The 143,203-nt window shown below is 39.8% G+C and overlaps 1 protein-coding gene, 1 long non-coding RNA gene and 4 pseudogenes across 2 annotated transcripts; 3 read left to right on the top strand and 3 right to left on the bottom strand.

Moving 5' to 3' along the window:
• Positions 1–21,717: 21,717 nt before the first annotated feature.
• Positions 21,718–23,002, bottom strand: LOC109688501 (DCN1-like protein 3; annotated as a pseudogene).
• A 14,316-nt stretch (positions 23,003–37,318) lies between these two features.
• Positions 37,319–38,738, top strand: LOC109688518 (BCL2/adenovirus E1B 19 kDa protein-interacting protein 3-like pseudogene; annotated as a pseudogene).
• Positions 38,739–50,021: 11,283 nt separating this feature from the next.
• Positions 50,022–96,237, bottom strand: Slc25a24 (solute carrier family 25 member 24). Its single transcript, XM_020166937.2, has 10 exons — positions 96,055–96,237; positions 81,370–81,496; positions 78,408–78,495; positions 72,560–72,671; positions 70,441–70,599; positions 67,294–67,440; positions 62,695–62,802; positions 61,327–61,494; positions 54,614–54,764; positions 50,022–52,016 (listed from the first exon to the last, which is right to left on the bottom strand). The coding sequence occupies exons 1-10, from the start codon at positions 96,235–96,237 to the stop codon at positions 51,832–51,834; spliced, it is 1,428 nt and encodes a 475-aa protein (XP_020022526.1). The 3' UTR covers positions 50,022–51,831.
• Positions 54,794–58,069, bottom strand: LOC109688543 (DDB1- and CUL4-associated factor 13 pseudogene; annotated as a pseudogene).
• Positions 96,238–96,422: 185 nt separating the features above from the next.
• LOC141414948 (uncharacterized) lies at positions 96,423–99,787 on the top strand. Its single transcript, XR_012439965.1, has 2 exons — positions 96,423–96,603; positions 97,603–99,787. It is a non-coding gene; the product is annotated as an uncharacterized lncRNA (long non-coding RNA).
• A 3,149-nt stretch (positions 99,788–102,936) lies between these two features.
• On the top strand, positions 102,937–104,754 carry LOC109688528 (E3 ubiquitin-protein ligase XIAP pseudogene; annotated as a pseudogene).
• Positions 104,755–143,203: the final 38,449 nt, after the last annotated feature.

Raw genomic sequence — 143,203 nt, 5'->3', positions numbered from 1 at the left:
ACTCTGAGAATTTGATTCCAAAGCTCCAGCAAAGTAAAGTTCCTGTCCCTAGCCTAAGTCCTGACTTTCCTAAGAACCAGATGTGCTACTAGGTGACAGATCAATCATTCAGAGTCAACACCATGGCCCCACAACAACCTCTCTTTCATCAAACAGTATAAATCAATTCAAGATGACACCTTACTCTCATCAACAAAATTTGATCAGTTGCCAAATTGCTGCTCACCTTACCTCCTAAATATTTAACATTTTCCTTGACCATAATCCTTATTTCCATTGAAATGGAAGGCCTCACCATCTGTTCATCTACACTAACTTCTATTTCCCTCTCAAATCTGTTCTCCAGTTAGCTGCCACAATGATGTATCTAAGTTGTAACTGTGATCATGTCACTTCCTGCTTCAGCATTGTTCTAGAGAACTCAATCTTTGCAACAAGATGAGGAAAAAATTTAAGAATCTGAAGTGCAGGGTGCAGTGGCTCATGCTTATAATCTTAGCTACTCAGGAGGCAGAGGTCAGAAGGATTGTGGCCAGCCCGGGCAGAAAGTTAGAAGGAAACCCCCATCTAAACCATCAAGCCAGGCATGGTGGTTCATATCTGTGATCCCAGCTCTGTAGGAGGCCACAGGTAGGAGAACCATAACCCAAGGCTGCTCCTATACAAAAAAACACAAGAGATTATAACTAAAAAAACAAGTAAAGCAAAAAGGGTTAAGGGCATTGCCCAAGTGTTAGAGCACCTGCCCAGCAAACCCTTGTAACTACCCAAAAAAAGAATCATAAATGATAGCAGGTAAAAGTTTTCACTGTTTTCAGAAATTAGAATTATCCATTGAGAAAATGTAATCAACTGAAGAACTATTAAAACCAATGGAAAACTCATGAAGTGGCCACTTGTAAGCCTGATACACAAAAATTAATAGGTTTCTTTTATACTAGTAACATTCACATATAAAAAAATTAATGAAAATGAGACACCATTCACACTAGCAAAGTAGATTATAAAGTACCTAGAAATAAGTATTAAACTGAAGACTCATAATGTGTGTGAGAAAATAAAAACATGAAACTTTGCTACAATACATAAAGAAAGACCCAGATAAATGGAGATTCCAACCACACTACTAGTTAGAGAGATCTGCTCTCCAATCATATTAATTATCCCCAATTAGCATCTATAAATTTAATGTAGTTGAATCAAAATCCAAATAGGATGAAGATGTTGGAGATACTGTTACAGTTCTTCAAACTCTTCCTTAGAAATAAAATTTCCAAACTTAGGCTAGACACATGGCCACTTAGATCAAAGACCGTATTTTCAGGTTTTATGACTGTAAGGTGTAGATTTAGAACCAAGTTCTACCAATGAGATGTAGGTTCAAGTGTTGTATGACAGCTCCCAGGAAACTCCTTTAAAAGACATCTGGCATGCCCCATTTGACCTCTTGTCCCTACTTCTTCTTCCAAGTGTTGCGGCTGGAGCTTCGGCGGACATTTTAGGGCCTGAGGTAAAAGCTAAATGAGAAGACAGTGAAGCTACCAGATAAAAAATACTGGTGTCCTGTTCATCAACAATCCAGCAGCATCTTCCTGGGACAGGTTTGTTTGTTTTGGTTGTTTTTACTTGTGGTATTCTTTGTTTTGTGGTTCGAAGTTTTTGTTGTTTCTGTTTCGCAAGATGGAAAACACCCTTTTAACTACTTTAAGCCTTATTGAGTTTGGATTTTTAGCTGAACCAGGTTCTGATCAACAGAATTCACAAGAAGAGTGAGGATACAAAGACAGTAAAAAAAAACATTTTAACAAGAATGAATAAAAGAGAACTCGTCATCTCAGATGCTACCATACACTCCACAGCTCCAGTAATTAAACAGTGAGTTGATAGCTGGGAAAGAACAAACGCTTGGTGGGACAGAAGGCAGAGCCTAGAAGCAGGCCTATAGTATACATGGGATTTAGGATGTGACAAAGTAAACATCTCCAAACAATGAGGGGAGAAAAATCCAACCAGAAAACAAGTGAATATCATTAACTCCCCTCATCTGACATCACACGCATGCACACAGATGGATTAAAAAAACCCTAAATATAAAAATAAATGGCTACTAGAAAGTAAAGCAGAATACTTTTAATTGCAAGATGCAGATGGACTCTTTCAACAGAACATGAAACCCAGAAGTCATTAAAAATTAAATAAACTTCACTATGTAACTCTAGAATTCTGTGTGCCAAAAGACACCGTAAGGAAGACTAAAAGACAAATAACTGACTGGAATAAAAGAGTTATAATATGTGTAACAGGTGAAGAATAAATACACATAATATACAAGAGCTCTCTCTGTTACTAATTTTTAAAAATTGAGCAGAAAAAGTATACAGAGGAAATATAGAGGAATTGTACAGATATATAATGATGATAAACAGATATTTGGAAAAACTCATTCCCACTAATGAGGCAACACTATAATTGAATGTAATTTTTTTTAATTTTTATATTAGCAAGTATTTTCAACGACTGGTAGCATTCAGGAGAATTTAGTGCTCACACACAATTGACAGGAAGTAGAATTGATCTTTTTTTAAAGAGCACTTTGATTTCTTTTTCCTTTAAAAATGTTTGTATTTTACTCATAGGAATTTATCTCTCAGAAAGAGTCCCACAACTTCCCCCAAACACACATTTAAAAATCTTTGCAACACAATTTGTAATTGCCAATAACTACAGGTATGGAAAAGGTTAAATACACTATTGTACTCTCATACAGCAGAACGCCAGGCAGTTATTCAACAAAACAGAAGTATGTGTTCCAATTGCATCAAGATGCCCAAGAAACACTGCTTACTTCAAGAAGAGATCCATGGAGCAATATGTGTGTAACAATTCCATTTAATGTTTTTTGGCAGTGGTGGGGGTTTGGCTTCTGTTGTTTTCGGGGAAAGCGGTTGCTTAAACAACCCGTCTGCGGCACTGGGCACTGAACCCAGGGCCTTGCTGATGCTAGACAAGAATTCTACCACTGGTCTCCAAACCCACAATTCCATTTTGATGAAATTATAAAATGGAAAATAACTGGAAGACTGTGAGCCAAAATGTTGACAACGATTATTCTTGGGTTGGATTTGGGGGAATTTGATATTTTGCTAATGTTGAAATACTGCGTATTGTATTTGTTTTCAGAGTAGGGAAATGGCATGACTTAAGAAACCCTCTATGATCTAGAAACTTCTGAATCATCTTTGCCTCTTCCAGCCTGCCAGATTATGCTCTAGCCACGTGGAATTATATGTAGTTCCTCATGTACATCGTGTTTCTTGCATCCTTGCCTGTGTTGAGGGAATAATTCCCATTCCCTATACCACGAAGCCTCAGATACCAACACACATGCAGTTTTGATCCATTGCCCCATACTCATCTGAGCTGCAGTCCTCTTACTTCCCCATTCTCTATTCTGCCTGGCTTCACTGCCCCTCACCAAAGCCACCCAGCAAATGCTTCTTTTATTTTATGTTTAATATTGTATTATACTTACCACTTCATGTTGCAATCTCTCCCGCTAGACTGGGAGTTCTTTGAGGGTAGGGATCATAGTTAATCTAATCCCAAGAAATTTACAAGTGCTTGGAACTCCTAGATTATAAACCCCATGAAAGCATAGACCACCAGTGGTATCCCTGGCAGCTAACCCAGCATCTGGTAGACACAGGCACATTAATGAGTGAATGATGAATCAACTGGCCACCTGGATGCAACTTTGTAGTTGTCATCTTTTTAGTTGGGTCAATGCCCAATGCCCATTCAAGAACTCAAGTTTCAGGAATTTATGTCATAGACCTAATTCAGCAGAGGAAAAGAAAAATAAATGCATGAATGTTGTTCACAGGAGGGGCTGGAGGAATGGCTCAAGTGGTAGAGCTTCTGCCTAGCAAGTATGACCCTGAGTTTAAACCTTAGTACCACCAACAAACCAAATAATTTACTGAAAAATACTTGACCTCTTCAATGGAAATGGTTACTCTTTGGGCTGGGAGCATGGGAGCACCTGCCTAGCAAACTTGAGACCCCAAGTTCAAACTCTAGTACCAAAAAAGAATAAAAAATAAATTTAAAAAACAAACATTGCCCAGGGCAATATTTTAAATAATATGGGGAAACAAGTACAAATAACCAGACAACCAAAATGCCCAAATTTAGATGAATCTCTACTAAGCAAACACTGGTGAAGCATCCAGTCTGTAGAGATAAATGAGATAAAAGATAAATGAGATATAGTCCCTGTGATAGGTTGAGTCATATCTTCCAAAAAAAGACCTGTTAAAGTCCTAACCTCCAGTGCCTCAGAATGTGAACTTACCTGGAACTAGAATGGTTGCAGAAATAATTAGTTTAGCAGAGGTCATACTGGAGTAGGGTGGGCCCCTAATCCAACATGATTGGTGTCCTTGTGAAAAAAAGAGAGCCACACAGAAAAACCAGCATGTAGTAACAGAGGCAGAGACTGGAGGGATGCAGGTACAAAACCAAGGAACAGCAAGGTTGACAGACACTACAATAAGCTAGGAAGAAGCAAGAATTTCTCTCCAAATTTCAGCGGGAATAAGACCATGGCAATACCTGGACAGTGTCCAGAACTACAGGCCAATATGTTTCTGTTGTTTCCAAGTCACCAGTTTGCAGTACTACCTTACAGCAGCCCTAGGAAGCTAAGATAGTCTCTGTCTTCAGTAACCCATGGTCTAAGAAGAGACAAACATACAGACATGTGTGATAAAAGCAAAAGCACAAAATTATGTACAAGATGCAGGGGAATACAGCTCTGCTGGGGATCCACGGTGATGGAGACTTTTAGCATGGAGGCTGGCGACTTGAACTATTGAACGAGGAGGGGATGGGGAAGGAGAGAGTATTTGCCAGGCTCAAAGACCAGCCAAAGTGTGAAATGGTGCTGTAGGTCCAAAACTGTAAATAATCACGATTGCTGTTGCAAGGACCGGATTCTGCAGTTCTTTGTCTGATGCCATGCCAAGGGGATTGGAATTTATCATTCCATGCTGAGGTGCAGTGAAGTTTCAGGGGAGTTGCACGCTCAGATGAGAAAGATCACTCTACATTAAACTGATAAGAACAGATACTATGTCTGATCTTGGAGGAGTAGGAGAGAGGTTGGTTAAGCAAGAGCAATAGAGATGGGGTGAATTTGATCAAAGTACATTATACGAATGTTGTAAATATCACAATGGAACCCTTTATATGACCAATTTATGCTAATTTTTTTTAAAAAAAGAAATGTCACCCTATGGACAAAGCGAGGGAGTCAGGGCAGAATATTGGGTGTCACAATCCTAACAGGAAAACAAATAACTAGGTTGACTGTCCCCTTTTCAACCCTGTCCCCATAACTCCCTCTCTTTCCACCCACACCCTCCTTATCTCCTCAACCCTCTGCCCGGAGTGGCCCATCAAATAGCAGGTGTTACGTGAAATGGCAATCAGTCATTTTTCTTTGTTGTTCTAGGTTATAATTAAGACTAATTGGTATGTGAGAGAAGATACAAAAGCAAAAATTCCACAAATTATAAAAAACTTTGTAATTATTGTAGCATTTCTCCAAATACATCCTCAGAACACCTGTGGGAGGAGGAACAAAGACGTTCCATTTTCAACTGTTTAGAGAATTCTAGCTTAAACAAAATAGAAATTTTTCCCTTCTCCCAGTTTTTGCAGACCTTTTACTATGCTAATTTACATTATGGCTTTCCAAAAGGGAGCAATTTTGTAGCCTATTTCCCTAATGTATTTGAATTCAGAATGGTTTTCTACAAGTTATCACATTCCAAAGTAGAGCACCCTTTGGAAGATGTTTAGTGGAGTTAGAATTTTCTAAGGAAGTACTGAACCCTCCTCTGAGCAGAATATTCAGTGACAGATCAAATATCTTAAGAGTTTTTATATACCTACATACATACATATATACATATGCATAAAAGTTTGCTACTGAGTGGGCTATTCCAATATCTACCAAACTACTTCTTTTTGGGACAGATGTGGTAGTTCGCTCCTATAATCTCTGTTACTCAGGAGGCAGAGATAGGGGGATCATGGTTCAAGGCAAGACCAGAAGGGGAAAAAAACTATTAAGACCCTATCTCAAAAAAGAAGCTGAGGCCAGGTTCCAGCTGCTCACACTTGGGAGGCTGAGATGATAAGATCATGGTTCAAGGCCAGTCTGGGTAAATAGCTCGTGAGTCCCTATCTCCAAAACAACCAAAACAGAATGGGATGGAGGTGTGGCTCAAATGGTAGAGCATCTGCTTTGGATGTGTGAAGCCCTGAGTTCAAACCTCAGTCCCACCAAAAACAAAAGGCAAAAAAACTGAATATGGTTGCACATGCCTGAGGTCCCAGTTCCTTGGGAGTCTGAAATAAATGGATCTTGATCTGATACCAGCCAGGCAAAAGCATGACCCTCCCTATAAAACAAACTAAAGCAAAAGGGCTGGGGCATGTCTCAGGTGGTAGAACACCTGCCTAGCAATCGGGAAGCCCTGAGTTCAAAACCCAGCATCACAGAAAAGTAAATTTAAAAACCATTTTTGTTTTGGTTCCATTTTGGGGTGTGTGTGTGTGTTTAAACAGGGTCTCACTGGCCTCAAACTAGAGCTGCTCCTGCCTTAGCCTCTTGAGTGCCCTGCCATACCCCTCCTAGATTAAACTATGGGTGAGGTCATTTTTAACTCAACATCCTATTACTCTGTGGCTACTGATGATTTTTTCATGCCTAAAATCTAATTTGTTCTATCTTCAGTATTTCATTTTATTATTGATTTTTAAAAGGAAAGGAAATTCTATCCATTAATTAAATGGCAAACAAAACTGAACAATGAGGATTGAATTTTCCCCTCTACCTTCATGAGGTCATCCACTCCCAGGCAGACCACAAAGAGCTTTCTTGGTCTAGAAGTGCAATCATTGCCCCCACAGAGAGCCACCCACTCCAACACCACACCCAGCAGCCTGCCTTCTTTTCAGATATACACCCTCCAGGACCCATAACTTATGCTATGCTTGGTCTTTTTCCAGAAATGAAAATCAAATCCTTTAATCTCTCAAAGGAATATTGTCCTCATGGGGGCTTGAAGGACTAGAGGGGCAGCCCCAAAGATAGTTACAGTGTGAGGGCAGGCAAAGGGGTCATAGTTATAATGCCAGAGTAGGCAGACAGGACATGAGGCTGCATCATTCAGAACTGAGTATGAGGGGCAGGCAAAGCCAAGGAAGAAAGATAATTATTTTCTGCAATACAGCAGAGAGAGAGAGAAACAGAGACAGAGAAAGGCAGAGACATAGAGAGAGGCATATATATATATATATTTAGATATATATATATTTAGATATATGTATATATATATCTGTGTCTATAGGCATATACATATTCAGGTCATTTGACAGTTTATAAAGAATTTTTATTAAGGGCTGGTAGAGTGGATTAAGTGGTAGAGCACCTGCCTAGCAAGCATGAGGCCTTGAATTTAAACCCCAGTACTATACATGTGTGTGTGTATATATGTGTGTGTGTGTGTATATACACATGTATGTATATATGTAAATATTATAATGTATCCCTCTGTGTAACTACTAAATGATAATAAAAATAAATGAAAGTACTACAATCTCAATTTTTTTTTTTAAAAAAAGGATGTTTATTAATTTCTAACAATTTTCAAAACAATCTTATGTGGCAGATAATATTGATCTTATTTATAGATGAAGAGTTGTGCATCTTGCCCAAGGTCCTACAAGTAAGTGTCAGAGTTGGAATTTGGGCTGAAATCATTTGACCCCAAGCCCAGTGCTTTTTCTACCACACCTTAAGATCCCCGGTAAGCTGGGACCCAGGAGATCGTCCTAAATTCTAAATATGGATGGGCTGAAGGCCTGAGCTTCCAGGAACAGCTCTGAGCCCCAGGGTCCTGCCAACCATCCAAGTGTAGGACCCACCAAAAGAGGAAGTCACCAGCTGAAGAGCCCTGATGCTGCCCCAAACTCTGACAGCCCAGTGGATGCCTCTCAGTGCTCAGTAACACAAATTCATGGATTGGCAAAACCCAAATTACAACCTGCTGTGGTTTGGCTCCTCTGGCACTCATGCTGAAATTTGATTGCCATTGTGGATGTGTTGAGGCAGGGCCTTTAAGGATGGTTAGGTCATTAGGAGGGATTAGCCCCTTTCCTGAAGGAGTGGGTTTGTTCTTCTGAGGAGAGGGTCTTGTTAGGAAGCAAGGCCACCACTCCCCTGTGTTCAACATTTTTGCATTCGTTTGCTTGCCCTCCATGTTGGGATCAGCGTGAGGCTCTCACCAGGTGTAGCTGCCACTTCTTGGACTTCCAGCCTCAGAACCATGAACTAAACAATCCTCTTTCCTTTTTAAATTTCTCAGCCTATGGTGTTTTGTTATGGTAAGAGGAAAGAGACTAAGACACACCCAGAACGTTTAGCCATAAAGGAGTCTTAGAACAGTGGGTTTTGACTCTCTATTCTCCAGGAAAGCACATTTAAAAGGACATTTGGATGGACTTGGAAAAGGCCAAACAAACCACAGCATCTGCCACACCACATAGATACAGTGATGAGGGAAAACATGCACGTTTGAAAACAAGCAAATCCCACTATATTACTCTTACCTTCAGGATCCATTCTTAGAAATGAATGGTGAGTCCACAGTCATGTGGACAGCATATTGACCTTACAGACACCCAGATGGTACAGCCCACTGCACACCTAGGCCTCAGGGCATGCCCACTGCTCCTCGGTATAAACCTATATGGCATGTTAGAATACTGAACACGTAGGCAACCATAGCACAGTGGCATTTGTTATTGGAATGTATCTAAACATAAAAAAGGCACAGTGTAAAAGATTAAAACGGACTGTACATTTCAAACAAAAAGCAAGAAGAAAGGATTTTTTAATGTTTTCACCACAAACAGTTGTGTTTCAAATCAGCTGATTTGAATGTTGCACAAGGTAACCATGTATTGAAACGTCACATGATGTCCCATAAATACATGCAATTTTATGTGTATCAATTTATTTATCTTTATTTGTTTGTTTATTTATTTATTAGCAGTACTGGAGTTTGAACTCAGAGCCTCACACTTCCTAGGCAGGTGCTCTACCACTTGAGCCAGACCTCCAGCCCTTTTGCCCTTTGGCTCTGGTTATTTTGGAGATGGTCTCTCATTTTGGCAAGCCAGCCTGGACGGCGACCCTCTTATTTGTGCTTTCCCATGTAGCTGCACCATTGGTTGAGATAAGGCTTACAGACTTTTTGTCCTGGCTGGTCTCAAATCATGACCCTCCAGATCTCCATCTCCCAAATAGCTAAGATTACAGGTTTGAATCTCCATGCCTGGGCTTTATGTCAATTCTTAAAACTGGGTAAAAACCAGAATACCTGTATAGTGCACTTAACCATGAATGGAGAGTGTAGGACAGAAGTAGCTCTAGGTGAGTCAATGAGTGAGTGGTGAGTGAATGTGAGGGCCTCAGCTATTATTGTGCACTACCATAGACTCCATAACATTTTATGCTTAGGCTGTACCACATTTATTTAAAATATTTCTCTTTCTTTAATAATAATTTAACTTTAGCTTACTGTAAGTGTTTTATTTTATGAACTTTTAATTTATTTAGATTTGGAGTCTTTTATAATAACACTTAGCTTAAAGTATAAACATATTGTAGATAACAGGAACTTCTCAGCTCCATTAAAATCTTATGGGCCCACCATCATATGTTCATGCAGTCTGTTGTTGACAAGGCACCATTACGCAGTGCATGACACTCCACAAAACAGAAAGAGCTAACTGAGGTTCAATGACAAGTTCTAATTTACTTCAGAAAGGTCCTGGTTACCCAATACCCTACCAGTCATTAATATTCAGTCACACCTAGGTTGAGTCTGACTAAGAATGGAACACATGCAGCCTATATCATTCTATTTTTCCTTCCCAAATCAGTGGTTGGCATTAACTGAAAATTCTTCAGTCAGAGTCTTCATAAAGTTTTACTTCAAAAACATAGAAATCTGCTGATATCAGTCACAAAAAATGTTGTATAACTTTTAAAAAAACACAATATTCAATGTTTTAAAGCAGTACTCATTTGTTATTGTTAATGCATTCACAAGTTGGCTGATGTAGACTGAGCATGGCTGTGGCAACTCTGCTCCATGTGCTCCTTGTCCTCCTCGAGCCAGTGAGCTAGTCCACACACATCCTTCCCATGGCAATGGCAGAGGCACAAGATGGCCTGCAGAATACACAGGCCTCTTGTGGCTTGGGTTTGGAATTGGCTCACACTCACTTCTACTCATATGCCATTTGCAAGAGATCACAGAGTTGAACTCAATGTCAAGGGAAGGGAAATACATTTCTGCCACAATGGACGGTGGCAAGGGTTTGGAAGCAAGGAGGAGTTAGGAACTGGGTGTAATAACTTAAATATACCACAGTCCCTCACCAAGAATCCTTATCAGGTCATATTAAAATAAATTTTGAGTTTCCTTGCCAACAACTTTGAAAACTTCTGCACTACTTCAGAAGACATTTGCCTGTGTCAACTAAGAATGCAGATCTACATAGAAGTGCACAATCCAACCTAGGAACACTCGGGAGGAGGTGCATGAAGTCCACCATCTATGGAAATGGTACCCTTGAAACTTGAAGCCGGCCCCTAGAACACAGAGTGTGCCTAAGCATATTAAAGTGGGCAACAGAAGAGTCCTGTGTATCTGCCCCGCTCTGTTTGCTCCCAGCAGGGCACTTACCACACATTAGAGGCATAGATCACTTTCATCTAAAGGCATCAATTTACTTCCATGACTCCAAGCTATATATGAGGGAGGTTAATATTTTAAATATGTGACTTTGATAGTCTTGAAAAATAAATATAACTTGATGGTAATGATAAGTACTGGCATGTTTATGGTGCTGTATTGATATTATGACTAAAAGAATTGCTAATAAAGAATGTTTTAGAGGGATTCCAAGATGGCGGCTAGAGGGAGGAAGCAGAAAGCGAGCCTCCTATAGTGAAATCTTGGAGAGACGCTGGAGACACACTTTGCAAGCATAATCACTGAGAAAAGGCATAACTTTGACCCCTGCAGACCTCCAGCCGGCGCAGGGAATCTCCACGTCACATTAAACGGAGAAACCAGGAGGACCCCCAGGCCGCCAGTCGCTGGTGCCCAGACGGCTTGGGAAGAAGTGGACCAGGTGAGCTTTGCGGTGCTGCGGTACTCCCACAGACAAGCCTGGGCCAGAGCACCATAGCCCCCTGGACAGACTGACCTTCACCCGGGGAAAAAAGAGAAACTGAGTAATAAGCAATAAGAGCAATAGTGACATGCTGGAAAGAGGGTGGGGCGCACTGAGCGCTGAAGATTGGAGGAAGGGAACCCTTCCTGGGACTGTAAGTAAACAAGCCGGACGGGCCGGAGAGGCTCTGGCGGGAGCGGGGGGCGCGCCCAGCAACCAGGAGCAGGAAAGCTTGTGAGAGTGGCGGAGGGAGGAAAACTCCACAGGAGAGGAGGGAAGACCTACTTCCCACATGAGCTGTAAACAAACATGGTGGCTGGCAGGAGCAGCAGCACCGCCCAGTAAGCAGGAGCAGGAAAACTTGTGCAAGCGGAGGTGGGAGGAGAACTGCACAGGAGAGGGGGGAAGACCCACCTCCTACATGAATTGTAAATAAACACGCAGGCCTGAAAACATGGGTGCAGTGTCACCTTTCCCAGTGCTTGGAAAGGGGAAAGCTTGTAGCAGAGGCTCACGCACAGGAGAAATCTGAGCAAACAAAGCCTGCAGGACCAGGTGAGTGCTAAGCTCACCCCAGAGATCTGCATAAATAATGCCTCCAGCAACAGCAGGCTGACAGCAGCAGGCAGGCAAGCCACAGTTGCAGAAACCATTCTCAGAACTGTCTCCAGACTCTTTTTTTTTCTTTGTCTCCCTACCTTTGATGAGAGAACAACCGAATTACACCTGCAAGCTGAAAAACTTACTGAAACTGTATTGCATTTGAACTTGGGACACTTGATGGGGTTTTTCTTGTGTGTGTGTGTGTAGTTTTGTTCTACTTTATGCGTCCCCTTTGATGAGACAACTACAGAACAACATCTGAGGCACCATCTCCAGGACTGGATATTGAGACTTCACTGCATTTGAACTTGGAGATTTTTTGGTTTTTTGGTTTTTTTTAATTTTCTATTTTTTCATTTTATTTTAATACATTTTTATAAATAGATTTTTCTTTCATTTACTTATTTTTTATTTTTATTCTTACCTTTTTTTTTATTTTTGATGTTCAATCCTCTCTCTGTCTCTCTAATGTCTGTTCAGCTTACTGTCGATTAGTACACTAAAGCTCCCTGTTTACACCTTTGAAATCTTCTTGTCTGACACCTTGTTCTGTTTTCTCCCTCCAGTCTGTGTATTTGTTTTTCCCATTTCTTTAACTTGTTGCTTTCCATCTCAGCTCACCCTTCCAATCTAAATATTACCGTTGTTATTATTACAAGCTAGAAAATACTTAATTGCACACAGTACAGGGACAGTAACAACACCAAAGACAATGACAGGAAGACAGAAAAAACAGGGAAACCAGTTTCCCCACAGCAAAAAATTAGTACAGGAACCAGAGGGGAATGAAGAGAACAGAAACTCAGATCCAGACTCCAACAAAATGAAGATAAACTATGCCAAAGGACCCAATGAAGCCCACAAGAATAATTTAAAAGAAGACATACTACAGGTACTCAATGAGAATTTTATAGAGATGATACTGGATAGGGTCAACCAAAATGTATAGGAGACACTCAAGAAATTCCAAGACAACAAAAAATAGAGAATTTGAAAAAACAAAAGAAGAAATAAAGGAAACCATAGAAGCACTATATAAACACCAAAGTGAAAGAGAGAACACGATGAATAAACAGATAAATGAACTCAGGACAAAAATAGACAACATTAAAGAGGAAAACAGCCAGGATATGGGAAACCTCAGAAAAAAGAATAAAACAGAACTGCAAAACAAAACAGAAGGCCAATCCAGCAGAATAGAACAAACAGAAGACAGAATCTCAGAACTTGAAGATGAAATGCTAATTAAAGGAAAAACCAAAGAACTATTAATTAAACAACTCAAGACCTGTGAAAAGAAAATGCAAGAACTCACCAACTCCATCAAAAGACCAAACTTGAGAATCATGGGCATGGAAGAAGAAGAGGTGCAAGCGAAGGGAATGCGTAATATATTTAACAAAATAATAACAGAAAATTTCCCAAATCTAGAGAAAGATATTCCCATACAGATGCAAGAGGCCTCCAGGACACCAAACAGATCAGATCAAAATAGAATTACCCCACGACATACCATCATTAAAACAGCAAGTTCAAAAACTAAGGAAAGAATATTGAAGGCTGTAAGAGAGAAAAAACAAGTAACATACAAAGGTAAACCCATCAAAATCACAGCAGACTTCTCAACAGAAACATTAAAGCAACAAGCGCGTGGCGTGAGATCTTCCGGGCACTGAATGAAAATAACTTCAACCCCAGGATACTCTACCCAGCAAAACTATCATTCAAAATAGATGGAACAATAAAAGTCTTCCATGATAAGCAGAAACTAAAACAATATGTGACCACAAAGCCACCACTACAAAGGATTCTTCAAGGGATTCTGCACACAGAAAGTGAAACCCAACTTAACCATGAAAAGACAGGCAGCACCAAACCACAGGAAAAGAAAAAGCAAGAAAGTAGAGAGTAACCTCAACTTAGGTACACACAATCAAACCTTCAAACAACTAAGACAACTAAATGACAGGAATCACCACATACCTATCAGTCCTAACGCTTAATGTTAACGGACTTAATTCACCCATCAAAAGGCACCGCTTGACGAAATGGATTAAAAAGGAAGATCCAACAATTTGTTGCTTACAGGAGACCCACCTCACCGACAGAAATAAGCATAGGCTAAGGATGAAAGGCTGGAAGAAGATTTACCAAGCCAATGGCCCCCGAAAACAGGCAGGAGTAGCAATACTTATCCCTGACAAAGTAGACTTCAAACCTACATTGATCAAATGAGATAAAGAAGGACATTCCATACTAATAAAAGGGGAAATAGACCAAAAGGAAATAATAATTATCAACCTGTACGCACCTAATGTCAACGCACCCAATTTCATCAAACATACCCTGAAAGACCTAAAAGCAATAACCAAAACAGTGGTTGTGGGAGACTTTCACACCCCATTATCATCAATAGACAGGTCATCCAAACAAAAAATCAATAAAGAAATCCAAGATCTAAAATATGCAAGAGATCAAATGGACCTAGTTGATGTCTACAAAACATTTCATCCAACCTCTACACAATATACATTCTTCTCAGCAGCCCATGGAACCTTCTCCAAAATAAATCATATCCTAGGGCACAAAGCAAGTCTCAACAAATATAAGAAAATAGAAATTATACCGTGCATACTATCTGATTACAATGCAGTAAAAGTAGAACTCAACAACAAAAGTAAAGACAAAAAATATGCAAACAGCTGGAAACTAAATAACTCATTACTTAATGAAGAATGGATCATTAATGAAATAAAAGAGGAAATTAAAAACTTCCTGGAAGTCAATGAAAATGAAAACACAACCTACCGGAACCTATGGGACACAGCTAAGGCAGTCCTGAGAGGAAAGTTTATAGCCATGAGTGCATATATTAAAAAGACTGAAAGATCCCAAATCAATGATCTAATGATACATCTCAAACTCCTAGAAAAACAAGAACAAGCAAATCCCAAAACAAATAAAGGAGAGAAATAATAAAAATAAGAGCTGAAATCAATGAAATAGAAACCACAAAAACCATACAAAGAACTAATGAAACAAAAAATTGGTTCTTTGAAAAAATAAACAAGATCGATAGACCCCTGGCAAACCTGACTAAAATGAGTTGAGAAAAACCCAAATTAGTAGAATCAGGAATGCAAAAGGGGAGATAACAACAAACTCCATGGAAGTCCAGGAAATCATCAGAGACTACTTTGAGAACCTATATTCAAATAAATTTGAAAATCTTAAAGAAATAGACAGATTTCTAGATACATATGACCATCCAAAACTGAACCAAGAGGAAATTAATCACCTGAATAGACCTATAACACAAAATGAAATTGAAGCAGCAATCAAGAGTCTCCCCAAAAAGAAAAGTCCAGGACCTGATGGATTCTCTGCTGAATTCTATCAGACCTTTAAAGAAGAACTGATACCAACCCTCCTTAAACTGTTCCACGAAATAGAAAGGAAAGGAAAACTGCCAAACACATTTTATGAAGCCAGTATTACACTTATCCCAAAACCAGGCAAAGACACCTTCAAAAAGGAGAACTATAGGCCAATCTCTTTAATGAACATTGTTGCAAAAATCCTCAACAAAATAATGGCAAACCGAATTCAACAACACATCAAAAAGATTATTCACCACGACCAAGTAGGCTTCATCCCAGGGATGCAGGGGTGGTTCAACATACGAAAATCAATAAACGTAATAAACCACATTAACAGAAGCAAAGACAGACAAAAACCACTTGATCATCTCAATAGATGCAGAAAACGCCTGTGGTAAGATCCAATACCATTTCATGATAAAAGCTGTAAGAAAACTAGGAATAGAAGGAAAGTACCTCAATATCATAAAAGCTATATATGACAAACCTACAGCCAGCATTATACTTAACGGAGAAAAACTGAAACCATTCCCTCTAAAATCAGGAGCCAGACAAGGATGCCCACTATCTCCACTCCTATTCAACATAGTACTGGAATTCCTAGCCAGAGCAATTAGGCAAGAGAAGGAATAAAAGGAATACACATAGGTAAAGAAACTGTCAAAATATCCCTATTTGCAGATGACATGATCCTATACCTTAAAGACCCAAAAAACTCTACTCAGAAACTTCTAGACATCATCAATTGCTATAGCAAGGTAGCAGGATATAAAATCAACATAGAAAATCATTAGCATTTCTATACACTAACAATGAGCAAACTGAAAAAGAATGTATGAAAACAATTCCATTTACAATAGCCTCAAAAAAAATCAAATATCTAGGTGTAAACCTAACAAAAGATGTGAAAGACCTCTACAAGGAAAACTATACACTTCTGAAGAAAGAGATTGAGGAAGACTCTAGAAAGTGGAGAGATCTCCCATGCTCGTGGATTGGTAGAATCAACATAGTAAAAATGTCTATACTCCCTAAAGTAATCTACATGTTTAATGCAATTCCCATCAAAATTCCAATGACATTCATTAAAGAGATTGAAAAATCTACCATGAAATTTATATGGAAACACAGGAAGCCACGAATAGCCAAGGCAATACTCAGTCAAAAGAACAATGCAGGAGGTATCACAATACCTGACTTCAAACTATATTACAAAACAATAACGATAAAAACAGCATGGTACTGGCACAAAAACAGACATGAAGACCAGTGGAACAGAATAGAGGACCCAGATATGAAGCCACACAACTATAACCAACTTGTCTTTGACAAAGGAGCTAAAAGTATACGATGGAGAAATAGCAGCCTCTTCAATAAAAACTGCTGGGAAAACTGGTTAGCAGTCTGCAAAAAACTGAAACTAGATCCATGTATATCACCCTATACCAAGATTAACTCAAAATGGATCAAGGATCTTAATATCAGATCACGAACTCTAAAGTTGATACAGGAAAGAGTAGGAAATACTCTGGAGTTAGTAGGTGTAGGTAAGAACTTTCTCAACGAAACCCCAGCAGCACAGCAACTAAGAGATAGCATAGATAAATGGGACCTCATAAAACTAAAAAGCTTCTGTTCATCAAAAGAAATGATCTCTAAACTGAAGAGAACACCCACAAAGTGGGAGAAAATATTTGCCAGCTACACATCAGACAAAGGACTGATAACCAGAATATATAGGGAACTTAAAAAACTAAATTCTCCCAAAACTAATGAACCAATAAAGAAATGGGCACGTGAACTAAACAGAACTTTCTCAAAAGAAGAAATTCAAATGGCCAAAAAACATATGAAAAAATGCTCACCATCTCTAGCAATAAAGGAAATGCAAATTAAAACCACGCAAAGATTCCACCTCACTCCTGTTAGAATAGCCATCATCAGCAACACCACCAACAATAGGTTTTGGCGAGGATGCAGGGAAAAAGGAACCCTCTTACACTGTTGGTGGGGATGTAGACTAGTACAACCACTCTGGAAAAAAATTTGGAGGCTACTTACAAAGCTAGACATTGATTTACCATTTGATCCAGCAATACCACTCTTGGGGATATACCCAAAAGAATGTGACACAGGTTACTCAGAGGCACCTACACACCCATGTTTATTGCGCCACTATTCACAATAGCCAAGTTATGGAAACAGCCAAGATGGCCCACCACCGACGAATGGATTAAGAAAATGTGGTATCTATACACAATGGAATTTTATGCAGCCATGAAGAAGAACAAAATGTTATCATTCTCTGGTAAATGGATGGAATTGGAGAACATCATTCTGAGTGAGGTTAGCCTGGCTCAAAAGACCAAAAATCGTATGTTCTCCCTCATATGTGGACATTAGATCAAGGGCAAACGCAACAATGGGATTGGACTTTGAGCACATGATAAAAGTTAGAGCACACAAAGTTTGTTGAGGATAGGTAAGACATGTAAAAAATTAGCTAGCATTTGTTGCCCTTAATGCAGAGAAACTAAAGTAAATACTTTAAAAGCAACTGAGGCCAATAGGAAAAGGGGACCAGGAACTAGAGAAAAGTTTAGATCAAAAAGAATTAACCTTGAAGGTAACACACACGCACAGGAAATCAATGTGAGTCAACGCCCTGTATAGCTATCCTTATCTCAGCCAGCAAAAATCCTTGTTCCTTCCTATTATTGCTTATACTCTCTCTACAACAAAATTAGAAATAAGGGCAAAATAGTTTCTGCTGGGTATTGAGGGGGTGGGGGGGAGAGGGAGAGGCAGAGTGGGTGGTAAGGGAGGGGGTGGGGGCAGGGGGGAGAAATGACCCAAGCCTTGTATGCAAGGCTTGTATGCAAGAAAAAAAAGTTTTAGCAATATAATACTGTGAAATCATATCATTTTAATTATAAATCTTCACAACATGAAAAACATGGCTCAAATTTGGTGGTATGTATTATACCACAAGTGCTATTTTGGAACTAGTTTAAAGAAAATTATGAATACATTAGCTGGGTCCACCAATTGTTATAAAAGCTTTTGAATAATTTTTTACTAAGAAAGCTAAATTTCTTGAACTTGGGTTATACATCAAAGTATATATATAGTTTTTTGCATCTTAAAAAGAAAGCTATATTTCTAAACACTTAGTGTTCCTGATTCCTTTCAACAAAGCTTAGCTTCGGCATATCCATTAAAGATTTTTCTTTCTTTTCTTCTCACATCGAAAATCACTAGATATAACATGGAGGAGAGGGAGGAGAACGACATTGGCTTGAACAGCTAGGTGCTAAAGTTCTTCAAAGAGATGGTCTTTTATTTTTGACATCTTGATTGGCCTTTAGCTGTAGAAAGATAAAAGTCGATTTCGGATAGGCTAGGAGCAAAGTAAAAAGAACTAAATTGCTCTCCATAATAAATAAGTTTTTATGGAAGGGTTAGAGGGAGTCTGAGAACAGGGTAGAAACTGAGGGAGGAGATAAAAGAAGATGGAGGGAGAAAAGACAGGTACAGCAGCAGGAGGCAGACCAGTGAAGTCTTGCTATTGAAAAATTCCAACTGTGGGTGTGTCTGTTGACCTTGAAGAACAGGAATAGCTAGTATACTATTTTAAATTGCTGCAATGCCACATACACCTTATATCAGCCTTCACATCATCACTATACATCCATTTCAAACAATGGCAAGCATAAAACTGTCACTGTGATCACCTGGAAGGCAGAGCATCTGTCAGGTGAATTTCCAACCCTCAGGAAAGAATTCAGAAAAAAAAATGTTGTGTATGTTTTGGTTCCAATTGACTGGTTTCAGCAAGGAGCCAGAGAGATGGTAGGAGTTCAGGGATTTGGTTGGGTTGCAGACAAGAGGGAAAGAGAACAGAGTCCACAAATCCAGTGATTTGCACAGAGCACAAGGCAAGAGTAAAATATAATAGCGAGGAACTTTGACACAACAAAGGCCAATCAAACTCAGCTCTGGGAAAAGACCCCAGCATCAGAGACTGACACTTTCACCTTGATTGAAGTAGTGAATTAAAGGTTGCTGTGGTAACTGGATTGGAAAAGAGTCTCAGCAAAAAGACACTATGTCTGTGATTTGAAGAATTTTTTTAAAGTTTTATATATATATATATATATATATGTATATATATATATATATAAAACATATACATATGTGTATACATATACATATAATATACAGATACATATAATATACACATTTTTGCTAATATCTGCAAAAAGGAAGGGTAAGCCAAAAACTTTTACAAAGTAATTACTTATTGGAAGGGGGAAGGAACAGAGTTCAAAACAAGACTTTATCTCCACATAGTTTATTACATTGTTTGAGTTTTTTAAATCACATCACTGTCTTATGCATTCTAAAGTATGTAATTAAGTTAAAGAAAAAACATAAACTAAAACAAATGAATTTATTTGTATAATTAAGTTGATTAAATAACATAGAGAAAAGTATTCTTCAAGGTGATTTTAGAATATGTTGTATTTTGATTGTAATTATTTAGTTTATTAGATTATAGGGACAAATTAAAGAAGCAAAGAAATCTTAAGCCTTCAATAATCTTACTGTTAGTATAATATTTCTATACTATTTTTATTACCAATTAATATATTCTGTAGGATAAAGCAAAGACATATTAATAGTGTTAGGAACTAAAATTCTCACAGTAACATTTAAAAAAATATGTCTCAAAAAGTCAGTGAAGTAAATTCCCTAGTTGTTAAATTGGAGTTGAAAATATCAATTTGAACTCGTATTTTTGTTGTGTCTTCAGAGACACATTTTTTAGGTGTGTCATTGATGGCATCCAAAAGCAAACACAGTAACAATAAGTACCACTTTCATCCTGGTTATGGCCTCCAAACTTTGTTCCTCCCCAAAGGCAATTGGGTTCCTTCGAGATATGGCTGATTTCAGGCTCAAGACAGGAAACATAAAGATACCAACAGGATATTGTGAGCAACATTTAAAAATACGTGCATGTATACATATAGATAAAATAGATACATATTTTATATATGTATATAAATATATTTGGGGGCAGAGAGAGGTAAGAAGGGTCATGTAAATCTAAATAGTCATCACAGTACCCTCAATGAGCCTGACATTGATAAAAAGATAACAAATGACCCCTAGGTTAAATAGCATCATGGACACAGCAAGAGGGAAAAGAGCACACATTTAATTTTTAAATACACTTTGATGATTTGTTTGGTAGTGTTCAGACCAGCCCCAGGCTTCTATACTTACCAGAAAAACAAACTGATGATACTTAAAAAAAAAAATTTAATGGGCTGGGAGTGTGGCTCAAATGGTAGAGTGCCTGCCCAGCAAGCTCACACACACACACACACACAAATTTTTTTTGAAAAAAAAATTCAAGTAGAGTTCCATACCACACTTTTATTTCAAAGTCTTCTGGCTGGCAGGCAAGTTTTGTTCTGACCATCAGAAATGGAAACTTTGATGTCAAGAAAAATGGAAAAAAAAAATATTTCTACTTACAACATGAAAATACAGAAACTTCATCAAAGAAGGAAAACTATCAAAGAAGTCTAGATCCTCCAAAACTGAGGTAATACTGCTTTCTCTGCATTCAATGCTTAAGTGGTTCTCAGAACAAGGTGTTCTGAAAAAGCAAACACAGCAAAAGTATTCACTTCATCAATGGGTGTGGCATGCTGATGGATAAATTCAACATGAAATGCAGTAGTCAAAGAAAGAATGAGGAAGAAGTGAAGGAAAATAAGGGTTGGGATAAGTTAGAAGGTTATCACCAGACTGCAGATGCTTTGAACGGGCCTTGGCTCTCCAAAGGCCCAGAATTGTGTGAGAATTAATGCAGTGTGGAGAACAGTTAATGCTGCTGTTCAAATCTGTGAAAATCTTTAAAAATAATTATTATGGGTTGGCAGAGTGGTTCAAGTGGCAGAACAATTGCCTCACAAGCACAAGGTCTGGAGTTCAACCCTCATTACCATCAAAAAACAAAAAGCAAACAAACTAAAATAATTATTACACCCTAGTATTAAACCATGTAAACACTACTACACACAGTATTTACACTGAAAAACAGCATATAAAATAGACCTGGCACTGTTTGACTTTGTAATGCTAACTCAACAAAACAAAAATCTAAATTTGTGCAAGAAATGGAAGGTTTATTCTACCTGAAGACTTCAAAAGCAGATACACAACATATAACTAGATTAAAATGTTTTGGGAGATTCCCCCTCCAAGAAAAAAACCCCAAATATCCAAAATAACTGAAAATGAAGAAAGTGCCTAAAACATGGCACAACATTTTAGAGCCCTTTCAGACACACGGTGTCTGAAAACTCCTTCCCTGCTCCGTGGTGGGACTGAGACACTAAGTCTGCTCCTGGGGACACAGCCCTGGGCTCTGAACTGAGTGCACCTTTCCCTTCCTTTTCCCTTTTCCTTTGCTCCATTTCCCCTTCCACAAAGATATGGAAGAGACTCAGGCAGGGCTTGTCATCACTGTATTTGCTGAGGTAAGGGACAATCACCGGAGTGAAGTTCCAAGTGTCCTTCATGATACCTCCTCCTCCCAGAGGAGTTGTCTGTGAAGAAGTTGAGCCATTGGTCTAACCTGAGAAGACTGTTCTGGATAAAGACAAGTTTCCACAGGGTGATGACTTTCCTGATACAGAGACCATTGCCCTTCTGAAGAGTCCAGGCCACACTGAGATGTTACCTGTGGGGAGCCAATGAGAATATGACATAGGCACAGCTACGCCTAATAATCTGCAGAAGGGGGCAAGGGCAAAATGCAGCCAAGCTGCTTTTCCTAAGATGTTTACATTCAGAGAGTAGCAATCGCAGGTTCCTCCTGTTTCGGATAATTACGATGTCACACCCACGCCCAGAACTGTTGCTCCACTTCCTTGTCTGCCACTGTATATAATAAACTCTCTGGAGGTGGATGAAGCTGCTGCTGCTGCTGGTTGCTGTTGTGAATCTCCACCAGAGCGCCCAGGCCACCTGACCCCAGCTTTCTGCATGTTTGTCTTCTGTCTTTTATCCTTTCTTAATCTCCCGTCATTCCCAGTTAGGTTTCTAGGACAAGCTCACTCAGGTCACAAGAGTTACTCAGTGGGGATCCTTGAATTTATACTCTTGTTTGGCTGCTGTGAAGAGGCTAATGAACTGTGCACAGAGCCCATCAATGCTCTCTGCACTTAAGGCTTTGCAGCCATCAACAAACTCCTTGGTGAACTCACACATGGTAGCAGCCTGGAGCTTTCCAACACTTGAAACTCCATGGGGTTGACCACAGGTCATTGAACAAGAACCCCACACCTTCTTCCAAAATTGCATCTTCCCACTCTCCCTTGAAGCACCTGAGCAGTTCTTCAACCTCTGACAGGAAGATGTCTCAACCCTGGAGTTGAATTCCCTCTCAGCATCTCCTGAGGCCATTGGCAGCTGAAAGGCCTCAGTATCAGCCTCTGCCTCCTTGGACCCAATGAAGAGGTAATCCCTATCTGGCTTGCCACAGGGTGGGACTTGTTTCTTACAGTGGCCTGAACCTCTCCAGTTCAGTGAGTGGCTGCTGGAGCCCCCATCTCATCTCCATTCTTGTTGCCCAGGGTTGATGAGTGATTCTTGCACTTGGTGATGCACTGGTCCATGATGGTGGCCTGGCCTCTAGAGTGGCCTCCTCTAGATCAGATGACCTCACTACCACTAGCACATGTACCTCAACTTGCCATCAGCCAGAGGAACCTCAGACCAGCCAGAGGAACCTCAAACAAGCCAGAGGAACCAGCCAAACTATAGAAAAAATCCACCAAGCCTGTACCCCAAGCAGTTTCCCAGTGGAAGCACTTCTCTTTCTTTCCCTCCTTGAGGTCTATAGCAAGGCTAAAAGTTGTTCCAAAGGTTCTTCCAGTCAAACCCTTTATGAAAACGATGGTGGCCTAACAGATCCAAATTGTCTACCATTCCACCTCACTCTTCCAGGCTTCCTATCTTGTCTGCTGCCACCTCTTCTTCATCTTTGTGAACAACTTCATCTCTAGGCTCAACTAGTGTTGAAACATGTAAATTCTTGGGGGTAGGGAGTCCTTACCAATAAATTGAAAACCTGAAAATTCCTATAATCATTAAATAAATTTAATCAATATTTAAAAGTTTTCCCATAAAGAAAATTAGAGCCAGAGAGCTTTGCACGTAAATTCTAGCAAACATTCAAGTAAAAAATAATTATAACCTTATGTAAACTCTTCCAGAGAACAGAAAAAGGAAACATTTCCCAATTTGAATTAGGAGATTACCATAATTTCATGCTCAAACCAGACTAAGAACAAGAAAGGAAATTTATCATCCAAGTCAGGCCCTACTTAGGAACACAAAGATAAAAATCAAAAAGGAAATATTAGCATCCTGAATCCTAAAACATAAAATGATAACATAACTTAATCAAGTTGGTTTTCAAACTCAGGAATAAAATTTTGATTTAAAATTAAGTATTGATCAAACTAAATGAGCAATTCAATAAGAAAGGTATTTTAAAATTCAATATCCATTCATGATTTAAAAAGAAACACTTAGCAAAGAGCACCTAAAGACTACCAAGAGCAAGCTTCATACTAAAAAGAAGTGATTTCAGCATTTCACTGGCAAGCACTGTTGGTGCCCATTTACCAATTTTACTTAACATGGTACTAGAGGTCTCACCTACACTATTAGACAAGAAAGATATACAAAAAGTAAGATTTGAAAGGGAGGAAATACGTGAATATTTGCAAATTATGACCATTTGTAGATAAATTTAAGAATAGCTACAAATTATTAGGGTTAATAACAGAGTTTGGCAGTTAAAGTGCTCTATACTCTCAACACTTAGAAACCATAATTTTTAAAAATACATTTAAGATACTTTTTGAAAAAAATACATTTAGCTATGAGGAAAAAACTAATGAAAAATGTGGACTTTTACTGAATAAAACAAACATAAAACTTTGTTGTAAGAAATTGTGCTTTTAAATTTTAATAACCTGTTTCTTAAACTGAAATGTGGCTATGCAGGTATTTGTTTTATTGTTTTTCACTGAACTGTGCATTTCGTTTTGTACACTTTTGACTATTTTAAAAGTAGAAAATTTTAAAAGAAAAGTATTAGTAAATAATTTGCTCATACTGTCCACTGGCCTATGGTTATCTAGAAAATTCCTGATTAATGTTAGACCTCAGCCTTGTTAGTACCAGGAGGTTAGGCAATAGATTTTGTTCTTTATCTCCTTTTCCATCATCCTGCACAAGTACCTGGTATGGAAAAACAGCTCCAAAGTATTTTTAAATCAGTGAATAAACAAAGCCCATTAATTCTCTCTAATGGCAAGCATCCAAACCAAAGCCAATTATTCTCATCCTCAGAATTCTGCTGTTCAGTTTCATGTGTCTCTAAGTCTTGACGACGGTCCTATTATTTCCTGCCCACTGTCTACTGGATTTCCTTTCTGCTGAAAGGCTTGCCTCACTTCCTCATATATGTTTAATGAAGTTGTCAGCAAAACCCTTTGTCATCAGTCCTCCTGGCTTGTGTTTCACTTACAGGCTTATTATCATGCCTAATTCTATCCATGCCAAACACTGTTAATTAAATGCCAGATCTGAGAGAATGGCCCAGCACTGCATTTAGCATTTACCTTGCATTTAAACATCAAGCAAAATTGGAGAACCCAATCCTTTTCCTGGGCCTGAGTAGCATGACAAAAGCATTGGGGGCTTCCTCAGGGGTCCATGAAGAGGACACCAAGGCATAATCGGAGTAATAAGGAAGATGAGGCTCCAACACAAGCAGCAGCAGTGAAAGGAGCCCATTCACAACAGCCCCTAGCAAAAAACTCCTGAGCCAACCTGAGACACAGGGCTGCTGGCCCAGTCCCCATGAAAAGATGTCATAACACAGATTATTTCTCTTAAGAAAGTCGTTGAATTTTTTTTTAAGCCTTATAGTATCATCTCCACCTCATGCTCACGAATGATTTTTGGCATAAGGTATCTTCTGGCGACTTTGACAGAGTAACACTGAGTAACTTGGAGATGACCACACTATTCCGGGAGAAGCCAAGTGCCTGGGGAAATGAGGCAGTGTTGACACACAACTGGGCTTGGAGACCCTCAGGTGACCCCATCACAGGCTCCTCCCACAACTTCTCCCCACCCTATCAGCCAGGGTCCAGAGCTACCATGTAAAGGGAGTCCCTACAACAAGCTCAAAGGCTGGGGGCGTGGCTCAAGAGGTAGAGCCCCTGCCTAGCAAGTGCGAGGCCCTGAGTTCAAACCCCAGTACTACCAAAAAACAAATCACAAAAACAATGACAAAAAAACCCTACAAGCCCAGAACTTCCCAGGAAAGATACACAAATTGAACTCTAAATCTGATTACAGAGTAATTTTATAAGCTTATGTAATATAAACTTGATATAATTGTAGTTCTTGGGTCTCAACTGCTTCCCAAGGCAGTTTACAGCAGAGTCACAAAATTGAGGCAACTTTCTGATTCTGAGAGCACATTCTTCTCTAAAGCACAAGCAATTGGTGGCCCTGGTAACAAGGAATTCAGATGACACAATTTTGCTGTCAAGAGGGCTGCTTTCTTCATGGTGAAGTCATCACACACCTCTCTCAGTCTCGCCTTCCTCATCTGTGAAATGGGAATCACACAGCCGTCCTTCTCGGGTTGTAAAGAAGGTTAATGATATGACAAATATTTCATGGGTTTGTATATGCCACATACGCAAAAGGAATATTTTGAGCTGAAAGCAATCGAGAAGAATCTTTCACAAGAAAAGCTGTCTGTCCTCCTCCTATGTGTCTAAAAGCAGGACATAAATTTACAAGCTGTCCCTCCTTCTTTTCTACCAGGAAGGAAAGAAGTTAATAACCAAAGACAATTTTAGAGCCTTACCAGCCAGGGAATAGCTCCAGCAAAATGTACATAAACTTTACTCACTATCCATCTACCATTGGTTGTCCATGTATCTGCCTTCCCACAATTTGCTTCCTCCAGCGACTCAAGGTCTTTTTCTTGGTCTAGCACTTCTGTAAAATTTATCATTCCTTTCCCATGACACTGTAGAAACTCAGGGTCTAACCAAACCTTTGAGTTACTAATCTCTGATACTCCCATGTGTTACATGCATGATACACATGTTAATAAAATTCTGGAGTTTCTTTCTTGTCTTTTGCTGTAGAGGCTCACACAGAACTTAGAAAGAAAGGTAGAGGGAACATTGTTTTTCCTCCTCTATAAATTGCACAGAGTAAGTAGCCAATAAACAGTAACTTCCTGTATTAATATTATCATTACTTGCCCATTCTCCTCTCACAGACTCTGGCCTTCCCCTCACCACCCACCGCTGTTTTCCCAGAAGTGCTTCCTAAGACTAAAACACAAGCTTTGAAATCAGAATGTCCTGGGTTCCAGTTCTGGTTCTACCAATTAATAGGGACATGATCTTAGGCAAACCAGGCATCTTCTCTAAATCTGATGGAGTAATAATAATAATACTCACTTCAAAAGATGTTTGACCAGCTCAATGCTCAGGAAACATGATCACTGTCATTATCCCTCAAATCCTCAGCCCAAATTCCTAGTATTCCAATGTTGATTATCTTCTCTAGGATTTAGAAAGAGATTATCTTTTAAAAACTGAAATTTATACTAAGAAATAAATTAATAACAGCATGAGCCCTGAAGATTAGGCTACTTGTTAACCAAAGCAAACCTGTAGTGAGTGGGAATATCAGAGCAGTGCTTCTAAACATGGGGGTTTCCCTGCTCCCTCTCTCCACACCCATGTGCTTTGGAGCAGTGCAATAACTGCTCCTGACAGCGGAGTGGGGCCCAACACCTGCTCTGAACTCTCAGACTTCAACAGGAGTGTTTCCATTCACCTTCTTAAAAGAACAAAACACTGTGGAAGTAATTAAGCAGTTACTTCCTTGATGTGATTACTTCTTTGTTTTGTCTTGTTTTTGGCAGTTGTTCCCTTGTCTCTCACTTTGGCAATTTAACGTCTCTAATTTCAGATCCTTCCGAGCCAGGCATAGTGGTGTACACCTGCAACCTCAGCACTAAGGTAGGATCATGAGTTCAAGGCCAACCTGGGTTACATACAGAGACTCTGCCTTGAAAATCCAAAGAACAAAAACAAGGAGGAGGACACCACCACTTTTGTAGCACTTTTCTTTCATATTAAAATTCCTTCCATTTTAAATAAATGAATTAGAGAACCATGACTGACCCCTCCCCCCATACACACACAGGGAATCACACTCACAGAAACACACGCTGTTACTACCATGATGCTGGATTTAGTCACCACTGTATATCCAACACCTAGCACCATACATCAACTAGTAGGCACTTAATGAATATTTGTTATTCAGCAAATGAACAAATTTAAAGTTTCCTATAGAAGGGAATTTTTATGTCACTCTTTCCTTGGGAATGAATTGCATTGTTTGGGATTTTAGGGCTCGATAATTCAAAAACATTAAGGAAAATAAAAAAGAATCAGACTTTCTTGCTCAACCTGCTGTAACTGAGTTGAGGCCCGTATCTTAGATATACAACTGCAATGGACTTCGTAGAGTCACCCCCAGGTGAGATAAACTCACTGACACCCACCCCTCACTGTCAGAGACCTTACTCAGCCAGAGATCTCCCTGACTGGGTTACATTACATACAGAAAAAAAAAAACAGATCAAAATAAGCCTTTCCTGTGGACTAATGGCTCCAGAGGAAGGTAAAAAGGAAAGGAGACTGACTGAGTCACACATGTTCAACTCCTTCCAAAGCCAGTCAAATAAATTCCCCCCCACACACACACACACTTCATCACACACAGGAAGGAGCAAGATGAGCAAGAGACTAACAACAAGGCCAGAATTGCTACATGAGTTAAAGTTTCCCACTGGGAAACATGAGGCCTGGAAATGGAGGTTCCTCCAACAAAAGTTACCTGTGATAGAAGGATATCCTGTCAGAGACTGTAAGACAGCCTGCAGCTGTGGCCAGTCTCTGCTTTTAGCCTAATGGGTGAGCACATGTCATTTCATACTGGAAAGGTCTTAGCCTACAAAGAGCCCAACTTAGGGTTTCATAGGACCAAGAGAGGGCCCTCCAGACCTGGCCCTGACTGCTCCAGGGGATAGGAGGATGACTTTTCATGTTGTAAAGGAACCTGTGGTCTCCTCAGTGCCATCCAAGACAGAAAGGCAAACTAGAAAGCCAAGTGTGATGGCACGCACCTGTAACACCAGCACTTGGGAGACCGAGGCAGGAGGATGGTGAGTTCAAGGCCAGCCTGAGCTACATAACAAGACCTTTTCATAAAATGACATAACAAAAGACATACTAGAGCATTCTTGAACACACCCCACACACACACACACCCCAGTTGCTAGCCTTCGCCCACCCAGACTGAGAATTATTACCAGGTGTTCACACTCTCCAGAGAAGGTGAGAGACTGAGCACATCCTAAATGCCAAATAACAGCTTAGACTTGTCCAAAAATGGGACTGGTCCAAGGTCACTGAGAGTGGGGAACAGAGTGGGCCCTACCCACAAGCCTCCTCTTGGACCTCTTTCTCGTTCTTTCCCTTCTTATGGCATCTGGTCTCCCCAGTTCTCTTGCACCTCACTTTCTCTGGCTTTCCAGACCCCACCCAAACCTGCTTCCCTTCAAGTATCCCCCAAATCATAAAATTTAGGCTCCATTTTCCCCATGAGTGTATTCCAAAACCTTAACTCCCTCAGAAAAACTGTGCTAAATATCAAGAAGGAAATAGCCTACTGAATTAATTGGCATGAATTTTAGACTTCTCTTTCTATCCTAATCACATCTTGGTGTTCAGTAGGGGAGAGAGTGGGAAAACACCTTTACCATCAGCCTGAGGCCACAGCATTTGTTTATCCCTTGAAATGTGCAGCAGAAAGGACCATCTTTGTGGTCAAATAACCTCTCTACAAGAGAAGGAGACAGACACAGCTTCCTGCTGTCCATCCCTGTCTTTGTTCCTTAACACCCATTGCACTGCCCTAAACCAACAAAGGCCGGAGATCCTCCAAGCCTGGCATCATTGCATCATTGTGCATCTCAGCTGAAAGGCAAGAATACCTGTCAACGAGAACTTCTAGACCTCGAGGAATCCTGCCCAAGAATAGAGACTCCAGAAAACTGCAAGGCATTTCCATTCTCTATTCATCTTATTTTCTCTGCTCCCTCAGACTGACCCAGTGAGTGGATTCTTGGATGAGTTCTTGATTCCATTCTGCTGCCTTTTGAGCCCAGGACCCACCCTCTTCCTCTGTTCTCCTAAGGTCAAGTCAAGACCGGTGGGACACACTTGACCAAGTCAAACACTCAGTCAAACTGGAGAAAGCACCTTAAGCCCCAGGTTGGTTCTCAGTGGACCACACACACCAAGGCAGTGGATGAAGCAGTAGACGACAATCCCCACAGGTCTCTTCACACTGGGTGTAGTAGAAGGGGGTGAAATTTGAAATCCTGCAAAATCTAGGCTTGAAGAGCTGCTCAGGTACCTTGTTTCCTGTTAGATATTACACAATCTGTGCAATTATTTTAAGCTTCTGTTTATTCACATGTAAAATGGTGTGATACCTACCCCTTAGAACGTTTTTAAGATTTAAAATGAAATTATGGAAAGTGACTTAGGGCAGAGCAGAACGGCAAGAAATCTTAATTTATTCCAGCACTGAATGTGCTTGCAAGTGTTATACCACATGGTGCATTCAGCATAACGTAGAGAGCTAATGCCCATTTTTATAGATTTTTTTAAAGTGAAGTCCTCTGTGGCCTTCTCTCTGTATCCCCAGCATCTAGCCCTATGCCGTTCACTACTAGATACTCAATAAATGCATGTTGAATGGATGGATGGATGCATGCATGCATGCATAAACTTAAAGGCTGCTGTATAAGATTCCCTGTGACCTTCCTTGGAAATCCATTGTATTTAGAGCAATAAGTTCTCTCAGACAACTAGATGATGCTAAGCTCTGCCCTCTGCATTAACCAAGTTCTACTAAGTGCGCTCAGATGTTTGGGAGGCCTAATTATCAACGATTTAATTAAAAATACATCCCCACTACAACAATAATATAATAAAAAATTAAATTTTTTAGGAATTAAAAAATAAAAACTCATAAAAAGTGTTTTAAAAGTGTATAAGTTATTTTACCTTCCTAAGTCTACATTTCTTTATCTGCAAATTAGGAAATAGTAATACCTGACCATGTTTTGTAAAAATTAACTGAAGTCATGGAGTCCAAACTGAAAAACATTAAAAGGAACAAAAAGGAGTGTTTTCGATGGAATTTTACTCAGCCACAAAGAATGAAATTTTGTCATTCTCAGGTAAATGGATGGAACTGGAGAACATCATCTTAAGTGAAGTTAGCCAGGTTCAGAAGACCAAAGGCTGCAGGTTCTTCCTCATATGCGGATTGTAGACCTAAAACAAATGCAGCAATTATGGGACACAGGTCACACTGAGGGCAGACTGCACACAGGAAGGATAGAGCAAGGGAAGGGAACCAAAAACGTCAATGTGGTTGATGTGCTCACTGCACAGGAATGAATATAGAAATCTTAAACTGGTCGGGGCCACTATGGGAAGGGGACTAGGGAGGAGTGAAGAGGACTGGTAGAGATGAACTAATTGGGGTTGTAACACACATGTACCTGGAAACAACACAAGGAATCTCTCCATGTAGATATCTTTATCTCAAACTAGCAAAAACACCATGTTTCTCTTTTTATCTTTTATGTTTTTTCTTCTCCAAAATCAGAGAATAGGAGGGTGGAACAGGTTGGGGAGGAGGCAGCAGAGAAAGGGGGTAGGAGGAGAGTAAAGTGCAAATGATGTGTACACATGTAAGTAAATGCAAAAATGATACCTGTTGAAACTGTTTCAGGAATCTGGGGGAGAGGGGATGAAGGACAGCAGTGTGGGGCGGGGGAGTGAATTCAAGTATAGTATGTTTGATGCATTGTAAGAACTTTTGTAAATGCCACAATGTACCCCACCCAGCACAATGATAATGGAAAAAAACACCTTAGGAAATAAAAAAAAGGAGTGTTTTATGTTGTCAAAAAAAAAATCACAGGACAATGGAAAAGTCAGAAATACATATGTAAAAACATAGCCTTAAAGCTTATGAAGAAAAACCAAAAAGGATTCAAAGAACAATAATCCTAAACTAATGATGGGTTGTATATACTCAGAATTGACATTCAAACAGATGGATAAGCAAGTATATAGAAACATACCTGACTAACGCAAATAACAACTTGATATTATAGATGCATACAGAATTTGACACTGACTAGCAGGTAATACCCATGCACACTTAAACTTGTCCTTATTCTAGATCACAAAGAAATCCTCAGAAAATTCTAAAAGATATCCAGTTCTCTAGTCATGATACAAGGAAATTAGAAAATAAAAGATAATATCCCCCTCAGACTTACTAGAAAATAAGAAAGACAAAAACATAGTAATCTAGGCTTTCCATTAATGTAGTCAGAAAAATAACAGTGAAACAAAACCAGAGAACATCTAAACAAATAACACAAATAAAAGCCAAAACTTATTAGGGGGAACATCACAAGTAGTAGTCCTTTATAAAGCAAAAGATGGTTCTTTCAAAGGACTTGCATGCTGCTTAAACTTTATCAAGGTCAACGAGAGAGAGCGAGAGAGAGAGAGAGAGAGAGAGAGAGAGAGAAAGAGACGGGTGAGGAGAATGACTATGAAGCACAAATACAAACAGGGCAATATAACAGAAGGCAGACAGAATAACGCCTGTAATCCTAGTTACTTAGAAGGAGGAGATCAGGAAGATCACAGTTCTAAGCCAGCTTGGATAAAAAGTTTGCAAGACCCCATCTCAATACATAAAAAGCTGGGCATGGTGGTGTGTGCCTGTCATCATCCTAGCTATTCAGGAATCATAAATAGGAGGATCCGTGGTCCAGGCCAGCCCAGACATAAATGTGAGGCATTAATTTTAAGAACAGATACAACAAGAAGGGCTGGGGCCATGGTTCAAGTGTTAGAGCACCTGCCTGACAAACACAAGGCCCTGAATTCAAACCCCAGCACCACACACACACACACAAAGGGTAACTTTGTACCAATATACTGGAAAGCCCAAAGGACATTTTCTTTCTTCTTTTTTTGTTTTTGGTGGTATTGGGGTTGGACATTTTTAAAGAAGATGTAATATATAACTTTCCAAAGTTAGCCCAAGAATCAAAAAATCTGAATCAATAGCAACAGTCATAAGATAAAATTAATCAAAACTCTATTTCCAATAGGTACAAATTTAAATTGTTTCATACCAAATTATACCAAACTTTAAGTAATCAATAGTTCCTATTTTATATAAACTATTTCAAAACATAGAAAAATAAGAGAACTTTGCAAAAAGACTTTGCAAAGCTAGCATAACAAGTATAATAAAATTGACCAGAAGCAATTTGAGGAAAGAAAATAATAGATCCATCTCAGTTATGAATCTAGATGTAAAAACCCTACATAAATATATTAGCAAATTGAGTTCTGCTAATGTTTTTGAAAATATTATACCAAAATCAGATAGGGTTTATATCAAAAGTACAAGGCTAATTGAATATTGAGCAATCTATCAAAGAAACTCAGTTCATGAACAAAGTAGTATAATATTAACAGAGTAATAAACAAGTAAACCATATCACAGAACACAGACTCATGCATACACAAGAATCTGATGTGTGATGGATGTGCACCTCAAGTCAGTAGAGAAACATCCACCTCCACTTTCTTGTTAATAAACCTCTGTTTAATCAGGGAAGGGAACCCTATGTCAGAGTCAGCTTCATGGACTTGTGCAGTCACACACAGCCTGTGCTCAGAAGTTCCCCACACTTGGCTTAACTCTCCGCTGCCACCGTCTTAAAATTTCTAATAATTCTTGAATAAGACACTCCACATTTTCATAGCATGAGGCACTGCAAATTCTATGATTTCCCCTGCTCTATGTCCACTCAGGGCCAGGACTGGTGGGTAAATGAGTCATGGGAACCCCACTCCTCCTGGCCAGGAATCAGTGGAGGGTAGACAGGCAATCCATTTGATATATGAGAGGAGGTCTACTGGGGTCTTGAAGAAAGAGCTTCATTCTGAAAATGAGATCCAGAGGAATGGCTCACTTTTTACCTCTGGATGTGATTACTTCTGGATGTGACTCCTGAAATCACAGAGATCCAGTCTGGGCTGAAGCTGACACTGAGGATGGAGGACAGAAGAGGCAAGGAATCTGATGACATCATTGAACTGATGATGATGACATGCTTGGGGCCTGCCATTTAATTCCTATGGATTTTCTGTCAAGTAATACACTAATTCTTTATTAATTAAGTTCCTGTCAGGGTCAGAATTAAGATGAGGTGAGTGACAACAGGGCAAGTACTGGATTGGATTCTTCATTTAAAATTTTGCTATTTTGGTCATGATGGAATTTGGGCATTAGTTTTTGTTTTTTTTTTTTTTAAGAATTTCATTAAAATATTTAATTTTATTGCTATGTTTGTTGATACCCCCCTCTCCCAGGTTTACACTTGAAGTGAATTCCTCACTTACCTCAATCTGGTCTTGACCCTGCTGCTTTCAGTTGCATCCCAAATTATCCTCTGAGTGAAATAAAAGTGTTCAGCTTTATAGGTTCTAAGTTATCCAAATGAGATAAATATTAAAGTACAATTCTAATCACAGAGCAAAGCTTGAGGAAGAACCTGTGTGTTGGCACTTCACTGTGGGAAGGAGGGAAAGAGGCTGAAGCAGCTGTGTAACAGAGCTGGCTACAGCTTTGCGACCAACACAGCTCACTGCTTGGTTGCACAGGATGTCTCCGGGGAGGCCACATGAAACTGCTGTGTCTTGGAATACTGTGGGAGGAGGACAGGCAGGGCATCTACATGCTGACTGTTCCCTTTCCTTCCTCTCTATCAGTAGCAGAAGTGCACCTGCTGGGGCTTTAACACCCTCACACTTCTTGGGTGCTCTAGGAACCCACTGGAAATTCAGAGCCTCCATGGATCCCTGGAGCTAGGCTGCAGGGGTGGCCAACTCTCCTCGTCAGTCAGTGCCGCACAGGAGAGCTACTCAGAATGTAGCACTGGGTACCATGACTTTACAAAGTGGGAAAAACCTGGGTCATTGCCAGGGCCATTATGGTCAGGAGGCAGGAAGAGGGGCCAGCCTAGGGGAGCAGACGGAGCCAGCAGATCTAGGGAGGATCTGCTTCAGATCTTCACCTCCCATCTTACACAAAAATAAATTTCAGAGTATTAAAGACCTGAAAAATTTAAGAGCAATAAACTATTAAAGTATCAGAAGAAAATAAAATAAGGTAGTACTATTATGTAGATATAAAAAAAAAGACTTTCTTAGGCATAAGGAGAGTAATGGAAGGGGTTGAACTGACCAGAGTAAAGTATACTCTCAGAGGAGATACACTGAGAAACCCCTTTGAACACTGACTCTGGAATTACTAATGAAAGACAGGACTGGAAAATAGGTGCAGTGGTGGGGGGGTTACTGTGGGAGGGGAGAAGGTGAATGGAGGAGATGAAGGTGAGAGAATATGGGTGATGGGCTTCACACATAAATATAAAAATAGAACGATGAAACCTGTTGCAATTGCTTTAAGTGGGCTGGGAAGGGGCTTGCAGGGGGAGAAAGCAGGGGCAATGTAACCAATGTATGAGGTAAAGCTATTCAGAATTGTCACAATGAACCCCCCCCATGAATATATCCTAATAAAAATGGAGAAAAGGAAAAAAGAATGAAAAAATACAAATAAATAAATAAAAATGAGGCTTTCTTAAATAAGACATAAAAAGCAAAATCATAAGGAAAGCCTTATTGATTTGGCTACACTAAGAACTAATCTCTGTGTCAGGCAGTAGCCCTCAAGTAGGGACAGTTTTGCCCCACAGGGAACATTTGCCAGTACTGTAGACAATTTTTTTTGGTTGCCAAAACTCGGAAAGAGAAGTTACCACTAACATCTATTAGAGGCCAAGGATGCTGATAAAAAAAAGTCCTTTGATGCACAGCCAGCCTCCACCCCCACATTAAAGAATTATCCAGGCCAAAATTTCAATAGTTCTAAGGTTGAGAAACTCACCCCTACCAAGTTAACGGGTGAGATAAAGACAAGTGCATATATATCCAAGATAAAAGATTAGTGTGTAATATATCGAGAGAATTAGAATCACTACGAAAAAAATCAACAAAAAATAAGATGACATTTCTCAAACTTTTGATTGGTAAATTTTTTAAATCCAATAATATGAAGTAATAATGAGAATATATAAAAAGAAGACTTTCAGTTACAGCTGACAACAGTGTTATAGGCCCAATTTTCCAGCATATAAATGTATTTGTTAGTATTTTTTACAATTTGGGCCAGGCATGGTAACTCACACCTGTGCTCCCAACTACACAGAAGAGTAGATAGGAGGAACACTGTCTGAGACGAACTCTGGGGAAAAAAAATGTGAGCCCCTACCTGAAAAATAACTAAATGCAAAGAAAAAAGCTAGGTGTGTAGCTCAAGTAGTAGAAAGCCCACCTAGCAAGTGCAAAGTCCTGAGTTCAAACCTCCCATACCACTGAAAAACCAAAATTGAAATGCCTGTATCCCACCAGTAGCCCATCAGCAGAAGCAGTGCGTGTCTCTCTGAGGTCTATTCCTTTCAACACCAGGAGTGAGCCCCCCCATGCATTTCTCTTCTTTCTGATGAGGGATTTGGAGCAACCTTTGACCTAACTTCATCCATGCAGACAAGGCTAAAACAGGAGGCTCTCTGATTGGCCATGTGTACAGAGCCTTTCTCCACTGGTCACCTGAGATTATCATGTGAGAGAAAGTAAACTTCCACTTTCTTTAATCAACTGTACTGTTACATTTGGATCCATCCCCCAAAGGCCATGTGCTAGACTTGGTCTCCAGCTGATGGGGCTATCGGGAAGTGGTTAAAATATTAAGAGGTGGGGCCTAGTTAGAGGAAGAAGGTCACTGGGGTTATGCCCTGGAAGGGAGCTGCTTTGCAACTCCACAAGCTCTCTACCCTGATGTTCTGTCTCCCCACAGGCCCAGAAGCACTGTTGCCAAGTGACCATGGACTGAAACCATGAGCTAAAACAAATCCTCTCTCCTTTACATTTATTCTCTCAAGTATTTTGTCACAGCAACAGAAAGCTGACTAAAGCATAGAGAAAGATCTGGAGGAAGACACACTAAACTCATAGGAGTGACTTCTAGGCAGGGAAACAGGTTTGGGGTGGGTGGTCGAACATCTTTTGCTGGGATGTCTTTCTTTTAAACAAGACAAAGTGTCCACACACTGTGAAATTTTTTTAACTTTTCTTTAAAAACAACTGAGATTGTGTGCTTAAAGCACATTCAACAAATGGTAATTACTCCTGTAAGAGGTCCGTGCAAGGTTACTAGAAGCACGAGGTGTTCTTGTTAAACCCTTCTCTTTGGCTGTAGGACCTTCCTCAAATCGCATTACCTCTAAAGCCAAGTTTCTTCACTTATAAAATAAGGACGATAATACTTTTCTCTCATGGTTGATGTGGAGAATAAAGGAACTATCAAACATAAAATTCTTAGAATTGGTGCCTGGTCTTTGGAAAGCACTAAATAACTATTATTTATTATTATTGTTATTATTTAGGATACATGTGAAAAGCCAAAGAAAAGTTTTCTATTCTACTAGAAGCATCTTTGTGAAAAAAGATGAGTTATGTAGTTGGTAAAGAAAACAGTGAGACACACAGGGGACTCAGCTTGTTGTGTTGCTGCTGGAGAACCAGACACGATCCTGCTGTGGCCTCAGTTCTTCCAGCCACCCAACAATGTCATCTGATTTAGTCAAGCCGCCACCAACCCTACACAATAGCAACAATTGGGAGGAAGGGGAACAGCTTTTGCCCCCTCCAGCCAGCCTCAGCAGTGCATTGGGTGGACTCCCCATGAACAGCAGCAATGGCAATGATAATGGCAGCCGGAAGCATGGGGGCCTGGAGCACCTGTCTTCCTCATCTTCCATCCACAACCCAGACGTGGAAAAGATGCTGCTGGATGCACAGCTCTAGTCAGGCCAGAGCAGCTTGAGGGGCAGCTCTCACTGTGACAGCCCTTCACCCCAAGAAGATGCAGGGACCATAGCTCTCAGTCAGAAGAAAGTCGTAGAAGGAGAGAAGGAAGCTGAGACTTTGAAGAAAAGTGCAGACTGGGTGTTGGTTTGGTCCAGCAGACCAGAAAACATTCCACGCAAGGAGTTCCTCGTCAGACACCCAAAGGAGCTGTGTCTCTGAGCATGAGAAAAAGTGGAGCTGTGAAGAAAGGAGGCATCTTCTCTGCAGAGTTTCTGAAGGTGTTTACTCCATCTCTCTTTCTTTCTCATGTTTTGCTTTGGGGCTAGGCATATATATGGGAAAACAACTGAGTACACTTGCCACACCTACTGAGGGAAGGAAAAACTCCCTGGTAATGTGCGTGGCCTGTGAAGTGGTGTACTGTCACAGTAGTTTATTTGAACTTGACTTACCACCCTGTTTTTACGTATCCATTTCCAGTAACTCTCAAATCCATTATTTTATTCAAACTCTGTTGCGGCATTTTACTAACCTCATTCTCTTTTGGCCTGTAAGTCACCTTAGAATTTCCTAACAGACTTTACTGTTGTTTAGAAATTTCCCCAAATGCCACCAGCAGACTATAATTTTGTCAACAATGCTATTGTCTTCTGTTAGGACCACCAGAATTAGTCCTGTATCATTCATGGTAGAAATTTTATTCTGGCTGTGTAACTACCATCTCTCTCTTCAAACAAGATCAGGTTAGCAAATGATACTATAAAAGCTTTGTTGTCTAGTTTTTGTTTCATTTTCCAAGACAAAGACAAACTTCCCTAAGCTTGAATTTATAGTTACTAAAAAGAAAACAAAATAAAGAAAAAAGCAAGCTACAAGCAAAAACTAGCCTGGGCAATAAAAACTTATTTTAAACCTGAAAAAAAAAAAGAAAAGAATGAGACTAATTCAATTCCACTTGACATATGTATGTTGAATACATTTTGTATCTTGCTAGACACTAAGATACAAAAATAAGTAAAACCTAGTGCCCTGTACTGAAGAAACTCGGGTCCAATCATGAAGGAAGATGAAACTGAACTTCTAAATACTTGTAAAACTTCTAATCCATGCAACATGAGGAAAAGGACATTGAAATTATTGATTCCTTCTCTAGGTGACTGACAAGCTTGCACTGTGAAAGCTTGGAAGGGACGGTGACATGGGCATGTAGAAACGCTCATAAAAAAGCTGTGGACAAGGGCAGCACAGGCAAGCACAGGAAAATAGACAAAGCAGAGAACTTCCACTGTTGGAGGAAATCTAGACATGAAAGTAAAAGATGAGACAGAAGATGCTAGAGGCATCAGAGCCGGAACTGGAAGACCCTTGAATATTGCTTTCTAGAACCTCACCCTGATGTGAAAGGAAGAAGTGGGAAGAAGGGAAAGGAGGAGGCTGTCTCTGTACTTAGAGCAATGAGGGACCCACATGTTGGTGTCAAAATCCAATGTAGCAGATGACACATTGGGCATGGAAAAAGAAAGAACAGGGGCCACTGAGGATGGCTGTCAAGTTTCCAGCCCGCGTGACTAGTTATATCTGAAATACAGAGTTCAATATGTGAGCTCCATCACAGGCCAATGGAGATTGCTACACACAGGTCTGTTCATAAGGCTCCTATAATAACAAGCCAGCAATTCCTAAGAAGCTAGGCGTGAGAGGGTAAACACTGGGTGGCCTTTCCAGATCCTGTAGGGTGACAGTCATGGGCAGAATTAGGAAATTAGAGGTGGGGGGAAGGTGACTGCTGTCCTCTGATCTCCCTAAAGACCTAGAAAATGGCACCCACCTCAGAAGCCAGTGGTCAGCACATATCTAACCTCATCCCTGTCTTTCACAAGAATTTCTGTTTTAACTTTATTGGCTGTGAGTGCTGCAGAGATGAGAAATGGAAATGTGTTATTCTGTATCAGAGTCTCTGGCATCTGTGTGCTTATCTTCAATATTTTCAATTAAATCAGGAGGAAATAGTTATGCAAACCATCATTTCACCATCCACAGGGTGACGATCAGTTTATTATCCTTGAAAGGTTTGTACCAGGGCATATAAAAGCTTTAGATAAGGAGCTAATTTAATTTTGGTTCCCCTTCTGCCGAGAGTGCATACCCTGGAGTAATACATACAAAATAGAGAAAACATATGCGGTCTCCAGGTCAACAAAATTACCATGATTATTAACCACTGAAATATGGCTTTCATACTACTTTACTTCTTAAGTCTCCAGTGTTCTTCCTCATGTACTAATCTGTCTTGTTCATGGAGATAATATAAATAAAGCAAGAACTTCCAAAAGCACCTAAGTTACACGCAAGGCAAATTCTACTTGGGGAAGAGTCTCGTTTTTATATGTTCATATTGCCAAATTTAAAACAGCTTGAATCATAGAATTTTATCACTGAATCATTTCTTGGAACTTCACTTGTTTGGGTGAAATGATGAAGGCTTAGAGCCAGTCAAAGACTTGGTGACACTTACATAGCTAGTGACAGTGTAGGGACCAGAATTAGGCTCCCTGCTCTTCAGTCTAGCATTCTCTCCTCCACCTGATACTTGCTGACTGTCAGATATTCGTTCGTTTAAAAATCAATCTGCAAAGCTAAAACTAAAAATTTTCTCTTTTTTGATTATCTATGTTCAAAGTCAATTCTGTTTTTCTGACACTGGGTTTAACCTCCCTCCTCTACTGGTTTTTCTCAAGTTCATCAATTCACCAATCTTCCCTGCCCCTCCCAAGATCATGCCTTCCTGAGAAGATACCCCCTCCCTCCACAGCCAAAGACTGTCGACCCTAACCATCCCCTCCTTCCTCCTTCCCTTCCTCCCTTTCTTCTCCCTCAGCCCTCCACCACCTGGGGCCTGCTGCTGCCACTTCAGTGAACATTTCTCATGGACGTTTCTTGAGGTCTCAGTGCTAGCAAAGCCAAAGACCCTGCCCTTTGTGGACATCTCTGCTCCACGAGATGGGGGTGGCCACTGCTTCCTTTTAGCTACTCTTGTCCCTTGGCCACTGTGACACTAGCTGTTTGGTGTTTCTCACAGTCTCCCTACTTGACACTTTGCATTTATGGGGCAGCAGGGTCATGAAGCATGGGTTGGTTCCTCTGGTAAGGGCCAGAAGAGAGGTACAGCTATCCCACAGGTAGATCCTCCCAACATCCTGCATGCATCAATCCAACTCGGAAATCCTCTTTCCTTCATTCATTTATTCATTCAACAAATATTTATCAAGCTCTAATTAAGTAATGTGCTTTTGATACACTGGAGACACAGATTTGAAGCCTGAGAGCGTCACCTCTGCCTTTGGACTATACCTGCTCCAATCTACTCTCAACCAAACCCTCCTTCTTTAGAAAAAGCCATAGTATATCACTTCATTCACTTTTGATTAAACTCTGCCACTATTTCTCTTAGGAAAGCCAACTCTTTAGCATGGCACATGTCTGATATTAATCGATCTTTCTAACAAAAATCTTTGCCACGATCCCCATGGATTATCATTCAGAACAACTGCAATTTTCCCAAACACACACTTTCATGCCTCATATCTTTACATATGTAACCCCTTCTCTCCAGAACAGCCTTTATTTGTCCTCTTTTGTTTAGCAAAATTCTTATCCTTCAAACACTGAGCAAAACTTTCCTTTCCCTTATGAGGCCTGTCCACACCACTGCTCACTGAACAAACTCGTGTTATAGCACTTTCCACTTTTTATTGAGTGTTTTTTATGCCAGCCTTTCCAGTAGATGTTGAGCTCTAAAAACAAAACAACAGATTGCTTATATGTGCCTGATGTCTAGCAAAAGCCCTGGTATAGACTTAGCAGTCATCAACAAAAACTTTTAAAATTAATTATTATTGTTTCATTGGTACCATGAATGCTTGGTGCAGTGTGTCCCCATAAACACTGGAGATTTTCTGAGTTGATTTCATCTCCCTTACAATTGTCTGCATCTCACTACTTCTTTCTATTCTATTTATGTACTTCAAATGGGGAGGATAAAACCTGACCTCTTCCCTTATCCCTCGGGCTCCTCTTTATTAAGTTGGAACCAAAACTATTAAACCACAAAAAGATTTTTGGTTCAAGATCTCCCTTGCTTAGATAGTGAACAGGCCAGATTTCCTTTCACTGGATTTGATTTATCCCTTTATAATGGAATAAAAATTAACTTTAGTGAAACAGTGCATACAAGCAGAGGTAATTTGATAACTAATGAATGAGGTATTACATAACAGTTTAATTGGTTATTCTTCATTTAAAAGGCACGGCCTCTACACTCTACAATGTTTAATTTCCTTTCATTCTTTCCAGTCTTGTCATTGTGTAGTAATTTACTACACAGTTCATTTTGAAAACCAGGCCTTCCGCTCATCCTATTCCTGCCCTTTCAAAGTAAAAAAACCACACCCACCCATGCTAGACTTCTTTGGGATTGAATTAAAAAGTCACCACACAGAAGATGTGGGTCATTACTCTGCCACCAGGATGCTCCTGGGCCCCAGTCACATGTCTGTCCCACTAGGCCTCTTATTTAGCTCTCCAGATTCCTCTGGCCTCCCACATTTGGTGTCTGTACTGTGGCCCCCATGTTTGCTTAGTAACATGGATTAATGATTCAGACTGAAATCACTGACCAGTTGACCTTGGCATTCCTCCAGGATGGAATTTCCAGAGCCACCTTCTTGATGTTTGCCCAGTGACAACTGGCCAGCAGTGGCCATAAAGAATCACCCCTGCAGTACAGCCTCAAGATGCCCCAGCTTGGCAGGAAGGAGCCTAAGGAGGGTCCACTCTGTCTCCCATTCCTACTTTTATTTGTCCTGAACCCCATGACCTCCCCCTCCCTAGCCCAGCCTTCTTTTCCTAATCAGCCTGTATCCCCTATGAGGATATCCCTCGTCCTGGCCAGGGTGGCACATGAGATATGTGTGCTCCCCATCATCCACTTCCCCTTCTAGACTATTCCACACACAGATACCCTCTCAAAAACCCCTTCTCCACCAAAAGTCCTGCCATCCATCCCCTATTGTCAACACGTTCCTCTCAATTTCCTTGTCACTCCACATCATTCATTAAAGATGTCAGGTAGCTGGGTCACTAGAAATCACCACCCCCAACTGTTTATCTGTCAAATTTATAACTCAAAATCTCTGCCTGGCCCAACACTCTCCTGATTTATTTGCCAATCATTCCCACCACCCTTCTCTTCAAATTCTTTTAGACTCCAGTACACACTTACTCAGGGGTTCCCCCCTTTCTCTCTGACTCAGGGTTCTAACTTCTAATTCCCTTCCTAGGTTACTTATCCTGAGGATATTAATGCACTGCAGAAAATCAAGTTGTCAGCATAGAAAGTGTCACTCACTTCTTTCTTTTCCTCCTCTTCTTCCCAAGGGGGCCTCCGCAGAGTGAAAGTCTTCCCCTCACTTGGGAGTGCCACTCCACACAACTGCTCCTTGTCACCTTAACTGCTTCCTCCTCCTCTCTCTCCCACACCCTGCTAGAGGGATGGTCTTCATCCTTTTCCTTTCCTTCCTACCTTTGCTCACTCTGACCTCATGGCCATCTAGACGCCCATGACTGTAAAATGTGCACATTTAGCCTAGGACTCCCCCCCGGATTGCCACAACTGCCTGCTTGAATTAGTGACCTAAATTTCTCATGAGCATCTCAAATTTCACATATTTGAAACTCAATTCTCCATCCATCTGACCCCCCTTTTTATTCATCTCAATTTTCCTGTCTTAATGAAAGGCAACTGCAGCTTTATCATTCTGTCTTTCTTGGGTCAAAACTTAGAGTCATCCTTGAGTCAGTAATTTTTTAACCTCCTGTCCAGTCAGTCTCTTCTACCTAGGAGGGAATGGAAAACATTACCCGTTATTTACAGTTCTTTAAGTCCAACTATTAGTAACATCCTTTGTGTTATTGTGGAATGAAGCCAGTTTGTACTGGTTCTCAACCCTGGCTGCACATTGGAGTTACCTGAGGGCATTTAAAAAAAGTACAGGTGGCTGTGTCCAACTCCCAGAAACTCTGATTCCATTGGTGAGGGGTATGAGTACAAAGTCTTAAAAACCACCCCAAGCTGGGCACAAGCCCGGTGGTACAAGCCTATAATTTTAGTAGTAAAGAGGCTCAAGCAGGAGGATAGAGGAGAGTTTGAAGCCAACCTGGGGTACATAGTGAGACTCTGTGTCCAAAAAAAAAAAAGAAAACTTCCTCCAGGAGGTCTAACATGCAGTCAGGTTTGGGAGCCTTATGTTAGGGTTTAAAATAAAAAGAACCTAGTGAAAATTAGCTATTAATCAGGATTTTAAATGTCAAGTAGATTTTGGTATCACACACACTAAATAAAGAATTCTAAGTACTAAAATAAACAATAATTACAAAGTGGGAAGCTACAGAAATACATCCTAGTCTCTTTGGATGAGATTTACCATTTTAATCTTTCAAAATTGTTGATTTCTCACTTTGATAAAAAAGTTTTATGAGTTTTAAATATTGATTGGTGGGTAAGAATATCCTTCCTCTGCCTAAAAATCGGGCAGAAAATCACGAGGCTCAGCTCCATCTCCCCTTCTCTGCTTGCTCTTTTTAAGCCCAGATTTTTTTTTTTCTGTGAATTTGGAAGAAATGAGCTGAAAAGAGATGAAACTAAAATTGTCTTTGTTTCTGGCAGGGTTGGAGAAGTTTAACAATTTCACAATGTCAGTTTTATCACCTTGGTTTTCTTTTTACAGTTTCTGGCATTTTTTCTCCAAAGACATTTTCATGGGGTGACCACTTTGCCATTTTTTAATGGTAAGTTAGCAGACAAGGGAACGAGACATTTGGGAAGTAAAGAATACCTGAAAGCAGCTCTTGGAGAGTGGTGAGAGGAAGGAGGAAATGAGTAGGGAAGAACAAGCATGGGCACCTTTCTCAGTTCCTGCCATCGGGAGGGAGTTGGGCAAACAGCCCAGCCACAGGTACCCCAGGGGAGAGTGGCTCACATCCTCAGTTCAGAACCCAACATTTCCCTACCACAGCCTATTTTTCTTTGACTGAAATTTCTATTTCTACTTGTTTCTTGGACCTAAAGGATAGTCCAGATGAATCTGAAAGATACAAAGATTGAGTTGCCTGATTTTCTTATTAAATTCTTTCTTTGATGCTTATTATTCTAGAGATACAACCAAATAAGCTTGTGTTACTATGAAGGCCAAATTTTATTTCTTTTAAAACATGTCAACCAGAGCACCCGCAAATGAATGAAAACAACACTTGTAGAAAAAAAAAAAAAAATCCCAAAGAGGGAATGGAGAAAACCAAATTTTGTAGTGTGTTTTATTACTTGTTTATTTTATTTTATTTTTGCTCTTATTTCACCACTCTTGTACTACAAGTTTGAACTTCTCAAATTATTTTAGGCAAATGAAAAAATATCACACCAGAAAACAAATATCCCAAAATATTTTCTATGGTTATGATTTTCAAAAATGAATATTTACCTTTGACTCTGCATATGAAGTCACATTTGTTCTTTCAATCATTTCTAAGTTGACTTGTGAAGTGTGGAATTTTTCTGGTTTTGAAAAATGTCTAAAAAGGTAAGAACAAGCCCTTCCCTTCAGTGCTACACATCAAGGGCCTCCTTTGTCACCCTCTCTTCCAAAATGGTGACAGGCTGACCCTAATTTCACTCCTCTAAACAAGGCAAAGTGGTTTATGCAGAAAATCTGGCCTCCAGGATAGCCCAGTGATTTTCCAGGTCAAGGCAAAGAGAGAAAGCAAATATGAAGTCACATTTGTTCTTTCAATCATTTCTAAGTTGACTTGTGAAGTGTGGAATTTTTCTGGTTTTGAAAAATGTCTAAAAAGGTAAGAACAAGCCCTTCCCTTCAGTGCTACACATCAAGGGCCTCCTTTGTCACCCTCTCTTCCAAAATGGTGACAGGCTGACCCTAATTTCACTCCTCTAAACAAGGCAAAGTGGTTTATGCAGAAAATCTGGCCTCCAGGATAGCCCAGTGATTTTCCAGGTCAAGGCAAAGAGAGAAAGCAAAGTGGTAAAGCTTTGTATTCCTCTCCTAGTCCATGGAGCTAGCTGGGAGAAGTCTGCCACCTAGTGGAAAATTGAGGCCACTAACATTGCTAGCACTGATAGCATCGATGCCTGAGCCCCATAGACTTCAAGAAATGCTCTGTGCTTGTATCAAAACATCACACTGTACCCCCTAAATATTCATAATCACTGGGAGTCAATTAAACTTCTTAAAAATGCTTCTACCAAGAGTGTTTCTGGTCATGGACCAAAGCTTCCATTGAAATCAGGGTGGCCTAGCAGAATATTAAACACCTACTTTCCAGGTCAGGACACAAAATGCTCCTTTCTACTTATGAAAATTACACAGTGGCACCATGTATAAGGTACTTCTTCATAAAGTAGTGTCACATAAAGTGCTCAGTGTTTTAGTTAACAAATCCTTTGTCGTTTCTACAGTGATCATCAATGTATTCTTTGTGCTTTTTCCTATAAAATAGCAAAAGTCCAGGATGAGAAGATACTAACCCCCTGACACAATGATTAAAGTAACACACAGTGTGTCATAAATTTCTGCACAGAGAATACGTTCCATCTGTTCTGATCTATGCAGTGAGCCATGTTTTAGTCTATGGCTGCCTTCGGAAAATGACTGACACATTCAGGTGAAGTTGAGGAGGTGAGAGAGAGAGCCCAGGCCAGGCCACTCACATCAGTTGGGGCTTTCTTCTTTTCATTTCTTGTCACATTATTCCAGTTTGCTTTACATTTTAAATTTTAATTTATATTAATGTATTTGGAGGCACAGTCCTCTGTACCACTCCTTTCCACCTCCGGTCTTGTGCTGTACATGTAGTTCTGTTAGTTGCTTCCTCGGGTGTTTTCTTCTGCAACATCTCTCTAAATGTTTCTGCTGCTACGTCCAGATCCATCTGTGGTGGGCAGCATTAGTTTGTGTTCCCTCAGAAGCAGACTGAAGTGGAAAGTTCAAGGACAAGATGGGCAAGTGAATGAGGGAAAAGGAGTCTGTAGAAGGAAAATCCTCAAACTAGCAAAGATTTAGAAACAGTTCTAGACTCCAAATTCTTATCACTTTTTCCCACATTACAACCAAGTTTATTAACCTTTTTTACACATCCTGCCTCTTCCCCTGAGCCCTTAAAAAGCGTGAACTTTCTTTTCTTCTTCTTCTTCTTTTTATTCTTTTGGTGGTACTGGGGTTTGAACTCAGGGCCTTGTGCTTGCTAGGCAGGCTCTCTACCACTTGAGCCACGCCTCCATCCTCAAAAGTATGACAATTGTTTATTGACTTGTCTGGTCATGAAATCCACATTGGCATATACCAATGAAATTTGGAGGATTTGAAATTCAGTAGGTGGAATGATCTATGGTTTATGTGAAAACAAAACAAACAACCCATGGCAGGTGCTCTACCACTTAAACTATACCCCGACCCGCTCCTGCTTTGTTTTGCTTTTACAGTTTTTTGTTTTTCTAGATAGGGTTGTGTTTTTGCCCAGGATCAGCCTCAGACTTTTGTACCTCTATAGTACCCCTGACATTGCTCTGTAGACAACTTAGGTATTCCAAAAGACAGAAGTGCTGGGCTTGGTGGTACATACCTGTAATCTGCCCTTGGCAGTGACTGATGAGGACCATGACCAGTGCCAGGGGGCCAAAACCCCAGCTCACTGGCTCATCACTGAGTGGCATAGGAGCTTCCAGCTCTTATGTAACTTAAGTTACATTAACTTAATGTAAAAAGAATAAGGAAAAGTTATGTTTTCGTACTTCCCAGGTGGTGCACTAAGGTGCATGTGGGGACCTCCTGCAAGGTGACAAAGGCTGGCTGAGTGATGCATTCTGCAGTGGACACTGATGATAGGAGCTGGGTTCAGACTAATCCACCTTGAGCCTTGGGCCAAGACTGTTGTAGAACTGATGTAAAGAGGTGAGCTCAAACTTCTGGAAGACATGGCCGACTGGGGAATGAACACCAGCCATCTGTGATGAGCTGACTTTAGAATGCTGTAGTCTTCCTGGCCAGCCCCTCTTTCAGGAGTAACAAAATACAAACCACTTGTTTGTTATCATTATCTGACTCCCTGCAAGTGGATTCAAAACAGGACACTATAAACTAACCAAAAATAAATAAAGGATTGCTCCCAGCACTGCAAAATACACAAACTATAGGCAGATGGAAGGCAATCAGAGAAGGAAGAGAAGACAACCCAAGCCTTTTTAGTTTGCTAGCATTAAACTTCTCTGTGATTCTTAGGAAATTATTTAGATTTTAAGGTCCCTAAGCTAATTGAGATTTAAAATTCTCTCTGGAGAAAGAGAGGCCAATAGACTTGCTACTCAGGGAATGAGCTGTGTTGAGGAAACTCTTCTGCCTGTGATGGAAATGTTTGGTTCCTGGGAATGGCTGTTCTCCAATACTTCTGACAATAAGCCCCCCAGAGAAGATATGTTTGAATCTTGTTTAGGTGACACCACCAAGGAGCTGTTCTTTCTGCAGAACTAGAAAGTGAAAAGAAAACAAAAGCCAGACAGTTGTCCAGTAATAGACCTCCCTGTGCCGCTCTCTGTCCTCCTGGCTCGCCAGCCACTGGCCTCTCCATGCCTTTCCATCTGCAGACATGGGTGCCTGGTTGCTCTTCCTATACACCTGTGAAGCCATTCCCTGCCCTCTTCCATCTAGGACTTTCTCGGCAGGGTCTTCTGTTTTTTAAACTGACAGTGCAATCCCAGCTCTGCCCCAGGCACTGTCACAACCTGACATAGTCTGTTTGCTGTCTGCTTCTCCCCATTACATCACTCCATGACAACAGGCACTGAGTCTTTTGCTCAATGCTTTGTCTGGCACACAGTAGGTGCTTAATAAATACTCAAAGAACAAATGAGTGAGTGAATGCCAGTGGGATGATATTTAGGCAGCCTTGGCTTGAGGGACTTCTGTCTTCACAGCAAATGACACTGTAGTGGCGGTGGCCGAAGGTCTGGGGCTCATAGATGCCCGAACAGCATGCTTTTCTACTGCACTTCCACAACGTCCTCCAGTGGGCTGTGAAGGGCACTGTCCTGTTCAGCCCAGCTCTGTTCTGTGGAAAGAGTGGGCAGACAGAACATGCTAGAGTTCTCCCACATATGATCTGGTGCCCCATGCTTCTCCCCTGATTGTGACAAAGAGGGGGAAGATGAGTTGCTGGTGCTCCCTCCGCAAATGCCAGTGCTCTTGTGGTGTTCTTCTCTAAAAAGGAAATTCCTTGAGGACTAAAGAGATGGTCAAACTCTTGTCAGGGGATGAGGAAGCCATGCCACTCTTTCACATGTGACTTGATGTGAAGTTCAAAGAACAAATCACTACTAACACAACCCCTGTTTGCATGAAGCCGAAACTTTTTGTTTTCCTCTTCCCCTAGTCTCCTCTACCTGTCCCATTTGGGGGTACATGTTCTGTATATATTTGTATGTGTACATAATATTGCTTGCATTTTATTGGGTCTATATTCCACAGATGAGAGAAAACATGTGGCTTTTGGCTTTCTGAACTTAGCTAACTTCACTTAAGATGATGCTCTCCAGTTCCATCCATTCACCTGCAAATGACAAAATTCCATTCTTCTTTGTGGCTGAGTAAAATTCCATTGTGTATTAGTACCACATTTCCTTAATTCATTCATTAGTAGTGGGGCATCTTGGCTATTTCCATAGCTTGGCTATTGAGAATAGTGCTGCAATAAGCATGTGTGTCTTTATTGTAACCTGACATATTCCTTCCAGTATATTCCTAGGAGTGGTATTGCTGGAGCATATGGCAGTTCTGTTTTTAGTCTTTTGAAGCACCCCCATACTGTTTTCCATAGTGGTTGTACTAATTTGCATCCCCCCAGCAGTGTATGAGAGTTCCTGACAGGGAAACAAGAGTAGTAACGCTGTTTCTGGTGTCTGGGTTGTACTGAACTTGAAATGCAGACTTTCTCTGCAGTCTTGTTTGATTTTTTTAAGACAATTTTTTCTTACTTATAACCTGCATTATAACTTTTTTTTTTTAATTTACTTACCAGTAAACTCAGATTTTGTTTACCACAGTCTCACGATAAACATACCCCACACCAGGATGGCTGAGCCAATCCTATAGCTTTGGATTCTTCTTAACACTGTGAACCCCCATGGCTGTAGCCCTCCTTGGTAAATGTGGAATTTGGATGTAATAAAAAGTAGTATCTTACACCAAAACGCATGAGACAGCTATTGAGGAAAGGCCAAATATTTACAATGACCACCTGAAGCCGGGTGTGAAAAAGTATTTCCAAACCATTGATGATCTCAGCAGTGGGTCCGTTTCTAAATTATTTAAAGTTCTTTTCAAAATTAGGAAACAAGTCATTTTAAAAACAAGCATATTTTTAATATAAATGGGAAGTAAATATGCAGTAATGCCAGAAATAAGCTATCTTCAGCTTGGGTCTTTTTTCCAAAAGATATAAAATTATTGTTTCAAAAGATAGAAGATGCACAGATAAACCACATTCATGCTGCACAAATGTTCACTAGCAAACAATTTAAATTCATAATGAAGTGAGAATACTTTCACCAGCTTGAAATTTTAAAAATCTTGGCACAATTATTTGTTTCTGTAATTTTTGTGAATAAAAAAAGAACTAATTATGTACTTAATATGTCATTTTATGTGTTACTCAAAAGTACAAATAACCCTGTAGATAGAGTCCCTGGCTTACCAAATGTAGTATAAAAATGCTGATACACATATCAGGCATAAGTAATATAAATGAAACTATAATTTAGAATATGTTCCACAAACACAAGTCTGTCCTTTCTCTTTGGTTCAAAAGATAAAAGAAGTAGGTTTAAAAAAAGTAAATGCCTCTTTTGTCACTACACATTCATGAAAATGATGGCCTTTTACAATGAATTACTAGAATCAAATGCACTTAGGAGCTAAGTTTAAAAGTATTAAGGATAACTTCAACTAATTGTAAGTTCTAATCACATAAATCAGGAAAATAGTTGACTATGAAAATGACTTCAGTAAAAAATTTTAAATGCCACCAGTATTATAAATCAGGCTTTCAATCACATTGTTCCTAAAACTTGAGGCAAGTGAAAAATCTGGATGTATATGTTTACAAATTGGGCATTCCGTTTAATGTAGGCAATTAAAATAGGCTACTCTTACTATGTGCTATTCTCAGCTTCAGGATGCTGCCTGGATTAAGAACGGCAGGTTCAAAAAATTCAGCATTGAAGGGAAAACAGGCATGTCATTCACCCGGATGAACACTTGATGTCACTAGGAGAGAAATTTTGGATGACCAAGGATAGTCCCAAGAAGCCTTCCTGATAAAACAGAATCTGATCCAAAAAATAGGTAAACAAAAGAGAGATGCTCCTCAAAACAGATACAGGGAAAAGCGCTTCTTCTTAAAAGCAATGGTAGAACAAACACAATCTTCATGTAAATATCTTGTGTTGATAATTTAACAATAATGTGACGATCACTGTAATACCAGGAACAGTACAAGCAAAATGAAAAAATACCCGCTCTGAAATAAATATTATTTCATTGTTCCTTTGTACAGATTTTGTCCCTATATTCATTCCTTTTCTACTTAAAGAAAAGATAAGGATGTTAAACCCTATAGTTATTTAGCTGCTATAAAGTATATTTTAAATGCAATGATTTTCTATTACTCATTCTATAAGACAAGTTTAAGACATCTATGAAGACATTCAAAATATGTGAAACAATTTAAGTCTTGCTTTTCTGGTCATTTTTTTCTGTTTTTTTTTTAAATAGACCCTTAGGTAAAAAGAAATTGGCATACATTTGAAAGATTAGTGACTTATAATTCTACCACACAAAACAAATAAGTTCAAGCAAGAACATTTTCCAATTTAGCATTCAGGGCCACAGATCTGCAGAAGGACTAATCAGAAAAGATAGAGTACAATTTCATGACTTTTCCAAAACTTACTAAAACAATGATTTTCAACATTGCTGAATATATGAAAGTGAACCCAAATGTCTAAAGTGATCATTGATAAGCTCTTCCCCTTTGTGGAAAAACAATTAAAACCACAGCTTCTTTTGCCATCATCTTGTTGCAATTCTAGAAGTCACTCCAGAGCATGTGGACAATTCCAATAATCATGCTAAAGGGAAAAGTTCAACATGTCATTTCTGGATGACACCTAAAGTTTGCTTCATGTTTTCATACACCACATAACTGATGCCCACAGCCGGGAGCACCTTCATGAAGTTTGGGGTGATGCCCCTGTAGAGTCCGGGGAGTCCTTCTTTGGAAAGTATTCGTCGAAAAAGGCCAACCATGTTCAGCTGAGGAGCGCCTTCTACCATGGCTAGAAAATATGTTTGAAAGACTACTTTAATATTCATGCATGTTTCAAACTCATTATAATAATATATATTATACAATTAAATCATTCGAGCGTATTTATCATTATAATGAACAGTTAGGAATCAGAATATCTAGAATATAGTGAAATGATAAAGTATATTCCAACAGGTGTTTGATTCTGCTTGTAAGGCTATAATAATGGCAGTTATAACAGTTCTTTATTGAGAGGTTACTATCTGCTTGATACTGGGTTAATGACTTTCTATGCGACCCTACAAGGTAAATATATCTGCTTTATAAATGAGGAATTAGAAGCTTGGAAAGATGGAGAAACTTGTCCTAAAGCATGCAGCTGGCAAGTGGTAGAGCCAAGAACTCATGGTCTGTGACTCTAAAGTCATATACTTTCCCCCAGGCTGCTCTGTCTGTCTCCTCCCTTATTATCCGAGGACTAAAGAGAAAGAAATTAATAGAAATGGAAAATAGAGCAAGTGAGGGGAGACCCTGGGAAGCTTAGGAAAGGGTATAGAGGAACTTGGCCTTGAAAATGAATTCAACAGGTAAGAAAAAGGGAAAGAAAAGGCTGTGTTGCTGACACCACAAAGTCAAGGGCAGGGCAAGGGGACCCCGGTGACCAGTGGACGTGGTTATTACACACAGAGCACCAAGATGCAGCAAGGGGCATGGTAGGGGTGGGGAAGTGGAGCTAAAACTAAACTGAGGCTGCATCACTAAAGGCTTAGGGATTCCCGCTAGGAGCTTTGGCATTTACTCTGAAGACACTGAAGTGTTACAAGATGTCTCAGAGGGTCTGAAATGATGAGACCTTGACTTTGGAAATGACAAATCTGGCAGCCATGTGAAGGCCTGGACTGGATCTGGCAGACCAGAGCAGGGGAGGCTTGCTGGGCAGCAATTTGAATCAAACTGCTGGGGATTGAATTCTAGCTGCACTATTTACCAGATATCTAACCTCGTGGAAGTTCTTTAATGTCTCTTTCTCCACCAGAATGTGGATAATACTCATATCAGGTTCCCAAATGGTTATGATGAGAGAAGACACAGGGAAGTTTCTCAGCTCCTCCGACGTGCACCTGGCTCCTGCCTCAGTGTCACCACACGTGCTTTTCCTCAGGCTGGGATGCTTTTTCCTACCCTATGCACCTGCCTGTGTCCTGCTAGCTCCCGGCTGGAGTTAGGGCACAGCCCTTGCCCTGTGCTCCCCTAACAAAGGGGAGGTGTTTTAATGCAACTATTTACTTAATATGACTTCGCTAATTCCACAGTGGCAGTGACCACAGTCAGTTTGTTGAGTGCTCTAACCCTGGCATCTGGCAGAGTGCTCAGCACCCAGCCAGGCTCAAGAAGGATTTGTCAACAAGTAAGTTTGGTTAAAGGACACTTGGAAGACAGGTTGAGGACGGAACTATAGAAGCCCAGAATGCACTATTAAAAGAAATAGCAGTGGGTGGGACCGACCAGGGAAATAGTAAAAAGAAAAAGGGAAAGCACAGAATGCATGCTTTCGTAGAGTGAGTGTAGCAAATACTAAGAAGAGAATAACCGACAAGCTAGCAGAAGAACCAGGAGAACAGTGTAATCAAAGCCAGTGGAGGAGACAGTGTCACAGTAAGGCGTTCAAAAGTTGCTCACCCCTGTAATGTAATGTAATGCCAGCTATTTGGGAGTCAGAGATTGGGAGGATCGCCAGTTGGAGGCCAGCCCAGGCAAGAAGTTATCAAGACTCCATTTCAACCAAAAAGCTGGATATGGTGGCACGTGCCTGTCATCCCTGCTACAAGAGAGATGTAAACAGGAGGATCTTGGTTCAGGACAGCCTGGGGCAAAAGCATAAGGCCCTGTGCCAAAAATATCTAAAGCAAAAACTTCCAGGGCAGTGGCTCAAGTGGTAGAGCACCTGCTTAGCAAGCCAAGGCCTTGAGTTCAAACCCAAGTACTCCCAAAAGAAAAAGGACGAGCTCCAAGACACACTAATACCAACAATTGCAGCCAGAATTTAACAGGTACCAGGTGCTTTGAATCTATTTCACAGAAGAAAAAATGAAAACCCAGATTTGGGGCATGGATCTAAACCAAAATTCATCTAGATACCAAACCTTAGACTCTTAAACATGCATTCAACACAGTAAAATAAAAGAAAAGTCTTACTCTGTTTATATATGGATCATGCATCTACATGTGGTATGTCTGTGGCATTAAATTTTTATGTACAGGGAGATATTAGAAAAAGAATTTCTTAAAAGAAACCTTAGGGAGGCAATAATGAAAAAAACGATTGAGAAATTCCACCTCAAAACTACCTTTGGCTGTGCCGGTGGAACGTGGAGTGGTAAAAGCACTTGACTGATCAGTGTTTTAATCAAAACATCTTTTTTATGTAGTTTGTATAATCGTATGAAAACAGGACAATGAAACCTGTTGAAATTGCCTTAAGAATGGAGGGAGGTGGGTGAGAGAAGATGATGGAGGGGTGAAGCTATCCAAGGCACCTTGTAAGCACATATGGAATGTCACAATGAAACCCCCCTGGACAACTAATAAACGCTAATAAAAATGTAACAACGACCAAAACCTCACCTTGAGCCTGCATGCGAGTCCTCACCAAAGCCAAGGGATAGCTGGCCAGCTGCCCACAGGTGCTGGACAAGGCTCCACAGCCCAGCAACACCATGACGCCGGGGTTGACAGTGTCTTTTGCAAAATTGTCCAGCCAGTGGGATTTCAAGAGCTGCCCAGGAAACAGAGAAAAGAAGAAAAATAATCGACAACGGACTTGACGGTGGCGTTCATGCAATGTGAATGTTTTCACAATTATTCTTTTTTTTTTTTTACTATTAAACTAGAGCCAGTACTTTTATTTATATATTTCCCAAATCAAAAATAACAAATAATTATACATTGGAACTGGTAGGACCACCAAATACTATTTCACAACAGCCACTACATGCTTCTTCCTCTCTGACACAATTGGCACAGATCCAGGCTTGCTGTGTCTACGACGATTTACTTCCTTTCGCCCATGAGCTTCCTTCATGATGTGCTGCTCCTGAATCTGGCTATAGATAGACTTTGGTAAATGTCGATGACGAGCAATACCTTTTACATGAGGATGATACTGAAATTTCTCCTTTAACTTCTGGTTATAATCCTTGGCTGCTTTTTCTCGTGATGTGAGCACACCCAATTTTTCAGAAGCATTAGCTTTCCACAGACGAATGTTCATTTCATCAGATCCACACATAATGTATTTACTGTCAGAAGTCCATTTTACACAGATAACATATTGCATTCACTTTGTGTGATAGACTTCCCCGCTTTGACTTCTGTCCACAGGAAAGATTCGAATAGATTTATCAAAACTAGCAGACACAAACTCTTTCCCAGTGGGAGAGTAGTCCACATCCAGCACTACAGATACATGATCCATATGGACCATAACAGAGTGTCCAGTGAACGCATGTCAAAAGTGTATAGGTTGTAATCTTCATTTGCTGCAGTAAAAATAAAAGCTTCCATAGGATTCCAACAGATTGTATTTGTTCTCATATCTAAGATAACCTTTTTCAGAGGAGTGGCTTGCCTCATATGATACAATACTATATTCCTGTCAGAAGCACAACTTCCCAAAAGAAATGTCTCAATTGGGTTAAATTTAACACTATTTATACTGTCAAATCCCCAGGTCATTGAACATATAGGACTGGTTCTTTGTTCATCCCAAATATCTACTTGCTGACCACATGTGACGAAAGCAGGATCTTTCCAGTGATGATCAATTCCAGTATACACTGTCTTTCCTAATATTGTATGCAAGGGCTCTTCTTCTTCTCCATAGCCTGGTCCATCCATTTTCCACTGCTTCACAGTTTTGTCATCACCAACAGTAAAAAAAGAAGTCCCACAAAAGCGAGTACATATTCCTCCTACAAAACCTTCATGTGCTTGTATTGTACGGATCCACTTTTGTTTAGTCAGGTTCCAAATTCTAACCTCTCCATCACATGCCCCAGAAAGGACAGTAGCTAGGCTCTTTGGATGCTTTGCCAGGCAATTGACTCCATCTCGGTGACCATCCAAGGAAGCAAGAAATGCTTTTGCAAATACACGTTCCAGTTTGGTAGCATTTAAAGCTCTTACATACTCTTGTGGGACCTCAAAAGGATGTAAAGTAGGATCATAATTTCTTGGAACTCCCTGTAAGTCAAACTTGGTTTCACGGACATAATTGTCCAGGTTCCAGCTCTGTATCTTCACTTTCATCTTCGCAGCTCTTCCTCACAGAGTACACGAGCCCCTCCATCAGGCTCGGCTCACAGCCCAAACACAGAAAAGAAGAAAAATAATCGACAACGGGCTTGACAGTGGCACTCATGCAACGTGAATGTTTTCACAGTTATTCTTGTCCACTAGAACAAACAAACACTGTGAGGTCGGGGCCGTGTGGCCATACGTAGCAGGAGACTGGCAACTCTGTGGAGAGGTGGGATTCAGAGCATGACAAGTCTGCACTGCTTGCTCATTTCTTCCCAAACAGACATGAAGATTAACAGCATGCCAAATGCTGTAAAATCTAAACAACATTTCTAGGAAAAAAAAAAAAAGTAGCTCAACAAGCAAGCTAAGCATGGTGGTGCATGCCTATAATCTCAGCTCTGTGGGAGGCATAGTTAGGAGAATCACAGTCCAAGGCTGGCCCTGGGGAAAAAGTGTGAGACCCTATCTAAAAAAAATAACTAAAGCCAAAAAAGGCTGGGGTTTTGACTCAAGTGGTAGAGCACCAGTACTACCAAAAATTAATTAATTAAAGAACATTCCTTATGGTGAGCATTACTGAAATAGTTACAATACCAATTGTACCTGATCTCACATATGTTTATACATATATCATTGCATTTGGTCCTTATAAAAACTCTGACATGGATCCTGGTTTTAGAAGTGTAGGAAACTCATCTCTTTGGGGTGGGTTTTTTTTTTTGTTTTTTTTTTTTTGGTGCTACTGGGGTTTGAACTCGGGGCTTTATGCTTATTAGGCAGGTGATCTACCACTTGAGCCACTCCACCAGCCAGGAAACTCATCTCAATGGAACCTTCCAACAAAGAGTTGGAACCTGGTGTGCTGGTCCAGAGCCTCCTTCTTTTCCCTGCTGTTCCAGGGCCTTGGCTCTCTTTAGAAGACAGTAACCAGGGGCTGGCAGAGTGGCTCAAGCGGTAAGAGTGCCTGCCTAGCACTCTTACCCAGTGCTGCCAAAAAAAAAAAACCTTAAAATAAAAAAAGACAGTAACTGGGATAAGTTGTATTAAATCTACATGTAAATCAACTCTTTAAATGTAAACTATTTTAAGTATAAAAGTATACACTACTATATGAAAGCCACTTATTTTATTTCAGGTTTTTATTCATCCTATAAGATTAGAGGCAGATATCTTGACAGAAACCAGGTAGGCTGAAAGGAAATGGGATGCTAGAGTGCTGAAATAAAAAAAAAACTGCCAACCAAGAATGCTATGTTGGAGAGACAGTCCTTCAGACATGAAGGAGACGTTGAGAGCTTCCCAGACAAACAGAAGCTGAGAGAACTTGTCACCAGGAACCCCACCCTACAAGAAATGCTAATGGGGGTCCTTCAAGTTGAAACAAAAGGGTAACACCAAACCATGCAAAAACATATAAAACTTCACAGTGAAGGCAAATAGAGAGAAATTTATAAAATCTTTTTATTTTTTAATGTAGGTGTGTAAATAACTTTGAAATCTGGTACAGAATTTAGGAAATAAAAGCACAAGTAATTATAAATCTATGTTAACGGGGAGAGGTTTTTTTTTGTCTTTTCTTTTTTGGTGCTGGCATTGAACCCGGGGCCTCACGCATGCTAGGCAAGCGCTGTACCACCCAGCTACATCCCAGCCAATAAATCTATGTTGATGGATGCAACATAAGAAGGTAACATAAAGTGGAGAAAGAATTCCAGAGATGTAAAGAAATGTGATTGATGTTCAGTTGTGACCAGTTTAAATACATCCTTATAATTTTAATATGTTTATATAATTTCAATAGTAACCACTAAGCTAAAATTGACAGAAAAGAAATGAGAAAGAGAATCAAAACATGTCACTACAAAAAAAATTTTTCAGCAAAGCACAAAAAAGACAGCAAGAGTGGAAAGGAGGGATAAAAACTGTAAGACATATAGAAAACAATTAGTAGAATGGCAATAGTAAATTCTACCAGTAATTGCTTTAAATGTAAATGGTTAAATTTCTTAATTAAAAACCATAGATCACTGAATGGATAAAAATACAGGATCAACTATGTCCTGTGTACAAAAGGACTCACTTTCAACCTAAAAGTACATAAAAGGATGGGAAAAGATATAGTCACAAGTTGCTTAATGATGAGGCTACGCTCTGAGAGATGCATCCTCAGGTGGCTTCACCTTTGTGGGACTGTCAGAGTGTATGTACGCAGACCAAGATCATATGGCCCACTACACATCAAGGTGATATACATGGTAATCTATACCATGAACAAAACACCATGAGATCAAATCAAACACAAGAAACCCAACAAAGCCAGGCACTGGGGGCTCACACCTGTAATCCTAGCTACTTGGGCAGCTGGGATTGGGAGAATCAAATTTCTAGGCTAGCTTGGACAAAAAAAGTTCACAGGACCCCAATAACTGGGTGCAGTGGTGCGCGTCCATCATCCCAAGCTATGCAGGAGGCTGAAATAGGAGGATCATGGTTCCAGGCCAACTGGGAGGAAAAAGCTTGTGAGATTCCATCTCAACAGGAAAAAGGCAGACATGCATGTCATCCCAGCGATAGTAGGAAGCATAAAATAATAGGATCACAGTCCAGGCTGGCCAAGCAAAAAAAAGAGAAAAAAGTGAGACCCTATCTCTTAAAAAAAAAAAAAAGGCAGAGCAAAATGGACTGGAGGTGTGGCTCAAGTGGTAGAGCGCCTGCTTTGCAAGTGTGAAACCCTAAGTTCAAACCCCAAACCCCAGTATAGAGAGAGAGAGAGAGAGAGACTCAGCAAACACACGCTGTATGAGGGGCTGCTACTGGACTCTGTATTACAGTAAACTTTTTATAAGTAAAAAGAGTACACTCCAACAACAAAAAGCATAAATAAACAAAAAACACACCAATCAGTACACAGTCATGACCGATGTTGCGAAGTCCTGCACAGTGTTCATAACTGAATGTGCTGTACTTTCACGCAACTGCCAGCATAGGTTTGTTGACACCAGTGTCATCCCAAACATCCAAGCAGTGCCAGGCACTGTTGATACCAAGCTGCCTAAGACATCACTAGGCAACAGGAAATCTTCTACTCCATTATAATTTTTTTTTTGCAGTATTGGGGCTTGAACTCAGGACCTCACACTTGCTAGGCAGGTGCTCTACCACTTGAGCCACAGCTTCAGCCCTCAGCTCCATCATAATCTTGTGGGGGCCCCTCCTATTTGTGTTCCCTTATTCTCCCAAATGCCATTATGTGGTGTGTGACTGTTAAAACATAAAATGGAGTACTATCCAGCCAGCAAAAGAAATGAAATTTTGATATATACAATCTGAATGAACCTTGAAGACCATATGCTATTGTGAAGTAAGTCAGACACTAAAAGAAAATATCATTATGATTCCACTTATGAAACATCTAGGATATATAAATTCATAAAGAAAGCAAGTAGATTACAGGTAACCAGAGGTTGAAGGGAAGGTGGGGTAGAGAGTTACTTCTTAATTTAAAAGTTTCTGTTTGAGCTGATAAAAAAGTTCTGGAAATTTATAGTAATGAAAGCTATACAATATTATGAATGTAATTAATATTGTTGAATTACCCACTTAAATGGCTAACATAACTGGGCATGGTGGTATACACCTGTAATTTCACAGTCCAAGGCCAGCCCCTGGGCAGGATTTTGTGACCCTGTCTGAAAAATAAACTAAAGCAAAAAGGGTTGGGGGCTTTGGTAAATTGTATGTTCCATTTTAATGAAATTTTTAAAACTCAATAATGTACTATACCAGAAACCATTGAATTGTATGATTTAAGTGGATGAAATATATGGTATATGAATTATATCTCAATAAGGCTATTTTAAAACAGTAGTAAATCCTCTAAAAAAGCTTTCATTACACACATACCGAGATGTAGGTTGGACCCCTTCCTAACACGCACCTTGTACCCCTGCGCTAATCACTCTGTGCTTTCGTTGTTGGCTTGTTCCTCTCCCCACCAGACCTTCAGTGTCAGTCTCTCTCTCCTTCCCTCCCCTCCCTCTCCTTCCCTCCCTTCTCCTCCTCCTCTTCCTCCTTCTCCTCTCCCCTCCTCTCCCTTTCTCTCTCTCTCTCTCTCTCAGTGCTAGGGATCAAACCCAGGAACTAGCACATATTACACAAGCACTTTACCCCTGAGTTATAGTCCCAGCCCTTGGTTTTTTGAGACAGGGTCTTGATGTATAGCTGAGGCCAGCCTTGAACTCACAATCCTCTTGCCTCAGGCTCCTGAGTGCTGGGACTACAAGTATGCACTACCACACCCAGTTTTTTTCTTTTGTTCCTTTGTGTGTATGTGTGTGTGTGTGTGGTTTTTTGGTTTTTGTTCTGAGGCAGGGTCTTGCTGTATAGCCTAGAATGGACTTGAACTCTCTCTATAGCTTAGGCTGGCTTCAAACACTCGATCTTCCTGAGAGCTGAGATTACAGGTGTGTGCCTCCATGCCTGGCTCAAGACTTCAGTTCCTTAAAGGCAGACACTGGGTCCTTCTAACCCAGTGGCTTGCGTACAGTGTATGCTCGGTAAATGTCAGATTCATAAATGATTAAGTGAGTTAGATGGCAGGGTTGAACTGAGGTTTATATTCTGAGTTACCTGTTCAGTAAAAGGGATGAATCTGTGTTACTCACATTAGTCACCTGGCTTTGTCAATGTCAGATTTTAACAAATCAAAGAAAATGTGACATTTTTACTGATTTTTTCCCCTCACCAAAAATAAATCCTTCATATCATCTTCTAAGCTGAACAACTATATCCTAATTTGAGTCCATCTTTTGCATGCACAGAAAGAATTCACAAGGAAATTTAATACACAAGTGACTTCTGCATAAGGAGTCTCATATTCCAGGCACTTGAACAGAACAAAGAGCTCACTCATGAGCAGCCTGGTCACACTCGTTCTCCAGCATATACATCGATTTCTTTCTGGAGAGTCAGAGTCTAGCAGCACAAGCTAGATAACTAACTACATTTGCAGATTCAGAGCCTAGCTACACACTCACCTCATACACAGCGAGGTCTATGCCTGCGTAAGGGATGATGCCCAGTAAATTGGGAACATAACCTTTGTAAAAAGCGCTGAAGCCCTCGTGCTTCAAAATCTTCTTGGCACAATCATATATTCCAGAGTACTGTCCAGTTTTGCCCACAGCCAACCTGGTTTTCAAAACCTAGATAGGGGAAAATGTAATGAAATATTATTCTCTGCATTAACTCACACATGATGGGAATCAAAAGAAGCAATTTTGTGGAGCACGGTTGCCTAGCAGTGTCACTCAGATGACTGCCCAGTTTGTTGGACACGGTCTCCCTCACGTACCACTTCCACCGAGGGGCTAAGAGCAGAGCTGGGAAGACCCACTTATTGCAAAGAGGACCCGAAGGAGGGCAGTGACAGAGGAAATGGGGTAAGATGATCTACTGGCGTGATAACAATATGGACTGGAGTAGAAGGTGAGGGGACAGAGGTATGAAGGATAACGCATGTTCTACCTCGAGCACAGGACGGGGGCAGTTAGGGAAGTGAGTTCCATCAGTTAAGAGGGCAGGCGTAAGAGAAAGAGGTACTGAATTAGGATGCTTTTCTGAGGGGTGTGTGGAGTAATGTGTTTTGTTTTTACCTACTTTTAAAAATGTAAAAACCATTCTTAGTTTGAGTCTATAGCCTCAAAACAGTCCATGGGTCTATGGTTTGCCAACATATACCATGCATGGTCCAATGGACAAATGTCTAGTTAGGATTGTCCTCATAGAAGACCTTTGGGTAGGAATGGGAGTTATAATTCCCATGAATGCTGTGGCAGTCAGCCTCTGAGGTGGCCCCCAAAGACCCTTGCCTTCATGTACAAAAAACAGCATAGGGTGGTCTCCTCGTACACTTCACACACTTTATCAGGGTGGCTCTGTGTGACCAATGGGATACAGCAGAAGCTACAAATGAGCAATTTTCATCTTGGATGAATCAGCTTTCTTCTCTCTCTCTCTCTCTGTCTCTCTCTCTCTCTCTCTCTCTCTCTCTCTCTCTCTCTCATATCACCACATGAAGATACTCAAGAAGCATAAAGAAAGACCCATGTGACAAGGAAATGATACTCCCACCCTATTGGGATGCAACAGCCACAGGAGTGAGCTTTGAAGCTGCTCCACCCCAAGTTCAGCCTCAAGGTTACTACAGCCCAGGCTGACACACTGGAGTAGACTATGAGAACCCTTGAGCCAGAGGAACCCAGCTAAGCTCCCAGATTCCTGATCCACAGAGACTGAGATAATAAACCTTACTGTTTTAAACTGCTAACATTGGAATGACTTATTACACAATAGATAGCCAATCCAACACCAACCGAACAGTTGGACTTCCCACTGGTACTTACCTCCATGGGGTAAATAAACGTCTGTGCAGTTGCTCCAGCCATGGAACCAGAAATAAATCTCTCAAAAGTTCCTATTTTTTGTCCCTCCTCAGTAAGCAACTTCTTGTACTGTATGAATAAGTTTTGAAATGTGCATTAATACCTGCTGTGGACTAGACTGTGACCCTCAGAAGTTCATATGTTGACCCCTAGCCCCCAATGTGACAGTCTTAGGGAGATGGGACCTTTGGAGGTGATTGCAGTCAGATGAGCTTGATAGATAGGCTTAGCATCCCAATGGGAAGAGACCACAAAGGGCTTAACCTCCACTGGCACATGAACCATGGAAGGAAGGGCTGTCTGACCACACAGTGAGAAGGTGGCTGTCTGCAGGCCAGAACAAGTCCTCACTAGACACCAAATTGGCTGACCCCTTGATCTTGGACTTACCAATCTCCAGAACTATGAGAAATAAATTTCTATTATTTAAGTCACACAGTCAGTGGTATTTTGTTATGGCTACCCAAACTAACTAAGACAAAACATAAATACAAATTAGTTCCTAGAAATCAATTAATGGACAATGTGATAATGTGGTTGAAAATGCATACATTACATTAGTGATACCTAGCAGAAAAGCAAGGTTTTGTATTAACACACTCGATTTACTGGACAGTGGTTTTTGAGTTAGGTTTCCACAGAACACAGTCTGTTGCACAGACTGGACCAAGATGCTCTTTTGCTAAAAACAGAATAGCCTTCTTTAGATATTTTCCCCATAGTTTCTTTATAAAGATGAGTTTACTGTCACCAGTACAAATAAAGCCAATTTAAAAAGTGACAAATATTAACAAAACACTTAGAAAACAGTGTTTATAGGAATACATTTAAGTATACTAGCACACCAACCGTAGCAGTCCCTGGCTCACCAGTCCTATAGCAACCCAACAGAGCTGATTGAACCATGAGTGGAAGTGGAACTCAAAGGAAGCCAAAATATTGACTAGTCAAGACGTTAATATCATGAGCTCCAGAGTCAGGCAGCTCTAGGCCTGAGCTGTGTGCCCCCAGCAAGTTCACCAACATGTCCAAGTTCCACTATCCTGGTCTCTGACAGTATTTCCTACATAACAGGGCTGTTGATAGGATTAAATAAAATAATACATGCAATACACTGGGATGGTCATATAGCAAACTTTCAGTGCTTGCTATTATTACTATTACTAATATATTATCTTCATATGACATGGAAAGAAGAGCTATGCTCAAACAGAGATGATGGAAGTTAGCCAGGAAAACCAGATCCCTTCTCTCAGAAATGTGCAGTGACTCTGGAAAGACTGTCAGTCACTGACACCAGAGGGGGAGGTGGGTACACCCCACTCCTCAGCCAGCCAGTTGCTGTTCCTTGGGATCCAAAGAGCCCAAGGCAACAGGACAGGATGACTTTCTCCTAGCAAAATTGTGTTTCTTTTCTCATGACAAAAATTAAGTGGGTTATTATTTCATGAAGTTCCCCAAATAGTAGATATATATTCCCCCCAAAAGAATCAGGTGCTTCCAAGGGTTCTGTTTCCTAAATTAGCAGAACATTATCTAAAATTATCCTTCTTAATAGGCCCAATTAATTTTCCTATCATAATAATTAAATATAATTTGCTGGAAACAGTACATGAAGGGAGGAAGGAAGGGAGGGAGGGAGGAAAGAAGAGGAAGGAAGGAGAGAGAAAGAGAGAAAAGAAAAAGAAAGAAAGAAAGAAGAGAGAGAGAAAGGAAAGAAGGAAGAGAGAAAGAAAGAGAAAAAAGAGAGAAAGGAAGAAAGGAAGAAGGAAAGAAAGTCAGGCACTGGTGGTTCATACCTGTAATCTTCCTGTAATCTTATCTATCTGGGAAGCTGAGATCAGGAGAATGGGGGTTTAAGAGCAAAAAGTTAGCAAGACCCTATCTCAACCAGGTGGTGTACACCTGTCCATCCCAAGCTATGTGAGAGGCTAAGATCAGGAGGATCAAGGTTCCAGGCCAGCCCAGGACAAAAAGCTGGTTGTTCTAATCATCTCTGGAAAGTACCTGTTTCTCTAACAGTCACACACGCTTCCTCAGGACACCTGCTGCATTCATCCAACTCTCCCACCTACTCCATCCTTCTAACCCAACACCCTTCAAACCCTGAAAGAAGGTGTTCACACGGTCCTGTTTTCTCCACATCTCATTCTCTGCAGCCTGTTTATCATGGTGTTTTATCTCAGTGCTTCACTGAAACATTTGTACTAAGCTTACTATCTCCAGCTGAAAAATCCTAAGACACTTCTCTCATCATATTCAACACCATGCAGCACACAACCCTTCACGAAACCCCCTCTTCCACTGACTCCTAGGCCATCGCTCTCTGCATTTCCCCTGTCCCTCTGCCTATTCCTGCCTAGTCTCCTTTGCAAGTTTTTACAACTACTTTCGAGCTACTCCCGTAATATTTCCCATTCTAGAAGCACTTCCAGAAGGATCTGGCCCATTCCAGGGTCTTCAACTCAGTAACAACCTTTCTATCAAAGACCTGTCTCATATTTTCGGATGAGACATCCACTTGTCTAATGGATGGCTCACCACATGTATCCCAGAGGTATCCCAAACTCCCCACGTTCAGTGTGGAACCTGACATTGTGTTTTCTACGTGTGTATTTGTTCAAGTTAGGAACCATAATGTCATCCTTGATTTCTCTCCCTGTCTTGCCAATCGGTTCAGTTAATTCTATTTCCAAGACATTTTTCAACTCCCTCCTTTCTTCCCCAGTCCCTATAGCAGTCACCTTGTGCGAGTGTTCATCATTTACCTAGCTGACTGAAACATTTCCCTAAGTAATCTCCCTGCCTCCAGTCCAGCCTCACAATCCTCCAGAGTGATCTTCCTTAAATGTAAGTGCACTCACTTCACTTCCGTGCATAAGATGCCTTAATAGCCCTCATCATCTTCAGGATGAAACAGACTCCTATTACATTTGGCTCCCACCTATCTATCGCACCTTCTTTCACTGTTATCCCATCGGTATCCCAGAAACGCACTCCACCCCAAAGGTACAGAACCACCCTCTGTTCCCTTAGTGAGGGACAATTTCTTGTGCCTTCACGTCTGTCAATGTGCTGCTCCTACTGTTTGCAACACTCATCTCCCCCTTCATCTTAATGGGTTGGGGACTCAGACAGGCATGGGCCCAAAGTCCTGTCCCTGCAGTTCTGTCTCTTCACTCATTCAGTAAGGATTTAATGACACTGGGCCTAGTGCTGAAAAAACAAACAGCTAGGGCCTGAAGAAGTCCACAAAGGAGACGATCAAGTACAGAAGCTCTCAGAATTCAGTGTGGATGAGTTGTAACCAAAGACAACAAAGGGAACTATAGCAATGCAGGTTTCATGCAGGAAGTAACTCCTGAATAAAGTCTTAAGGATGGTTCATTTACATGATAGGGAAAGAGGAATGGTGTGGGGGGGGAGGCGTGAGTGGGGTGTGGGGCAGTGGTGTGGGGTGTGTGGCCACAGAAATCAATACTCTTCATTTGAATGCTCAAACATTCATGTAAGGAAAACAGCTTTTCAAAGCTGGGTTCCAATTGAAGTCCTGAAGCTAGAAGTTCTTCAATGTTTCCCTTTGCAACTTGATTTCCTAAGCCCAAAGGAAGGACACTACTAGACTGTGGAATCTACTCAAGAGTGTTCTGTTCTTCGAGGATAAAATATGCTCCAGCATTGCTTAAAATCTATCTAAAATAATCAAAAAATATGGGGTGTTGCTAAATCTCAAGACCCTATAGTTCATAATAAACAATGATGGAATAAATGACAGAAAACTAACCTTCAACCACTATTGACCATCAGGGGAAATCAGACAAGCTCACTACTGGGTTTCCTCTTACTGGCAGGTTAGGCAGTGGAAGTAATATCCTGAAGCGTCTAAGTCAACAAAAGTCAGCTGGGAAGTGGATTCTGAGGAAAATGCATTCACTTACTCCCTCATTCATTCATTCAACAAACACTGACTTAGCAATTAGCACATGCTGGGCTCTGCTTAGGGGCTGGAGTGCACAAAGAAGAAGTGAGGCCCCTGCCTCCATGGAGCTTTTGTTCTAAATTTAGCTCCATTTTACAAAAATGTCAAAGAACTCAAAGGAGTTCAACTTACAAGTTTTCTTTTCCGAGATTAAATTGGGATACTTTCATAAGATTTATGTTAGTGTGCTGCTTCTGTTAGGAATTCAATGTGAATAAGCTAAGATTCTACCTTACCTTTAAGAACTACTTAGAAAAGAGCAGAAAATGTTTTCTTTATAAATAATATTATAAAATTCAGAATACAGGGTTGGAGATACAGCTCAAATGGTAGAGCGCCTACTTTGCAGCTGATAAGCCCTTAGTTCAAACTCCAGACCCATCAAATAAATAAATAAACAAATAAATTTCAGGATCTCAGAATTCAGTCATAAAAAGTCACTTGCATTTATTTAGCCTAATCTCATGGAGCGTATGTGAAAAATTATCGTGTGCTAAAATAATCCCCAAAGCATTGCATGCTCATCTATGGAATTGGTCTATGATTTTTTGTTAGTAATTTCTGCAGGTGATAACAGTTACCTGTTCATAGGCCCAGAACTTAACAGCTGTCTCCGGAGCAATTTTAATGACATTTGTGCCATTTCCTCTCCAAAGGGAACGAATACCTCCTTCTTTTACCATCTGCCGGAACCCACCAAATATGTTCATTGATTTTGAACCATGAACCTAATAAGGAAAAGGAAAATGACATAAAACATGGCTGCATGTTATTGACAATTATTTCCAAACTAACCTGCAACCCCTTTTCAACTGTTTCAAAGTACCAGAAGATGTATTTGAAAATAAAATATAGAAGGTTGACAAAATACATAATGACAGAAGGAATTATTACCACTTTTTAATTTTTTTTGTGGCAGAGATCTGTATCTCGATCTAAAATTAAGAATAATTGGTTATCTTCAGTATGGGAAATTAAATTATTATAAACAACGTTCACAAGATATAGGAACCAAATAGTGTATTCAACTGTGAAACACTCATTAAAACATGAGAAATAAAAAGAAAGTCTACTGTAATATATTACTCCCTCCCCAAAGGAGTAGTGCAGACATGGACTGTAAATGAGTCTGCAAATGAGTTTGGTATTATGTATATCAGAGCCACAGATACTGGAATGCACACAACCTAAACCAAAAATAAAAACTGCACCTTCTGTGCCATAACTGAAGGTCTCTGTAGACAATAACTGTGCCAACAAACTAACCCAATGAGTGTCGATGAATTACTGGGCTTATACTACAGGGGTGGTAGTCATTAAATACACCAGAACTTATGTTTGATTACATGTGAGAACTGATTAAATCTAATAAACTAAAAATGATTTTAAAAATCAGCTGCTGTTTCAGCTTAAACAAAATGAGTGACTACCACTAAAAAGTAAAAAGAAAGAAAGAAAAAGAGAGGGAGAAAGGAAAGGATGGAAGAAGGAAAGGAGGGAGGTAGGGAGATAGTGGGGAAGGAAGGGAAGACAAGACAAGAAAAGAAAAGAAGAAAGATGGAAGAGGTTGAAGACTGAAGGTCAACTATGTGGCCAGTATGGGATGATGCCCAAGGCTCAGGGAACTTTCCTGATGGTCTGTGTTTATTGCCCCACATAGTGCCGAAAGTAAAGTCCTATGACTCCATAGGGGAGGACAAAAGAGGCTCTGCTTTGGTACTTCCCTAGACTCAGCCCTTCGTACTTCCTTTACTAATCTTTATCTTTTCCCTGCAATAAACATGACTGTGAGTATAACATCTTTTAGTAAGTTCTGGAAGTCCTTCTAGTGAGGTATCAAATCTGAAGCTGCCCCAAATTTGCAGTAACTAAAATGCTGAAAAATACATTTGTTTTAAAGAAATAAACTTCACAATAGATATAATAAATGAAAAGATGAGTGATTCCTCAAAGTCAATTTGCCATTGTTCCAAAAGAAAAACACACCAATCCCCTCCCCTTTTTTCTTTAAAACACTACATTTGTCCCTAAATAAATTTGGGGAGTTGGATACATTCTGAATGTACTTTAAAATATTTTCAGAAATCCAGCTGAGCACAAGTGATTCACACCTGTAATCCCAATTACTCAGGAGGCAGCGATTAGGCAAAAAATTAGGGAACACCACAGGTTTTGTGGTAGAAGTACTAAGACCAGCCTAGCAAAAATGTCAGACTGTATCTGAAAAATAACTAAAGCAAAAAAGGGCTGGGAAGGTGGGGGAGTAGAGTGCCTGCCTAGCAAGTGTGAGGTCCTGAGTTCAAATCCCAGTACATGTGTGTGCGCGCACACACACACACACACAATCAGAAATCTTTTTGTATAAAAATCTGACAACAAACATAAAACATATCAAGTGTTGACTAGAGGTATAACAAACAACTTTTAAAAATACTTTTTAAGCCACTAATATGTTCTTATAGGTTATTACAGTGTGTCAGTACTTTATTTTTAAAATTAATTTACTTATTTATTTGGGTTTGAACTCAGGGCTTCACACTTGTGAAGCAGGTGCTCTACCACTTGAGCCACACCTCCAGTCCATCAGTACCTTATGTGTCTTAACTCTCATGGTCACCCTTGTTAGATAGCCCTCATCTCAGCCCAGAGTGAAGGAAAATGAGACCTCAGAGGGTTCAGACAGTGTGAGAACCACGAGCTCTGGAGGTAGAGGTACTCTGCTCCTTGTCTAGTTTATTACAAAGGAAAAGTTATTTAATTCTTAGAGCCTCGGGTTCTCCATGGATAAAAATCCCTACTTCACTGAGCTACTATGAGGATAAAAAATAATAAATAGTAAGTTAAAAAATAATAAATATTTTTAAAAGAAAAGAAATTTCAAAAACAAAAATTTAAATTCCCAGGCACGAATTCCACAGCTCAGGGGATTGCAGAGCTGCTCTCAGTCAGTCCCAAATTGTCCTCATGTGTGTTTAAATCATTGTGTGATCTGCTGCTTCCCAACCCTTAATTTCATGAAAAGTCTACTTCCCAAAAAGCAAATGGTACCCCCAAAGCCAGGTAAAAGTGAATGCACTTAGTTGAAGTGGTGGAGTGAGAATCCGAGCTGTGTTACGGGAAGAGCGAATCAAACACAAAATACAGCACAGCAGTCTATGCATCCTGGGCGTGCAAGCTTTTCCCTCAATGGCGTCTCCTTGGAACCGTGGGCTCTCAGAAGATACCATGGGCTGTAAACGTTAATTCTTTCCACTCTGGCCAGCCCAAGGCTGCACTGCTAGTAAGCAACAAACTCAGTCTTTAAATCCAGGTCATTGTCTGCTACCCTCAGTTTTAGAATAACTCTTTTCAATTGTATCCTTGTCCCAAGATTCTGGTTCTCAGAAATGCCCTACTTTAAAGTACACCAACAAGAAGGAAAATGCACATAATTTAAAGAGAACCCTACAATACTGGCTAGAGGTTGTTTTGTTTTTATCAAACATTTAAATAGTCATAGAATGCCAACGGTTGAAAGTTCATTACACACACGTATCGACAACTTACAGTTTTGTGGAACACTGCCAAATACTTACATGTACTCAATTTAGAGTTAATAGCTAATAAAGTTAATAGCTAATAAAGTAGTTAATAAAATAGATATTTTGAAGGTATGAAAGACTATCACTGAGACATTTTCAAACCTCTTTTACAATGCACCTTCCATGAACCAAGCTGGTGACGCTCACCTGCATCATGACCTTCAGGCGGTCTAAAGGTGCAGTGCTGGTCCTGGAGACAGCCCCAGCGATGCCACCCGCCAGCAGCTGCCTCCACCACTGTCCAGACTTCTTCTCTTCCTCCGTGAATTCATCCGGAATAGCTATGCTGTCCCCTATGTCAATTCCCTGTTCAAAGGGAAAAAAGGCCACCACATTCCTTTAATTGAAAATAGATAATCCCAGAAAGTTTTTTGTTTTAGTGAAGAATTATATATTACCTTAGAGTTAAGAGTAACTTCATTCCTTACAATTTATAAGAAACCAATTTAAGCACAGAGACGATTATAGTTTAGTCACAGTAAACAAAGTGCAGTATCAGTTCACAGGATGAATGTTAACTATAATTACAAATTTACAAAATCAATCTTTGCAGCATTCTTTCTTTACAGATTGGGTGACTTATTTGTCTAAATTATAATGAAAGGGCAGCATTTTATCAGACATAGGGAATCCTATTGAAGCTATTGCTACTTTCTATAATACTAGAAAAACATATCCACTGAGGACATCTTTTAAGAAATTAGTTTTGTTAATTCTTAGAAAATACTCCCTCTCTCTCTTTCTCTCTCTCTCTATATATAAAGTATATCCACATTATATTTCATATTATGATGCATGCTTTAAATATATAACTTAAAATGAAATAAAAAGTCTGTATGTGAATATTCCTAAATTCATTTCCTATATTGCCTCACTGTGAATATTTTTATAAGTCTGACTTGCTATTTCAAACATGCAAGAGATTCTACATAAAATTTAGCTAAGAGGGAGGTGTTGTTTGACACAATCACTCCTCACATATTCTAAACATTACTAAAAATTATAAATATAGCTTGAGAGAAACAAAGTGCTATAATGACATTTTTACAACTTTATCATCTAACTGATTTGGCATCAAGGATGTTTATAGGCCAGAGTGTAATGGTAAGAAGCTATGCCATGGTAATAACCCTCTCTTTCTTCATTTCACCGTCAATAAATCAGACAAACAATTGTGTTCTCACCTATTATCAACTATCTCCAAAGATATGATAAAAATCATGTAAATGAGTTTCATACTTCATATAAATGTAATAAATATCTAGGCAACTGGATTATTAATATAGTACTGTTTTATACTCATAGTTGAATGGATATTGAGCATCAATGATTTGACAATGCTCTGTGTTAGCTTAGGCTTCCTTCATTCAGTGCATATTAAAGCTAACTGAAACCCTCGAGTAAGTACAGAAGACAAGCCCATTCTCTTCCATTAGAGAGTCCACAGTGACTTCAGGAGGAGATAGCAAAAGAGAAGTTTTGTTTATATCAGCATATTTTAGAAGAATATAATAAAACTTCCCCAAATTTGAAAGTTTGGTGGAACTTAAACTGATTCCAAAAGTTTTAGAATATAAACTGACATGTAATACTGAATGGATGAGTGAAAAAGATTGTGAAACCTTCAAAGGTTATTAAGAATGCTTATGCCAGAGATAAATCTAGGCAGCCCAACCAAACAAGCCAAAGCTCCAGAAGGGACCTTGACCATATCATCAATGGCCAAGGAAACAGATCCTTATAGCAATCACAAGTGTTGAGATCATTTGGGCAATATGTGTCTATAAGGAGACTCAGAGAATTCTTCATGGCAGAGAACTTCAATGCCAGTTACAGCTGGGCAGCAAGTTTTAAGAATGGCTTTGTTCATACAGGCTTAGGGTTTTTTTAAGATACTCTACAGCTGGATGCCAGTGGCTCATGCCTATAATCCTAGCTACTCAGGAGGCAGAGACCAGAAGGATCTACTCAGGATGATAGCCCAGGCCATTTTTAAAATACCCAACACAAAAAAGGGCTGGCAGGATGGCTCAAGTGGTAGAGCACCTGCCTAACCAGCATGAGGCCCTGACTTCAAACCCCAGTACCACTAAAAAAAAAAAAAAAAGTCTATAAATCTGTCTAATAGAATAAACAGAACTCTGCAAGTTAAGGAGCTAGGGGAACTTGGGTACCCTGGCCTTAAGTGTTGCAGAGCGTTCTTGAGTGATAACTGTATGCATGGCACATTGCTTCACATAAGTATAAGTACACGGAGAGTACTTACCGTGGAATGCTTCCAGAAACGGACAATTTCCTCAATGTCTGTCACAGGATTAAATAAGAAATAGTCCCTCCATTCATTCCAGTCCACTGTCATGGTCCCATCAGCGTCAATGCTGAAAGAAATTTTAACTGATTAAAGAATACAACCAAATGAAGAAAGCAAACATTATTGGCCATTTCACAGTGACAGTTTCTTTTCCAACTTAATATTCTTATTAGTTTTTAAAACTTCATTATAGTTATAGCTGGTTAAAGGAGAAGTAGGCATTTTATGGCCCTTGCAGGTTGGTTTAACCACCTAGATAAAAATGGGCCCCAAAATTACACAGAGAGCTCACTAACGATTGCCTTCTGCACTCTCAGACTCTGAAACAAGGAGTCATAAAACAAAACACAAGACAATGAAACACTGAGAGGTAGTATAAATGGATTCAAGGCCCATTTTTTTCCTGCACTGGTTCAGGAAGATATTTCTTAATGTTCTGTTGCAACATTTGGATGTAATTTTGAAATATACTGAAAATATGGTGGGAATTCACATTTCCAACCTTCCCCAAGTTAAAAAAGAATTAGCAATGACCGTGAAGAACTCAACTCTTCTTGACCTGGCCTTTTGAGTCTTAAGAAATCGTGGTACCTCATTTTCAACTTTAAAACTAAGTTCTCTCTCATTATGTGGAAGATAGATTCAAAAGATAAATGTATATGTAAATACAAACATGATCATACATACATATATGCAGAACGTGTTTGCAATAGGGGAACTGCTTGAGGGCACTAAGGGGGACTAAAACTTTCAAATTTGGTTAATATTAATATTCTTTGAAAATATGCTGGTGTAAACAAAATTTGAGAGGAAAAGAGAATGATAAAGAGTGAATAATACTAAAATATATTGCATCTGTGTAGGAAGAAGGCATAAGGAAATGCACTGAAAGCTGTTGAATGGGGGGGTGGAGGGAAAGCCTAAGGGAGAGTGATAAGGAGGTTAATCTGGTCAAAGTACAGTATATTCACAGGTGATATACCATCATGAAAACCCTTTGAACAATGAATATACACTTAAGAATAAAGGACAGGAAGGTAAAACAGGTCCTGTTAGAGGTGAGTACTAGTGGGAGGGGGAGGGGGAATGGAGAGGGTGAAGAAGGGCGAATACAGCTGCTGTGCATTCTATAGGAGCATCAAAAACCTGTTGAAATCATTTTAAATAGGAGGGAGGGAATGAGGGAGCGTGATGGTGGGGACGAACCTAACCAAGGTACATTGTAAGCACAGATGGAAATGTCACAGTGATCCCCCTGCATAGCTAATACACACTGATAAAAATGGAAAATGAAAACTATCGTATTATAATCTTAAATATTTATCACACGCTTTTTACTCATTTTTACAACCTTCCTCTCAATAAGACTATTTGCATTGCTTTTTCCTAAGAGCAATTCAGAACCATGTCAGGTTTTGACTGGCGTGTTCACTACTGTCCACCCAGCTCCAGCATAAAGAAGCAGTTCATTTTTTAAAAATTAATTTAATGTCTGCAAAATAATTGGTGTCTTCTTGAAGTTTGCTCTATAATTTGTATGGAAATGATGCATAAAGATGGCAGTCCAATAAAATGCCATTTTCAGATATTGTGTTTTCTAGTGCCATTTTGTACTTTGAGAAATTACACTTAAATTTTCACTTGTCCAAGCAACAGACGCTAACATTCCATTTCTGCATGAGAGCGCTAGTCACTACTGATGTTTATAACATGATTCTGGGCTGCAAGATCTTAGCTCCATCCTTACCACTAGTCCCTATTTTAGTGTCATTGCTTATTGTCTGCTTCCATCCCCCAACTCCCAGCTGTGAGCATCGTCTATAAGGCAAGGATGTTTGTTCATTTTGTTCACTGATTAACTGAAGTGTCTAGAATAGTGCCTGAGACTGAGTATTCATTGAATGAATCCATGAATTGCAAATTCTTTGGCTGAAAGCCACAGAACACAGTATTGGCAAACCCGGTAGGGAAGACAGTCTCGCTGTGGATTTAAGTTGCATCTCTCTTTAAAGCTATAAGCAGGTTGAGCGTCTCTTGCCATATCCTATCCCATTGTTATTCATGAATAAAATGCCTGTCTGTACCTTTGCCCATTTTTAATAAGCTGTGTGTCTTTTCCTAATTCATTGTTCTTCATATTAGTTGATTGTAATCCTACAAGTTATAAATTAGCAATTATCTCCTCTGTGTGTGGTATAAGGTAGGAATTCAATGTCGGTTCTATCTGCACATGTGCCCCCACCCCTCCACCACACACATACACTTACTGCATAGTCCCTCCTTTTCATAGAGATCTGCAAAGCTACTTCTGTCTTGTGACAAATCCACAATATGGGTGGGTCTCTTTCTGGGCTATCAAGGTCCATTTGCCAACTTGTCTATTTTTGTAGCAATTCTACTGTCTTAATTATAGCTTAATAACATCTCTTGATATCCAACAGGGTAGGCTTCTGGCTCCTTTGGTTCTTCAAAAATATCTTGGTATTCTTATACTTTGCTCTTTGATATAAATAAGACTCAGTTAAACAACTTCCCAAAAAAAATAATAGATTTTTTTCCAATGGAATTGAATCTCTATGGTAATAGAGATTTGGAGAGAAGGCACATCTTTTCTGTGCTGAGTCTACTTTGATGTATAAGTTGTTCTTATAAATATATTGATAGAGGTGTTTCATTTCTTACCAACGGCTGCTTCAGTTTGTTTGTATTTTCTTTACTATTTTTTAATGTAAAATATGCTTATTGTTCTTTAAAAGGGCCCAAGGTTTGGCTTTAAATCAGGCTGCATACCTTTTATCAGTCTGACATCTCTTACCATGTCACACTGGCTTCAGCTTGTAATACTGTGCATTAAATCCAAAAGAAAAAAATTTTAATTTTGAGAATAAAATCCAGTTCTGAAAACAATTAACATTAGTCTGTAATTTAAAATAAAATGAGGCTACTGTTTCATGCTGCTTTATATACCCTTCTCCTCCCACAGAGCCAGGAATGTAATTCCCCTAACTTAGGCACTGATATTCATGGTCACTGAGTGTGCACACACAGGTGCACACCAAACACCCCCAAACAACAAAATTTGGAGTGTGTCAAATGGAAAAGTTTCTGATGGTATTGACCAAAAACTTTGGAGTCAGCAGTCTATCTAAACTGAGAGGGTAAGATGCCCTGATCTGGAGTCTATGTTAAAGGAATCTATTGTCCTGCTCTTTCTTTAGATTGTTACATTTGTGTCATGAATGGCACTGGCCTGCAGTTTCCCTCTTTTGTTAACTCGTCTGCTTTTGGTATGAGAGTTATACTGGCCTTGCAGAAAGGCCTGGGTAGAGCACTTCTGCACTCTGGAGATGGTTGTATATCTGTTACTTCAGAGTTTTCAGAAACTCTCTGAGGCTAAATTTTCTCTTTTTTCTTAGCTTCTTTTTATTTATTTTTTATGATTGTTGTACTAGGGGGTTACATTGTACATTTACCAAAATTCTTATAATATATCATAGTTGAATTCATCCCCCTCCATCATCTCCTTTATCTCTCTCTCTCCCCCTCCCCCCCATTCCTGGAATAGTTTCAACAGGTCTCACTTTTCCATTTTCATACAGGAGTACATAACATTTCCAGCATATTCACCCTCCTACACCCTTTCCTTATGTCCTCCCCCTTCCACTGGTACCAACCCCCAGACAGCACCTGTTTGACTTGCCTGTCCTCCATTTTTGAAAAAAGACATCTTTGTTTGTTTAAGATAGCTGTACAGGGATGGGGCTAAGCTTTTTTGTGAGAAAATTTGTAATTACTGATGCAATCTCCCTGAGCTACTTCTTCTTTAGCTGCTTCTGTTATTTCTACTTCATGTAAGTTATATTTGTCTCAAAATTCAACTCTTGCATATATTCTCAAATTTATTGGAATAAAATTATTCCTAACATTTTACATTTTAAAATTTCTGATGTGTCTATTTGTAATTGAGCATAATTCATCTCATTTCCCTCTTCTCAATCTCTCCAGAGATTTGCCTTGTCTAAAATCAACTTTTTGGTGTTTTTATGCTATTTCTGTGACTTTGCTACTATCTACTTTATTACTCTTTATTTCTTCATCTTTCTGCCTTCTTTGAGATGGTTGTATTTATTGCCCCTAATTTAATGCATTCATTTTTAGCCTTTTCTAATAGAACCCCTAATCTTATTAAGTTTCCCAGAAGCACCACCTTGCAAATATCCCACAGTTTTTAGTGTTTTCAAGTCACAGCATCTTTTAACTTATACTTATGATTTATTCTTTGACCCCTAAGTGACTGAGAAGTGTGTATCACTCTATGGTATTTTATTATGGCACCCCACATTGACTAATTCCCCTGGATCAATGCTGGAGCTTGGGTTTAGAACTTGCAACATTTCTAAAGCTATCAAAGAGCATCAGGATTTAGAAGAGAAAAATCTTCATTTTCTAGGTGAATATGACTTTAGAAGCAGAATATTATATGTTCAATTCTCTGTTGTCAAAATTTCATATATCTCCTTTCTACATTTTAGTTTTTTATTTCCTCAAGAAAGCCTTTCTCAGCCAGCGTTAACAAAAGTAACTCTAAGATTAGCTTTGAGATTTCAAGTCTTCCTTTTGGGCAGCTGCTTATAAAGAAAATTCTGGGTAGAGAGAAAGGAGAAAAATTAACCAGGCACTAGTGGCTCACTCCTGTAATCAGAGCTACTTAGGAGGCTGAGATCAGGAGAACTGAAGTTTGATGCCAGCCTGGGCAAATAGTTTGAGAGATCTCATTTCAAAAATGAGAAAAATGAGCTGGAGGTGTAGCTGAAGTGGTAGAGCACCTGCTTTACAAGTGCAAAGCCCTCATTGTATGCATATATGAATATAATAGAAAAAGGAAAAAAAAAAAGAATGAGGAGAAAAAAAAAAACAAGTGCAAAGCCCTAAGTGCAAACCCCAGTCGCACCAAAAAAAAAGGAGGAGGAGGAAAGGAGGGAGGCAGGGAAGGGGGAGGGAGGAAAGGAGGAGAAAAATGCTAGTTATTTTCCTGTAAGAAACACTGTGTTTCTCTGATGGAAAAGGAGTTAAATTAATAATAAAGCTCTAAAGAAGAAACTTTTTTAGATACCGTAAAGACCAAAACAATCACAAGAATATAATATAATCATCTTTTTCTATTTTCTGTTATCATTTAAAAAAATTGGTACTTGCTGTATGTTGGTAATAAAAAGAGTGTTTGAAACCCCCTGGACTTCACAAAATATGACTCTATCTTGTGAAATAAAACTTTAAATCTGCAAATGTTTGACTTACTAAACAGCTGAACTGACTGTCCTAGACAGTGATGCTCAAATTGGTATTCTGTGTTCATCTGCAAGTTTAAAAGTATTTCTGTTAGCCAGGAGAGCTTCAGAATTTTCTTCTTATCTAGCCACATGTAGGTTAAATAATCAGAATAATCTGCTAGAATATTTATCTTGAAAGAACTAGTTTTACTAGCACAGTAGGAAGTGGGATGGCGGTGGGGTGGGGGGGGGGAGAGAAAGGCGCTACCCAAGCCGTCACCTCCTCATGTTCAGCTGTGACAGCTACTGCTGTCCTGTTGCCTGAGGCCCCACCACAGAGTCCAGTCTGAGATCCCCTCTCCAGTCCCTGCACTGTGGACACACACATGTACACACAAAAGGAAAAGAGAGAAAAAGCAAAGAAAGATAGTGGCCATTCATAATAAGGAACGGCTAGGTGCACTTACAAATGCAGCTATCTGAAACAGGATATTAAAATGAAAATCAAAAATAATTTTGAAATGGGAGCTCACCTTTGAAGAATCAACTCTGCTTGTTGTTCAGAAACATTTAGACCTAGTATCTTGAGCGACTGGACAATTTCTGAAGCCTCAATTTTTCCTTTAAATGAATGGAAACAGCATAAAGTCAGACTCAGAATGACAAGGACCATAGAAACTGAGTTTCAAATCTCTCGTTCAAGAGAAAGCTTTGAAATTATGCATGCAGTTAAATTATAGATTGGCTTAAATACATATTGCAACAATGATACTCAAAATTTCACAAATACATTAAACAAGTACACACATATCACTTGATTCTGTAATCACGATTGTTGTGTGGATAAGCAAGGGCTTCTTCTGAAGAAGAGCTCTAAAGACCTTGGTCAGTGACCAAGGTCTTTAAAAGTGACAGCACTGAGCCTCAATCAAATCAAGATCTAACTCTGGGGTAAACTGGATTAAACCAAGATCATTTAAAGGTGCTCATATGTACATTTTAATAAATTACTAGATATAATGCATGAAGTCATATTATATGACTGAGTTAAAAAGAAGTAGAAAATGAAGAAACAGAGCCCAAGAGGAGAAAGGAAAGACTTCATCTAGAAGAGGGACCTAAAGAAATGACAGGATTCTGAGGGAATCCTCCTAGGAAGAAGAATCAGTGTGAGAATTTGGACAAGGCAGGGACAGTTAGTGGCAGTGAAATTCCTGACACAACCCCTATTTTAAAGACTCGCAGTCAATTCTTGTCGTGCACAGCAGTCATATTCTGTAAAACCACTGCAAACTCTGAATTAGCAACTACTGAACCAGTGTTCCTACAGGAAATGTAGGATTAGGTTCCTGCCAGCCTCTGATCACAGCGCCTTCATCGGCTGATCAATACCTGACCTTGTCTTGTGTGCATTTCTGTTTAAAGACACCTCAAGTACTGCACATTGATGATTCACTAACATTGAACTCTTGCTGACCACCTTCTAATGCACATGTTTTCTCCATATGGCTCACCGTGGCTTTCCTGGGCTTAGAACCTTACACGGCCCTTCACCACTATATCTGGGAGACATATTAAAAAGCAAAAATCTCCCCCTAAAAGTATAAAAATGAAAGAAATATGACACAACTAGACCTCAAAATGGACTCTCATTGACAGTGTGAGAACTGAAATAAGGCAGGTCACCTTGTTCTCTCTGAATGTGTACTTTCAGCAACTCAAAGTTTTCATCGCTCTGTGCATGTCTATGAATGAGGGAGCGTGGCAAGCACATGTTTTGGGGTTATTTTTTAAGTTAAATTTTAGCAAGTAGGTAAATTCACAAATACACAGTCTACAAATAATGAGGATCAACTGTATAGTCTTTGTTTTAAGGAAGTCTGACAAATAAAAAATATGAGCCTATAATAAGAAATTGTTTTAAAACGTGCCAAAAAAAAAAAAAGATAAATTAAGGGGACACTGTTCACAGTCGCTGTAAATGTAACATTAAAATTTTATCTTTATTTCCTCTGGTTCATTTAGAATTTTTTCTGGTCCAAGTTGGAATGAAAGTTTGCGGGGAGGAAAGAAAGCCGATGGTAAGGACTGAATTTTGCTTGTAGGTTAGATTAAGGCTCAAAAGGGGACATGCAATGTAAGGCTTATTAGAGAACACGAATGTTCCAGTAGGACTGCCTCCCAGTGCAAGCTCTGCTCTTCCAGCTGAGTCCTAGACTTGAACCATCATCACAGCCAGCCAAAGGGGTTAGTTGTCTGTTGATTTGAAGGAGCTTGCTTTGAATTGAGCTGCTGTGAATGTCCTGTATAAGCCAGGGGCTGCCCAACTACACTCCTCAAGCCAAATAAGGCCTGCTGACTTTGGAAAAACTTCTATTGGAACACAGCCAAGCCCATTTGTTGACATACTGTCCATGGCTGAGATAAGTAGCCATAACTGAGATGTCATGGCCTATGCTGCTACTTATTGTCCAAACTTTTAAGTAAACTTCGCCAGCTGTGAAACGAACCATGTCCTCTCCACATCTATTCACCTTTTTTCTTGAATAACAAGTCTGTGAGTGAGTGACCCTGACTACCGTCAGCAGGGAGGAGTCTGGAGTAACCTCTCGTTGGTTGCCCCTGGAGATGGGAGCTTCGTGACTCCTCCCTTTCTCCCACCATGGCCTTTGTTTTGGGGACTCTAACTCTAAAATACTGCTCTAAATAGAGATGACTAAAGTCTACATGCTATCTTTCAACTGTAACTGTCAGGATCAGAGAATAGTTTCTCTAAACTAATTTTTCAAAAAGGCTATCAAGTATAAGATAATCTGAGGGATTTTAAAATTTTACACTATACAATATCCATGCCTATCTATGAGCAAAACCGAATTTCTCTTACAGAGAAGATAAGAAAATTATTATTATTATTATTATTGTATTGGGGCTTAAACTTAGGCCTTCTGCTTGCTAGGCAAGTGCTCTGCCACTCAAGCCATGCCTCCAGCTCTTTTTGCTGTAGTAATTTTTCAGATATGGTCTCAGGTTTTTGTCAGGGGCCAGACTCTGACCATGGTCCTCCCACCTATGCCTCCCATTTAGCTGGGATTATAGATATGTGCCACCAACACCCAGGTTCTTTGTTGACATGGGGTCTCATGAAATCTGCTTCCCAGGCTGAACTCTGACTGTAACTCTCCCAATCTCTGACTCCCAAGTAGCTGAGATGATAGGTGTGTACCACATACCAGCCCATAGCTTTACGTCAAATCAGCATAATGTTCCAGAGTTAACATTTCATAGCAGTAGTTTATTCAGTAGACAAAGATATCTGTAAGTTTTATTCACTAAAAACATGAACTCTGCATTTTTTTAAAAACCACCTTATTAAAGCAAATATAAACACAAGTAGCAATTATCATCTAAAATTGACCAAACACATATCATTTTAGATTCTTAAAAGCATAAGAATGACTCTTCATAGCTGGTAATGAATAGAATAAAAAGACATACCATCATTATTTTTGTCCAAACTCTTAAATGCCAATTTCATTTTTTTCTCATGGTCTTTAAGGTACTTTGTAAATTCTTCAAAATCCAGCTTTCCATCCTTGTTGACATCTCCAGTATTAAAAATTTTCTACAAAAAAAGAGACAATTTTATTGTCAATTTGTGTTACAGTACCAAATTAATTGCACGCATACTTCCATTATGGTACAGTAAAAGTAACTGCCCCACTGCAAAACCACTCCAGATATTATGCTAAATTTTGATAAGAAGAGTGACATATTTATTGCTATAAAATATAGCATTTTTAAGGCTAATGTGATCACGCCCTAAATTTCTTGACCTGTACTTTATAAATTCCAAGACAGAAAACAAACATTTGACCCAGCATAGGATTTAAATGTGTTAAGAGTATTATTCCTTCTGATTCCCCCAAATTAAATAATCTATCCCTAAAGGCAAGCCTTATAAAAGCTGTCATATCAAACCATTCCATTCTATACTAATAGTAATCATTTCTTTTGAGAGATAATACCTCATGATATGTGATGTTTCATATAAGCCCTTTTCTACCTCCTTTCTTTTTTTAAATTAAATAACACTTTGTTTCTGGCTTTTTTGTTATTTTGCTGGATAGGGGCACATTGTGGCATTTACAAAAGTTCTTGCAAGATACCAAATATATCATACTTGAATTCACCCCTTCCATCATTCTCCTTTGTTCCCTCCTCCTCACATTCCTAGAACAGTTTCAACAGGTCTCACAAAATATAAACTTTCTACCAATTACAACAATCGCCCATCCAAAGCTTACAGTTTCTGCCGTTCCGATGGTCTTACCCTCTTAGGCAAATACTGGTGGGATGTGTCAGGACAGTATGATGCTCAGTGCTATGACCTCTAGGCTCAGCGAGAAAGATTCTATACTTGGCACAGTAACCAAAGCATTCAGGTTTAAAATCATAATTAGCCAAGAAGAAAGACAGGCAAGCAATGGCTAATTGTTGAGGCTTACCTCAGTCTTAAGAAACTAGAAAAAATTAAACAAAAAAGGTGAAGGAAAAAAATTAAAAGTGAAAACTAGTGACTAAAAACACCTATCACTTTAAGGATCAACAAAAGCAAAGGGTGGCTCTTTGAAAAGACCAATTCACTTGATAAACTGAAACTGGCAAGTAGTCAATGTCAGAAAATAAATATGGAAAGTGCTAGACACTATAGACATTAAAGATCATGAACACTCTATACCACAACACATGGAAATGAGATGAAATAGACAAATACCTAAGAGAGCGAGCATGAAAAAAGAAAATTATAAGCAATGTCACTAGTAAAATGAATGCAAACCAAATGTAGTAACACATAAAGTGGAAAAATACAACATGTAAAGTATATACGTGTTTACATACATTGAGAGAGAGAGAGAGAGATGATAAACAAGATGAATGGACTCCAGTAATGCTAGGTTGGGTTAACATTTTTTTTTAAGTCTTGTAATCTGCGTTAGCAGAAAAAAAAATCATACTTCTTAATAAGCATTTGAGGAACTCAACGTCACTCACAATCATTAACTCTTAGACATGGTGGCTCATGTCTGTAATCCCAGCTACTCAGGAGGCAGGGATCATGGTTCAAGGCCAATCTCAGCAAAAAGTTAGTAAGACACCATCTCTACCAATAAAGCTAGGCATGGTAGAACACACCTATCATTCCAGCTACACAGGAGACATAAATAGCAGGATTAAAGTCCGGACTGGTCTGGGCAAAAATGCAAGACCTTATTTGAAAAATAACTAAAGCAAAAGGGGCTAGGAGCATGGCTTAAATGATAGAGTGCCTGCCTACCAACCACAAGGCCCTAAGTTCAAACCCCAACACCACACACACACACACACAAGCTCTTGGGGAAGCTCTTCCTTAGTCTGATAATGGATAACTACAAAGAATTCTAGCCTTTTTTGTCTAAACTAGTTTGAGTGGGATTCTGTTATCTGTATCCTCAATAGCCTTCGTTAAAATACTATCAATTATTACTGCACTCTTAAAGTAAATACATTTATCTTATGCCACCAAAAATAATCCATTACTATTTAATTTCTTTCACAAATTAAATCAAGGATGATAGCAGGAAATTAACCATTATTTATTTATTATTTACTCAAAACATAAATTGAGATTTGTATAATTCAAGAGAAAATGTCAAAGCATTCTGAAACCCCATTTATATACTGAAGTTTCACCTAAATTTATATTCTGATCACCAGAAACATTGATGAACAGCTATCATTTTAGACATGACATTCTGGCTTTGAAAAGTCAATTTTTTAAATCCTTATTTCCTCAACCTTTCCTATGGTAAGTTAAAGACTCCTGGAGTTGTGGTCACCTAATGACTTCAGTGTACAAATATTATGGAAGACTAAGTTTTTTTAATTGAATTTTTGTGTATATTCCTCTATAGAAATAAATAAAGACCAATCAAATGAAAAAAAAAAAAAAAACCCAAGGCTATTCGTGAGATTTTGTAGCAAGGGAGTTGGCCACCATCACTCATGTTGGGTAGAGTCAAAGGTGGACAGAGGAGCAAAAAGCTTTATGGTGGGAAAAGGAAGGCTTTAGGTTCCCTGATTGGAGATTGTTGGCCTGCAGAAGCTGTAGGCCAGCTAACTGTGATGTAAGACATCAGATGTGATCATTCGAAGACACATTTGGCTTTTTCTAGTTGTCCTATGTTGGAAGTGAGGACAAAAATTAGGGAAGCCATCAGTGTGAACTTTGGGAGTCTTTATTTTATCAACCAAGTCCTGGGCATTTGTGACTGACTGTAACTGCTTAGCTGCCTGGATCATTACAAGGGATAGTAATCTGACTTCCTATAAGTCTGGCTTCCTGATATGTTTGTTGAAGATACAGGGCTGATTCTTGGGCAGATTTCTGTAAGCTGTGGGTTAAAGTTTTATGTTTATTTATGGTCTGGTCATTACCCATTTGTAAATCCAGTCTCTTACCTTTCAAAGTAAAGAGGAAAACAAAACATCATTAAAAAAAAACCTATTAGGTATCTGTCATAATAAGACATTATATCTTTGTGTCTTAACAATACACAATGTAGTGGGTATACTAGTCAATGCTTGCTATCCTAGCATTTGGGAGGTTGAGGCAGGAGGATCTCTAGTTTGAGGACAGCCTAGGTTACATAGTGAGACTCTGTTTACAAAAAACAAAAACAAAACCAAAAGCCAACAAGACAATGAAATAAACACTATACAGATTCTATTCTTTTAAATCAGTTGCAGTCTCTGTCTAGATAAATGAATTTTTTACTAGAGAAATAAGATACATATGAAAAGAGACATCATGTGGGACTTCTGAGAGATGTGACTGTTACCTGAGGAAAAAGTCCAGGAATGCCCTTCTGAAATACCATGTCCCAGGGGGCTGCTGTAGAGCCTCCCTCCAGGGGCGCTTCTCCCTTAGGCTTGATGTGAGCCCTCATTAGTCATCACTGATAGAAGGCTTTCATATCACTCACACCATCTTTTACCAAAACACAAAAACCAAATTTGCACACACACACAAAAATTTGGTTTTGTTGGGTTTTGTGTGTGTGTGTGTGTGTGTGTGTGTGTGTGTGTGTATGTGTGTGTGGCACTGGGGTTTGAACTCAGGGTCTCTAGCTTACTAAGCAGGCACTTAAAAATTTGTTTTAATAAGAAATAAGTGAGTTCTTCTTAATAAGAATGAGTGTTCGGGAGGTTTGAACTTGTTTATGGCATAATCCAGAATTTCTTATGAAAGGCCAGTTGGTACCAAATAACCAAATACAAGTTAGATTTTACATATCTAAATCCAAAAGTGGCTTTTTAAACAAAGATGAAGAGCACTTTAAAAGAAAGACACTTTAGCTGGGCTCCAGTGGCTCACACCTGTAATCCTAGCTACTTGGGAGGCTAAAATCAGAAGGATCAAGGTTTGAGGTCAGCCCGGCCAAACACTTTATGAGATCCACCCCACTCTCCCATCCCCAAAATAACCAGAACGAAGTGAACTGGAGGCGTAGCTCAAGCCATAGAGCACCTGCTTTACAAACACAAAGACCTGAGTTCAAACCCCAGTCCTACAAAAAAACTTCAAGTTTTTTTTAGGACTTAGAAAATCCATGTGAGCTTTTCAGAACTAACATCTGAAACTGAACTATTATAGCATCTGCTCCAGGTCTCTGGTATCACAGATACATTATGTCAGCTTTCTGTCACTGTGACAAACACCGAAGTTAGTTAAGGAGGAAAGGTTAGTTTGACGGACAGTTTCGGTCCATTGTCATTTGGTCACATTGCTTTTGGGCCTGTGGCAAAGCAGCACACCATGTCAGGGGAAGCTGTCATGAGCTTATCTCATGGTGTCTGGGAAGCAAAGAGAGAAAGAAGAAGAACCGGGTGCCAATATTCCCTTCAAAGGCACAACCCCATGTGACCAGAAGACTTCCAAGTAGGCCCCACCTCTAAAAAGTTCCACCATCTCCCAGTAGTACCATAGGCTGGGGACCAAGCCTTTAACACATGGGCCTTTGGGGGAACCTTATCCAAACCATAGCAAAATAGGAAGAAACCAAGACACAGGGCTTGGTGCATGGAGTGTGCTCAAAATACAACTGATTGATGACTGAATGGATGCTTTAAGATTCCTAAAGCTGACATGGCTAATAGGAAGAATTTAATGAAATCTTAACATGACAGAACTCAACAGACATTTTTGTGAACACAAAGTACCAAATATCCATATCCCATGGATCTCCCAGTGTAGTGGGTCAAACATCCAAAGAACAAATATAATCAGAAAGCAATAATTAGATGCGATAATAATTTCCAAAGAGAAAATAACTTGCAAATCCTGGGCTAGCATTCTGCGGGAGGCAGCACATACTGAGAAGGGGCTGTAATCTAGACTGTTGGGAAAGAGAAGAGTTCACAAAGGAATGAGGTCTTGAGAATAAAGGTCTGACAATAAACGCACAGTAGGGTGACACCTCAGCATTGGTGAACTCCAAGAGTGTAAGCCACTCACACTGCTCCTCTTCCAGGATCAGAAACCAAAACATGACATGGAGAATTTCCAACAGCCTCCCCTCAGCAGCCAAATATACGCCTAGTTTCCCAAACCCAGAAGGAAGTATCTTCGGCCTAGATACCCATCTTAGCTACAAGTGACAGGTGAGAGCCTTGAACAGGTTCCCCTACAGCACAAAATTATAGCCAATAACTGGAGAGTGATCAGAAGTTGAAATTTTATTATAACCAGGAGAAAACAGGAAAATTCTTGAGAGCATTAGCAGTGTTGGGTTATTCTCAACAGAAACAAAAACGTTAATAAACGGTCTGATTAGAAGTCAAGCTCTCTGCCTGAGGCTTCACCAGGGTTCCCCCGGCCCCAGCATTCCTCAGATCAGAGCCCCAGTGAAGCCCACCTGCTCATCCTCCAGGGACTGGTGGAAATCTACATCCTCCAGGCCTTCATGAAGTTCAAAGATGTCCAGCATTTCATCTTCGTCATAGTCCAGGCACCAAAAGAGATCTCCATAGATGGCATCCATCTGCGATGTCTCCGGCAAAAAGGTGACCCACGCTGCAGCCCGGTGAGTCCCCCAGCAGCAGGATGAGCGGGATCGCTAGCTACAACAGGTGCAGATGGAAGAGGCTCCTACAGTGGCCGCTTCCTGGAGCATCGAAGGCAAAGCACCCGCTGGGTTGGTGCGCAGGAAGGAGCCAGCGCGTCCCAACCGCCCGGCCGCAGCAGAGGCGCGCGCAGGGACAGCACCCAACCGGTGGGCAGCGCTGGGCTGTGCGGGGCGGGCCCGAGTAGAACTCCGTCCACACCACCAGACAGCGGGTCAGACGCCTGGGTTCCACTCCAGGGGCACCAAGAGGGGGTGAGGTTCAGTCCTTCTCCCCAGAACCTTACTTCTGCAGGGCTCCCAGCTGTGTGAAAGCTTTGGGGAACAGTGGGAAGGAGGTGTCAGAACATGGACTATGGTATTGGAAATGGCAGGGGTGGGGGGGGTTAGGGGGGTGTTTGGGGGGACACCAACTTTTTTTGTAAGTTTTTTTAAATTATGAATTGTATGAAGGGATTTCCAAAAGAACCAATTCCAAAAAATCCAATTAAGAAATGGACAAATGAACAGAAAATTCTCGGAAGAAGTACAAATAGCCAATAAATACATTAAAAAATGTTCATTAACCCTGGCCATGAATGGCCATCTTCAAGAACATAGAGTGGATAGGTCGCACCTGCGTAGGAATCCTTCTTCTAAGGTTGAGGTACTGGAAGGTTGCTGTTGTGGAGTTTGGGACCGGAATGCAAATGTGACCACGAGGGCTTTTCCCTCTGGGTTCCCCCCGTTCCCACCACCCACCCTAGTTTTTTGTTGGTGTTATCTTTTATCTTCACCCAGCATCTATGATGGCTCCAGGTCAAAGCTGCTCTCTCCTCCAGCTGTGAGTCACAGTGGGAGGACAAGGTCAAAAGGAGCAGTGAAGCAGTGGGGTCCAACAGAAGGTGGGAGGGCTACTAAACACACCGGTGGGTTCTTCATCCCTCCTCTGGAGCCACAGGGGCCCTGGCTCCCGGAACACCTATCTGTGCTCCCCAAGCATGGTCCACTGAAGTGTGGGGTGCAGTATCACAGCAAAAACTCCCCAATTTAGGTGATTTGTTTTTCTAAATGCAGTACTGATTTCAAGTTGAATATTAAAATTCATAAAGAATATTTAATTCTGCCATTTCCTGTTACCTTTGGCTCTGTCATCTGGTCATGAGGGTACTGGAACATGAAGACAACGGTCGGCCATCCTTGAAATACTCACGGGTTTCCAGGAGGTTACCCCATGGCTGCACAATAAACACCTCCCCCAGGGCCTGCTGAGCAGTGACAAATGTCGAAAGCTGTTTCACAACATATGCTATGGCCCAATCTCCACAAAAGAGGATTTTGTGGTCCACGGGGAACAGGCCTACCCTGTGCACTGCAGAAAGCACAGATAGTGACAAAGAGTCACAGATGACACATGTAATCAGGAGGAGAATAAACCTCTATGGGAGGCATCCACAGAACCAAGCAGGAAATACAGAAGTCATGGCCACTGTAATGAGGAAAGGAGACTGCCAGCCCTTTCAGAATTGACAGGAGAAAGCAAGCACTTGTGCTGAATAGCTCTTTCCACTTTTTGTTTATCACTTGCTTGTTATTTTTTATCCCCAATTAACCCCTGACATTAGAAACCTAATACAGGAAGAGGTTCAAGAATACCAGGCATTTACACTTTACTCAGGAATTTGCTCCTTCTCTCTCTCTCAGAAACTTTATTTCCACAAGAAAAAGATAACAGTGCATTTTAGAATATAAAAGTGGAGAAAATACAAAAGATATGGATTTTATATATTTTACATTTAACATCAATGCAGTTGGAATGCCACTGTTTTTCTTGTACTATAATCTCCCGGTTGTGATACCCTCAAATGCACCTCTGTGGTTTCTACAGCAAGTTTCTTTAACATCAGTCCAGAAACTAAAGTTTCTGACAATTGAAATATTAATTGGACATATCCTTCTGTTAACAGAGGAGTTGTCTTATGGAAGGAAGATAATTCCATTTGAAGCAATAAACATTTGCTAAACTGCTGTTTTGCATATTGTTCTATTCTGTCTGTGGTTGTAAAATGTCTCTTTTTTTAGACAGAAAATCAAGAATTGTAGACTATAAAATAGAAAGAGTGCTAAGATCAGATTACCCAATCCCCAATCCATATTCATCACCTAGTACATGTAACACCACATTTTCAAGATTTTTTTTTTTTAAAGAACTGTCATAGCCAGTCACATGTGCTCTGTCTGGGAAGCTGGGAAAATAGGTGCACTTTAAGAATAAAGAAAATAAAGCTTGAGTAAAGCTCGCATTTGACCAAGGTTACATGGTCCATGAATACAAAGTATGGAACTCCTTGCACAGACTACTTTCCTTCTTGCTCTTGGCAATTGTCTTAGTCTATTTGGGCTTCTGTAACCACTTACTGGCTTAAACAACAAACATTTATTTATCATAGTTTTAGGGGCTGAAGTCCTAGATCAAGCCATGGTCAGATTCAATATCTAGTAAGGGTATCATTAGTATCTCGTTTGCATCTCACTTTCTGGTTTACATACTGCTGCCTTTTCACTGTGCCTTTACATAGTAGAAGAGGCAAGGGAGCTGTCCTGGGTCTCTTACAAGGGCACTAATCCCATTGACAAGGGCTCCACCCTCATGACCTAATCACCTACAAAGACCCCACCTCCTAATACCATGGCATCAGGGTTCAGCATGTCAATACGTGAATGGGGGTTGAGAGATATAAATATTCCATTCATACCAGTAATCTTCTCAGGTTCAAGGGTCCTATGCAACCTGTGATTTTAAGTCTCTCCTTCAAAAAAAGTTATAATAAGAATTGTACCTATGAAAATATGGCAGACTAAGTTTTACAGTTGCCTACAATTGCCCAAACTAATCAAGCGCACTTGTTGAATAGCTAGCACTGAACTTGGGCACAAGAATCCTTCATACTCTCTAGTCCAATCCCCCTTCTGTTTCACAGTTACCACTAAAATGATCATGGAGTAGAGGGGAAAAATCTGTAAAATCCTACTGAGCTACTGAATGAAATCTCCTTTTCTCATTTTATTGCCTTATTTCTAAATCCAAATTTTGGCAGTAGAGAATGCTGCACCATTTCAGTCTTTCAAGCCTAAAGTGAACTAAAATCAATGTACTGCCAGCTAAAACAACATTTTATGTTCTTCATGATCTCCATTTCAGTAAATTAAAATGCAGATTATTTTCTCCATCTTCGATGTCCTAAATGTAACCATTTTTTCATCAGTGTACCTCAAGTGACCCCCAAATGTTGGGACTGTCTTCTAGAATGTTCTAATATGGCCTTTGATGGAAGAAGAAGCAAAAGGAGGAGGAGGGAAGGAGAGACAGAAGGAAGGAAGGGAGGAAGGGAAGAACCAACTGGTTTTTAATTTTGTCTCAAGACTTACCATGAATTCTTTTCTCTATCCTGAATAATTTTGGAATGCTTAATAGTGTTTAGCTACTGTATTCCCTATGCCTTTTTTCTACATTCTATTCTTCTACAGTATATTCATTCTACAGAGAGATCTAGCAAGCCTTGCTTACTAGAGGGTCAACTGACAATGTGTGTGCAAAATAAAACCAGCAGCATCTGGAATTAGCTTTGGAAAATGGTAGACAAGGAAACTCTAAATGGAAGAGCCAGACACTGTGTATGTTGGCCTGAGTGAGAGTGCATATGGACTACTGAACAGTGGTACACAGCTTGTCCAGTTCACAGTAAATAAGGTGCAGGTGTTGGCCCATGACCAGGGAATTCACAGGCCATACCACATACTACATGTCTTAGTCCATTTTCCATTGCTATAACAAAATATCTGAGACTAGGTAATTTATAAAGAATAGAAATTTATTTGACTTATGATTTTGGAGACTGGGAAATCCAAGAACACAGTGCTGGCCTCTGTGCTGGATCCTCTGACAGTCTCCTTGCTGCTTCATAGCACGATGGAAGACATTGCATGGCAAGACAGAGCAAGCACGATAGCTTGGGTCTCTTCTCCTCTTCTTACAAAGCTCCTTGTGCCACTATGGGGGACCCATCCTCATGACCTCACTTAATCCTAATTACTTCCCAAAGGCCCCCTCCAAATACCATTAATATATGAATTTGAGGACTCAGCTCCCAACACATGAATCTTTGGGGGACACATTCAATATAGTACCACGTACCCAGCAGCAGCCGACCTCACAGAATACTGGAATGGCCTAATAAAAGCACAGCTGAAGAACCACCTAGGAGACAGTATCTGGCAGAGATGGCATCCACCCTTCAGGATGCAGTATGTGCACTGAGTGAGAGTCCTGTATGCAGCTCCCATAAGCCCCACCAAGAACAAATGAGTCCCCACAACCAAGAGATGGAAGCAGGAGTGGCCTGCTGACCATCACTCCCACTGACCTACTGGGGTACATCTTATTTCCTGCCCCTACAAGCCTCAGCTCTATAGGGTTACTCCTATAGGATGTACTCGTGCTCGGGAACAAAGGAAGCATCTCATTGAACTACAAGCTATGGTTGCCACCAGGACATTTTGAACTCCCTATGTCCTGGAACCAACTGGCAAGGAGATAAGTCACCATTTTGACAGATGTAAATTGACCCTGATGGGCAGGAGGCAGTGTTATTTTTTCTCAGTGGAGGCTGAGAGGAACTATGTGTAGAACTTGCGTGATCCACATGGGTGTCTCCTGAGATGCTCTTGACCAATTGTAAGTACAAATGCGTACTCCCAGCACTACTGTCCTAAGAAGCTCAGACCTCCCAGGAATGAGGTAAGTCATGAAGACCTGCAGAGATGGCACTAAGGTTAAGTGGGATTTAAAATAGATAGTCAAGAAAGGAAAAATGAGTACCAGTTGTACCAACAAGGGATTGTAGTTTGTCCCACTATTCATCCCACTGATGTCACTCAGGAAGAAAGGTCAAGAGCCATGAACAGACTCTTTCCTAAAGCAAATGTGTCTGCTAGAGAGTTGAGTGCCTCAGCAAACCTTCCAGAAACCTGGTTGTGGAAGAATGGTTGACAGACTTTCCCTGCCACACCTTAGGACCTCTGACCTATGGCAGTACTCATGTCAAGTCTGTGCTTGCCCTGGGCTGCTCCAACCAATGATGAGGCCCACCTCATGAATTAGCACTGGACTGCCAGTGCAAGACTCCCCTTATTGGCTCCCTCCTGGAGACTAAGAACCATGCTCCAGACTGCAGTTCTTCTGACAAATCCTTCCTTCTCCCACTTTCCTTAAACTTGCATCATAATCTAAAGATCCCATTGACTTACTACTGTTCCCTCTCCTTTATCCTTCACGTCATTTCTCGATAAAATTTTTGCACACCTAATCCTTTCTTGGTCTCTGCTCTTTGTAGGACCAGAACTAACACAGTACCAGGAGTGGATCAAGATAAGAAGCAGTAACACGGGGTTTGGGGACTGACTTCCTCACTGCCCAGCAAGCACAGGCACTCCACCCTGAGCAGAGTGTGGGGCAAGTAGTATCCTTTGCACAAGGTTGTGCCAGACTGCTAAAGATGTCACCAGAGGCAACCTGGGAAAACAACTTGACTGAGAGAAATGTTCTGACTAGTACAATGGTTCAGACATTTGAAAAGTTTGGGGGACTATGTAAGGGAAGGTAAAAACAAGTACAACAATAAAAGGAGCAAGTCATCAGGAAGATGTGAGAATGCTAAATTTGAATGCATCAGAAGCACAGTCTCAAGATATGAAAGGAAAAAAATGGGAGAATTGTAAAGAAAAGTTGGCAAGTCCACAATCAGAGAGGGATTATTAATAGCTTTCTTTCCCTAGTAATTGTAAAGGGCTAATAATTACTGAGTGTTACTTGGGTACCAGGCATTATTCTAAGTACTTTGCATATTTTAATTCATTTACTCTTCATAATAACCCTATGAGATAGTATTATCATTATGTCTTTCACAGATGAGAAAACTGAAGCCAGAGAAATTAAGAAAATTACCCAAAGTTGGCAAGTAAAAGTAACAGAATTCAGATCTAAAAGCAGGTAGTCTGGTTGAAATTTTCCTTATTTTCTTACAAGCTTAACTATCATGTAAAAAGGTGTTTATTTTATTTTACCCAGCATCTCTAAAGATCACACAACATATTTTTGGCTATCTTATCTATGCTGGAAATGGAAACACTAACAACTGATTTAAAATTCAATTTTGTCTTTTCTTAATTTTTTAAAAAAGGCCACTGCCTTGTTAGGTTATTTCAAGTCATAACCTTGAATCTTTTAGTTTTACTTTGGTTAGATGAATGAGACAGGATCTTTATCCTCAAGAGACTTGGTCTCTTGGCTGGGCATAGTAGTGCAAGTCTATAATCTCAGTTATGGGGTAGATGGAGTTAGGAGGATCACTGTCCAAGCCAAGCCAGAGCAAAAATGAGACCCTATTTGTAAAGCAAATTTTTAAAAAGCAAAAATGTTTGGGAGTAGGGGGGGCAGCGAAGGAGAGGGAGGTAGAGAGAGAGGGAGAGGGAGGGGGAGAGAGAGACTTAGTCTCAGTGGAGGGCACAATAATCAAATGAAAATAATAACACTTGAAAATGGTAACAGTAGTGACATGTGCGAGTGTGACACTGGTGTACAATAAACTCCGTCTTGAAGGGGTGGTCCACAGAGGCACACCACAGAGGAGGTGATATTTATCCAAAATAAAAATAACTTTTTCCCAAATCATAAAAATAGTGCATTCATTTTTCTAAATTGAAATAATACAAAAGTCATAAAGAAAAAAACTAAAAAAGTAATCTCTTATCATCCAGAAATAACCATTATTAGCCTTTTATGAAAAAGTGTGATAATGCCTGGCATGTGCACAGGCAGTGATAGTACACTCAAGAACAAAACATATCGCATGCATAATATAAAATAGATACAATTATTACACTGCTAAATGGGTCATACTGTTCTATGTGTTTGCATACACACAGTTCTGGGGCTTTTTTCATTTGCTTAGTTGGGTTTTGTTTTGTTTTTTTGGTTTGGAGGGTTTTTGTTTTTTGGGGTTTTTTTTGGTGGGACTGGTGTTTGAACTCAGGACTTCATGCAAAGGAGAAGCTCTACTGCTTGAGCTATCCCTTCAGTCCATTTTGCTCTGGTTATTTTGAAGATAAGATTTCAAGAACTATTTGCCTGGCTGGCCTTGAACCACCATCTTCTCAATCTCAACCTCCCAAGTAGCTAGGATTATAGGTGTAGTCACAGGTGCCCTGAGTAGACACAGTTTTATACAACTTATTTTATGACATATTATAAATGAGATCTGTTGAAACTATTCCAGGAATGGGGGAGGGAGAGATAAAGGAGAATGATGGAGGGGGTGAATTCAACTATGATATATTGTAAAAATCTTAGTAAATGTCACAATGTACCCCAGTACAACAATAATATGATAATAAAAAATAACATAATTTTTGGAAAATTAATGACTTTGATTCCCAATTTTATTTGAATTCTCTTTTTCTTAACCTTGCCAGAGACTTGTCTATATATATCAGGAAATTATCTATATGTATCAGGAAATTTAAAGCTCACTTAAATTACTCATAAGCCACAAATGAAATCATATTGGAAATTAGAAAATGCTCAAGTATGATATATTTTATATATTGTAAGAACCTTTGTAAATGCCATAATGTACTCCCCCAGCACAACAATAAAGGAGAAAGGAAGGAAGAAAGGAAGGAAGAGAGGGAGGGAGGGAAGGAGGGAGGAGGCAGAGGGAGAGGGGGGGAGGAGAGAGAGAGAGAGAGAGAGAGAGAGAGAGAGAGAAGAGAAAGAAAGGAAAGAAGGAAGGAAAAAGAAAGAAAGAAAATGAAATGCTTGGAACTAAATAATAATGAAATAATAAATAACTCCCTAAATACCTGTTGAATGCAGCAAAAGAAGTAATTAAAGGAATATTATACCTGAAAATTAATTAATCATGTACTTGAATCAGGAAATGAGTAAAAGAGGAAATGAGCACACCCAAAGAAAGTAGAAAGAAATAAACAAAAATTAAAGAAAAAAAAAACAGCGAAAAGTACCAAAAGTAGGTTCTTTCAAAATGTGATTAAACCAGACAAACCTGTGATAAAATTGAAAAGTAGGAAAGAGATCAGGAATGAAATAGAGAACCTAACTACTGATACAGTCAGAAGTTTTTTTAAGTCCTGTGTGTAACAAAATGGGCCATTTCCCCCAAAACAATTTTAACTTAATAAATCGAATTGAAGAATAAATAGTAAATGGAAGAAAACCAAAATACTAAAAACATTGAAGAGGAGTTTCAATATAACCATAGAGCAGTTGTTGGCTCTCTCAGAAATCCAATCACTTTCCTTCTTGGGACAGGGAATGTGGCAGTGTCCCCTTGCACTTCAGCAAGGTTGGAGAAGTTCCAAATGCTGCATCTCCACCCTGCTAAGGGGGATGAACTTCGGGAACATAATTTAAATGACTCATAGAAGGTAAAATAGCTAAGCAACAGGTCAACCCTTCGGATCAATTTATGTACTTAGGACATTAACCTCAGAGTGTCTTTGAACAATGGAATGTCGCCATTCTTCCTCAACAAGAAGTTGGGAGAAGGGCTGGTTTTCACAGTTTGCAAACAGTAAACAGTAACAAAGAAGCTTAGAAGAGATACAAAGTGTATCTTTTGCAGAACCTGAGACCACTAAAGCGTGACAGCTAAGACACGATTAAATGCTTGCAAAGGTACAAGACAGGTAAGGAACCTGGGGTGTACTCAGAACAAAAGTGTGGTAGGACGGCGTTGGAAGATTTAACAGTGCCCATGGGTGGCCCCAGCATCCACCCCACTATTTTTATCTTGGAAAATCCCCGCAGCCTTTCCGATCCTGACCCGTTACAGGGCTGCCTTGCCTAGCGCTTCTGAAGCCACAGTTCCGCCTTCTTCCTGGCCAAGCCTGGAGCCACCGCCCTCCTGGTCCTGGCAGCTTCCCCCGAGTCCCGCAGCCCTCCTGGCCGGCAGGGACCTACCTCCTCGGCGTCCTGACCCAGAGGGATGCCCAGGCTGCTGAGTCCCTGCTGGAGCTCGGCGATGTCCACCACGCCATCCCCGTTGCGGTCCAGCGCCTGGAAGAGGGTCTCGTAGCGCTTCGGTGGCTCGGCGTCCTCGCAGGCCGCCGTGGGCAGCACGAAGCCCCGCAGCCAGCGCAGCATGGTCGCGATCGGCTCAGCAGGGGAAGTCACCGGAGGCTGCCGGCTGCAGGGGCGCGATCGGGACCCCGCGGGCGGCCTGGCTGGGAGGGGTCCGGCGATCACAGAGCCTTCGGGAGGCGCGCAGGGCGCAGGGACCCAGAGGCTGCCCGGGCCGCCCCGCGCAGGGAGTGGCCGCCCAGCTGCTGCTGGGGGCGGAGCTGGCCGCGCGCGGGCCTCAGCGGGGGACCGGCTGGGCCTGCTTCTTGCAGGCAGGAAGTGACAGCAATGCGGGGTGCGGTGGCAGGGCGCCGGGAAATGAACTCTGCCAGGTCCAGAGTCGCGCTGTCAGGCAGGGGACCCCCAGAGAGCCGTGGGATTGGCATCAAGGTACTAATGGCTTGGGGGAAGAGGAAGGCTTGAAGTTTAAGTTACTCAACAAACGCGCGGGCTCCTGCTTGGAGACCTGGCCAACTGCCCAGAGGTGGATCTCTTGTGCATGGAGTCCAGGTCACGTCGGGCCTGTCCCGCCTGGATCTCCAACTTGGTGTAACTGTGTACACGCCGCACATCTCTGGGCCTGTTTTCTATTGCCAGAAACCATGGAAGTGAGTGGTGGTATACCTAAATTGGGAAATCTGCTTTGAGAAATGTAGAAGGTAAATCTGAAGACACCTATTAGAGCGATTTAACAGAGTCAGAAGCTGGAGGACCTTTTTCTGGACAGATCAACATCCATCCGAGTTAGAACACAGCTTAGTGTAATCTGCAGAATAAAGTATGATACGTGCCCACAGCCCTTATCAGAAAAAATTCCACACTCCTTCCTGTTAAGGCGGGTGCGGTTCTAAGGTTTGGCGTTGATTGCCCAGGTGAGACAGAGCTTCCTTCTGCATAGCACAGGGGAAAGGCTGGGTTTGTTGAAAAATATTAGAGTCCTAATCTTTCAGCTGTGTATAAATTTGGAGACTTAGCCTAGCTTCTCTGAGTTGCTGTCATCAGTAAAATGAGAATATGAATAGCTCTTTCACAAGGAGGCTGTAGATTATATGAGGGAGGTCTTTAGGCTCTAAAGCAACAATCAACTCAGATGCTATTTGTTCCAACTAATTCTGAGTTGAATCCCAGCTGCTTAATAGAAATTGTCACCCTATTCCTGTTGTCTGTAGGAGAGTCCTCTCTGAATAGACTCCAGATATTTTTGCATCACTAAACAAAAACCTGTTGTTCCAACAAAAGCCAGGAAATCAGACCCTGAATTTACCTCTCCTCATCCATTTGATATGTTTAAGATGTACTGTATATGAATCTAGTTTCTAATTAAGGATGCCTGTTAACTAAAATCATCCCAAAATCAATTTATCTTCTTGTATTACTTCCAATTTTCAGTTACTTCCAGTTTTGTTAGAAGCAACCAAAATGTTCTTTCATGAGTGAATTTGTAGGCAACCTGTGTCGGATTCCTACAATGAAGTTCTCCATAATAAGCTACATGGAGTGGTACATTTATGATAATCTGGAAAAGGCAAAACTACAGGGACAGAAAAGAGATCAGTGGGTGCCAGAAGAAGGAAGTCGGAGGGACTTTACTATAAAAGATCATGAGAGACCTTCTGAGAATTTGGGGATGAGAAGACATCAGAACTTCCCTGTACCTTGACTATGGCAGTGAATATACAACTGTGTATGTTTGTTAAAACTAAGATGGGTTAATTATTCAATGTAAATAATCTCAATTATGGGCCAGAGGCATGGCTCCAGCCTAGCAAGTACAAAAACCTAAGTTCAAACCCCGGTACCACCATCAAAAAAAAAAAAAAAGGGAGGAATCCCAATCTGATGTTAAAAATCTGTCCTAAACATGAACTGAATGGAGTAAGAATCTCAGCTCAAAAGATCACTGTGAAAAATTAAATAAAATTTATGAAGTATTCAAACTCTAAGCCTTGCTATCAACAGTGTGGGCCACAAACAGGCAGCATCAATATCACTTAGAAATGCAAAACTCTCAGACCTGCCCCAAGCCTACTAGATAGGAATTTCACTTAAACAAGAGTTCTGGAGGTTGTTACATGAAAATCTGAGAAACACTGCTAGTGTGAAACAGTAACTTTCCAAGTGTGACTGGCACACTAATGCCTGTCTGCAAACTGTTATCTGTCCACAATAATATTAGAAAGGCTTAGACTATTTTGATTGTCTAGTGATTCCACTTTTATTGTATTTTATAAAACTATGTCTATAAAGGATTGAGAAATAACAGTGATTGCTATAACTTGGATCTGGAATATCTCCAGAAGACCCATGTAGGAAACAATGCTTGACACCCAGCTGGGTGCCATTGGGAGGTAGCAGAAAGTTTTGAGGTGGGGCCTTGTGAGAGGTCTTCAGGTCATTGAGGGTGTGCCCTCAGAGGGGATTGTGGAATCCTAGTCTCTCCCTTGCTTCCCAACCATGAGCAAGCAGTTGCTCCATCTGTGTTCCCCGCCATTGCCATCCACCAGCCCCAGCAGATGGCCAAAAGCAATGACTGCACCCGATCATGGTCTGCAGCCTCTGAAGCTGTGTCTTTTTAACACATCTGCTTTCTATTGGCAAGTCAAGAAGACCAGAGTTGTCAGACACCAGGTGTGAACTCATTCTCACTTCCTTGACCTAATTCATTTCTGTGGAAAGAAGAAAGTCTAGGGTTCAGTGCAATTCAGCTGCTTCTATTTCTCCCAACTTCTAGTCCTATCATTTTCCATTGGAACAACCTTCAGACTTTATGGATCTCATCAATTTGGGCCCTTGAAGACATTTTTTTAGCACCTACTTTGGATTCCTTATAGTTAGAGAGGATCAGCTTTAATTAATTATTAATCTACAGTCTCATAGTTTTAGCTGGTAAGTGTGTTTACTCTTTTTCAGTCACTGAGTCACTTATTGTCTGGGGCTAATAAGACCAAACCACCAGCCTGTCCACAAGAACCAGTTCTACCTCAAATCCTGGCTAGTGCTCTCTTAAGTTTGAGTGATTACAAAGTAGGCCACATCGGAGAATTTGTTTTGTTCAGCATACAGCCATCATTGTCCCTGGAAAGATAATTTTACCATATAATGAATTTTCAACTTGGATGTCCTAGTAGTCTTTAGTGAGACAATCTTCATTTTAGTTTATATCATTTACATCATATAAACTAACTAGCAAAATCAACCAGATTCGACAAGTCATTTAGGAAACAGAATTTTAGATAGAAAGTGAATTCTGTCTCTGCCCAGCCATTCAATAACTCACTCCATTGCCAAAACAAATGCAAACAATTCTCCATCACAAAAACATGATATTTAATTACTGGAAAATTGCCATTATTCCTAAATTATGTGAAGCTTCACATTTCAAAACAGGTATGTTGAATTAAAAGCACATGACTCAGCATTTTGAAAATGATTTAAAAGGCTGTTAAGATTCTTCAGTTCTAGAACAATGATGGAGGGGTGAATTTAACCAAAACATATTGTAAGCACTTTTGTAAATGTTGCAATGTATCCCCAGTACAACAATAATATGATAATAAAATTTTTTTTAAAAATTCTTGTTTTTCAAAATTTATTTAAATTGTTCTCTGAAGACTATGTGTTTAAATGCAGGTGCGGCTCAAGTGGCAGAAATCCTGCCTAGCACGAGGCCCTAAATTAAAAACTCAATACAGTTTAAAAAAAATAAACCCTGTACTTATATATTAAATACCAATAATAATTTGCATACTTATTTAAAAATCAATAATCATGGAAAATGGATCAATATTCTATAAATTTTACATGTAAAACACCATTTCCCTCCTATTTTTCTCCTTCCTTCTTCTTTTCTTCCTTCATTTCTCCTTTTCTCCTTTCCTCCTTTCCTCTCTCTCTCCCCCTTTCCTTCTTTCTTCTTTCCTTTCCTCTTTCTTTTTTCTAAATTTTATTGACTATAAATCTTTAAATTAAGGAAATTTAGTGAACCCTCAAAAGAACAAACACAGCAAAACCACACAAAACCAATCACAGGAATAGATAAAACAAAGAACAACATCCAGATTTCCCAAAATTCACAATAGTGGTTGTGTCTGGGGAGAAGGATGGCTAAGCTCTAGGAAGGAAGATGGTGGAGCAAGGCAGCAGCCTGATGGGATTGGGTGATTGGTTACATGCCAGGGGATGAAATAAACCAATAAATATATTTTGAATAATGAGTTCTAGGTTTCTTGCTGTCAGAGAAATGAGGTTCAAATACAGAAGGGCTAAACTACAAAAAACCCTGTAATGTTGGATTGTAACTAGTGGTATTGGTATAAGTTGATGGTCTTAAATATTTTCAGATACAAATTATGAAGGTGTGTTTAGTGTGTATATACATACACTTAAAAAATGTATTTCTAAGTCTGTCCACTGATAGGACCCAGGATCAGTAAATCCATGTAACACTGAGCACATCTAATGCCCTGATCCTTCTCTCTAAATACCTTTCTCCAACAGGTATCAGGGAACTTTGGAGAAATGGCTGATTCTACAGTAGGGGTAGTAAAGGTACAGATGTTGTTTTACCAGAAGGTGCTCAAAAAGACAGAGTCAGTTTAGCAGGGCTCTCACTGACAAAATCCATGACAATTTAGGTGTGAAAATAAATGGTGTTAGATTATATCCTATTAAATGAAACAGAAATCCATCAGTCCACACAAATGTACATCAACATGAGATAAGAGAAAATTCTTTTCTACAACAGAATGCCAAATAATAAATGCTGATGGAATTACTCATGGTGGCAGTAATTAATTCAGGCAGGAATGTAAGTAAATGTTAAAACAGTGGGTAGAAGTTGGATGAGAACTATAGTATTTGCCTTGTTTCAAACTCTCTCCCGACAAAATATTATACATCACAAATGGAAAACAAATGGACAGTGAAGAAACCTAGCAAATGTCACTTTATTCAAATGATCAAGGCTAATACCAAGATCATGGACCACAAGACAGACGGAGATAGAATATACCATCCCTTTTATGATAGTCCCAACAAAAGGCATAGCCTGAATCTAATCATGAGGAAACGTCAGAGAAACCAAAATTGTGGATATTCTGCAAAATAACCAGCTTGTAACCTTCAATTACATAAAGATAATGATGGTCAAAGACTGAATGACTTAGAAACTAATCTGGGTTAGAGGAGACTAAAGAAATATAACTAAGAACAATGTGTGATCCCAAAGGATGTTATTTGGACAGCAGGTAAAACATGGGTGAATCTTTGAGGGGCATAAATAAGCTTCTTTGAATTGTGTTTGCACATTTTTGAAAATTGACTTTTTAAATGAACAAAGCCCAATGTCCGTAAAAAGCATTCTTGACATTTGTACATAATGGCTTCTTGGATTTACTTGGGGTACATTTTGCTTTGCAGAAACTAAATAAAACTGGCACTGTGCAATCAAAACAAAAACAAAACAAACTTTTTAATATGTTATTTTACTACGTTAGCAGTGCTGTACAAGAAAGGTGGTCCAGGAGACTGTGGACAGAAGAAACTCCAGGCCTTGTTGCCCAGTTTGATGACAACTTAGCTACCTGTGTTCCCATCTCCCTGTGGTGCTTTCTATGACCTTGCTAGCATCATGGAGGGAGGTTAGGATGTAGTTAGGAAGCTGGCATGAATAAGGCCACAGAGGTGAGTGAAAGTGATGCATACCTTTAAGGGTCTATTAAGGGAAAAAAAAAAAAAAAAGGAAATAGCACACTGGTGGCAGAGCATGTGTTCCACCCTTAACTTGAGAGGATCAGGGCAAGATTAAGTCAACATCAGATTCAAAATAGAGACTTCTAAATTTTTTGGCAATACTTTTGAACTCAGAGCCTTGCACCAAATGCACTAGCATTTGAGCCACATTCCCAAACCTTTTTGTTTAGTTTATCTTTCAGACAGGGTCTCAATTTTGCCTGGAAGACAGTTGCCCAGATTCTCCTGCCTCCACCTGGCATGAAGCTGGGATTTCCAGTTGTGTACCACCACGCCTGGCTTGTTCTTTCAAATAGGGCCTTGATAACTTTGGGTTTTTTTGGCCCAGGCTGGCCTTGAACTCCAATCTTCCCATCTCCACCTCCCAAGTATCTGGAATTACAGAGATGCACACACAACCAGCTCTGTGTAATACCTTCATGAATCTGTCATCTTCCAAAAAGGATATACCAAACTCCAGAGTACCCACATTTCTTCCCATTTTTGTAGGAAATGTTTCATACAAGCACTGACAGACAGGCAAGGGCTACGCGATGTTACTGTCTTACTTACCTACGGGATATATAGTCTACTGAAAAACTTTATAAAAAGATTCCCCCAGGTTTTTTGAGCTCCCATGACTGCGCATGTGCAACCCTCTAAGCTAGGTTCTCATTTCGAACTGGGAGTGGGGAGAGTCGGTGGGGGATGAAGAGGACTTCATTTTTTTTTTTTTTCTGGCTGCCCCTTTCTGGCTCCTAGAAGTGGCTAGACTTTGGTGGCATCCTGAGCGGACGTGGTGCTAATCGAGGGGCACCAGGGCAGCGCGAGTGGCACTTCCAGATTGGGTTCCCCTTTGGGCAGCCCCTCCTGCACCCTCTCTTGCGAACCGAGCCGATCTGGCGGTTGGAGCCGAGCGCACCCTCCCTGCTGCAGTTACCACCAGCCAACCCAAAGGCTCCTGAAAGAGGTGGACAAGTCTACTTTGGAGCGATGACTTAGAACTGTGGGGAAGGATCTAGAACTGTGTGTACCTGCAGACATCAATAAGGATGACGAATTTGTAGACGAGTTTAATAGGTTAAAACTTTTGCTAATTTTCTAAGTAGTAGCCCTGTTCCAGCATCAACGTTGGCACGAGCAGGTTTTCTTAACACTAGTGAAGGAGACTGTGCAGTGCTTTAGCTGTCATGGAGCCATAGACGGATGGCAACATGGACGCTCAGCAGTTGGAAGGCACTGAAAAGTAGCCCCAAATTGCAGACTGGTCAATGGCTTTTATTTTGAAAGTAGTGCCACACGGCCTACAAATCCTGGTGTCCAAAATGGCCAGGACAAAGTGGAAAACTATCCAGGAAGCAGGAATCATTTTGCTCTAGAAGGTCAGCTGAGCCTCATGCAGACTATCTTTTGAGCACTGGACAGGTTGTAGATTTATCAGACACGGTATATCCCAAGAACTCTGCCATGTGTAGAGAAGAAGCTAGATTAAAGACATTTGAGAACTGGCCAGAGGATGCACACTTAACCCCCAGAGAGCTTGCTGGTGCTGGGTTCTACTACACCTGGGTCCACAATCAAGTGCAATGCTTCTGTTGTGGTGGGAAACTGAAACACTGGGACCCTGGTTGGAACATAGGTGACATTTTCCCAATTGCTTGTTTGTTTTAGGCCAGACCATTAATGTTGGAAGCAAATCTGATGTTGTAAATCCTGATCAGAATTTCCCAAATTCAACAGATCCTCCAAAAAACTCAGCTATGGCAGAGTGCCAAGCACAGATCACTACTTTTGGGATGTGGAGCTACACAGTTAATAAGGAGCATCTTGCAAGATCTGGATTTTATGCCGTAGGTGAAGGTGGTAAAGTGAAGTGTCTTCACTGTGCAGGAAGGTTATCCAACTGGAAGCCCAGTGAAGACCCTTGGGAAGAACACTGGTAAGTGGTATCCAGGGTGTAAGTAAGTATCCTTTGGAAGAGAAAGGACAAGAATATATAAACAACATTCATTTAACCCATTCGCTTGAGGAGGCTCTCAAAAGTACTACTAAAGAAACACCATCCTAAGTCAAAGAGTGGAAAATACTGTCTTCCAGAATCTTATGGTTCAAGAGCTATAGGAAAGGAATTCAGTTTCAAAGACATTAAGGAAGTAATGGAGGAATAAAAGTCAGACAATGGGGAGCAACTATGTATCACTTGAGGTTCTGGTTGCAGTTTTAGTGAATGCTCAGAAAGATGGTACCCAAATTGAATCAAGTCAGACTTCACTGCAGAAAGAGATAAGTGCTGAAGAAAAAGAGATAAGTGCTGAAGAGCGGCTAAAGCACCTACAGGAGAGGCGTTGCAAAATCCGTATGGATAGACACATAGCTGTGGTTTTACTCCCTGTGGACATCTGGTCACTTGTAAACAATGTGCTGAAGCAGTTGACAAATGTCCCATGTGCTACACAGTCATTACTTCCAAGCACAAAATTTTTCTGTGTTAATCTAACACCACAGTAGGCATGGTGTGTTCTTATTAAATTGACTGAATGTGAGCTGTGAACCAACTTAAAGTAATCAGCATGGAATTCTACTAGCATTTGCTACTGAGTAGAAACAAATGTAACCTGCATTGTTTTAGTTGGCAGTCTAAACTCTGAATTTCTGAATTTTTCAGGTGATTAGCTAGCTATGTCATTTATTGAATTTTTAATTGTTATTTAATTGAAGCCCTAGAGTAAGAGGCTGATCACAATGTGTATTTGTAATACACTGATTTATTTCCAAAATCTGGATTAGTGAATTAATCAACTGAAATTTTCATTCCCTTCACACAGGTTTAAGAAATGGAGCATTCTGTAGAAACGTGGACATTAATCTTCCCACCCACATAATTTATTTTGTGTGAAAAAGGAATGTGGAAAGACAGAATTTAATTTAAGATGTCTGCCCTTGTGTTTGAGGACTCTGCTCATTTTCTTTTTAAATTTTAAACACAGGTAAATGATTTTTAAAGTGATTTTGCCATTTCTAGCAAGAGTATTTGATGATTAAGTCACCATCTAGCCAACATGTGCTTACATGGGAAAGATGTCACAGATATATTAAGTGTAAAATGCAGTTGGCAAAACACCATGTATAGTAAAACTCACATTGACATGCATTCTGTTATCTGTATAGAACAAAAGACTGGGGAAGACGCAGCTACTGTTAAAGGTGTTTTTTTCTTGAGGAGAGTGGGAGGTTGCATCCCAGAGGGGCTTACTCTTTTTTTTTTTTTCATTTTGTCCTGTTTGAATTTTTTCTAAGTATGTATTACTTTTGTAATAAAAAATTTTAGAAAGTTTTTAAAATCAATTTAAAGGCTTAGCACACATGCCTAAATTTTAGTTTTTCTAATTCAAGATGTCAGGTAAGCTAACCTTTTTTGGTATAAATGTGAAATTTAAATGTTTTTATGTTTTACCTGCTTTGAAAATGAAATCTATTTCTCAGTGGTAGTTGTCTGAGAGACAAACCATGTCTTCTTATCTTGTTTCAAAATAAGTATGTTTTCTGAGTTTGTAAAATGAAATATAAAATATGCCTCAGATTTTCCAATTAGCAAGGATTCATTCTTACTCCTTGCTAGTTTAAGCCTGCCTAAGTCACTTTACTGACAGTTAACCCAATATGTTAAACATTTGTCTGCTTATGTAACAATAGAAACATGTTTGTAGGATTTATAGTGATAGCTTTCCAGCTGTATTCTTGTATCATCTTGTCTTAGTGGATTTTTACTTTTAGGTTGAGTCTCCTCTACCTAATTTTTTGCTAGTTTTGTTGACAAGTAATAATAGTAGTAGACACTTATTTTAAAAATGTTCTCTCAAGATCCTTAAAACCTCCTGAAAATCATAAAATACTGACAAGAGAATAGCTGTATAAATAGTTTAAGAACTCAAGTAAGAGTTCTTAAATCTAGGGTGTTTAGATTTACATTTAAAAATTCCCATAGCACATTGTAGAGACCAGGTAAGCATTTTCTTACAAAGAAGTTTGAGAGTGAAAATGTTAGAAATTACATTTTTATTGTATTTTCTAAAACAGAGTATTTTTATATTCTTGTAACCTCTGTGGATTACTATGTTGAGTTATATTCATTTAAAGCAATGCAAATTTAATGAGATTTAAAAATTAAGTAATGGCTGCTCTATTGTTTGTTTTATTGTACAAGTCCTCAGTTCTTCATACTACCTACTTAGGTTCAGTTAAATAGTCATTGAATTAAATTTGATCTCTAGAGACTAAGCTTTAAATTTACATTAAAGCATTTTACAAGGGAAGTATAGTGTTTATATTTTTAAAATATGTTTTTCAGAACACTTCATCTCCAATTCACATAGGTAGTTCAATCTAGTTGCTAAAGAACTGAGTTGTTTTAATAGACTTTTCCTGTCTGAGAGAGTCTACCTATTAAAACTCTTCAAACTAGTGTGTTGAGTTAAGCAAGACCATCTTTCTGTCTCCATGAGTTATGAAATTTAATACACGAGGCTGATGTAGCTAACAAGTTAAAGAATTGTTTATATTTTCCATTTTTCATTTCTGTAATACTTACCTTGACAGAATGCCTGATTCTCATGTCACTGTCTTAGTATTGTGAAGAGTCATGTGTGATATTTTGAGATAGAGTACTGTATTGTGAATATAATTTTAAGACTTTTTTTTCATTTAGTAGGAATCTTTTCATCATTGTGGAATACTAAGAAAGTTACCTTCTGCTGTATAATCTGGTTATTTTTCTGAGAATAAAACTTATGCAATAAAGTAAAAAATAGCACATTCTGTAAAAGAACTTGATTTATTCAATTTATTAGGTGGTGTAAGGGGAAAACACTCCATTTATATGAAGGTGGTATTTCAACACTGCATAGAAGATATGAACTTAAGCTGTGATTTTTGTCCTTATTCAGAGACAATGAATTTGTTTAATATCTAACTCTTGTCATATTTGCTTCCTTGCTCCCCAGCAAGAGAGCAGATTCAAAGCAGGAGAGTCCAAAGGGTAGCTGGGGAGTGGTTAGGAATGTCTGAGCCAGGCACAATGACAGAAGTACCACTGGGTAGACAAAAAACTAGAATTTCACTATGGCACAGGACAGTAATGAATGTCATACAAAAAGAAAGCATGGCTCCTAGAAAGGTGATATTCTTTGCTTGAGAACGCAAGGAAATTTATAATACATTAACTACAACATAATATAGGTTATTTAAAGGAGAGACAGTTACCTTAATTCTTTTATATAAACTACTTCTTCCAATCATTTTAGATAGGTGAAGTGTTACTAGAAGTAAAGTGATCCAAACATTGAAGAGTTGGTATCACACTGTAACCATGATGATCAACTTTTAAGTAATTAAGATTAATTAATTAAATAATTAAAGTACATTAAGATTGAAATAAAAAAGACTAATAACAACACCACAATGAAACTCCTTGTGTAATTAACATACAAAAAAGACTAGTAACAAAAGGTTGCACAAAAAACTATTTTGTGCTCTGCGAAACAAAAAGCAAGTGTGAACAGATGTTTCTTCCCACCCAATTTGTTCACTCAACTATTAAATATTTATTGAGTGACTGCTATGTGCCACCCACATATATCCATACAGGAGAGACAACAGTGAAGAAAACCAACCAAAGTCTCTGTCGTTGTAAAGCATACATCTGAGTCCAGGGAGACAGAGCACAGCATGCCATTCCCAAAGGGTTCTATCACTACATGCTATGGAAATAGCAGAAAGACTAAGAATCTATACAATTATGAAAATTGCCCACCTAACATTCATTTTAACAGTCACACTGTGTAGAGAGAATTTTCTTCTTTTTTTGGTGAGTCTGGGTGTTGAATTCAAGGCTTCACGCTCTCACGAAGGCACTCTCCTACTTGAGCCACACCTCCAGTCCATTTTGCTCTGGATTTTGGAGATAGGGGGTGGGGGGGGCGGGTCTCTTGAACTATTTGCCTTGAATTGCAATCCTCCCAATCTTAGCCTCTCAGCTAGGGTTACAGGCATGAGCCACCAGTGCCTGGCCACATTTCTTAAAGTGTTTATCACTTATTTTAAAAATAGGACTTCTGGGGCTGGTGGAGTAGCTCAAGTGGCAGAGTGCCTGCCTAGCAAGCAGGAGGCCTTGAGTTCAATCTCTTTCTCTCTTTCTCCCTCTCTCTCTCTCTCTCTCCCCCTCTCTCTCTCACGGACTCTACCACTTGACCACATCCCAGTTCTTCTTTGCTGTACTTAATTATCTCTGATGGGGTCTCCTGTGTTTGCTCTGGGGCCACCTGGGACTAGATCCTCCTCCCTACACCTCCCAGTAGTTGGGATCCAAGTGCCACCACACTCAGCTTATTTGTTGACATGGAGTCTTGCTACCATTTTACTTGGGCTGGCCTCAGACCATGATCCTTCCAATCTCAGCCTCCAGAGTGGTTGGGATTACAGCCATCAACCACCACTCCCAGCCCTCTCTTCATTATATTTTCTAAATGCTATTTTATTTCTGAAGGAAAGGCAGCCACTAATAGAAAAATAGCCAAAATATAACGTGACTGACATCTCATAGAGGGTGCTGTCACTTAAAGACAAAGAATGGCTTTGGGATAAATGTAAAAGCTGAGATAGGAGTACAGACAGGCAAGGAAGGAAGATAAGTGGATCACTATTGTTTCTAGTTATCCATATAAATATAGCTTCCTAAGATACACTAGCAAAACATAAAGAGTTAATGTGACTTAAAATCCAGTGTTACACAATAGTGTTTCTATTTTAAAAAAACAGAACAGGAAATTAAAACAGTCTCTGTCAAGGGGTTGGTATCAGTGCAAGGGGAGAGGATATAAGGAAAGGGTATAGAAGGGTGAGTGTAATGGAAATATGTACTCATGTATGGAAATGGAAAAATGAGACCTGTTGAAACTGTTCCAGGAATGGGGGAGGATAAAGGAGAATGCTGGAGGGGTGAATTCAACTATGATATGTTGTAAGAACTTTTGTAAATGTCACAACGTACCCCTAGTAAAACAATAATAAAAAAAGAAAAAATATAGTGAAATGAGTATAACAGTATAACAAAATGAATAAAAAATTAATTAATATAACAAAAATGAATCAACGGAAGAATTGTAATGCCTGTCTTTATAAAGTATTTTACATATTTCAAAATCACAGTACATCAGCATCTTTCTACCAATAAAGTCAAAGGTTCCTTTGAGCCTGGACTTTTATATTCCCTGTGTGTGATTTCTTGGTGACTCAGTCAGACATTTAAGGCCTGAAGTTTATAACACAACTTTATGGTGGCATAAAAGGCATGAGGCAGGCTTTTAATTTTTTTTAATTTTGATAAAATGTACATGCATAAATTTGCATAACCTAAAATTTACCATCTTAACCATATTTAAGTGTGTAGTTTAGTAACATTTAAGTACATTCACATTATGGTGCAGCCAGTCTCCAGAACTCTTCACCTTGCACAACTGAAACTCTGAACCCATTAAAACTAACACCCCATTCCTCCCTCCTCCCAGCCCCTGGTAACTGCCATTCTACCTTGTATCTCTGAATTTCATTACCTTATATAAGTGAATCACACAGAATTTTTCTTTTTGTAACTAGCTTATTTCACTTACCATAATAGCCTGGAGGTTCATTAGCATTGTAAAATTCATCAGAATTGCCTTCCTTTTCCAGGGCAGTATCCCACAGTATGCACACAGCTTGTGCATCCATCCATCTGTACAAAACGTGGCTGCTCCACATTTTGGCTATTTTGAATAATGCTGATATGAGCATGGCCAAACAAACGTATCCTCAAGACCTTGCTTTGGTTTTTTGGGAATATATCTTGAAGTAGAACCTCTGGGTCACGATGTAATAGTATTTAAAATTTTTTTTAGGAACTGTCATTTTCCACAGCTCTCGCATCTTCCTGCTTTTTCATCAACAGTGCACAGTGCTTCCAGTTTTTCCATTCTCACCACACTTGCTATTTCGGGGGTAGGCCCAGATTACAGCAGCTGTTTTGGTGGTTGTTAGAAGGCATCTCATGGAAGTTTTAATTTGTATTTCTCTGATGATTAGCGATCATTGGCCATTTGTATTTCCTCTTTGGAAAAATCTCTATTCGAGTCCTTTGCCCGTATGTGTGTGTGTGTGTGTGTGTGTGTGTGTGTGTGTGTGTGTGTGTGTGTGAAATACTGGGTTTTGGACTCAGAACCTCATGCTTGCTAGGCAAGAACTCTACCAATTGAACCCCACTCCAGCCCTCCTTTGCTCATTTTTAAATCATAGCTTATTTTTTAATTGTAATTCTTCATATATTATGGATGTTAACTCTTTATCAGATATATGATTTCCCAATATTTTCTTTCATTCCATGGGTTGTATTTTCATTCAAATGTGTCCTTTAATGCACAGGGTTTTGATTAATAGAAACTAACTCATCTATTTTTTCCCCTAAAGTTAGTTTTGTAACTCTTGAAACCTTCTGTTTTTGAAGTTGTACTGATTCTTCTTCATTATTGTTGTTGTTAATCATCCTTTTAAATATTTATATAGTTTCATGTATCTTCTAAGTGCTGACTCTTTAGAGGTCACTACTTTTTTTCTTATTATTACAATATAATAGTTGTACAGGGGGATACATTGTCTATTTATGTATGTGCTTAAAATATATCTTAGATAGATTCATCCCCTCCATCATTCTCCCTCATCCTCCCTTCCTCCTCCTTAGAGGAATTTCAGAAGGCTTCATTATTCTATTTTCAAACATGAGTATAAATACATCCACCATACACACCCTAATTCACCCTTTCCTTATGCTCACCCTCTCCCACTGGTACCCATCCCCAGAAAACACCTGTTTTACCTTCCTGTCCTCCATTTTTTGAAGGGTATATACCAAGGGGGTTCACCTTGACATTTCAGACATGTATATATCATGCTTTAAACAGATTAGCACTCCCATTATTTACTTTCTCCCTCACCCTGCTCCCCTACTATTCATCAGTTTACAGAGCATTATGTTATATTATCTTCAGATATAGATGAAAAATTTCAGTATTTTTCATTCTCTAACATTGTCTTTCCCTCTCCTGCCTCCTGTAGTCTTCTCAGACAGATCTACTAATAAAATCTTGTTCTCTCTCACTACACACACACACACACACACACACACATGCCTGGCTTACTTCGCCTAACATGATGTTCTCCAGTTCTGTCCATTTACCTGCAAACAATATAATTTCATTCTTCTTTATGGCTGAATAATACTCCACTGCATGTGTATACCATATTTTCTTAATTCATTCATCAGTTATAGGGCATCTAGGCTGTTTCCAAAGCTGGAAAATTGTGAATAGTGCTGCAATAAACATGGGTGTGCAAGTGGCTCCATTGTATCCTGGAGCACATTCCTTGGGTATATTCCCGGAAGTGGTATTGCTGGATTGTATGGCAGTTCTAATTTTAGATTTTTTGAGGAATAGCCATACTGCTTTCCATAGTGGTTGCACTGACTGACATTTCCATCAACAGCGTGTAGATGTTCCTTTTCCCCACATCCTCACCAGCATTTGTTATTTGTGTTATTGATGACAGCCATTCTGACTGGAGTGAGGTGGAATCTCAATGTTTTGATTTGCACTTCCTTTATGGCCAGGGATATTGAGCATTGCTTCATATATTTTTTGGTCATTTGTACTTCTTTTTTGACAATTGTCTGTTCCATTCATTTGCTCATTTATTCAGTGGGTTATTGATTCTTTATGGGGTTAGTTTTTTGAGCTCCCAGTATTTGCTGGTTATTAATATCTTCTCAGAGGGATAGCTGGCAAAGATTTTCTTCCATTCTGTGGGCTGCCTCTTCAGTCTAGTAACTGTTTCCTTTGCTGTACAGAAGCTTTTTTATTTCATGCAGTCCCATTTGTCAGTCCTTTCTCTTAATTGCTGAACTACTGGAGTTCTATTCAAAAGTTATTACCTATGCCTATGTGGTTATGGTCCAGGGTGTTCCCTATTTTTTTTTCCTGTAGTGATTTCACCATTTCAGACCTTACATTAAGGTCTTTAATCCAGTTTGAGTTGATGCTAGTACAAGTTGAAAGACTGGGATCTAGTTTCAGTCTACTGTAGGTAGACATCCAGTTTTCCCAGCACCATTTGTTGAAGAGGCTATCTTTTGTCCAATTCATATTTTGCACTCCTTTGTCAAAAATCAAATGGCTCTAGCTGCATGGAGTTGAGTCAGGGTCCTCTATTCTAGTCCATTGTTCTTCATGTCTGTTTTTGTGCCAGTACCATGCTGTTTTTATTATTATGACTCTACCTCTAACATTGCTCTTTTGGTTTAGGAGTTTTGGCTATTTGAGGCTTTTTTGTGTTTTCATATGAACTTTAGAACTGACTTTTCTATCACAGTGAAGAATGTTATTGGAATTTTGATAGAATTTATCAGTCGATAGATTGAATTGAACATATGCAGAGAAACTAAAGCAGATACCTTAAAGCAACTGAGGCCAATAGGAAAAGGGGAACAAGTACTAGAGAAAAGGTTAGATCAAAAAGAATTAACCTAGAAGGTAACACCCACGCACAGGAAATCAATGTGAGTCAATGCCCTGTATAGCTATCCTTACCTCAACCAGCAAAAACCCTTGTTCCTTCCTATTATTGCTTATACTCTCTCTACAACAAAATTAGAAATAAGGGCAAAATAGTTTCTGCTGGGTATTGGGGGGGGAGAAGGAGGGGGCGGAGTGGGTGGTAAGGGAGGGGGTGGGGGCAGGGGGGAGAAATGAACCAAGCCTTGTATGCACATATGAATAATAAAAGAAAAATGAAAAAATAAAAATAAAAATAAAAACTCCATCACAAAAAAAAAAAAGACTGCCTTTGGTAGTACAGCCATTTTCACAATATTGATTCTGCCGATCCATGAGCACAGGATGTCCTTTCATATTAAATGTCTTCATTGATTTCATTCTATAGTGATTTATAATTTTCATTGTACAGATCGGTCACCTCCTTCATTAAATTTATTCCTAGGTATTTTAATTTTTTGAAGCTATTGTGAATGGTATTGCTTTTCTGATTTCTTTTTCAGACTGCTCATTGTGTATAGAAAAGCTACAGATTTTTGTGTATTGATTTCATATCTTGCTACTTTGCTGAATATGTTTAAGAGAACTAAGTTTTTCAGTAGAGTTTTTAATGTCTTAGGTGCAAAATCATATCATCTACAAATAGGGACAATTTAATTTCTTTCTCTATTTGAATACCTTTTAAGTCTTTCTTCTGTCTTATTGCTCTGCTAGGAATTACAGTACTATACTGAATAACAGTGGGGAAAGTGGACACCTTTGCCTTGTTCTTGATTTTAGAGGAAATGGTTCAGTTTTTCTCCACTTAGTACGATGTTGGATATAGGCCTGTCATATATAGCCTTTATAATGTTGAGGAATGTGCCTTCTATTCCTAGCTCCTAGAACTTTTATCATGAAAGGATACTGAATTCTGTGGAAGGCTTTTTCTATATCTACTGAGATGGCAATGATGTGATTCTTGTCCTTAATTCTGTTCATGTGTTGTATTGTGTTCATTAATTTGCATACGTTGTACCATCCTTGAATCCCTGGAATTAAACTTACTTGATCATATGTATAACCTTTTTAATGTGTTGTTGGATTCTGTTAGCAAGTATTTTATTGAGGATTTCTGCATGTATGTTCATCAGGAATTGTTCTGATGCATTTTTACCTGGCTTTGGTATTAGGGTAATAATACTAGCTTTGTAGAATGAATTTGGTAGTATTCCTATCTTTCATACTTTATGGAATAGTATGAGAAGCATTGTTGTTGTTTCTTCCTTGAAGGTCTGGTAGATTACAAAAAAGCAGGTCACACTAAGGGGATGTCACTAACAGGAGAGGAAAGGTAAAAGAAGGAAGTTAAGAAGGTGAATATGGTTGATGTACTTTCTATACCAGAATTTTTAAACCTGTTGAAATCACCATAAGGAGGGGATTAAGATAGAAAGGAGAGAAAATTTGGGTTATAATACATCTATAGATGGAAATATTAACATGAAACAAAAATGTCTTTTTTCAAAAACAGAGAACAGGAAGGTAAAACAGTTCCTGACGGGGCAGTGGGTGGGTTGGAACCAGTGGGAGGGGGGAGGATGTAGGGCAAGGGTATAAGAAGGTGAATATGGTAGAAATAGTATGTGCTCCTTTATGAAAATGGAAAAATGAGACCTGCTGAAACTGTTCTAGGAATGGAGAGAAAGGGCAAAAGGAGAATGACGGAGGGGTAAGTTCAACTATGATATATTGTAAAACTTTGGCAAATATCACAAGGTACCCTCAATACAACAATAATAAAAAAAATGTTTTAAGTTAAATAAATAAATAAATATCTGGTAGAATTCAGTAGTGAACCTGAGCTTTTGTTGGGAGGTTCTTTACAATTGTTTTGATCTCATTGCTTGTTAAAGATCAAGTTGTTAATGTCCTCTTGGTTGAATTTTGGTGGGTCTTTTTGTCTTAAGAAATTTATCTATTTCTTCTTGGTTTTCCAGTTTTTTCAGTATAGTATAGGTTTTCAAAATATTACCATATGATTTTCTGAATTTCACTGTTGTCTCTTATAATATTCCTCTTTTCACCTCTGATTATATTATTTCAGGTCTTCTTTCTTTCAGTTAATTTGGCTAGAGTTTTGTAGATCTTGTTTATCTTTTCAAAGAACCCATTTTTTTGTTTCATTGATTCATTGTACCATTCTTTTGGTTTCCAGTTTGATTTCTGCTCTGATTTTTGTAATCCCTTTCTAATACTTTTTGAGTTGGCTTGCTCTTGTTATTCTAAGAGTTTGAAATACATCGTCAGATTATTCATCTGGTAACTAGTTTTCTGATGTGGGTACTCATGGCTATAAACTCCTTGCCCTGGCTGTTATAAGAACAGCTTCAGGGAGGCAGAGCTGCACCTGAGGGTGTGGCAAAGACCCCAGGGGAGGCAGCTGATACAGCATGATTACCTTTCGGACCAATTCTCTTAAAGAACTTTGCCCTCTCAGTTGTTTTGGGGTCAGCACAGCCTCCACAGATGTTGGGGAGGGGGGTGAAACTTCCTGTTGAAATGTAAAAATCTGAGTGGGCAGAGCCAAGAGTCAGTCTATGAGTAGGCAGCCAGTAGCTTGATGGGGGGGGGGTGTGGGGGGTAGGTCACCGACCTCTGAGCCTTTTGCTGCTTTTCAGATTGAGCAGTAAAACCTCTACATCTCTACCTCTGCCTCCAGTGGCAGTCTCCCGAGCAGACACTGTTGTTGTGAGACCTGGAACTCCCTAGGCTGCAACCTTTAAATCTCCAGATTTGCTCAGAAGCTTGCTACTTGGGTTTGCAATAAAGCAGCTGATCTAACTTGAGTTCTCAGTCAGTGAGGGCTAGGCGTTTTGTCTTTTAAACTGACTTTATTCAATGGAGCCTCTGTGGCAGAATTGGGCAGGCTGCTGGTCTCTGAGTGTTTTTTTGCTATTTTCCTGCCAGGGAGCTTGGATTGTCCTGTCCAACCCTCTCCCTCACTAAATTTGCCTCTTGTGGCAGATTCCCACATGGACATTGTGATTGGGAGTCCTAGAATTCTGTGGGCTGTGATTTTTCGAGTCCCCTGAATTAACCAGTCTCAAAACTTGTCTGCCTGCAAGGAGCTCCAGCTCTCTGAGCTCTCTGTTGAGGAAGGCCAGGTGCTTTGCTCAGAGACTCTCCTCAGGAGTAAGGCGAGGTTGTCAACTCCCTACTCCAGGCCCCTTGAACTTCTCAACTAGCTGCAGGCCATAGTCTTTCTGTGGCCAGATCCCCAGGTACCTCAAACTCATCAGAAGGCCCTCTCTCAAGATGGTGCCTTGCCACAGCAATCTGAGGTATGGGAAAAAAAGGGTTGTCCTTATTTTGTTGCTGTCTCATGAAATTCCCACAGTGGACTCAGGATTTGTGGGTGACGTTGTTATTGTCCCAGAGCTAGTTCTGCCAGTCTGTCACAGTAGCTGCCTGGCTTAACTTGAGGTGGAAGCCTCGGCTTTCCCTCCCACCATGGTGAGCACAACAGACACGGCAACTGTTTCTCTGTCAACTGTTTTGATTCGCCATATTTTTCAGCTATTCTGTCACTCTTTTGTGTTTCTCTGTGCTCTCCTCTTGGCTCTTCTGTATGCGGTTTCTTCTTCAATATCCAAACTCTTATACACGGGGCCTGGTGGAGAAAGCTTCTGCTCTTCCATATCTTGCCCCCTCAGGAGGTTATTATTTTACATGTATGTATTCAGTACATTTATAGTCACACATAAAGTTCCTAATTTTATATCATATTGTATATTTTCAAATAAAATGTTTTAGTAATTTTAGTAAGCTATAAAAAGATAATGTTTTGAGAGTCCAAGTGCCAGAAACTCAATTTGACTGGACTTATGTAGAAAGGAAAGGAATGAAGCTGGGACTTGGCAAAAAAAAGACCCATGAACTGAGCAGTCTCAAGAGTCTCTGTCTTTTGGGCTGGAAGTGTGGCTTAAGTGGCAAGCACCTGCCTAGCAAGCAAGAGGCCCTAAGTTCAAATCCCAGTACCACTAAAAGAGTCTATCTTGCGTCTCTGGTCTTATCTATGCTGTTCCTACAGTGTCCCACAAGGCAGATCAGTGTTAGCCAAATACCTACAAAAGTTCTCACTTTTGTATTTTATAATCTCAAGCACTAGAAAGAGCTGAACCTTTCTTAATACTCTCTCTGGTGCCAAGTTCTCCAAACCCTTATAAGGGATTTGTTGACTTAGGTTAGATGCTCACCACTGGAGCAATTAACAATGTCCCTAAACCCAGGGTTATGGTAAAGTCCCGTAGTTTCCAGTCTAACTAAATAAAGGGAACAGGGAGAAGAGGAATATAGATCGGTTTTCCTTACTGAGTTTAACTGACTTCTGTTTCATGTATCAGATTATTTTATCAAATTTACAAAGTCAGTTCCACTTGAAAAAAAATCCTAAGAGTAAAGCAGCACCTCTGAAATTATTTAAGACAATGGCAAAATGGTATTCAATTAACAAACACTAAATTCTTAAGCACCTTTGGAGAAGACAGGTTTTATAGAAAGTAATGCAGAACAGACTGCTATCAGAAGTTTACACAAAGGATATCCTATTTAAAATGAAATGCAGGAACATAATGCAGAATTTCTAGAGATGATAAAAGTTAATTTTGGTGATTCTTAAAGTCTTCACCCACTGAAAGTGAACAGTGTTGGATTAGAAGAGGATTTTTGGAAACAGTGGTTGCTAAGTCTCACCTACCTACCCCACCTTCTAGGGAAGGGGTTCCTGCCCCTCACCTCTAGCTTCAGGCAAGAAGCTTCCATGAGACTACCAGAGATTTTCAACTAAGTCTCATGGATTTGGAGGACACAATTAAGAAATGTAAGCTAACCATTCTCACTGTTAAGTGAAAGAGAAAACGCAGCTTTGGGCAAATTATTCTCCCAGAGTTTGTGGAAACAAAGAATACATGAGTTTCTCCTATACTAGATCTAGGCTGGGCAAAAGAGGAGCAGGGTGGGGTTGCTTAGGTCTTGTCGAAAAAGATGTCCGTAGAGATAAACAGCAGGGAAGAGAGGTAGAGGCACCACCTTCAGTCTAGGGACTGAAGAATGAGATGTAAGTCATCTCTAGTTGCTATTAACAACATTGGTTTGTTTGGGGTTTTTTCCAGGTGTTTTTCTATTCTGCAATGTCCACTTGGTCTTTTTTTACAGTTTTCATTTCTCTACCAAGATTCCCCATCTTTTGACCCATCTTGACCATTTTTTAACTTATTGATAGTACCATTTAATATCCTTCTCACTAATTCTAACACTTAAGATGATCTGTGAGTCTCCTTATATACAGGGATGGTCTCTAGGTTATGCTTCTTCTGAGAAATGGCCATTTGACATCAATATAGGGGTCAGTAGTGACATCAATAAAAGATTTTTGCCCGGGAAAAAGTCTTTATTTCTGACTCAAAAAATAAACTGAAAATGAGAGATTACAAATAACTCTTTGAAGAATTTTATTATCAAAAGAAGCAGGAAAATGGGATAGGCACTAGACGGGGAAGAGGGTTTAATTTATAAAATGAAAGAATTAACAACAGTCAGGTCTAGTGGCCTGTAATCCTAGCTACTTGGGTAGTTAGGAGTCTGAGATTGGGAAGATCATGGTTCAAGGCCAGCCTGGGCAAATAGTTCCTGAGATACCCATCTCCAAATTAACCAGAGCAAAATGGACTAGAGATGTGGCTCAAGAGGTAGAGTACCTGCTTTGCAAGTGGGAAGAACTGAGTTTAAGCCCCAGTCCCACTCATTCCCTGAAAAAGAATTAACAGCTAATGGTAAGATCCAGTAGAGACAAAAAGTGATTGTGAAGGAAAGAGAAGGTAGGGTTGTCAGAGCAATGCTTGGAAGTAGACTAGAAGAGACAGAATATACTGCAAAAGTGGAGACCTTAGCTTTGACTAACAGACATTTCACCACGTGACAGGAGAGACAGTATAATACGTGGGCAAAGATGTAGAAAAGCCAGTAGAGGTGGGTGAGGAGCTCACAAAGTTGGCTGTACTTCAGTGTTTTTCTTTAAGAAGAGGAAATAATATCAATGAAAGTGATTATGGATAGGAGCTTTGGAAAGTTTTAGGAGAAAATAAAATATAAAATCTACTTAAAGAGAATAGAGGAGTGAGTGGACTGAGCCCATGAAGTTTGACTACTGGAGAGCACTAATGGCCCACTGAAATTTTTGGTCATGAACTTATGTGATTATGAATTTCAAGTGAAATTAGTAGCATGATGGTGTGTTTTTCCATTCAGCTATAGAGTAAGTGAAGAAAAGAGGATGGTGGTTTAGCCAAATGAGTGTAATAATTGAGGCACAAGGGGATGGTAATAATGACTATAGAATCAGAGCAAGATAAGAAACAGAGTAGGACATGGGTGGAGTGAGGGACAGTGATAAGGTTACAGGAACAGTGGACTGAATTTTAACCTGGGTAAAATGCTGTCTTTCAGAGTTGGAAAGACAGACGGTGGTAGGAGCCTAGAACTGTGGGAAAGGAGGTTATGGAGAGATTGAAGGAATTGGTAATGGGATATTGATGGGAGTGGGTGGCTGAGGTAGATCATTGGGGGAGAGAAAACCAAGGAACTGAGAGACTAGAGTATTGGAGGCATGAGCTGCATGAATTTTAAATCACTAGATTATGGCAGGTATAGTGGTAAAGAGAGTGTCCATGAGTCAAGAGCTAAAATCCCCAATGAATGTGAGGGAGTGACTGGGGCACAGTAGGTGACAGAATCCACTGCACAAGGTGGAGGAACTGGCTTTAACTGATATGTGACAGGAGAGAAGTATAACACACAGGGATGTGGGTTCTTTAGTCTGATGACTTAAGGTTCAAACATGGAGGCTTTTATGAAGGGGGAAGGACAATATTCTGGAACTAATGAGGATACTTAATGTATCTCTGATGTGCAGCTCTGGTTTCCTGGTACCATTCTAGTCCCTTGATGACATACAGTCTGGTCCTACCATATTCCTAAGAAATTCTCTGCTATTCTGGATTTGCCTTCTCTGGTTACTCAACTATTTTCCTCTATTCCAGAAGTTTCAGGGCATTTTGAGCTGTGTTTTTCTCTGTCAATGCTGCCTGCTTTTCCTCTTCTAACCAGTATTAGTCACATTGGGCTGCCATGATGCAAAAGATTAGGGATTGAGATTTTAAGAAAATACCTTTAGCACTTTTCAAGAAGAAGAAAACCTCACATAATCCTATAGTCATGTCCTTAAGGAAACTATTTAAGGGGTTACGTGGTAAGTGACAGTCTTTTACATTCTATTTCCCCTCTTGTTTTCCAAGCAAACCATCAGTCATCCCCAATTTCAAATGCTCCTTTGTGGTCCCTCATGGAAGACTTTCAAGTTGTTCAGGAGAACTTTCTGCAATGATGAAAATGCTTTATATTCATACGTTACAGTAAGTAGCCACTACTCATATGTGGTTATCAGGCACTTGAAGTATTACTGAAGTGACTGAGTGGCTGAATTCTTACTTTTATTTAATTTTAATTAAATAGCCATGTGTCTAGTAGCTACGATATTGAACAGTAGAGATCCATTCTATGGTGGCATCTGAAGACATGTCAATTTCTGTAGAAATTATCTGTAGTACATTATCATTGGACTATCTCAAAGTTTAAAGAATAAATATTGAATTATACTGTTTTTTTAATTTATAGCTCAGGTGGAAAAAGAAGCACCATCTATGATTCAGCTCATTTAAGAAATAGATACCAAAAAGGGGATTTTCCAGGGGTATCACACCTAAGGTCATAAAGCTGCTTCCTGAAGTAGGCATCAGCTGTGTGTTAATGAAAAAGCGAAACAATTTTTGGGATTAATGTAGAAGTGAAATATTAAATTGTTGTCATTGCCATAATCACTAAATTATAATACCTGAGATATAAGGTGACCTTACCTTTTTCCTAAGAGGAAAGAAATATCAAATAAGTGTTAAAATATTTTCTATTTATTGTAAAATATATAAATTAAGTAGTAATTTTGGTAATTCTAATGTTCACAAAATTCTTTTTACATTTTTTACTCTTTCTTTAATTCTAACTTGAAACTTGCTTTTGATTGGATTTGAACATACCATAGAGTAATATCATAAAACATTTGGTTGGTTACAGGAGTTTATGTTAGCCTTTTTATATTTAAAAACTTTTTAGGGCTGGGGTGTGGTTCAAGTGGTAGAGCACTTGCTTAGCATGAACTATACCCTGAGTTCAAACATCAGTATTGAAAACAAAACAAAATAAAAACCACATTTTTTAAAGGCTGAAATTGAAAGTGTTTTGTATACTAAAGGAAAACCAGTACAATTAAAATCGATGTTACAGTTAGTCATTGGATTCTGTTTCTCTTCTTTAATCAAAATTCCTTCTATCATATTGTGGATGCAAAAATAATACATACTTTTTTACTTCCCTGGGCACCTTTATTTGTAAATATAAATATTGTTGGTACATTTAGTTCATATTGTCAGCTTGTGTAAGGAGGGTGACATTGAGAAAAAAGTCAGCAGTGGACAAATTTTGTTCTATCTTTGGATGAAAACATTTGAGAGGAAGAATTTTAAAAATTAAATTATTTCATACTTGTTCAAACAATTCTTAAACTTTAAGAATTGAGTTAAGGTTGAGTTAACCTTTCGATACCCTAAATTTTTTTCCTAACTTTTTAAAAAAATTATTCATTACTCACATGTGTATACATTGTTTGGGTCATTTCTCTCCCCTGCCCCCCCCCACCGCCACTTCCAGGCAGAACCTCTTCTTCCCTTATCTCTAATTTTGTTGAAGAAAAGACATAAGCATAATAAGGAAGACAAAGTGTTTTTGCTACTTAAGGATAGCTATACAGAAAGATTCCTAGCATTGCTTTCATGTACACATGTGTTACAACCCATGCTGATTCATCTCTAACTGATCTTTACACTGGTTCCTGATCCCCTTCTCATGTTAACCTCTGTCTCTTTAAGGTTTCTGAATTAGTTCCTCTGGAGTGGGAACATCAAATGCTTTCATGTTTTGGGTTTTTTACCTATTCCTGTATCTCCCCTATGTGCTCTCCCCTTGTCATGTGATCCAAGTCCAACAGCATTGCTGCATTTTCCCTAGATCTAAAGTCCACATATGAGGAAGAATACACAATTTTTGCTCTTCCGAGCCTGGCTGACCTCACTCAGGATGATATTCTCCAGTTCCATCCATTTACCTGCAAATGATAAGATTTCATTCTTCTTTCTGGCTGATTCAAATTCCATTGTATACAAATACCACATTTTCTTGATCCATTGATCGGTAGTGAGGCATCTTGGCTGTTTCCATAACTTGGCTATTGTGAATAGTGCTGCAATAAACATGGGTGTGCAGGTGCCTCTGGAGTAACTTGTGTTACATTCCTTTGGATATATCCCCAGGAGTGAGATTGCTGGATCATATGGCAGGCCTATGTTTAGATTTTTAAGAAGCCTCCAAATTTTTTTCTAGAATGGTTGCACTAGCTTATAGTGCCACTAGCAGTGTAAGAGGGTTCCTTTTTCCCCACATCCTCGCCAACACCTGTTGTTGTTGGTGTTTTTGATGATGGCTATTCTAACAGGGGTGAGGTGGAATCTTAGTGAGGTTTTGATTTGCATTTCCTTTATGGCTAGAGATGGTGAGTATTTTTTCATGTGTTTTTTGGCCATTTGAATTTCTTCTTTTGAGAAAGTTCTGTTTAGTTCAGTTGCCCATTTCTTAATTTGTTCATTGATTTTGGGAGAGTTTAGGTTCTTAGGTTCCCTGTATATTTTCCCTAACTTTTATTTAACAATATATCACAATTGCTCTTGGAATTATAGTAAAGTGTTTTGAGAGTCACAATGGGCTGGTTAACTGCTAATCAGCAGATGAAGAATTGTCACATTAAACTAAAGTTAGTTTTGATTCTTATCCCTGCTGATCCAAAAATTTTACCAGTTTCCTCCAAGTGATCAGTTTCTTAGTGCTAGGTTAACAAAAATTACTCATGAGACTCGGACACATATCACACCAGATGGTTATTATCTAGTGGAACTTTATTAAGTTCCAAAGTACTTTCTCCAGGGCACATTGCTTCCTGGCAGCAATGGCCTGGGAAACAAATGAGTACTGAGAAGTCTGTGTGGAATTAGAACAAAGAGAAGAAGGTTTGGGGGGGATTTGTGGGGATGGGGGGGATGTTTTACCCAGACACATCACAGTTAAGGTGGAAAGAGGTGGGGACTTTGTGCACAAGGAAGAGAAGCTGAGGTCTAAAATGGGAGAGTGGAGAGAATTGTAGAACTTCAGGCAAACTGAGCCCCTGACCACTAGAGAGGAGAAAGGCAAATCTGTGAAACACGTGAAGGGGAGTGTAAGAACCTCATGTGGGTTGTGGTTTCCAGGTGGACTTTCAGGAGCATTTCCATTTGAAGAAGCAACTTGAGCAGTAATGTGAGAATGAGGAGGTTCATGGAGCAGTGAAGGAAACTGCAAGTAGCCTGGGGTTTTTGGTTATTTGGTTTTGGTTTTTGAGAGTGGGTCTCACTATGTATCTTAGACTGGACTTGAAATTTCGATCCTCTTGCTTCAGTCTCCTGATTCCTGGGATTATACAGCTGTCAACGGGCCTGGCTAGCCTGGTCATTTTGAATGTAAGTAAGATATGATAGGCTGGCGTGGTGGTTCCGATGTATTTGGTCCTCTTGGAGTTCACTGCAAGTTTGGTTCAGTGTGGTGATATTGAGAAGTGGTAGAGCTTTTGGAAGGTGGGGTCAATGGAATAGCACTGGTCTCATGGAGTGGGTTCTTGAGAGAACAAGTTGTTATTAAAAAATAGAGAAAGACAGCCCATGTTCTCTGACTTCCTGTCTCACCATGGAATCTCCTTTCCATGCAATCCTGCCATGATCTTCTCACCAGATGACAAATAAATCTTTGACTTTCAGCCTCCAAAACTGTGAGCTAAGTAAACTTTCTTTCTTTACAAAGTACTCACCCTCAGGTATTTTGATATAACAATTGAAAATGGATAAGCACTGGTGGAATGGCTCATGGTGGAGCCCCTGGCTAGCAAGCACAAGCCCCAGATAATAGTTTGCAAAACCCCATTTCCAAAATAACCAGAGCAAATGGACTGGAAGCACAGCTCAAGCAGTAGAGTGCCTGCTTTGCAAGCCCAAAGCCCTTAGTTTAAACTCCAGTCCCAACAAAAAAAAAATTGGAAGGGTAGGGACTGGGAGAATGGCTCAAGTGGTAGTGTGCCTGACTAGCAAATGTGAGGTCCTGAGTTTTAAGTTCCCTAGTATCCCTCCTCACAGACACACCAAATTGAACAGCTATTTTTATACAAGACTTCCTCCACAAGTTCTATGGAGAGCAAGGTTGGTGGCATAGTAGGTTTGATTACGACACATTCTCACAAACACATCAGTAAGAACGGGTGAGCAGGAATGGCAAATAGTAGAGGATGTGGACAAGTTGGGCTGGCAGCCAGGAGGAAGCCTGGTGAATGAAGTCATAGCAGCTAAGATCCCCAGGCCAGGCTGACCAGCTCTGCAGTGCAGACCTTCCAACCAGTGGGACCACACCAACTGTATCACCAAAACCCACTGCGACTGAAAAAAAGACTCCTGAGGACCAACACAGCCCCGCCACTAGCCACAGGTCCAACTTCAGAGATTTCAGTGCAGACCTAAGCGGTGTGATCAGGAAATCAGCAAACTCAGAGCCCAGCACTACAATCTCTGATGTGAGAACTGCACCTGTCTAGAGAACAGACTGTGAGGAGGCGAAGGCCTGGAAGACACCACAGGCCAAGTGGGACATGTCTGGTGTTCGGACCCCAGTACTGAAGAAAATAAACAAAAAACTGCTCTGGAGAGGAAAGGTAGCCAAACTCCTCCCCAAGAATGAAGAAAATATTAACTATTTTTGTCTTTCTCTTTTGAATTTTTTATTTGTTTTGGCTATTTTTGTTCTCACTTTCTTTTTTCCTTAGTTCCTTCCTCTTTTGCAGTCATGATACGTAAGGCACAAAACCACTTTTAAATATTAATTTTTAACCATATCTTCTCTCTTTCCCCTTTCTGCTTTCCTTCTGTCCATAATTAAGAGTAATTTTCTTATTTTCCTTCTCACTCTATATCCTTACCCACTATCCACAATCCTCCTTTATTGTTATTATTTTTAGCAGGCTGTGATCTGGGGCTGGGGGATGTGGCTCAAGTGGTAGAGTACCTGCCTGGCAAGCACAAGGACCTGAGTTCAAACCCCAGGACCACCAAAAAACCACAACAAAACAAAGAAGGCCATTAGATTGCCGATCTTACTCTCTCTCATTTCTTTCTCATTAGATCTTTTCTATCTCCTTCTTCTTCCTCATTACTCTCCTGTATTTACTTTAGCCACCTGCCCTTCCATCTTTAACATAACATACATCTTATATATTTATCAGTATTAACCCCTTATATCTTTCTTTCCATTTTTACCCTTATTAACTAATACCTTCCTAGTTCACAAAGTATTCTCTGTCCCTGTATTCCTCTAAAGATGCTGTACTATGGCGGTGATTATTCTTAACTTGGGATTTCTGTATTCTCGTAGTCGCAGTGCCTATCAGCTGTGACTGCTGCAGCAACTAATCCTCCCCCTGGCTAGCGTAGGGGGCTAAAGCCAGAGTCTTGAGCACTGTGGGTGCTCACCAATCCACACCACAACACAGCCACTACCCAGTCTTGCCTAAGTAATCTTAAAAAAAAAAATACTTGCCTAAATAATCTCAAAAGTAACAAAAGCAAAAAGGGTTCGGGTGTGGCTCAAATGATACAGCACCTGCCTAGCAAGCACAAGGCCCTGAGTTTAAACCCTAGTACTGGAAAAAAAAATAAAGAAGATTGAAAGCTGCAAGAGAGAAGTAACATATCACATAAAAGGCAGCAGATTTCTCAAAAGAAGCTCTACAAGTAAGGGGCAGATGGAACGATGTATTTCAAGTCCTGAGAGAAAACAATTGCTCACCTAGACTGGTGCATTCACAAGGCTGCCCTTTATAACTGGAGAAATAAAACCTTCGACGATAAACAGAAACTGAAGGAATTCATCACTGCCAAACCAGCACATGGAACATATTTAAAAGAGCATAAGAACACAGAAGAGGAAAATAAATTCAATGAGGAAAATACAGGAAGGAATAAATCCCACAGATGAGGAGATAAACAAATGAGGATCAGGAAAGAGGCAAATATCACAAAAGCAACAAAATGACAGGAAATACTACATACCTTTCCATAATAATGCTGAACACTAATGTGTTCAATTTTCCAACCAAAAGACATAGACTTCCTGGTTGGATTAAAAGACAAGATGCTACCGGTACCAGTGGCTCACTCCTGTAATCCTGGCTACTCAGGAGGCAAAGATCAGGAGGACGGTGATTTGAAGAAATAAGAGAGAAAATCAGCCAGGCGCTGATGGCTCACACCTGTAATGCTAGCCACTCAGGAGGAAGAGATCAGCCTGGGCAAATAGTTCACGAGACCCTATCTCGAAAATAGCTATGGCAAAAAGGGGCAGCACAGTGGCTCAGGGTATAGGCCCTGAGTTCAAACCCCAGTACCACACACACACACACAAAGAGGAAATCAAAGAATTCCTAGAGTCAAGTGAAAATGAAAACACAACTTACTGGAACCTTTAGGATACAGCAAAGGCAGAGTGAAGAGGAAAGCTTACACTTTAAGCTTTAAAGCATCTACTTAAAAAAATAGAGAGTTCTTAAGTAACCCAATGATGCATCTCAACTTAAAAAAACAAGAACAACCAAACCTAAAATTAGCAGGCAGAAAGACATAATAAACATTAGTGAAGAAAATAATGGAGACTAAAAATCAATAGCAAGAATCAATTCAACAAAACGTTGGTTCTTTGATAAGATAAATGAGATACTCCTTAGGTAAACTAACCAAACGAAGTAAAGAAGACCCAATTTAATAAAATTAGAGGTGAAATGGCTATCACAACAAATACCAATGAAATTCTGAGGATCATCAGGAAACACTTCAGAAACTTCCATCCTAATAAAACTAGAAAATCTAGATGAAGTGGATAGATTTTTAGCCTGTTCAAACTTGAACCAAGAGGATATAAACCACTTAAAGCAGACCCATAACAGGCAATTAGATTGAAGCAATTATAGTCTACCAACAAAAGCTATTAGATGTATTCACTGATGAATTCTACCAAGCCTTAAAAGGAGGCCTCAAATTATTCCATAAAAAAGGGAACCAAAAAGAACACTTATTCCATGAAGCTAGTTTTACTTTGATACCAAAACCAGATAAACAAAACAAAAGGGAGAAAATTATAGACCAATTTCCCCAGTGAACAATGATGCAAAAATTCTCAATCACTAATAAGCCAAATTCACCAAAGCATTAAAAAGATCATCCACCATGATAAGTTTGTTTCATACAGGATTGCAAGAATGGTTCAACATACACACATGAACAGAATCAAAGAAAAATCCATATGATCATCTCAGTAGATGCAAAAAAAAAAGCCTTTGACAAAATTCAACATCCTTTCATGATGAAAGCTCTGAAAAACTAGGAAGAGAAGAAACATACCTCAACTAAGACTATTTATGACAAATCAGCATCAAACTAAATGGGTGAGAGGCTTAAGATAGGAAAATCCCTGGCCTGCATAATAAACAGGATCCTTTCTCCAAAATAACCACAGCAAAACAGGCTGGAGGCATGGCTCAAGAGGTCGAGCACCTGCCTCACAAGCTCAAAGCCCAGTTGAAATCCCAGGACAGTCTGTCTGTCTGTCTATCAATCTGTCTATCTATCTACTCACAGTGCGAGTGCTCTCAACATGGCACCAAGAGAGCATGGGCTAAGAGTCAACGCATATTAGAAATTCAGCTATTTCTACTACCCTTGTCCCTTCCGAGGGGAAGGGTCAGATACAGCACATCCTTCTGATGGATGTGCTTTAACATGACAACCTCGCTCCGTCATGAGTCCTCCAACAGACACACTTGTTCCCAAAGGAAAAATCCTCATGCAGATCTGTTCCTTTCATCTCACCAAAGGTACTTCAGCCCTAAAGAAAAGTAACATTCAAAGAGAAATAATGGTCATCTTTTCACCAATAAGGATTCAACCCAGATATGGCTACTGATGCAATTAGTAAAACCCTAAGAAAAGCAGACAATCCATCCACTAGGCAGGTATGCTAAGATTTAAGGATCGGCTGCTTTATCAAGACAACAACTGAAGACAAACATTTTTCTTTTTTGACACAGGGTCTTGTTTTGTAGCCCAGGCTGGCCTCAAACTCACAGTCCTCCTGCCTCTGCTTCCTAAGTGACAAACTTCTTTAGTTCCCAGGTGAACAGAGTTTTCCAAAATGTTCTCCTGACTGTGTTACATGTCATATAAAAATAAAATGAGCAGTTTAACCTATCATTCTGCTGGAATTATTTATTCCATCATATATTTTTGTTACAAATCTCACTGGTGGAGGAGCTTCTTGATATGTAGGTCCACATTCTCCTTTCAGACTATATTTTCTGTTTTTATCATTTGTCTGAAAGGAAAAAAAAGGATAATTATAATACCTAAAATAATAATGTCCACATGCTAATAAATAAGAACACAATATGAATATACTTGCCATGATGGTGTTTATGATTAAGAATTAACTTTTGGGCTGGCAGGGTGACTCAAGTGGTGAAAGCCTGCCTAGCAAGCTTGAGTTCAAAACACACTACCACCCCCCCAGGAGAAAAAAGGAGCAGAAGTGTTCTGGGCGTACTGGTGCACACCTGTAATGCCACCTACTCAGGATGCTGAGGCAGGTGGATTGCAAGTTTGACAACAGCCAGGGAAACTTGACAAAACCCTAGCTCTAAAAATTTTTTTGGCAGCCCTGGGGTTGACCTCACAGCTTCATGCTTGCTAGGCACCCCTCCAGCCTTCTTTGCTCTGGTTATTCTGGACTGCAAGCTTCCTATTTGACACTTTTCACCATCGCTGGGATGACAGGCACGTGCCACCATGCTCAGCTTTTTTCCACTGAGATGGAGTCTCACAAACATTTTTGCCTGGGCTTGCCTGGAACTTCAGTCATCCTGATCTCAGCCCCTCAAGTAGCTGAGATTACAGTCATGACCTACCAGCACCCAGCTTCAAAATAAAAGTTTTTAAAGACAAGCTCAATGATGGAGCACTTGCTTTCCAGCATGTGTGAGAACGAGTTCAATCCCCAGTACTACAAAAAAAAAAAAATCAGAACTGTTAGGATACACACTGTATGATTCTAGTTATCAAAAGTTGGAGAACAAGTAAAACTACTCTCAGGCACAAGAAGCAGGGGTGGGGTGGGAAAGGGCACAGTAAGCTTTCTGGGGTGAACAAAATGTTCTATATCTAAATCAGGGTACAGGTCACAAGGTGCGCCTGCCAAACCTGTCAAGATGGCTACACTTCACTGTAGTGGTTTTTGGGTTTTGGCAGCACTGGTGTTTGATCTGAGGGTGTCCAAGCACTCTACAACTTGAGCCACATTCCCAGCCCTTTTGGTTTTACTGTATTTTTCTGACAGAATGTCATGCTTTGCCTGGCCAGGGCCAGCCTCTGACCTTGACTCTCCGACCTCCACTTCTGGAGGGCACCACCACACCCAGCTTGTTGTTTGAGATGGGGTCTTGATAACATTTTTTTTTTTTGCCCAGGATGGCCTTGAATCACAGCCCTCTTGTCATGGCTCCTGAGTAGCTGGGATCAATGTTTCGGGGGGACTGAGGTACTGGGTTCTAACCCAGGGCTTGTGATTGCTAAGCAGGGGCTCTATCACTTGAGACATGCCCCCCAGTCCTTTTTTGCTTTACTTATGTTTTCAAGTTTTTGCCTGGGACCCACCTCAGACCTCAGTCTTCTTACTGACAGCTTCCCACATACCTGGTATCACAATGCCCAGTTCATTAAGATGGGGTGTAGCTTTTTGTCCAGCTAGCGTCAAACTGCAATCCTCCAAATCTCCACCTCCTGAGTAACTGGGATTACAGTCGTGAGCTACCACATCCAGCTTCAGTGCTTTTAAGTTGGAACAAAGTCTCCAAACTAGCCCATTAGCCTACTTCAATGCTTAGGAAAAATATAATTGTAATTTTTGATGCCTTTGATCAATTTTGTCACCTCTACATCTTAAGAGCAAAGTAAAATAGGAGAGTAAGAAATGGAACTAATATTTACTCCTGCAGACTGCGATATTTAGCATGAAAATAGTAACATGCTTCTTTAGGTCTTCACTTCTGAAGGCCACCATGCCATGTAAACCCTGAATGAAATAAATGTGTTTTTCTGATGTTAATCTATCATTTATCAGAGGTGCCTCTGCCCTATACCTTATAATAGATGAGAAAAGGTATTACATTTTTCCCCTACAGCTCCCATATAGAGTGGAGGGCTCACGGCATCAACCTGTCTACATGCCCTGTGTCCCTGTGAGATGAGAGGAAGGAAATACAGAGATACAGCCTTCACTCCCACTGAACACACACACATATGCACACACACAGGCATGAAAAGGACATAGCACTTCCTGTGCTTCAATGACACATCTGGTAACTGTGCTAAGGGTCGGCCAGAAGACCACTAATAAACTCAGACATAAGCTCCAAAACATCCCAAAAATCCATTGCAGGCAGTGGATAGAAAAAAACAAATCTGAATAATTTTAAATTTATATTGTACCAACTTAAATCTTCAATCTATTCTGAGCCAGCATGTTCATAAGTTATAACCATTTACTTTTTTTTTTTTATAGACAGGCTATGGTAATGATGTTTATGGGCAGTGAAAAATCAAGGCTTCTGCTAAAAATACTGAGTTCCAAAATCTTCTAGTGATCAATAACATGTTTCTTTTTCAAATGTCTTATTGAAAATCCAGAGCAGAGGGGGGAAAAAGGGCAACTTTAAGAGTATGCATGAATTTTGTAAAGGAATAGCAGAAAGTAAACTCACAATACATATTAGTCATTCTCTAAAGTAAGAGTGCTAATTACCAAAACACCTTTGTTTTGTAATAATCAGAGGCATTCTAAACAATACCCAACAGCAAAACCATTGAAGTGCTTTCCCCACCAGGTAGTTACCACCATATAAATCAAAGACAGGAGGGTGGGACTGTGCTCTTTCCAGGACAGCAAAATCACTTCATAACAGATTTCAAAGACTTACTGCAGGAAGGGAAGCATGTAGGACTTCTGAGTAAAGAATACAAGGTAGAGAAAAATTTCTCAATCTAGAAAAAAGATTTTGAATAAAAATAAAACTTGGGAAACCTGAGAGGGACCTAGGAATAATGAAGAGCACGCTAACTACCAATAACTCTAGAAAATATGTAAGAATCCAAGAATTTTGTTTTGCTTTATTGGTGCTGGGAATTGAACCAAGCTTCTTGTACATGCTAAGCACACATTCTACCACTAAGCTACATTCCCAGCAGAATCCTAGACTTTTAAAAATAATTCATAAATGAAGAAACCAAGGCCTACAATGTCCCAATGGCCTATAAAATGTCAGAGGGCAAACAGCAATGTTCTCAGTGCAAACCAATGTAGAAACACTCAGTTACACAAGAAAGTGAGTAACATGTCATTTCAAAATGACTCTTCACTCTTCCCAAATACACCTCCATTTCCTCATTTTTATTCCTCTCTATCTGATTTGTTCTCCATCTCTATCCTCATCACCAGCTTCAGAAATCCCACCAAGAATGTAAACTAGTGAGAGATTCCAAGATGGCGGCTAGAGGTAGGAAGCAGAAAGCGACCCTCCTATAGTGAAATCTTGGAGAGACACTGGAGACACACTTTGCAGGCATAATCACCAAGAAAAGGCAAAACTTTGACCCCTCCACATCTCCAGCCGGTGCAGAGAATCTCCACTTCACATTAAACGGAGAAATGAGGAGGGCCCCCGGGGCCGCCAGTGGCCGGCGCCCATATGGCTTGGGAAGATGCGGACCAGGTGAGCTTCACGGTACCGCGGTACCCCCACAGACAAGCCTGGGCCAGAGCAGCATAGCTCCCTGGACAGACTGACCTCCACCTGCGAAAAAAAGAGAAACTGAGTAATAAGCAATAAGAACAGTTAAGACACGTGGGAAAGAGGGTGGGGCACCCTGAGAGCTGAAGATTGGGGGAAGGGAATCCTTCCTGGGACTGTAAATAAACAAGTCGGGCAGGGCGGAGAGGCTCTGGTGGGAGCAGGGCACGTGCCCAGCAACCAGGAGCGGGGAAGCCTGTGAGAGTGGTGGAGGGAGGAAAACCCCACAGGAGAGGAGGAAAGACCCACTTCCCACGTGAACTGTAAACAAACATGGCGGCCGGCAGGAGCAGCAGCACCGCCCAGTAAGCAGGAGCAGGAAAGCTTCTGAAAGTGGCAGTGGGAGGAAAACTTCAGAGGAGAGGGGGGAAGACCCACCTCCCACATGAACTGTAAATAAACATGCAGGCCTGACAATGCGGGGGCAGTGTCACCTTTCCCAGTGCTTGGAAAGGGGAAAGCCTGTAGCAGAGGCTCCCGCACAGGAGAACTCTGAGCAAACAAAGCCTGTGGGACCAGGTGAGTGCTAGCTCACCCCAGAGATCTGCATAAATAATGCTGCCAGCTACAGGCTGAGAGCAGCAGGCAGGCGAGCCACAGTTGCAGATACCACTCTCAGAACTGTCTCCAGACGCTTTTTTTTCTGTTTCTCCCTACCTTTGATGAGAGAACAACCGAATTACACCTGCAAGCTGAAAAACTTACTGAAACTGTATTGCATTTGAACTTGGGACACTTGGTGGGGCTTTGTGTGTGTGTGTGTGTGTGTGTGTGTGTGTGTGTGAGTGTGTAGTTTTGTTCTACTTTATGCATCCCCTTTGATGAGACAACTACAGAACACCATCTGAGGCACCAACTCCAGGACTGGAGATTGAGACGGACACCCAAATTATTAAGACTGAAACTGCATTGCATAAAGTTTTTTTTTTTAATTTTCTATTTTCCATTTTTAATTCATTTTTATATATAGATATTTCTTTCATTTACTTATTTTTTATTTTTTTAACTTTGATTTTCAATCCTCTCTCTGTCTCTCTAATGTCTGTTCAGCTTACTGTCGATTAGTACACTAACACTCCCTGTTTATACCTTTGAAACTCTCTTGTCTGATACCTTGTTCTGCTTTCTCCCTCTTGTCTGTATATTTGTTTTCCCCTTTTCTTTAATTTCTTGCTTTCCATCTCAGCTCACCCTTCCAATCTAAATATTACCATTGTTATTATTACAAGCTAGAAAATACTTAATTGCACACAGTACAGGCACAGTAACAACACCAAGAACAATGACAGGAAGACAGAAAAAACAGGGAAACCAGTTTCCCCACAGCAAAAAATTAGTACAGGAACCAGAGGGGAATGAAGAGAACAGAAACTCAGATCCAGACTCCAACAAAATGAAGATAAACTATGCCAAAGGACCCAATGAAGCCCACAAGAATAATTTAAAAGAAGACATACTACAAGTATTCAATGAGAATTTTATAGAGATTATATTGGATAGGGTCAACCAAAATGTGCAGGAGATACTCAAGAAATTCCAAGACAATAAAAATAGAGAATTTGAAAAAGCAAAAGAAGAAATAAAGGAAACCATACAAGCACTGTATAAACACCAAAGTGAAAGAGAGAACACAATGAATAAACAGATAAATGAACTCAGGACAAAAATAGACAACATTAAAGAAGAAAACTGACAGGATATGGTAAACCTCAGAAAAAAAAAACGAAACAGAACTGCAAAACAAAATGGAAGGCCAATCCAGCAAAATAGAACAAACAGAAGACAGAATCTCAGAACTTGAAGATGAAATGGTAATTAAAGGAAAAACCGAAGAACTATTAATTAAACAGCTCAAGACCTGTGAAAAGAAAATGCAAGAACTCACCATCTTCATCAAAAGACCAAACTTGAGCATCATGGGCATCGAAGAAGGAGAAGAGGTGCAAGCGAAGGGAATGTGTAATCTATTCAACAAAATAATAACGGAAAATTTCCCAAATCTAGAGAAAGATATTCCCATACAGATGCAAGAGGCCTCCAGGACACCAAACAGACCAGACCAAATAGAACTACTCCACGACATATCATCATTAAAACAACAAGTTCAGAAACTAAGGAAAGAATATTGAAGGCTGTAAGAGAGAAAAAACAAATAACATACAAAGGTAAACTCTTCAAAATCATAGCAGACTTCTCAACAGAAACATTAAAAGCAAGAAGAGCGTGGAGTGAGATCTTCCGGGCACTGAATGAAAATAACTTCAACCCCAGGATACTCTACCCAGCAAAGCTGTCATTCAAAATAGATGGAGCAATAAAAGTCTTCCATGATAAGCAGAAACTAAAACAATATGTGACCACAAAGCCACCATTACAAAAGATTCTGCAAGGGATCCTGCACACAGAAAGTGACACCCAACTTAACCATGAAAAAGCAGGCAGCACCAAACCACAGGATAAGAAAAAGCAAGACAGTAGAGAGTAACATCAAGTTAGGTACACACAATCAAACCTTCAAACAACTAAGACAACTAAATGGCAGGAATCACCACATTACCTATCAGTACTAACGCTTAATGTTAATGGACTTAATTCACCCATCAAAAGACACTGTTTGACAAAATGGATTAAAAAAGAAGATCCAACAATTTGTTGCTTACAGGAGACTCATCTCACCGACAGAAATAAGCATATGCTTAGGATGAAAGGCTGGAAGATTTACCAAGCCAATGGCCCTGAAAACAGGCAGGAGTAGCAATACTTATCTCTGACAAAGTAGACTTCAAACCTACATTGATCAAATGAGATAAAGAAGGACATTCCATACTAATAAAAGGGGAAATAGACCAAAAGGAAATAATAATCATCAATCTGTACGCACCCAATGTCAACGCACCCAATTTCATCAAACATACCCTGAAAGACCTAAAAGCATATATAAATGTCAACACAGTGGTTGTGGGAGACTTTAACACCCCATTATCATCAATAGATACGTCATCCAAACAAAAACTCAATAAAGAAATCCAAGATCTAAAATATGCAAGAGATCAAATGGACCTAGTAGATGTTTACAGAACATTTCATCCAACCTCTACACAATATACATTCTTCTCAGCAGCCCATGGAACCTTCTCCAAAATAGATCATATCCTAGGGCATAAAGCAAGCCTCAGCAAATATAAGAAAATAGAAATAATACCATGCATACTATCTGACCACAATGCAGTAAAAGTAGAACTCAACAACAAAAGTAAAGACAAAAAACATGCAGACAGCTGGAAACTAAATAACTCATTACTTAATGAAGAGTGGATCATCGATGCAATAAAAGAGGAAATTAAAAAGTTCCTGGAAGTCAATGAAAATGAAAACACAACCTACCGGAACCTATAGGACACAGCTAAGGCAGTCTTGAGAGGAAAGTTTATAGCCATGAGTGCATATATTAAAAAGATTGAAAGATCCCAAATCAACAACCTAATGATACATCTCAAACTCCTAGAAAAACAAGAACAAGCAAATCCCAAAACAAATAGAAGGAGAGAAATAATAAAAATAAGAGCTGAAATCAACGAAATAGAAACCAAAAAAACCATACAAAGAATTCATGAAACAAAAAGATGGTTCTTTGAAAAAATAAACAAGATAGATAGACCCCTGGCAAACCTGACTAAAATGAGGAGAGAAAAAACCCAAATTAGTAGAATTAGGAATGCAAAAGGGGAGATAACAACAAACACCATGGAAGTCCAGGAAATCATCAGACACTACTTTGAAAACCTATATTCAAATAAATTTAAAAATCTTAAAGAAATGGACAGATTTCTAGATACATATGATCATCCAAAACTGAACCAAGAGGAAATTAATCACCTGAATAGACCTATAACACAAAATGAAATTGAAGCAGCATCAAGAGTCTCCCCAAAAAGAAAAGTCCAGGACCTGATGGATTCTCTGCTGAATTCTATCAGACCTTTAAAGAAGAACTGATACCAACCCTCCTTAAACTGTTCCACGAAATAGAAAGGGAAGGAAAACTGCCAAACACATTTTATGAAGCCAGTATTACACTTATCCCAAAACCAGGCAAAGACACCTCCAAAAAGGAGAACTATAGGCCAATCTCCTTAATGAACATTGACGCAAAAATCCTAAACAAAATAATGGCAAACCGAATTCAGCAACACATCACCACGACCAAGTAGGCTTCATCCCAGGGATGCAGGGGTGGTTCAACATATGAAAATCAATAAACGTAATAAACCACATTAACAGAAGCAAAGACAAAAACCACTTGATCATCTCAATAGATGCAGAAAAAGCCTTTGATAAGATCCAACACCATTTCATGATAAAGGCTCTAAGAAAACTAGGAATAGAAGGAAAGTTCCTCAATATTATAAAAGCTATATATGAAAAACCTACAGCCAGCATTATACTTAACAGAGAAAAACTAAAACCATTCCCTCTAAAATCAGGAACCAGACAAGGATGCCCACTATCTCCACTCCTATTCAACATAGTACTGGAATTCCTAGCCAGAGCAATTAGGCAAGAAGAAGGAATAAAAGGAATACAAATAGGCAAAGAAACTGTCAAAATATCCCTATTTGCAGATGACATGATCCTATACTTTAAAGACCCAAAAAACTCTACTCAGAAGCTTCTAGACATCATCAATAGCTATAGCAAGGTAGCAGGATATAAAATCAACATAGAAAAATCATTAGCATTTCTATACACTAACAATGAGCAAATGGAAAAAGAATGTATGAAAACAATTCCATTTACAATAGCCTCAAACAAAATCAAATACCTAGGTGTAAACCTAACAAAAGATGTGAAAGACCTCTACAAGGAAAACTATACACTTCTGAAGAAAGAGATTGAGGAAGACTATAGAAAGTGGAGAGATCTCCCATGCTCATGGATTGGTAGAATCAACATATTAAAATGTCCATACTCCCAAAAGTCATCTACATGTTTAATGCAATTCCCATCAAAATTCCAATGACATTCATTAAAGAGATTGAAAAATCTACTGTTAAATTTATATGGAAACACAAGAGGCCATGAATAGCCAAGGCAATACTCAGTCAAAAGAACAATGCAGGAGGTATCACAATACCTGACTTCAAACTATATTACAAAGCAATAACAATAAAAACAGCATGGTACTGACACAAAAACAGACATGAAGACCAGTGGAACAGAATAGAGGACCCAGATATGAAGCCACACAACTATAAGCAACTTATGTTTGACAAAGGAGCTAAAAATATACAATGGAGAAATAGCAGCCTCTTCAACAAAAACTGCTGGGAAAACTGGTTAGCAGTCTGCAAAAAACTGAAACTAGATCCATGTATATCACGCTATACCATGATTAACTCAAAATGGATCAAGGATCTTAATATCAGACCCCAAACTCTTAAGTTGATACAATAAAGAGTAGGAATACTCTGGAGTTAGTAGGTATAGGTAAGAACTTTCTCAATGAAACCCCAGCAGCACAGCAACTAAGAGATAGCATAGATAAATGGGCCCTCATAAAACTAAAAAGCTTCTGTTCATCAAAAGAAATGGTCTCTAAACTGAAGAGAACACCCACAGAGTGGGAGAAAATATTTGCCAACTATACATCAGACAAAGGACTGATAACCAGAATATACAGGGAACTTAAAAAACTAAATTCTCCCAAAACTAATGAACCAATAAAGAAATGGGCACGTGAACTAAACAGAACTTTCTCAAAAGAAGAAATTCAAATGGCCAGAAAACACATGAAAAAATGCTCCCCATCTCTAGCAATAAAGGAAATGCAAATTAAAACCACGCTAAGATTCCACCTCACCCTGTTAGAATAGCCATCATCAACAACACCACCAACAACAGGTGTTGGCGAGGATGCGGGGAAAAAGGAACCCTCTTACACTGTTGGTGGGAATGTAGACTAGTACAACCACTCTGGAAAAAAATTTGGAGGCTACTTAAACAGCTGGACATCGATCTACCATTTGATCCAGCAATACCACTCTTGGGGATATACCCAAAAGACTGTTACTCCAGAGGCACCTGCACACCCATGTTTATTGCAGCACTATTCACAATAGCCAAGTTATGGAAACAGCCAAGATGCCCCAGCACTGATGAATGGATTAAGAAAATGTGGTATCTATACACAATGGAATTTTATGCAGCCATGAAGAAGAACGAAATGTTATCATTCGCTGGTAAATGGATGGAATTGGAGAACATCATTCTGAGTGAGGTTAGCCTGGCCCAAAAGACCAAATATTGTATGTTCTCCCTCATATGTGGACATTAGATCAAGGGCAAGCACAACAATGGGATTGTACTATGAGCACATGATAAAAGTGAGAGCACACAAGGGAGGGGTGAGGATAGGTAAGACACCTAAAAAACTAGCTAGCATTTGTTGCCCTTAACGCAGAGAAACTAAAACAGATACCTTAAAGCAACTGAGGCCAATAGGAAAAGGGGACCAGGTACTAGAGAAAAGGTTAGATCAAAAAGAATTAACCTAGAAGGTAACACCCACGCACAGGAAATCAATGTGAGTCAATGCCCTGTATAGCTATCCTTATGTCAACCAGCAAAAACCCTTGTTCCTTCCTATTATTGCTTATACTCTCTCTACAACAAAATTAGAAATAAGGGCCAAATAGTTTCTGCTGGGTATTGGGGGGGGGAGTGAGGGGGCGGAGTGGGTGGTAAGGGAAGGGGTGGGGGCAGGGGGGAGAAATGAACCAAGCCTTGTATACACATATGAATAATAAAAGAAAAATGAAAAAAAAAAAAAGAATATAAACTAGTACAACCACTCTGGAAAAAAATTTGGAGGCTACTTAAAAGCTAAACATTGATCTACCATTTGATCCAGCAATACCACTCTTGGGGATATACCCAAAAGACTGTGACACAGGTTACTCCAGAGGCACCTGCACACCCATGTTTATTGCAGCACTATTCACAATAGCCAAGTTATGGAAACAGCCAAGATGCCCCACCACTGATGAATGGATTAAGAAAATGTGGTATCTATACACAATGGAATTTTATGCAGCCATGAAGAAGAATGAAATGTTATCATTTGCTGGTAAATGGATGGAATTGGAGAACATCATTCTGAGTGAGGTTAGCCTGGCCCAAAAGACTAAAAATCGTATGTTCTCCCTCATATGTGGACATTAGATCAAGGGCAAACACAACAAGGGGATTGGACTTTGAGCACAAGATAAAAGCGAGAGCATACAAGGGAGGGGTGAGGATAGGTAAGACATGTAAAAAATTAGCTACCATTTGTTGCCCTTAACGCAGAGAAACTAAAGCAGATACCTTAAAAGCAACTGATGCCAATAGGAAAAGGGGAATAGAAACTAGAGAAAAGGTTAGATCAAAAAGAATTAACCTAGAAGGAAACACACACACACAGGAAATTAATGTGAGTCAACTTCCTGTATAGCTATCCTTATCTCAACCAGCAAAAACCCTTGTTCCTTCCTATGATTGCTTATACTCTCTGTTCAACAAAATTAGAAATAAGGGCAAAATTAGAAATAAGGGCAAAATAGTTTCTGCTGGGTATTGAGGGGGTGGGGGGGAGAGGGAGGGGGCAGAGTGGGTGGTAAGGGAGGGGGTGGGGGCAGGGGGGAGAAATGACCCAAGCCTTATGCACATATGAATAATAAGAGAAAAAAAAAAAAGAAATCCCATGAATCAGTCCTTTGGCTCTTCCCAAAGGCAACTTCTTCCACTGTTCAGCCTTCCTCAACTTATTCCAGCTAGAAGAAACATTCTAAAGTCCCATCGTGAACTCGCTTTGCCAAATTTAGAATCTGTCACTTGTGTACAGATTTATTTCTTTTTGACTAAACTACAAACACCTTGATGGTGACAAACACGCCACTATTCCTTCCCCACCCCAATCCTCCAGAAAATTAAGCATTATACCCGCACAGGAGGCATCAATAAGTATATACAGACTGGGCTCCAGGTAGCTCACGCCTGTAATCCTTGCTACTTGGGAAGCTGAGATTGGGAGGATCAAGCTTCGAGGCCAGCCTGGAAAAATAGAGAACTCAGCTCCAAATAACCAAAGCAAAGTGGACCAGAGGTGTGGGTCAAGTGTAGTGTGCTAGCTTTACCCTGAGGTACAAACCCCAATCCCACCAAAAAAGCAAAAAAAAAAAAAAAAAAAAAAAAAAAATTGCAAAGTAAACTAAAAGAAAGATATTATTATTTCAGTTAAAAGCTATCATAATTCTTTATTTTAATATCAATACTATAAAATTAGATGTTTTACTCTAAAGCAACAATAAATATTAATAGAAAAAAATAGAATTTATAGCACTGGCCCTTGGTGGCCCAATAATCATGCCTGGCCACCTTATAACTGTCATGTCTTTATCATCATCAAGGCCCAGCTAACTGTACCATCACCTACTCCTTTTTGTCCTTCTTCAGGTTCTTCCAACAAGCAAAAATTACGAGGAACTTTGACTCCTATACAAAAGAATACCAATGTAAATGTAAAAAAAAAAACTCAGAAGTCCTACACATATTTAAAATCAGTTTTTTCCAAAGTAATTTTTAAATCATTTCCCCAAAGTTCCCTTTTAAAAGCATTCTGCCCCAGAAAATGCAAAGTCTAATAACTGCTCAAAATGAAAACGCTATAGAAAGTCCTGTACCAGACACTAACAGCAATACAGAACACATATGTAAATTCCCATTTGATCAATTTTATACTGACATTAATCATTAATAAGGAAATAATCATAACAGAAACCTCTACCCGAGGTTTCTGTCCCTATGCAAGGATTTTGGCATTAGATAAATAGGCATGACCAGACAGTTCCTATAAGCTAAGGTTCATTAATATATAGTCTAATGATTTTCTTTTCGGAAGTACTGGCATTTGAACTTAGGGCCTTACACTTACTAGGCAGGTGTTCTACCACTTGAGCTACTTTACCAGTCCTTTTTGTGTTAGGTGTATTTGAGCTAGGGCCTCACAACCTATTTGCCTGGGCTGACCTCAAATCGTGATCCTCCTGATCTCTGCCTTCTAAGTAGCTAGGATTACAGGTGTGAGCCACCTTACCCAGCTACTCTAATGATTTTTAATGAGAATTACGTTTAATCTTAGAAAATATACCAAAAGGTATATTTAGGTGCTGAAGTGGCCTGCCCATTGTCCCGACCCTTGTTCTTTCCATTACTTAGGGCCCCCGTCACTAAGCAGGGAGCTCCTACTCTGCCAGGGCAGCACCATCATTCAACTGTCACTTGGGGAGTTGCTGGATTTGAGAACAAGTCTTCTCATCCTCAGCTTCCCAGGACACTCCCTTCACCTCCTGACCCAACTTAGCAAATATTTCCCCATTCACCAGTTTGCTTCACACCTCCACTCCACGTCATACTACTTCTGCTTTTTAGACCTCGTCACTCCTTACCGGATTCCTAAAATCTTAGGTTAGTCTTTCTGCCTAGATGCTCCTATGTTTTTGCAGTTTCCTTACCTTCTTCTCAATAAACCTGGTGTTTGCCATCATTTTGCCTTCCAATCCCTGCAACCCAACCACTAATCTTCCAATTTTCCATAACCTTTCCTGGGATTGCTGGCCTACCAAAAAAGAGGTCTTCCATGCTCTCCTCAGCATCAAGCATGAAACCCCTCCCAACCACCACATGTTCTATAAAAATTCTGTAAGTTGTCAGGCACTGGTGGCTCATGCCTGTAATCCTAGCTACTCAGGAGGCAGAGATAAGGAGGATCACGGTTCAAAGTGAGCCCTGAACAAATAACTCTAAAGACCCTATCTCAAAAAACCCACCACAAAAAGAGGGATGGTGGAGTGGCCTGCCCAGCAAGTGGGAGATCCTGAGTTCAAACCCCAATGCCACCAAAAAAATAAATAAAATTATGTAAGTGCCCTCAGAAACACACACACACACACACACAAACACATATACACACACAAAGAATTTCAAGGTAAAAAGAAAGAAAAAAAAAAAAAGACATCTCCTTAAAAGTAACTGTTTCAGCCAGGCATGTGTGGCTCACTCCTGTAATCCTACCTACTTGGGAGACTAAAATTAGGAAGACCATGGTTTGAGACCAGCCCAGGCAAATAGTTCAGGAGATTCCATCTCCAAAACTAACCAGAACAAAATGGACTGGAGCTGTGGCTCAAGCAGTAGAGCGAGTGCTTTGCAAGCACAAATCTTTGAATTCACACCCTAGTTCCACCAAAAACAAAACAAAAGTAACTCTTTCATTTTGTGTAATCTGAAAGCAAAACATCTTTCACTCAGTAGTTCATAGCAATCCATATGTGCTTTCTAGACGTATAATGAAAAACCATTAAGTACAATAACTTCAACAAAAACAAGGGCTGGAGGCATGGCTGAAGGAGTAATAAGTGGGAAGCCCTGAGTTCAAACACCAGTACCTCAAAATAAATAAATAAATAAGTAAAATTAGAAAACCAAAAATGACTAGCCATTTGTGTACTGTGCGCCAATAAAAATGACTGAATATCACAGGCCACAGAAATACGAAGCTGGTACAAATCACTATCATTATTAATAGCTATTTATCTAGTATATATTATGTGCTATTTGAAGTAAATTATCCCATTTAGTCCTAAAAGTACCTGAGACTGAACTTATGTGACCTTACCAACGTCACCCAACTCACAGAGGCAGATCCAGTATTAAAACCCAGTTTCCAGACTGCAGACGCCATTTCCCGAATCTGCAAAGGTCTTCAAACTGCACAGGAGCACATGCTGGTAGGATGAGCACAGGCCTAGGAATCAGACTCCCATGTCCCACTCCAGTTCTGTCCACTTTTGACACATGCCCTGGCAAAGTCCAGTAACAACAGTTCCTACCTCCCTCAACGATTGTGGAAATTAAACAACATAAATTTTGACTATATCATTTCAGGTCCAAACTACATGACAAAACTACCTCCATCTAAATTGTTGAGATTAAAAACTCTCTAAATTCCTGAAGGGTGGTTCCTAGAAATTTTATCCTAAGATCGAAGTTTCTGTTTACATAACATTGGAACTACTGCTTTTTTTGGGTTTTGTAGTGTACCAACACAGTATGTGACCATTCGAACTGCTTCTTTTTTATTTTGCTATTGTTTTTGTTTTGTTTTTTCCTTTATTGTTGTGCTGGGTGGGGGTACATTGTAGCATTTACAAAGGTTCTTACAATGTATCAACTATATCATGCTTGAATTCACCCCCTCCACTGCTCCCCTTTAACCCCCCTCCCTTAGTAATGGAATAGTTACACAAGGTATCCTCATTGTATTCACTCTCCTATCCCCTTTCCCTGCCACTTTCCCCCTTCCACTGGTACCAACCCTCCCACCCTGTTGTCAGATTTTGCAGGAAAGAAAGAAAAGAGAAAAAGA

This window comes from Castor canadensis, chromosome 12 (assembly GCF_047511655.1).
Source record: "Castor canadensis chromosome 12, mCasCan1.hap1v2, whole genome shotgun sequence".
Classification (NCBI taxonomy): Eukaryota; Metazoa; Chordata; class Mammalia; order Rodentia; family Castoridae; genus Castor; species Castor canadensis.
This window is presented reverse-complemented; position numbering and strand designations above follow the sequence as displayed.

Excerpts from the sequence above, each read along its gene's own strand:
- Slc25a24 (XM_020166937.2), bottom strand. The coding sequence starts at position 96,237 with ATGCTGCGCTGGCTGCGGGGCTTCGTGCTGCCCACGGCGGCCTGCGAG. Across the intron at positions 72,672-78,407 it reads GCAGAGTTGATTCTTCAAAG|CATTGACGCTGATGGGACCA; the intron begins GTGAGCTCCCAT and ends AATTTCTTTCAG. Across the intron at positions 61,495-62,694 it reads CGTTTATTTACCCCATGGAG|GTTTTGAAAACCAGGTTGGC; the intron begins GTAAGTACCAGT and ends TCCCCTATCTAG.